Genomic DNA, 108,149 nt, shown 5'->3' on the forward strand with positions numbered 1-108,149 from the left:
ATGTCCCAATAGGCACTAATGCCTACAAACCCGACCCACTTGTTCATTACTTTCGTTGAGATCACCTAATTGTTTACTTGTTTGTGTTTCTTTGGAAAGGTTTGGTCAGCTCAAGGCAGCGGACATTAAAAATTAACATTTACCTGGAGGCTGTAAACAGAGGGCTAAAAAAAAAACAGTGAATACCTGCAGGCAACTTAGATATTCTGTTTTATTTTTTAGTTTATTTTTGATAGACCCTATGTTTTCCTCTATGACTTTGGTAATCTTGACCGAAATATCACCAAATCAACAGGACTCATCGTTCAGAACACTGAAGGTTGATGTCGAGGCTTTGGAGTGAAACGTCCAGATTATTAACGATTGAATGACTGTTGACATAAAATAATTTGTATGTGCACTTGGACATTGCATGCATGTTGCAATGTTGATATTGGCATTAAATGTCAACATTTACCTACATAGGTTTTTGTATTTTTATTTTCCTTTGTTGTTTTTTCTGTGTGTAGAAAACAAAGCCAGAATATTTTAACCGCCTTTTCAGCCAACTTTTCTTTTCTTTTCTATTTTTTTAAATTACATTCCTTCTTTCCTCCTCAGTCCTTCTTCTTTTGCATCCTCCCTGTTGGGGTTTCTGTGCGTGTGGGTGTGGCCGACATGCTCCTCTCACATTCGCACACGCAGTGGGCCAAACCCCGTCTGGCTGACTGTTTGTCTGGAGGAGAGAGAGAGAGAGAGACAGAGAGAGAGAGAGAGAGACAGAGAGAGAGAGAGAAAGAGGGAACAGTTTCCACAGCGACTCGTCTCCATGGCGACAGCCGCCCCGTCCCGCTCTTCCCGAGCTCCGCCCCCCAATTCCAGACTCCCAGTCTGTCATGTCACCCCATTTACACCCCGCCGAGCCCCATCATCTCGCTCTCCCGTGCACTCTGGCGTACGAGCACAACTCGGCCCGGCCCTCCCCCGCCCTCCTCCCTTCATCATCAAGAGAGGGGGGGGGGGAGAAAAAAATGAGAGAGATAAAGGGGGAGCAATTCCCCACATGAGCCCACTTTCTTTCTGGAGCCCCTGAGCGTAATGAGAGCGGAGGGGTGGGGGGGGGGGGCGTGTATGGACGGATGGATGGAAAGATATAGGTGGGTGTGACCCTGTGCACGCTGACCCTGTTTCCTAACCCCCCCCCCCACTGCAGAACAGTCATCCAGGGAAAGGTGGGTTCTGTGCCAGAGAACACACACACACACACACACACACGCACACTCACACAGAGGGAGAGAGGGAGCGAGGGATGGCAGTGGCTGCGGGGCATACATCTGGTGCAACTGTGGGCCATCGGACACGTGTTGGTTGGTGAAGGGAAGATGAATCAGGTCGCGCAGCAGCGCCTAACGATCTCTGAGGGAACGGAGCAAATATCCTTCATGTCATTGTCATTAACCTGGGTATTGGCTGGCTGTGAGTGTGTGTGAGTGTGTGTGTGTGTGTGAGTGTGTGTGTGTGTGTGTGTGCGTGTGTGTGTGCGCAGGGACACTGCAACTAATCATCAGGCTCAGGTGCGACACCCCACATACCCACCCACCCACCCATCCACACACACACACACACGCACGCAGGGAACCATGGGATGTCCTGCCCCTCCCCCCTCCCAGCCAGATGATGAGAGCAGATAGGGGTTGTGGTGGTGGTGTGTGTGTGTGTGTGTGTGTGTGTGTGTGTGTGGGGGGGGGTTGGTGAACCAGGCCAAACAAACAGCCGCCACTGCCGTCTGACGTTACATCACAGGCCGAGACTTGAACACGAGCGGCGAGACACATGGGCTCGCACGCACGCTGTGTGTGTGTGTGTGTGTGTGTGTGTGTTCACAAAATTCATTTAATGGCAAAGATGAACAACATAAGAACATTCTCTGGCACCAGATTGCGACTTTCCATTAAGTTATGTTGAGTGAGTATTTTTATTTATTTATTTTTTTTTCTTTTTAACAAAAGTTTTTTGTTGATTGCCAACCTTCTGCCTCCTCCAGCCGCGGCCTTGTTGGCCTTGTCTGCATTCTGTGTATTTCCATCCAAAGACAACAGGGGAGGTTTTGTTGAGGTTTTTTGTAATTTTTTTCCATGCAGTAACTGAATAGGAAAGAGACAGAGAGGAAAGAACAACATGGGATTATGCTTTTTTTCGTTGAAAAAAAGTGTTTGCCTCAGGGAACGGCTAGATTGTGTTCGGTGTGTTTGCATGCATGTGTGTGTGTGTGTGTGTGTGTGTGTTGCTGGATGACGACGCTTTCAGTCACTTCCTAACTCCGGTGTTTGGTAAGCAATAAAAGATGAGTGCAGACTTGGAACCTGCTGGCTCGCCGGAGGCCAAAATAAAAGAGAAGAGAGGGAGAGAGAAATAAACGCTGGGCTGTCAACTGACACCGCGTCCCCGAAAAACCCCACACACAACCCCATCAGGAGCAACTGCCTCCAAGTCCGTGCATCTGTCGGCCTGCCGCTGCCTCGGCTTCCAAGGTCCCGTCGACCGCGACTCCGCTCTGAGGAGAAGCAGGCTCCCTCCGGCGGGGAAACCGGAGCCAGAACCGAAGAGAAAAAGCACGACGGATCAAAGTTGGAAGGCGTTTTTTAAACTTTAATCGGATTGGCCGCGCGCACGGCAAGATGAGGGATTTCCAAATCTGCTACTAGAACAATGACTTCCATACGTTAACCCCGCCGTTCTCCTGCTTTGTAGAGCACCTGAGCTGATAATAAGTGTGCGGATGGGATTAAGGAAGCGGGACAAATCACCAGGGGGGGAAATAAATAAATAAAATAAATCCCAAACTCAGCCAGGCGCGACTTTGTTTCTGCTGACGCTGACACGGCCCTGAGAGCACCGTCAGTGGCAATTTGTCACAACATCACCGAGCAGGCTTGCCTGTCTGCCATCGCCGACACTTCGCAGCTGTTTGAACACATCCCCGCGCCTGATTCCAACCTGGCGAGGCAACGAGGAGGACGAGGTTTTATTGACTCTGCACTTTGAATCACTGGAGACTCGCTGTGAGGTGACGTCGGGGGGGGGGTCGGCGAAGAAATTGACATTTTACCGTCACCCTTTTATATCAACATGCGCAATTTACAAATGGTAGAAAAAAAAGTACTTGAAGTGCGAAAGGCTACAGCCAGAATATCTCAAGCGACTGCTTGCTGCCGCGGTGACTTTAGCGGCTAAGGTTAGCAGCTAGCGGCTTTAGCTGCATGCTGGCGAGCTCATGGGCTCAGAGTGAGGTTAAGAGGCACTTAAGTACATGCACTGAAAGACCACAGGTGGTGCTGTAAGCACCTGCCCCTTTTCGACCAGCAAAATGCCCTTTTGGACAAGAATCTTTTTGACACATTCAGTATAAAAGCCACATCACACACACACACACACACACACACATACACACACACACACACGCGTCATCGCTGCTCCCCCAAAACAGCTGCAAACGCTTTCTCAAAAGTGTTTCCACTTGACATGTAATTGACATGGATAAAAAAAAAAAAACATTCTAATAATAATGATGAAAAAAAAAAAAAAGCCGACATGGAGCTGCTGGGGCTGGATGGGCCCTGACCAAGAGGGGCCAATCTAGTGGGGTCAGTTGGTTATTTCACATGACTAATGTGCAATTTCACCAATCACATGTTGCAAAGTCCAAAGCGACGTGTTGATTCGACTCATTTGACACATGATTCAGTCAATCGGGGACTTTTCAACTGCGAGTCACTCTAATTCTCAGTTTATTATCTCTGTCTGGGAGCAACGGAAGAGCTTGTTTGAAAGGGGAGAGTCTGAGGATCACAGGGACTGGGTTTGAACTGCATGCACAAATGAATAGAAACACTCACACAGCCCCAGAATGATGCGCGGAGCCGCCATTCAGCCTTAGAATCGAAAGAAAACTCAAAAGGAATGGCAGACTACACCCCCTCACGATCATCACATGTGGACCTAATAGCATGTGGACCTATTAGAAGCTACATGGGACGCAGCACCTGTTCACAGTTGAGGGTTGGCTGAGGTAACGAAGCCAGACAGACGTTCGCTGCGACTGTTCCTCACTTTGAGACCCCTGGGGGCAATTACTGCTTTGGTCTGTTCCATAATGCAGCCCCGGCTTCCCTTTGTATTTGTAGCAGCACCAGAGAACCCTGTCTGTCCTTGTGTGCACGGGCGTGCGTAATGTGTGTACATATACCTCCAGCAAACTGCAGGTGTGGTGATTTCCAGGGTTTTAGTGGCTGCAATAACTGCCTTTACGCGGCGGAGTCATCGCTCCGTGTTTACACCCGCACATTAATGCTAGTGTTGTGTAACCAGCTTGTGTGTGCAGAAATCCGGTGCGCGTGCGTGCGTGTGCGTGCGTGTGCGTGCGTGCGTGTGCGTGCGTGCGCTTGGCCAACAGGTCATCCGAGGTAGCAAACAGAAAGACTTCTCTGCAGTTTATATCCTCCCCAGGACTGTTTTCCGCCTAATCTCCTCTGCTCACATCCAGGCGCTTGTTGTGTTTACATAATTGCCTCCGCGAACACAATCAGCACCTGCCTCCTGTTCTCCGGCCCTCGCCCTCGCCTCACCCCACCTGCGGAGGCGCAGCCGAGCTCGTTCACGAAGGCGTCCGGGTGTGATTATCATCCCAAATTGGCGGCAAGAGCAACGCAATTAGAGGCCCAGACCCGCTGCTACAGCTCCCCGTGAAGGGCAGTTAGTGCAGGGGGCTGGAGGGAGTGTGTGGGGGGGTGGGGGGTTGCATGTCCTCGCCGCTCGCATCGTCCTGACGTGCCCGGCCTTGCTCCGTCTTGGCCGGCGGTGACAAAGGCGGCAGGACGGCAAGACAAAGGTCTTTTCGCTTTCCTGTCTCCGAGGTCAGTGGCAGCGCTCGCGCCGACTTCCTGGAACGCGCCCAACAGCTGCTCACGTAACGCTCCGCCGCCACCACCGCCTCTATGACTTGGCAGTTGTAAAACTTCAAAAGGGCAAACAAAACTAGCGGCACAGACGGCGACACCTGAAAAACTGCTCTCGGTTTTTCCAAGCTGAAGGCTTTTTCTCTTCTTCTCCTTCGCCGTTTTCTTCTCTTCTGACGCAGCCGCTGGTGCCGCTAAAGCAGGCGGAGCGCTGAGCCTGCTGACCCCCCCCTCCCCCCCCGACCACCACCACCACCACCCCCCCGCCCCCCTGCTGAGGAACGGAGGTTGGGCATTACGTTTGATGGATGGCGTTCAGCGGCAGGTGGCGGGGAGCCCCTGCTGAGGAGCAGAGAGAGAGAGAGCGAGAGGGAGGATAGAGGAAACAGCTGGGGCGAGCGAGGGAAGGAGAGGCACGTCGGCGTTCCGCTCAAAACTTCCTGGTGAGGCGAACACAAACAAACAGCGTCGGGGGGTGGAGGTGGGCGGGGAGGAAGGGAAAAGGGAGAAAAGGTGAGGAGGGGAAGGCAACTAAATCTGTTCCAGGAAAACTTAAAGAGGCGTTTTACTGGATTGTTTTTTTTTTGTTTTTTTTCCTAAACCAGCTGTTTGCTATTTTCGTGCACTAAACCCGTGCGGTTCACTCGTCGGTCTCTCCGAAATCGGAGGCTGTTATGAGCCGCAGATGCTTCGTGTGATCACGCTAACAATGGCCAGCTCAGCGACATCACTCGTGCACGCACGTGAGGGAGCGCCGGCACGGAGATTTCTGAACCCGGGGACGTGTTGACAGTCGTTAAAAAACAGTGAGAAATTAAACAATTTTCATCCATAAATACAATTTCCTCACCAGTTTCAACAATTCCTAACAAGACCAACCTCGCTGTCCCACAGTGGCTCGTCTCCTGTTAATTACACGGCGCCCCCCTGCTGCGTGCAACCCTGCTAGGTTTCTAACTCGACTCCGCTGGGATTCGCAGTGACAAAGATATTAAAATACCTGTGAGGCACAGAGACGCATGGAGAAGTCCCAGCGCTGAGGTTTAAATTGCCTCTTGTCCAATCAAAGCGCTTGGTTTTAACCTCCTTTAATGCTGTTGATTTACCTCTGAGACTGGATACACACTTTCTACAGCTCTGTGTAATGTCTCGGCCCAAGGCTCAATTACATCCATTGATCGAAGCACGCACACCAGCAGAGGTGGTGAGTATTCACATTCTGTACTGACTTACTTGTGTAAAAAAAAATATATATATAATAATAATAAAAATAAAAATAAAATAAAATAAATATATATACATATGTATGTATATATATGTATATATATATATATATATATATATATATGTATATATATATACTCTAATCCTAAAATATAATACGCAAAATACTTTAATAAAGGTAAAAGTACTGATCCAACTCCTGTACTTAAGTAAAAGTACGAAAGTACAGGTTCTGAAAAATACTTACAATACAATTGTTAATAATTTTGCAAAAATGAAAAAAGTTGACAGAATAATCTGGATTGAACTGACCAGAGTGACCCCAAAGCTGAGGTACTGTAAATGATGATCCAACTTTTGTATTTAACTACACAACAGCAGGGTCCAAATAGCTCCACTTCAAGCAACAAAAACAACAATTTTTTTTTTTTTTTTAACAGAATTTGCATCTTTAAAACCCTTTGAAGGACAAAAGTAACTGCCATGTTTTTCCAATGTAGAAAGTTATTTGTGAAAAAATGGAGGGAGTAGAAAGTTAATAAAAAAAAGTTAACAGAAAAAGAAATACTCAAGTTCAGTACAGACACCTGAAAAATCTACCTCAGTCCAGTAACATAGTATTTGTGCTTCGTTACTTCCCACCTCCGCCCGCCAGTCACACCACCGACAGTTTAGAGAAAAGTGAAACACACGTTAACACCTACGGACAAACTAAGCTGATCTATTAACCTTAAACGTGTGCGACCTTGGGCCGTGGGAGGGAGCCGAGGTGCCTGCGGAGAACCGGCGCAGCCACGGGGAGAGCGAGCCAACTGCCACGGCGAGCAGCCCCCGGGGTCGGAGTTGACCCCGTGACCTTCTCGCCGTGAGGTGACGGCGCCGGCCGCTGCCCACACGGTTGTCGGTTAAAATGCGTCCAAAAAAAAAATCAGCTGTTCATTTTGTTTCTCTCGCTCACACGATTAATTCGATTAATTAATCTGACGATTAAAACAAGTGACGTACGCTTACAGGATGGCGTTTTCGTTGACACTGAGCCCAACGAGGAGGAGCAGCGGCGGCGGAGGAGCGAGGGCTGACAGGTCGCTCGGGTCACGGAGTTCACTTTAATGCCGCTGCGGTTTTGCAACACGCAGGACGTCTCAAGATTAAAAGGGAAGGCAGATTGAATTAGACGCAACCGAGTTCGTCGACTTGCTCGGCTGGGTTCTCTCTTCCGTCGTGCTGTCCCCAGCTAAAAATACCAACGCCTCGGTGGGGTGGGGGGAAGAAAGGAAGAAAATAAAGGAAAGGAAAAGAAAACAGGCCGGTGCAGTGAATGAGAAACTTTGGGGCATTTTCACCGTTTTCTACAAGTGTGCCAGCGGGAAGGTTTCAGGTTGAAGCTTGTTTTCTCCGTGGTCGTCTGTTGTTTCTTTTTCCCCCCTCCGTCGTCTTCTCTCCCACCGCATGATGAGGCTGCATTTTACTTGATTAACTCCCTCGCTCTCTCGCTCTCTCTCTCTCTCTCTCTCTCCCCGGGTTCTCACGCATGCACCGGTTGACTTGTGCAGATTAAACTCACGTCGTGTCAACAGGGTTAGGGCTGCGCGCTTATATATCCATTTAAGCACTCGCCACCGGCTGAATAGCGGTGACTCATCCCCGGCCTCCATCCACATCTCCCCGCCTCCCCTCCCCTCCTCCCCGCCCGCCCCAAAGCCAGACTGATCAGGCTAAATCCAAGACTCATCAGTTGGATGCCCTGGATTCATCCCTGAGGATAAATATATACAATGTGTTTAACAGCTTAACGGGGCAAGCGCGGGCGTGTGCGTGCGTGCGTGTGCCTAACGCGTAAACACATGCGGTCACATGCGTGTGTGTGTGTGTGTGTGTGTGTGTGTGTGTGTGTGTGTGTGTGTGCATTTGGCAGTGCTGGCTGGAGACAGTGAGAGACGGTAAACAACAAGAGAACAAACTGACCTCCATCCACGCGCTCCCTTCCCTCCGCCGTCCTCTTCTTCCTGCTCCTGCCCTGACCCCAATTAGTGACGTGAATGCCTATAAATCAGGTAAAACCTCGCCGCTGAAACACGCCGTCCACATGCTCCCGGGGCATTATGCTGCGGCCTGTAAACGGTCGACGAATGGCAGCGCCGGTGGACAAGCGAGAGCCGCGTTTATCGGGAACTAACGTGAATAATAGCGTGCTAAGTATTGGTGGGATTGGATTTTTACCTTTCGCTACGGCTTCGCGTTCGTGGGGGAGGACGTGGCGCGCGCCCCTCTCCATCTCCCCCGCTGTGAAAATGTTAAGATCCGCACCCCCCACGGGCGTTTGGAACAGCTTGAGAACCATTTCAAGGTACAACAGGTTAATCACAGCCGCTGCACATTTGCAGCAAAGACTCAATGCACCTTTATAGCTCTTGAGCAAATGTAAATTGGGTATAAATAATTGAGCGTCCAGCAGTGGCGAGTCGTAGAGGTTTGCGCGACGCTGTCTCATGTTGGAAGTTTCACCTCGTCCAGCCTGCCAACCAGCGTTTCCAATCGGCCTCAAGACTCAATTTGATTTTACAACAAATAAGCAATCTTGACCTTGCAGCCCAACACTGAGAGGTGACGGCTACACGGCGCTAAAAAAAACAAACAAAAAAAAAAAACACGGAAGAAGATGCGGACAAAAACATCGCCGGCGAGTGGTCAACGTGGATGTTTTGCCAAGGATATTAGCAAGGAGGCTGCAATCCTCTTTGACAACAACATATCAAAGCGATTCAGCTGCCATAACTTAGCAGTAACAAATTTCATTTAGCAATTACAAGTGACTTTCCACATGTTGCCTCCACTTGACAAATGCTTCCTCTAAACTGTTTTGGTCGATTAGTGGGTGGGATTGCTCCAAAGGATTCCTTACATTACTCATTATTAAATCTGGCTCACCACGATAAATTAAGCCTTTCATGAAAATGATCTTGATTTAAAGTCGCGGTGGTTGTATTAGCGTAGAGTCTTTGATTCAGCACTTTTTTTTTTTTTAAACAAATGTTTAAACGTGCTTCGTTCACGATGTTCAGTTTGAGCGAATGTGTGGGAGAGCAGAACACAGAGGCAAAGAGATGAAGCTCTGACCTGATGTGTCACAACAACAACGGCAACAACAACAACAGAAGAAATAAAAATATCTCTGAAACTAAAAGAGAGCTGATCTGATTAAACACCAAGAGGAACTGAATCTATTATTATGAGCCAATGAGGCGGCTCAGTAACTCATGAGACTTTCTGAGAAGTTACTTAATGGGCTGGTGCTGACGCTCTGCTTTTATCAAGGAACAACATCTTGGCGTGTGCACCGACAGAGGGGCCCTTTGACTCCACAAATCTGTTACCTCATCGTGAAACTTGCTGACATTTTTTCTCTCTGCAGCTTTTTTTCTCTTCTCGTACTGTCTAACAAAGACGCTTATTGTGGCGGGATATTAAACATGACAAAACCAATTGAGTTAAGTTCAGAGAACTCACTCAATGCAGGAATGATGTCTGCTCGGGGTTATCTTCTCCTGGACTGGCTTCCAAGCTAAATGTCATTTTGCGCAGTTGTTTTTTGTTTGTTTTCACTCTGACAAAGCAAGGGCCTGTTGTGGATGTGGAGGCTGGAGCACCAGTCTTGGCCGGTTCTTACAAGTATATACATGAAAGAGGAGTAAGGGAGTGTTTTATTTTAATTGCCACCTTTTATTCTAGACATTTCTGGCAGAGTAATATCATATACCATGATACACAAATTGATCATCACAATTACAGTCAGTAATGTGAGATTTATTACAATGGATGAGTGGACGATGGTCCACTGGATGGAATGGTGGGATGATAGATGATTTACAGATAATGGTTCGTGGGTTGGTTGGTTGGTTGGTTGGTTGGTTGGATGGAGGGATCATGGTTGTTTGGTTGAATGATGTAATGTGTGACTGTGATTCCGGATGGATTCTCGAGCCGTAGTGTAATATTGAGGATATTATGAGGTGTACTAATTTCGTCCGGACTCAATGTGACCTCACTGATGACCTAGGTCCCGCCACTGGTAACAGCAGTCTTTACGAAACAAAACCCGACTGAAAATAAAATGCTAACCATAGTTTGCCGGTACCTGTGGTGGCCGAGGAATTCAACACAGAGCCGCCCGGCTCTAAATGAGATGTCTTGTCGAGGAAACAGGTGCCGTTTGCTGGGCCCCCGAAAAAAAACAAGTCGCCTCCGTCAATGCATTCGTCCAATATTCTCAATCGGCATCAACAGCAGTGGGCCTTGTTGGGGCTGAGGCAGCGGCTATTTACGCGGAAGCGCAGCAGAATGGACGGCCCATAATGATGCGGGAAATGGGGACCGGGCGCTCTAAATGTCACACTCCATCTCGGGGGGGGGGTGTCGCACAATGCTCGGCCTGTTGGAGGACCTGTTTAGGGCCGAGGCTCTGGGCCAATAAGGAGTAAGAGGCAAGCTTGACGGCAAAGGGGACGGAAATAAATCAGCGAGTGGCCAACGCGTGCGTGCCTGCGAGCGTGCGCTCGCACGTAGGAGCACAGACCTTGTTGACGGGAGCGCGTCGTGCCCACTTCCATCTTCCAAATCTCTCCGCGGCTCTAATTCGCAGTGACCCCCTCCATTGTTAGGAAGCAGATGAGTCGGCTCCGCTGCTCCACTGATTGAATGGAGTCCACCGGTGCCGTCTCTCTGTTTTCCAGACTATTCCCCTGGCTGTCTCCATTCATTTCTCTTTCCAGTGCTTTGTTAGAGCAGAGGCACCCGGGCAGGGCAGGACACACACACACACACACACACACACACACACACACACGCACACACTGAACTGAACCCTGGGGCAAAGGAGAGAAGCAGAGATAGGGGTCTTTCTTTATTGCTCTGATCAAAACATTCATCCATCCTATGTGTTCCTCTCCCCTTCCCCTCTATTACACCCTGCTTATTAAATCATTCCCCTCCTATTTCGGCCGGATTTATCCGTGGGTATTACCTTGCCCCCAGACGGAGTGTGTGAAGCGCGCGCAGATCCCAATTTGCACATATATAGTGCATTTCCTTTTACCCCCTCTGCCCCCCCCGCCCCCCTCCTCCTTCTTTTCCTCGAGATCAATTAGATGGAAGTATGAACGTGAGGAGGTCGCACCAAACCAGGGCCGACCTTGACCCACATGCCAGGCCGCGCCACCGCGGGAACGCGTTTCCAACGCGCGCATCTCCGAGCCGAGTCAACTCTGATGCAATCACGCCGGAGTTTGCGAGGCGAGGCGAGAGGTTCTCCTGCTTTTTTTCCCCTTCCGCGGAAATGGGTCAGGAGGAGCTGGAATTAGACTCCTCCGCGCCGCCACAGCGGCACGTCAGCGCTTCTCCATAGTTCTGTGCAAATCGACTGGGTCTCCATTGTGAATGTCTCGGGGAAAGTTAAAACGAGAGCAAAGGATGAAGCGGGGAGCAGCGAGGTTGCTGAGGAGGCATAAAATAGCACTCGGGGGTCTCAGCAGCAGTCGCGTTTGAGGAATTCAGTAATCCAATTACCTTGTAGAGAACATATACTACTTTAGGGTATCAGCCGGCGCGGATTGTGCGCACACGCACGCACGCACGCACGCACGCACGCACGCTCACGCGCAGACACACACTAAACACAATACTTCAAAGACATTCAGTCCTCAATTCAAAGTACCGGCTCACACGATCCCAACGCTCTTTAAAATGCGCACACACAAGTTTGAACAGAAACACAGAGGTGCGATAAATAAATTCAGTGTGATCAAAAGGTTGTCCTGCATGGATCGGGTCAGTGGTTGTATTTGTCCCGCTATAGCAACTGGGGTTGATATCAAACGATAAAAATAATTGGATGAAGAAGTAACATCTATAAAAAAAAATATATATATATATATATATATATATATATATATATATTTTTTTTTTTTTTTTTTGCTCCAGGAAATTCTGTAAAGTATCTCTGGGATTTTTGTAATTTTACTTGTGGGGGAGCATGAGAGGAATCCAATGAAATCATGTAAGTGTGTTAATTTAGCCGTTATTCAACGTGGCATTTTAAGAGGGACCTTTAATACAGTTAGAACTGGGCTAATTTTAAAATTGCAGTAATAACTGCAATTGGATGCCGCCGATTCTGTGAATTATGTCACCTCAATACATTATTTGATTGCGATCCAGCTGGTGGTTTATGAGTGCTAATGGAGGGACGAGGTGGGATGACGAGCTTGTTTAGTGAATTTCCTCGGCAGGGAGATTGTCTTCCAAACTTGCGCACAAGTGGCTGCCTGTTTGGGTCTGACCTTCCCAAATTTGGTTCCAAGCCACTTTATCAATTAGGAGTTGTGCCCCATGAACACACTGAACAGTAAGCTAATTAATTACAGATAACCAGCGGGGTTATCCCCAAAAAAATAAACAAGAAAAAAAAAAGGTTTTCTTTGGTACAATTTTCAATGCGGCCGTGCCAACTGTGATTTCTTTTTCAATTATTTTTCACTTATTATTACTATTTTTAACGATTTATTGACTTATTATTAGTCCCTGGAAAGACCAACCATCCTTTTTTGTTATTCTGTGAAAAATTGGTGATAATAAACCTGATTCAGAGGCTAACTAGCATGATGACAACTTGACTCGACTATGATAACTAGTCTCGTTAGCACGCGCCACGATATTAGCTTGACATTAATATACAGGGGGGGTTGGGGGGCACCGTCTAAAAATAACTGACCTGAGAAGTGCCATTGATTGAGATGAGGGACGTCGCCTTGATGGGACTTTATAATGCGGTCATTTCGGCGCTGATGCAGTCCACATCGAACCGGTGGGAAACGATACAATGGCTATTGCGGCGGTGGGGGGGGCGCGGCACTCCATCAATCCAATGACCGCCATTATATCGGACCTAATCAACGTTATTGACTGTCAGTAATTTTGGGTCAACAGCGTGTTATATAAGCACATTGGCAACCTGACCAGATGCTCTATAGGCCGAGACACAGCTGCTCGGCAGGGATTATCTCGCCGGCCACAAACACACACACACACACACACACACACACACACACGCAGACGCACATGGGGTAGCTCCTTGAGCGACCGAACGCTGCCCCTCAATCAAATCACACACATGGCAAGAGTTAAACGAGGTGTCCGAAGTGACTAATCTTATCGCGCGGGGCAGATCGGTGCATTGTGGACTCATCTGTCAAAGCGAAATAAATCACTCCCACACTATTTCCCTGAGTCATTCTCGCCGCTATCGGCTACGCTTAAGTGTATGAGTGCCCATGCGCGCGCGGGAAGGCGCTCAATAAAAAATGTCATTGATGAATCCCTTTAGCATATGCTCCTGAATCCCAAAGGGAGCCCAAGTTATGCAGAGGCACACGCTCAAAAAAGAAAGAAAGAGGGGAAAAAAGGGTGGGGGTGGGGGGGTGGATACCATATTCACAGCTAGATTTAGAGCCAATTGGTTTTGACCGTGTATGATGCAATCAAACCTTTTTATTTTAATCCCGGAGGCAATCAGAGCGGCGCTGATGAGAACCCTGTTTTTTTCTGTACATCCCCTAACCCCCAGAGGGCTCAGCTCAATCTATATCTATCTGCATGGCAGTATTATCCGCCAGGTTTACAAAGTGTTGGCCTACATCGAAGTTATATATACATGAAAAAAATAAAATCAGGGATTGAGAAAATCCCCAGTGTTATACAACTCAATCCTATACATCTCGGCCCAAACTGTGGCGCAGTATGGTATGGTACGGTATGGTGTTGCAAATTGCGTAAGGCCGAATGCAATCGTGTGGGAAGACCTTTTCTCTATGGATGGTGTTTTGAGGTTCGGCTCCCACCATGAAGCGCTTTGGTTCGTAAGACAGAAAGCCCAACATCGGAAGACGTTATGGTGATAGATTGAGATCATTAAACTTTAATGACTGAATTTCACTTTGAGTCGGATGCCTTTGTGGGGAAACCCTCGCCTCCCCAGAGAGTCAACAAAATTACAGCATGTCATTAACTTGGAATGAGCATCGCGATTATTTCCTGGTGACTTGTCATCATGACATGCTATGAAGTGGGACACGGCCCGCTGAGTCGGGATCGGGGGTTAGCGGAGGGGTGCGGGGGTCTTCCCCATTGGCCGGTGAGCTTTGAATGAGGTCATGGGATCCGTCACAGATGGTGCAGATGGGGTACCTCAACCCCTCCTCCGACCCAGCCCTTCACCCCCGGTGACCATTCTGTCACGGCTCAGGCCCCTGTGATGTTCCAATCACACGGCAGCCCCCCCTCACCCCCACCCCCGTCCCCAAAATAAAACCTTAATAGGAGGCATTATGGGATATCGATCAGAAGGGCTCACTGCTTTATCACACTTGGAACAGTCTGGAAAAAAAACTGCTGAGAAGCGTTCAATAACTCCCTTAACAGCTCAAGTTCAATTTCAGATTTTCTCACTGGTACGTGTCGGACATCTTCCTATTCCCTTTCATTACTGGCCTTGTGACAACAATTTGTCAGAGCAACATTGAAGGAATAGTTCTGTACTGGCCCGGCCCAGTGTTTAGCAGCTTGAAGTCACCTCCCGGGACAGTAGCTGGCTTATTGCCCCAAAATAAATCAACACCTACTTTTCAACGTGCCCTCCAGCAGGTGTTTACACTCCAAAATGTAAACTGTGATCCCAAAAGCCATGTTTCATTTCCCCCTGTCAGACAATTTAACTTTCTATAATTACAAGAGGAGCCTGGAGGCAGCAAACACTCATTACTTCACGGGCAAAACTATTTTATTACTGTGATTAAAAACAACCGTTTTTATTTATTTATTTGTTTATTTTTGCACGTTGGGAATATATCATTGCGCATTAAATAAATCATTTGGTGGCTTGCTGGGAAACGGTGCTGTGACCTCCCCTCCTCCCCCTCCAGAAACATATTATTTGAGTGAGTGCGAAAGTGTAAGACGCGCCGCAGTTAACAACTTTTAGTCGCTCCCTTCCACGGGAAGCAACTTGGCAGGTGATAAATCTTGCCGGAGTCGGGCTGCGGGGCCGACCAGTCCAGTTTGAGGGATTTAGTCTCTGGAGTTCCTCACCTCGTTTAAAGCGGGAGCCGCCCCATTGGTCACACCCCATCACCCCGTTCTTTAGCCCTCGGCCATTTTTCACTGCGGCCCAAACGCCCCCGCCCCCGTCACTGTGGTTACATCTGCCACGGTTCCAGCAGAGTGGCTTTCTGAAGACTGATACCCGCTCCTGAGCTCTCAATGCCAAAAAAATTCTCTTTGCTGAGCTTTCAATTTGACCCCGCCGAACCCGCCCTGGAGCGAGTGCACACGCTCAGTGGATTGTGTTGTGGTGGGCGAGGTGGGGGAAAAAACAAAAACAAAAAACTGGACTGGACCTGATCCACACAGAACATCGTTACTAAAACAAAACGTTGTGTCAAGAATTTGAGTGAAAACATTTTTTTTTTGCTGTTGTTGGTGCCGCAGTCGCGGATAAATATGTTAAGTTAATGTGTGGAGCGAAAGAAAGAAAAAGTATACGATTCCAAACTTGAGTCTTGGCGGAGGCAGACAGAAGAAGGCCACTGCATTCTTCAAAAGACACTTTGATAAAAGTGTGTCAGTTCCACTTCTTAGACCATAGGTAGTGTTCGTATTCACAGGAGGCCTCTGCCATTATTATTTCAACACTAGTTTGGGTGTATCCATCTGGCAATGAGCCCATCCAGAGTGTTTTGTAAAGGGGAGGCGAGGTTTGCTGGTGACATTGTGTTTAACACCTAAGACCTATCAGATGTCTCGTTCCCATTTATTCAGGTTGCTGAAGCTCCTTCTGGGGCCAAGGAGAGCTGCATTACCATTTATCTAACTGAACTCTCACCAAAGCCAATCAGGGTGATGATAAAACACACTGTTACCCAAGAAAAGCACTTCTATTAATGGAAACAGTTTGATCAAGGCGAACAGTAGTGTTCAGTATTTCTGTCATTGTGGTATTCTGGGGCTTCAGATGCAGCTTGCAGCAGTTGCTACCTGGTTTCATCAGAAAGAAAAAAAGGTGATTGGTTATGGAATCTAAAGCATGAAAGAAAATTTATTAAAAATCAAACAAAACATGAAACACAAAGTTACCAAGATGGATGAGCAGGGCTTTAGAACTGGAGTGTTTTTGTGTCGTGCAGTTGCGTTTAGTTGTTGCTTAACAGCGTTGAACTGGAAAGGGCTGCAAATCTCTAAAGTGATTCTGGCTTGTTTTTAAACTGTCGATTCTGAAAGACCCAGTGTGGAAAATTTGGCCTTATTTATGACTTTTGTATCGGTGTAAGCTTAATATACTGCCTATAAATACGTTGATAAAAGTGTATATTGGCAGCTCAATAAAAGTCAGAACAGTTCTTGTATATCTGAGAAAATATACATTGAGCAAGGACCATATTTCTAAGGAAGCTGGGCAGGGACAATCCAGCCCGCCTGACAGTGCGTTTTGTAGTTAGGGTGATCGCTCGCGTCCTCAAATAAACCAACAAAGAAGAAGGTGGACTAGGCATCCAGTTTTGTGTGCGACTGTAGTTCACTGGCAAGCTCGGGAGAGGGAGGGTGAGCGAAAGAGCGCCGCAATCTAAAATGTGACCACTTGTCGTCACCGTTTCTTCTAAAACCCTCCAAATGATATCTCCAATATTACACACTCGACCTTTAAATGATGTTTCGTCCGGAGTTGACAAAGTTTACCGTGAAGTTTGAGACGCCAGAAGTGTTTTCAACTCCTGAGACGAGACTCGCGCCGAAAGCAAAACCGTCATTGAAAATCAAAGGGGCCAACTCGAGAGGCTCGCGCCGGCTAAAGACGGACCGTGGCAGTGATCAATTTCCCAATAAAGGCGAGATCAATCAAACCGCGGCGTATCCATCACGCCGGGGCCGCTGACACGCGCTGATAGATGATTTTTAATAAAAGAGCAACACCGGCAGACGGACACGTTCGGCCGACGTCGGCTTCCGCCCTCTGCTCACCAATCACCCCCCCCCACCCCATATCCCTCGAACAACAGTTCTGGAGCCGTGACTCCGCCCACCACTTCATCACTTTCGCCTCAGAAACAAACAAACAAAAAAAAAAACTACTCTCACGCACACAAAAAGAAAAAAATCTGCTCCTCTATCTTCTGCCAAAAGCCGAACATACATCACTGCCGCTATCATGACGGCCGTCGCTCGAGCCCCCGCCGCGCGCCCCCGCCGCCGCTTTACCCGTCGGCGCTCAGTCGTGGGGACGCGCTGATCTGATTACAGCATTAGGGCCGGCGCAAACAACAAACAAGCGCATGTTGTTCCCACTTTTTTTTTTTTTTTTCTAATCAAATAAAGTGCTCTTGAAAAGCAGAATGAAATGACATTCGGACATCGTCTGCTTGTTGTAAGGCGTAAGAACCTTAGCGCGGAAACATAGCGTCGCGCAACATTAAAACTCGGCAGGACCTGATGATGATAAGTCATTAATCCGCTGTTTAGGTTTTTGCGGCTTCAATCGGGCCTCTGAGGCAAGTGTGTGTGTGTGTGTGTGTGTGTGTGTGTGTGTGTGTGACTGAGAGAGAGAGAGAGAGTGTTTGTGCGATAACAGCCCTGCATCTGTTTGAATTTGAGTCACTGTGCCAGAACATGAGGAAAATTTTACAGGAAAGCCCTCAAACAGGCAGACACACACACACACACACATACACACTCTCTCTCTCTCTCTCTCTCTCTCTCTCTCTCTCTCTCTCTCTCTCTCTCTCTCTCTCAGAAAGACAAACACTGTGCAGGTGCCTGAAGGCGACGCAGAATGAAAAAGACGCAGGAAGCGTAACAAACAAACAAAAAAAATGACAACAAACAGCCAGTGCTGATTCTGTTATAGTTTGGATTGGGGACAGATTAGGGAAATATTAGGATGGGATTAACTGGCCAGGTTAAGCCGTTTGATCGTCAACTAAATATGGCTTAGATGCCGCAGACGAGCTGATGTCACATGGAATTAATCCAGCCATGATTTCGGTATAATTTAGAAACTCTTGGGGTAATCCACTCATGATTTCAACAGGCTGTCAAACGGGTCGCTGCGTGCGTGTGTGTGTGTGTGTGTGTGTGTGTGTGTGTGTGTGTGTGTGTGTGTGTGTGTGTGTGTGAGAGAGAGAGAGAGAGAGAGAGAGAGAGAGTGATTGATGTCTGAACGCAGCGGCTCTATAGTAATTCCCTCTGGGTAGTGTGTCATATTGCACACATAAACAGTTCACTGTAAAACCATTAAATGGAAAAAAAAGAGAGGGGGAAAAAGCAGATCGGATGCCAGGAAATGTTTATCATGCAAAACAGTTTGGATATTTCATTAGGAAATGAGACGCGGATTACTTTTTGTCGGAGGGAGTGACCTTTCGTGGCTCTCGCCGGAATGAAAACACAGCCCAGACACTTCAGATTGTGTGTAATCTGTGAACGGAACGCCAGAGTTCATTTCGATGAAGAGCCTGTTTTTTTTTTTTGTTTTTTTTTGTTAATAACAGGAAAGTGTGTTTTGACATCAGCAAAGATGGCGGCTGAAGAAAAACATCATAATACCGCCTTTTGATCGCGTTTTTACGTTTATAAATGTTACATTGCGAAGTAAAAATCAGGCACACATCAGTGTCGCACTTTTGTATTTTCGGCCCGCAGCTGCTTTTCGTGATGCCACAAAGTGCAATGACGCCTCACTGACACATCTTGTTGATGAGTGACCACGCCCCCTGGGTCTGTTGCGACCTGTGAGGCTGCTTCACTGCGGACTTGGCTTGAAGACGCTGGCTGGCGCAGTAACACATCAGTTTCAGGAAAAAATGAATATACTGTAGTAGCTTCTAGTTAAAGTTTTTTTTTTCAAGGGTCAGACTTTATTTTATTTTCCTCCACTATTTATTAAATCTCTTTTTTTCTAACTAGTGGAGGGATGGAGGCAGGCGCACAAAAGCCTTGTGGGTGAATGTGTAGAATATTGGATCTTTATCCACGTGCCCCACGTGTTTACGCCCATTCGACATGAACTCTCTCTGAGGCGGTGGCCGAAGCGGGCCGAAGCCGACTCGGGGTGAAATGCAGTGGTTGATGGAGTGCGATCTGATTTCTTGGTTGCTGAGATTTGTGGGTTAATGCAGCAGGGACTGTTGGGAGAGTTGTTGTGTTCTTATAAGTAATTCTAATGAGTGGGTGCGTGTTATTCTTATTGGGTAGGACTTGGGTGGGGGTGGGAGGGGTGTGGGGGGGGGCGTTACAAATTTTTTTTTGCTTGCCTACCCGTCTTTGATTATGTCTTGTGAAGCTGCATTAATGTGTGAGCAGCGTGCATATGTGTGTGTATGTGTGTGTGTGTAATGTTTTTGTTTTTCTGTATTCACATCTGTGTCAAAGCCCCCTGGACGACGTCCCCCCCCCCCCCCCCACACACACACACACACAAGCGCCAAAATCCCCTGAAAGCTTTTGATCCTGCAGAAATGTGGAACTCCCCCGACTGCCCCCCCCACCTCCCCCCCGTCAGGAGTTGGATTAAACCTTGCTCGCTAACAACTACGCCGCTCCTGATTAGGAAACCACTTCCTGTTTCCTGTTCCAAAGCGCAAACTTGGTATGGAAAAAAAAAAAGAAAGAAAAAACGAACACTTCGGTTTATGAATGAGAATATGGCAGCTTGCAGGTGATATGTATATATATATATACATATATATATATATATATATATATATATATGTATATATATATATATATATATATATATATATATATATATATATATATATATATACATATATATATAAATATATATATATAAATATATATGTGTGTGTACGAAGGCCGCCAGCTAGCGAGAGTATGCAGGAATGCCAGGAGATCATTGTTGCCCCCCCCCCTGCCTCGCCCCCTCCCCCCTCCCACCACCACAGACCCCAGAGGGAAACCTCCACCCCCCCCCGCATCCCCACTCCCCAGCAGCCGCCTCACCTCGCAGAGACGGGCGCTGCAGATGCGCCTGCTGCGACATTCCCGGGGTAAAGATGATGAAAGTGACTGAGGGGTGACCTAAAAATGTCACCACAGGAGAAAGAAGGCGGGCGAGGCGGCAGCGGTGGAGGTGGAGGGAGGGAGGGGTGGTTTAAAAAAAAAAAACACAAAAAACGCTGCAACGCATGCAAGACGGAGTGAAAGGAAACTGGAGGTTGTTTTTTTTTAATATAAAGACTGCAGATAGGGCGACGACAACAACGACGACAACAACGACGACAACAACGACGACAACAACAACGCAAAAGTGAGAGCTAAATACGACACCATTGAAGTGTGTTTTTTTTCTGTTTCTTTTTTTTTTGCTTTTCCCCTCCACCCGCCCTGCAAATTATCTTCCCGGGGTGCACATGGGACACACGTTCAGGGTTGCATTTCTTTAAAGACCCACACACACACTACCACACAAATAACACTTTTGCCAGAGCGACTTTTTTTTTCTTTTCTTTTTTTTTTTTGCTCTGCTTTTTTGCTGACTTTACATTTAAATGAGGAAGGGAGGGGGATTATCCTAATGTTTGGTGCTTAGGGCACAAGCTTGCCAACACACACACACACACCCAGCATTGATGGGCTGGGAAGGGAGCTGGTGTTGGTGGTGTTCATGGTTACCATGGAGACAGACGGCCAATGAAAGCGCAGTGGGGTACAACACGAGTCAAAACCTTTTGACGCGCGCCGAGTGAGGCAGGAGGGCCGGGCCATCTTTTTTTTTTCTTTTTCTTTTTCTTTTTTTTTAGGATGGCAGGGGGGTTTTTTGGCAGCGCGTGCAAAAATTGGGGTGGCGCCCACCATTACAATGTTCACACACGCGCACACACACTGCACAGACACACAAAGGCTGCATCTTATCTCCTCCTCGCCACTCCTCCTTTTCCTTCCACATCTCTCCCTCCCTCAATCCCTCCTTCCCTCTGTCTGTCTGTCTGTCTGTTTCCCTCCATTCCCCCTTTTTCTTCCCCCTTCCTTCTCCTGGGCAGAGAGATGGAGCAGAAAGTGGCGTGTAATTACATCCTAATCTTTGGCTGGTATCTGCTCTGCTACAGGGGCTGTTAGTACAGAGAGCTGTCAGGGACACACACTAACACTAACACACACACACACACACACACACCTCCACATAGTTAGTTTTTTTTTCTTTTTAATTTTGTTTTTTGTCCAGAAGTCCACACATAAAATCTGTGGTCCTACGGCTGTGCATGTGCGTGCGAGTGTGTGTGTGTGTGTGTGTGTGTGTGTGTGTGTGTGTGTGTGTGTGTGTGTGTGTGTGTGATGACTGTGTGTGTGTGTGTGTGTGTATGTGTGTGTGTGTGTGTGTGTGAACTCGCTGCTTGACTGATAGAAGAAGACATTCCACAAGACAGATGGGGCGACTGATTTTTTTTCTCTCCTTCTCCCCTACAGCGTATACGTGCGTTTGGTTATATAATTGCACTCTTTAACGTCGGCGTCATTTGACCAAACACAATAAAAGTCCGTTTGAAGGCGGAGCATCCTGACGACCAACCGACCGGGCGCCGTTCGTCTTTTCATTCAATAAGCCTCCGAGAGCGGCGACCCTTTCTTATCTGCTTCAACTTCTGAGTGATTTTTTTTTTCTTTTTTTTTTTCTAAGGGATGGAGATCCTGGAGGCGTATGGAGGTCACGGGCGGCGGGAGGTTGGCGGTATATATTTCCCAACGCGGTGGCGCCGACGCGGCCGGCTCATTTCATTTTAACTCGCTCGCACGCAAGCAGCCAAGTGCAGCCAGGTCTCTGGAAGACCCCCTGCGAGGCTGATATGTGGATCCATAAGGACCCCTGCATTATACATGCAAAGCTAATTTGTTGTGCGCGCTCGCAGACACACATGCATACGCGCGCACACTTGAGTCTGGGTAAAAAAAAAAAAAAAAAAAAAAAAAAGTGCAAGTAAAGTTGTCATAAAGTAGGGCAGGGGCTTGCTGGGGCCGGAGAGCATAAACAAGTCCTGATCACTTTGGTTGGCTTCCAGTGGCAGGACTCTGAATTAAACATAACACACGGGCCCGATCTGTTTATGCAGGAGCCAGGCGCCGACCCGAGGCCATGTTCAATCAATCTGGCCGCGAATTAAATCAAAAGACCACTCCGAGGGGCTGGCGCTCGGCATGCCAGGTAAATTAGCAGGGGTGGTGGTGGTGGAGGTGGGACTGTGGGTGGTGGTGGTGGTGGTGGTGGGGGGGGGGGGTCTTATCTGGAAAATGCAGGGAGATGTCAACATGTGTAAGTTTGTAATTAGCATGTTGACGCTGCCGCCCTGGCAGTACAGTAAACAGACTGCAGGACGGAAGGGGGAACATCTGCAGGCTCCAGCGCCAAATGCGCCGCTCGCTCCCATTGATTTTCAGCTTTCTGGGTGAATGCGCCGCTTTACCTTTATCTTTTTTTCCCCCCTCTTTCTCCATCATCGACACATTCAAGCCTGAATCCCTGTGCGCACACGGATACGAAAACGGTTATTTTTTTCGTCTTTCAAACGGTCGTCCACAAACACGGCTTCCGATGGAGAAATGCGTTTGTCCACACCCGCTGTCTGCACATGAAGACGGACGGAGTCGTCGTGACTTCACCTATTTGGTTGGTTTGTGAATACCCACTCTGAAGCCCATGGTTTGGGTTTCACAGTCAGCGCCATCATGAGGCTTGTTTTGAAACTGGAAGATCCTAAATTTGGATGCGTGGTTGGCACCAGAGGTGGGAAACAACGTGAGCCCCAACGCCTGCCCAACTAGCCGGTGAGCCGACTGCAGTTGGCTACTAAACTGGACACGCCCGCAACTCATTCATTTATTTATCTTATACCTACAATTTAGACCAAACAAAAAAAATATATAAACTTATTTGTAAAGACAGAAAGTTAGTGCTCCTTCCCAGAATTAACAGCAAGTCAATTTTAGACTCTTTGCAACCAACTTTGGCGGTCCCTGCTGGCCAAACGATAGAATACAGGGGGTTTTCTTTTGTACTTTAGCGAAAGCCTCCATTATCAAATCGGGCAAACAAATCATCTTTTCATACAATCCAATGTACATGCAAAACAACTAACCGTTTCAGACTCCATATGGAGGAGTCATAGTGTAATTAAGGGAGGTCAAAGCACATTTTTAGCTATGAAATTATATCAATAAATAATTGGGAACTTATGTGGATGATTCTATGTGTAATCGTCAATGTAATTAACACTTGAATGTTAACACAAGGTGTTTTGTCACCTTTTGGATTCTGTACAGAACCAGAGCTCAACAAGTAATGAGGAAATAATATAACGCTGTGACAAATGATAAAAATACATGAGACATTTTAATTGCTAAATTCGCACTCTGTATAAATGAATGAGGACGTGATTTAAGGTGTTACAATAAGGGGGGGGGAACACTCTCGGACCCCGTTGGCTCACTGTCACACTGTGGTGATTAGTGGGGGCAATTGGAAATCGTCATCATCGATGCTGGTTTTGAACGTGACGCAAAAGGCGCAATTATCCCTATAGTATGAAATTCAGTTTCGCAGCATGGTTCCTTCAAATTACCGAAGAAAAAAGGGTCGAACTACACAACATTAACCTCGTCTAAACAAACTGCAAGCAATATGCGAATATGTGGCAAGACTCAGTGTCCACAGCCCAAATCTCTTTTTCTACCTCTTGTTCTCATAGCTCAAGCTTCTGTGTTTCCGTGCCTTCCTCAAAGTCAAGGGAGGAACGAAACAAAATGGAACTGTGGTTTCCCACGTCATTAAATGCAACTGAAGTGAAAGATTATATGGCTGTTAGGAAACAATCTCGAAGAAGCCAAGGCCTTTACAGACCTCTCTTTTTTTTCTCTTTTTTTTTTTTGCACCTTGTGCAACCGTCCTTAAGTTCCCACAAGGCCGCTTATGATAACAAAGCCAGTTCTTCCCCCACAGAGGGAAGTTCTGTTAAGACACAATGTACCCTTCGGATCAGAGAAGCGCTGCCTCCGTCTTCTTGTTGACTCGGCATCAAGGTTCACTTCACTCTAACTTTTAATGGTCGACATCTTGAAAGCACTCCATATAAGTGGCACAGACCCTGACTTGAATCACAGAAGCAGTTTATACTCCATCCTGGGTTTCCTCCTGTCGTCTGACACAAACAGATATGGCCTTTCTTCATTCCTTCCCGGTTCAAATCTTCCAGATCTGTCATCTTGTGCGGGTGACATCATGAGAAAAACCCCAGAGTCTGCACGTTGCAACCGCACAAGCGGAGCCCTGGAACTTACGCTCACACACACACAAACGTCCGCTCGCTGGCAGCCCTCAGCTGTCGATCACCACTTTCCGTTTGACAAGTCAAATCAGACGGAGCCAGAAAAAAAAAAAAAGAAAGCGGTCCAAAGACGTTTGCATCAGGCAGATTGGCTGCAACACCCGGCGATGCGATGCGATGTCGGCACCGATGGTTGTTTTTCTCTGCGCGGCCCTGAGATGAACTGCGCGGCGTCGCCGCGACTGAGTGCGGGATAAGCTGCAGTAGGAAATGGATGGACGGCTGTGGCAGCGGCGAGGATTAATGTACAGCGTAGCAGATGTCAGTTAATCAGATTGTTTCGCCACGTTCAAAACTCTTAATTCATTTTCGAGCGCGCACACGTACATGAACCCTCGCCGTGTATTCGGCTATTTAAGCATATGCCACACTTGACTTCCTAAATCTGGGCTCGGCGCTACGTGCGCGGTTTTAAGCGCCGCGGCGAGGTTACAAAGTCATGTGACACGGTGCACTTTGGAACGAGGATGAAACTCTTAATAGCCGGTTATATTATCGGTGAGAAAGTGCAGAAAGAGGGGAAAAAACTTGCAAAAACACAGACGGCATGATCAAAATCAATTCACACACATACACACACACACACACACATGCAGCACATTCTACCCCTCCTGGATATGGAGATTGTCTGGGTCAGTGCAGGGTGACCCGAGGTGAGTCCTAAACTTCACCTCGACCCCTCCCCCCTCCCCCCACTCCCTCCCGCTGCTCATGTTTCTCCCTTTCCTGCTGCCGCTGCCCCCGGGCCTCATCCTTATCTGTCTGGGATGGCAACGAGCCCAGCTATTTTTGAGCTTTTTTTTTCCCTGCATTTGCGAGGCTGACCTACAGACCTCGGCTCTGATTCATACGGAAGCCGCGGACGTTATTTCGCATTAGAAAGAGCCAGATACCTCTGATGGGATGAAAGAGCTTTCATCTGCTGACGAAGAAGTCCGAGGTTTGGGTGTGCATTAGTGAGAGAGTGAGGGTGCGTGTGTGTGTGTGTGTGTGTGTGTGTGTGTGTGTGTGTGTGTGTGTGTACGTCTCAACAATAGTTGCTCCGGTGCAAAGAGGGCCAAATGTTGATTAAACACGGCAGAAAATACAGTGGGAATGAGAGACTGAAAAGATAGGACCCTTCCAAATATAACAACACACATCCATACACAAATACTTCACACAAGGACATCAGCCGTGGAGGCAAAAGAAATAAAAAATAAAAAATAAAAACAATCCACCTCGCTCGGCACTAACCGCGTTCCCGTGCCAAGAAATTATAAATTATCTCTCTTAAACTCCCAGGGCCGCCAAGAGCCTTTGTGGAGCCAACAAAGCTGAACCAGACAACAGCGAGGCACAACAAGCGAGGCTGATTATTCGACAGCAACTTTAGCCTGGCAAGGACGCAAGCGTTTCCCTCGCATTCAGCAGCTTTTTCATTTTTCCTTGTTTTTTTTCCCCTCTTTTGTACAACTAAAATGAGATCTCTTTGGAAAAAAACATCAAGAACGTGCAGCAGTCAGGGAGAGAGACGTGGCTGAGGTCGAGTGAGGGCCAAACGCAGATGAAGGGCCGGCCGTCCTAAAATTCTCTGTCCAAACGCAGTTGCGTTTCCCTCTTTTTTTTTCTTTTTTTTTTCCAGAGGTTGGCATCCATCACTTGCGTTCGTTACCACACTTTTTTTTTTATTCGCAGATCATAGTGGAGATTGAACATTTCCCAAATTTTAAGTGGCTGTCTGGGAGGAAGGCCATGAGAAAAAAAAAAAAAATATTTAACAACTTCTCTGGGTCAATCCTGTTTAAATCAAATGACATAGTTTTACGACACCTTTGCTCGAGTCAGTCGAGGTTAAAGGGAAAAGTATTTTCCGCAGGGAAGGACTTTCAGCTGCCATCCAACGCTGGCAAAGGCTTCCGTTAGCACAGCGCGCGCTACTAGCAGCGGCTCGGCTTAAAGCTGCTGCTTCTTCTGTGGTTTCAAAAGGAAGGCCAATGGCGGCCACTTGCTGCTTTTGTCACGGGCGAAAGGAATGCCGCTCGCGCTCAGTCGGACGACTGGAAAAAAGCTTTGGATTGTGATGCGTTTGAAGACGGATCTCAAAGATATTGGCAATCCAGCTCGTCACGAAAGGTTATCAGCCCTGGAATGTTGCGACACCGCCTGCCTCTTCTGCGATAGCGCCCCTCCGACTCTCGTCCCTGGAAGGATAAAATATACGTAGGAGTGCGTCACAAGTGCATTCCGGGAAATGGCAGCACATTCCAGAGGAGCCAGGCCAGGGTCAGACGGGCCAGTTTCCGAGGAACGGAACTGTGACTGAGGGGCTTTCACGCTGAGCCTTCTGTTCCTTGGTTTAGCTCGTTGTTGTTTTTTTTTTCATTTTAAAGCAATGTGCTTTTGCCGTAAATTGTTGAGCGTGGTGAGTCCATGAGGCTGAGAGCAGCCTGCTCAGACGCACAGCGAGGTTCACCTGCGGTGATTCAAAGCGCTCACGGTGTTTTGTCGATCGAGATCTCGATGCCGCTCATTCAGTGGGACCGAATCAAAGGGCCTCGCAGCTCGGCTCCGGTCACAAATTTTCAGTACCCTGACCTGACTGAATCTAGTTGAGCTACGCTCGCGCCACAAGCAACCCAGCTTGATTTCTCCTGTGTTTAATAGGTCCAAAATTGTCTTTGCGCACACCTGCTCACGTCGCACCGCTGAATGAATGAGCAGGACGCGGCCTTGAACAGAGAAACCCACATGGGCGAGAAGAGCGACAACAAGGACGAATGCGCGGCTCGGCTCTCAAAGCGGGTGGGGAGTTGGGGGGGGCCACCTCGCCGAGGGTTTTTGTGCCTTTATGCTTGAAGTGCGGAGCAGTGAAAGCCGACGAGGACGAGCCACAAGAGCGAGAAGGACGACGGTGAGGGGAAAGAGAGCGGGGACGGGTGTTTGGGAATGCAGAGAGAGAATCTGCAGCACGACGGGAGAAAAATGAATGGCGATGAATGCGTCTAACTTCTGGAGAAGTCGCTTTTCACTTCATCATTGTTGTTGTTGGGTTTTTTTTACAACTTCATGGACGCTGACCCCAATCCCAAGACCAGAGCAGACTCATGTCCTTGTCAGCTGCTTTTGACAAAGTCATCATGAGGTCAGAAGAAGCCTTGGTGACCAGCACAGACTTTCTCCCTCACAGCTCTCAGCCCTCTACATTCACAGTGGCATTCTGGTTTTGCCATTTGATCAATACTTTGACAAGACGGGGGAAGTTCTTGGTTGAGGATTGTCTCTTTTTCATTTAAAAACACGTCATACTGTCAACTGAGCTGACCATCTGATCTGATCTGCTCTAAAAATACACGTAAAACTGCCACAAATCTGATTTTAAACATTTATTGCTAAATTAATTTAACAAAAATCTGATTTCTTTTTTTCTCTTCTTGCATTCTGAAGATGCTCAAAATACAGCCTGACAAAACAACTTGAGGTCTGTTTTCCCCGACCGAGGTCTCATGCAGCACGGCAAACAGTTCTGGGTCCTGCAGTGCCACACGGGCAGATTGCGAAAACAACATTAAGAAAGGATAAAATGCTCCAAAATCAATCCCATGTTTAGGGAAACAACAGATGTTTGAGAAGACAATTTATTCTCACCAGTCTCAGCAGTCACTGCACATTTTCCCCAGACTCCCATGTGTAATTTTGAAAATTTGCAAAGTAACAAGTTTCAAAATTGAAGGAACGCTTCAAAGAAAATTTGAACATCTCAGCTCATCGGATACTTCAGCACACACAAGACACAGTCACCGTGGTCTTGGCGTTTGTCTCCCTTGAGACTGGAGGTCCCAGGTTTGATCACAGCTCAGGTCACACCAAAAAGGCAGCCTCAAGGGGGCGCTCTTTGATGTGCCGGTCACCAAGCCCGGAAAAACGCAAAAGTTGTCTCAGCCTGATGTGAAATTTGCCTTGCTTTTGAAATCCATTTTTTTTTTTAGATGTTGTTTTCTTGTAAGCGGTTGCTCTGTTGCAGCATCAACTGTGCCCTCACTCCATGCGTCATAACCTCCAACATTTATTTCCTTGATAAACAAAGCATTTCAGAAGTTTTCACAATTTACACTAAACACTGTCAGTGGTAACAAATACGGGCTGCTTCCTCGTTGGGGGAATTCCCCAGATCCCCTGGAATAAAACTTACGAAAGTCGTCGAGTTTGAGGGAAGCAAAACCTCTCGTGGGTTGTCGCTGTAGTCATTTCCTCACTGGCAATTACATGACAAGAAGCCACTCAAGAAACTCAAGAAGCCTGTTGAGGTGCATGCTGACGTCAAGACCGAGCAAAAGTGACACAAAAACAGGGTTGTCGAAGGCATTTTCACCGAGGGTCACAATCACAATCAGCATTCGGGCCAAAGGGCCACTTGTGGCTGCACAACTGTGCCAGTGTTGCCACGACTTAACTTTGTAAAATAACTGTTTCTATTTGGAATTCTTTTTTTTTTCACATTTTCCAGGTTTCCAACACTGTTTGTGTATTTGCATCCATGCCAAAATATATTGAAGCACGAATGTGTTATTTTGAGCAAGTCAGCAACCAGTGAAGAAACCCACATTACTGCATAGCACAACTTCCCTCTATTCCCTGCTGGTAATTTACTATTACATTATTACATGGTAAATGGACTGCACTTACTGTATATTGCGCTTTTCCAGCACCTTTACGGTCGCCCAGAGCGCTTTACAAAGGCCTCTCATTCACTCATTCACACACCAATGAGTGGCTGCTGCCATGCATGGCACTGCTTAGCCCCATTAGGGGCTATTTAGGGTTAAGTGCCTTGCCCACGGACACAACAATGGACTAGGATAACTTTTATTATACCATTTTTTTCTTATCTTGGACATTTTCTGATAAAAATTTCCCACCCACACCTTTTGTCAAAAAATGATAATTATAATGAAAAGAGGAAGCTCCGCAGATGTGAAAAGACTGGAGTCCAGCGGTCGTCATTTAGTGGGTCACTAAATCGACGTGCATTGGGGAGAACGGTGGTCAGTGTGCACTGAAAAGCAGCGCAAGCTTTAATTCCGAGACAACCAAACGCCTTTTTGAGCTCTGGCGTGCCGCGGAAAAACAAGTGGATGGCTGCTGACTCGGCCCACGGGCCTGGAGTTTGACCCACGCCCCCTATAGGACAGATGCTAGTGCCATAGCTGGGGGACTTTCTGCTCAGAGTCGAACTCAAACCTCTTGTTGCTCTAAGCGCCAGAGGGTGCGGAAGAGTTGCACTCTTTAAGTAAACACACAAAAGGCTCTGGCTCTTCCACATATTCACGCTGACGTACAGAGAGAATAAATGGAGCCTTTTCGTTGGTATATGTTCGGCTATTATTCCGACATTAACTCGCGCCATTTTAATGTAATGGTGGGGAAAGATAAGGTGATTAAGATCACCTCTGTGTGCGAGCGTATGTGTGAATGGTTTCATCTCCTAATGAGCAGGCGGCTCCTTTGATGGCTTCCTCCGCCGCCGGTGTGCTGGTGTGCGCGAGCGGAGTCGGCCAACGCAAAAGCGCTCTGAAGAGTCGCAGAGGCGTAAAAAAGGCGCGATATAAATGCAAATTCATCCGGCGTTTATCTATTTATTTTATTAAACGACCGCAATGCCGGCATTCTTTTTGCGTTTGAATGTGAAGAAGCCCGAGCACTCTGCTTTCAGAGCACAATGAAGGTGCCTCGATTTGAAAGAGCAAGAACAAAAAATAAAAGCCTGGACTCGGCATTGCGACAAATGACTGAGGTACAAAAAAAAAAAAAAAAAACATATAAAATGGCAAAGCAGATGGAATGTTTTGCAGATCACTTAGGGTTTATTTCCACTTGTCCATTTTGGGGAGGAGGACGCAGCAAAAGTTGAGAAATGTGAAGGTCGGAGTGACTCGAAGCGACAAGCTCAGCAGAGTGGCTGCGGTGCGAAGGAACAGGGAGTAAAAACTTTGTGGATGGAGCAAATGATTTGTTTTCCTTAAATTGCGGTCGACAGTCACGGAAGAAAAAAAGCTTTCAGGCACCCTTGAAATTTCACCTGAACTCTGAGCACTCACAACTCAGAGCAGAGGTGGGAAATAATAAAGTACAATTACACGGTAATTGTACTTAAGTACATTCTGTAGTAAGTAGAGTATTTGTATTTCTTTTTCTGACGGCTTTTCAGTCTTTGCTCCTGATAATTGTACCCAAAATAAATTTGTCCACAAATGTCTATCTATAATGAGATATGTGCTTTCTACTTACATTGGAAAGCCAAGCTTATTACTTTTGTGTTTTAAAAATGTTGAAAATATACAAATTCTGTTCAAAGTTGCTTGAAGTGGAGCTACTTGAACTCTGCTGTATATAAAAGTGGTTGGTATTTTAGAGGGGGATTGTTTTAGGGTACCTCATACTTTTGCTAAAGTATAGATGCTGATACTTTTGCCAGCTATGATCTTAAATGTCATGAAAAGTTTGTTGAGAAATCTTCAACGCATCAAACTGACAAAAAAATTTTTTTTTTCCTGAATTTATTAGACACGAGAGAAAAACAACTAAACGTGCGGTGAGATGACATCATCTCACTGAAACATCCAGCTGTTACCCTGGATGGAAGAGCGCACGTGTGCAAAAAAAAAAAAGCACATGGACTGTGGGTGACTGCTCTGTAAGTGCTCTGTAAGAGATTGCAGTGATTTTGAATCACCTTTCATTTCCACCGGCAGTGACGAGCATCCTGCCAAGGAGCGGCCCGAAGAACCTTCGGAAAAAGACGTCTGTCGACACTCTTCCGCCCTCGACTTTCATGCAGCGCCACGCAAAACAGGGCCGTAGTGATCCAAACAACAATAACGCGAACCAGAAACTTCCTGCCGGCGCGAGCGGACGGACTCGAGCGGAGACAAATAAGGGGAAAATTGAAAAAATACGACTCGCTCCGGCCACCGAAAACAAAATCAGCTGTGCAAACAAGCTGAGGTAGCTCTGCCCGTGCGTGTCTGTGAGCCTGTGTGTGTGTGTGTGTGTGTGTGTGTGTGTGTGTGTGTGTGTGTGTGTGTGTGTGTGTGTGTGTGTGCGTGAGGGCTCCAAAGCCGCCGTCACCATCTGGCCTCGGCGAAATGAACAGTGGCCCCTGCCGCCGTCTCTCTCTCCCTCTACCTTGCTCACTCGCCCGGGGATTTGACACTCATCCATCCAGAGAGAGATTAGGCTTTTCAATATTCCCAGTCATATTCCCCGGGATGTTTTTTTTTTTTTTCTCTCTCTCTCTCTCTCTCTCTCCCGCTTTCTAAAAAGGACGTGTTTTGATGCCAACATGTTTTGTGGCACGGGCGGTCGGGGCTGTAGCCAAGCAGGAAAAGAGAGAAAAAGAATGGGAGGGGTTGGGGTGGAGTGTGTGTGTGTGTGTGTGTGGGGGGGGGATGTGTGTGTGTCGGGGGGAGATAAAGTGGAGGGGACAGGAAATAACGTCGGAAAAACATCTCGGATGCGGCCGTGAGTCACGTCGCTATAATGAGCGCCAAGGTGAGTAAATGTAGCGGGTGCGCACATTCGCAGCTCCGCGGGATACCTGCAGGGGGCCTCGTGGGGGATGTTGACAGACGACGGCGGGGGTGTGCGTTTGCGCGTGTGTGTTTTGTGCCCCGGGGGTCTGACGGAATGAAAGTTCACAAGTTCAGGTTGAGCCGAGACGGCGCGGGAAAGCAACATGCGAGAACGCTAGTTTGTGTTTGCCGTACCTGCGAGGGCCTTCCGCCGCCGAGGCGACGTGACAAGAGGCGCTCCGGTGCTGGTGGGGGGGGCGGTGGGGGGGCGGCACCTTCTGAAATATCTGCCGCACTTTAAACGCAACGTGAGACACTACTTCCGACTCGGCAGCAGGCACACGGCGTCCCGTTGCCTACCGTGTTGTGTAACCAAAACAACAACAACAACAAAGAATGGAATTCTTCAATTCCATTGGGTTGTTCCCTTCAGGGGTGGCCACAGCCAATCATCTGCCTCCGTCTCACCCTCTAATATCTTCTGTATCTTCTCTGACGTCAACTAACTTCATGTCCTCTTTCACCCAGAACCATACATATCCATCCATGAACCTTCTACACAGTGTGCGAAATACCCGGCAATATTCAGTGGGGGGGGGCGGGGGGGTTGCCTCCTGCTTTGGTGCTCAATGCCAATCTAAATTATATCAACATGCAGCATGCATGTTTTTAAAAATGTAATATTAACCAGATCTTAAAGACATTTTTGTGACAATTTTACATACATATATGTATGTATATATATGTGTGTGTGTGTGTGTGTGTGTGTGTGTACTGCATATATACAGTATTTACAGCCATTTGCCGTCCTCACAATTATTGAAATTCAAAAAAAAAATTGTACACACGTGGAGTTGTCAGTATTGGGCGTATGGAAAACATAGCCGGGCGGGCTGGATCGCCACGTCCCCGCGGTACAGTCCGCCGTCCGCGCCGGGGGGGGGGATTTAGCCCCGCCTCCCGTCCTTACAAGGGCGGCGTGAAGAAAACATAAAACACACACGAAAATCCCAAATCACTTGACGGAAGAGTAAACCCACAACACCATAAGCAGCTTTACCAGAAAAGATCACACATTCATGCTCTCCTCTGCTGCCCGCCCCCCCCCCCACCACCACCACCACCACCCCCCTACCCTCCAAACACCCCCCTGCTTCCCCCCCACCTCCGGCTTTTCTCTATTTACTTGTTTGTTCCTTCTGTCAAATTCGCTGAAACTGAGGACTGGATTAAAAGGGTGCACGGCCGGGCCAAATGAGCTTTCGGTCAATCTCGCCGAACAGATTCCTTTTGATGAGGCGGAGGCACATCTGTACATCCTCTTTTGCGTAAACTTGCGGGGGCCCCCGCGGAAGACAAACAAGGCCGTGACGCCAGCGTCTCGGCCGCGCCGCGCGGAAACGTGACGGCGAGAGGGGGGGGGCGCTCTCTGCAAGTCTCCTGCGAAATCAAGAGCTGGTGCTCGCTCGGGCAAACTGCACCGCCACACCACCCCGTACCCACACCCCCAATGTGCTAAATAATTCAGGGAGGACAACAGGACTCACCCCATCACAGGTCTTAACCCCCCGCTGCGCCGCATCCCTCACACACGCGCACACACACACTCACGCAGGAGAAGTGTTCTTTCCGAACCAAGGACACGCGGCACTGCTAAATATTCCATTGTGTGAAATGGCGTGTTTTCCTTTATTCAAGAGAGAAAGGCGGAGGTGGGGCCTCGTTATTGGAAAGCACAACGATGACAGAAAGCAGGCCGGGAGGCCAAAGGGAGAAGGCGTAATTGCGTCAAAGAGTTCAAAGGCAGAAATCCGCATTCCAGACTCGGCAACAGAAATGTTCAGGCCCTCCTCTGTTTGTTTGTGACACCTTGTTTCCTCGCCGAACGTCTGGTTGCAGCCACCGGCCGGCCAGCCAAGGCCTGGTCCGCACGGAGTCGGAAAAACAATTCATTTCCTTATTTGTCTACAAAAAAAGACTGTTCCGTAAATACGGCCGGCGTATCAAGAGATGTGTGTTTTTTTCCAGATGAGACCGTTGAAGAGGCCGTCGTGCATGTACTCCGGTCCTGCGGGTGGCGCTGTAACAATGCCAAAAAATGATCATAGAAGAGTCAAATTTAACAATCCACTGTTGTTGATTTTGAGGTTGGCACAAGCCATACTCCGAGACCGGAGTTCAAAAAATAGCTTATTACTCCCAGAATGGCGCCTCCGTGTGGATAAAATGTGGACATGATTAAAAAGAAATGACAGCCTGTATGTCTCCCCTGAGTGAAGTTGTGGAGGAGCCTTTTTTATTTCTTTTTTTTAAAAAAGGTGTTATTAACAGAGAATGTCACTTGGTCCAGTTCCCGATTAGCGAGTTCATATGGAAATCGGTTGAATGTGATTTGAATCCAAACAAGCCATCTTAATTGGAAATGCTGCCTGATTAGTTTTCAGCAAATCACTGTCATCAATTCAGTGAGGATGAAAGACCCCTGAGGTGCTGGGAGAAGATTACAGATATAAATTAAGGGGAAAAGGGACGGGGAAAAATATATTAATTGGATAATATAATCTGCCAAATAATGATAGTGTTTTGGCCCACCAGGGGGCGGCGGAAACAAGCAATTACAATAATGTTGATATATTTATGATATTACTATCATTAAAAAAAAAAAAAAAAATGGATTCGCACTGGGAGAAAATTACTCAGGAAAAAAAAAATGACTGTTTCCATTCACTCCCCAGCCGCTATTACGCACAGTGTTCAATTTCTCATTAGCACAGCTAATCAGCTGATCACATGGCCAGACGTGATGAGGACGGCAGAATGGGGAAGAGAGAGGAGATTTAAGGGAGTTGTGGCCGCGTGAACATGGCTGTCGATGGAGAAAGGTCCCAAAGAGAGAAAGCGGCCGGTGCGCAGCAGTCGTGCGGTGAAAAATGCCTTGTTGACGTCAGGGGTCAGAGGTCAGAATGTGCCGACGGATTGAAGGCCAACGGGAAGTCAAATAACTGCTGGTCACAACCCAGGTCCTCAGGGTAATATCCAACAGAACACATCGCATGGTGCATGCAAGGTGTCCATAATGAAGTGGCCGGTGAGCGCAAATACATGCAAACACCCACATGTATTTTTGTTGACGACTGGACAACCACTGCTGATATTTTATTCCTAGTAACGTTCTGGTCTCCGGCGTCATGTGAAGGAAACACAGGTATGTTGCTGTCTGCAAATTAACAATCCATGTTGTTGCCTGGTAAGTCTTTGTTTGCTTGTTATGCCTCTCAGAGTGTAATAATGAAACTGCCTTCTGCATGCGGACGGCAGAATAATGAGAGTTGGATTTTTCTTTGGCCTAAACAAAGGAGTGACAACACAAAGAGTCCCTGAGGCATGTGAAGAATATGACAGATGTTGGTGTTTTTAAAAATGCCCCAAAAAAACAAAAAAAAAAACAAAGTGAGGACTTTGTCTGTTCTGGGAATTTCACCCCCTCATAGTATAATTTAAACCCTCACATGAACATGACACAGGAATGAAAAAGACAGAAATGTCTGATTTTGGGATGTTCTCAACCCTTTCTATTACATGTTTGTTTTTAAACGTCATTTTCTTTGATTGATTTTTGTGTTATATTTGATACGTTTGAAGTTTTTGCTGACTTCAATTTTTCACACCAAAAGTCTATACGCCCGTGAAGTCAAATCAATGCTATTCCAGTCATTCATCAAAATAAATGAAGTCGCTCGGTGTTCTCGTGGGCTTCACATTCCGCACGCGCTCTGTTCCGTCCCAGGTTAAAACTGGATGTCTCAGTCAAATAATTCACTCTTGAACACAGAAAACGCTCTTGTACAATCAATAGGAACTAATTCGAGTCAGGGAAAAAAAAGAAGAAAAAAAAAAAGGCAACCCTGGCGCTGCGTCGAGTCACTTGAAAGGCGACGGGGTGCACAGGAACCAGTGGCGGAGTGAAACCTCCCTGCGGTACCCGGGGTCTATAATTGTGGGGAGAAATAATCCATTCAGGGGGATGATTTATGCGCTCGCGTGGATTCAGATGAACTTTAAAGCCGTCGCGACAGGATCTAATTATTTTCCTCAAAATTGCAGTTATTATTAACTTATGTACCGCACTATAATTTTAATTAGAAGCCAAATCAAAGGAGAGGGCACCGTCGGTGTTGCCACGCCTACTCTCAAACGGCATCCTGCACTGCAATATATAGCACCTATCACGCACATGCCTGAGGGGGGGGGGGGGGGGGGGGGGGTATATAGGGGGGTTATAGAGTGGCACTGAAGGAGTAGCAACGCAACCATTGGTTTCTATTTGCAAGTCTTTTTTTTTTTTTTTTTTTTACCACTACAACTACTTTAAAGTGCGAACTAAGGACGGATTTCAACTTTACAAACGTTTGCTTTCTTCTTCCGAGGAAGCAGTGAGGAATCGGTGGTTTTTGGATGACTAGTTAAGGAGTTGACGGCCTCAGTCTGTCTTTTTTTGGGTTTTTTTTTTCATTCCAGATCGCAATGCAATATTTTTGCGCAGCTTTGTTGTGCGTTTTTCATCACACCTCTTTTTTCAGTTTTATCATCACGTGGCAAATTTGACAAGTCAAACTTTTGCTGTGACGACACACCGACTGTGCACACGTAGCGCCATCCAGTGGCTCGCAAAACACGGTTTCGCTACTGCGGGGAGACAGAATGTTCAGTTCGTACTCAACGGTTGCTGAGAAAACACCGATTGGAACACAGATGGCGGCAGTTGCTTGCTTCGAAACAATATGTCACTTACAATCAATCACTGTGGGGGTTTTATTTTAAAGCCAAACCAGCATGTTGCTGAGTTTGAGCATTCGAAAGCCAAAACATTGACTTTCATTTTATACCCTCCACATAAGTGGGACCTACGGTGCAGCTACTGTTTGCAGACAGGTGGCCAGTTCACGAAGTCTCACTTGCATCGCGCTCTCTCTCTCTCTCTCTCTCTCTCTCTCTCTCCCTCTCTCTCACACACACAACACACACACACACACACACGCACACACACACACACACACACACTTTCCCACCCAGACGGCAACAGCTCTGCCACGCCAGACGACCAACTGTTTGTCCAGCGCCGGTCTATGGTTCAGAGATCACAGCACAGCAGCTTCAGAACATTCAAATGACTCACCCTTCACTGCAGTGACATGCACGCAAACCAGACACCTCCACTCTTTATTATTATTATTAGTAGTAGTATTGTTATTACTATTTTAAGGTGGAAGGATTACATGCAAACAAATTTAGAACTTACAAAAGGGGGACAAAAGGAAACTGATTTGAATAAGAGGGAAGGATAACTTTTACTTTATGCTTATTCACTTATACTTCTCCATTAAGGTCAGGAGCAAAACGTCCTTCCAGGGGGCCACAAACAGTCAGCTCATAATGGTCCTTCCTTCCCCTGTGTCTTCTGTCCAAAATGTGCGGCTTTCTCTTTAGCTTCATAGTTGTTTAGTTGTGGTTTTTGTTTGGTCGTACAGTTTTCATTGAATGAAAATGTAGCTTTGAATTCCACGGCTCTTTTCAAAGCTTGCAGCTGTGGCTTGGGCCGAGTCGCGGGCACATAGGTTTTTGATTCAGAAAATCAAAGTGAGTGTAAATCACACATTGACACAAGACTTCCTGTTCAGAAAAAGACAGGAATGAAAAGAACAAGAAAAGAAGAAGAGGCGGAAAACAAACCCACAATGAACTTCAGCTGGAACGAAGGGCAAAGAACAAAAATAAAAAAGACCAACATTACCGCACAAGACACTGGTAAGTGCTGTCAGAATGTAAAAAGTCTAAGCCTTGACGCAGCCGCGTGGAGCACTGTGCCAAACTGTTCTTCCGAGAAGCACTGAACATTGAATTTTGTGTCATCGCTGAAATATTTCAATCTACTTGTTTTTGCTGCAAAGTTTGAATATTCACTGCTGCCATGAAAATGTCCTTGCTTCACCGTCTTTCTTTCTAACTGCACAGCTTGTAAAATAAGATAGATTTAAAAAAAAAAAAAAAAAAAAAAAAAGTCAGTCTGCTGCCACACAAGCTCAAAAATGTGAACAACGCTGAGCATCGCGCAGCGTTAAACTGCGGCACGTCAGCTCGTCTTTGGCGCCGTGCTGATGTTTTCACCTTGAACGCCGCTGCCAAAGCACGTCGCGGTGCTTGCCGAGCGCTTTGATGACTCCACCTTCCCGAGCATCCCACCAGGAGCTGCGCCTCTGATTCCGGAGTTCTCAGTAATCCTCGGTGCCACGGAACATCTTTCGCAGCCGGCTCCCCGCGAGCGCTTTGCTTGCGTGCGACTGCACAGCTGCGAGAGGCACCTTCGCAAACTCATCTCGTGTTTCTCCCTTTCATGCCAGTTGCACCAGGCAGTGCAGGTCAGAAGTGTCGTTTGCGCCGCTTACGTAATGTTTGTGATGCTAACACCGGTGGCACGAATCAATTTGTTTTTTGTTTTTTTGCTCACGTGACACAGCTCATTTTTTTCTAAAACTGACATGAATCAGATCTCCAAACGCCACCTCTTGCTGAGCAGCAGTTGCAATGTTCAACTCTGACAGCGTAGAAGACGTATGACACAGAGTGAAACCAGAGGTAGTATTGCTAGTGTCACGATATCAATACTTTTTTACAAAAGCTGAATATGTTACAGGACTTTACAGCACCTTGACAGCACCTTCAGAGCAGCAATGGTGTGCGATTCTGTAGGATTTGGTATCGATCCGATACTAAGTGCATAGCCAATATCGGTATTGCCAATATCGGCAATACCGATATTTTATTAGAATTAAGGTGGATATATCAAATTGCGAAATCCAAACGAATTTTGCATGACCTTCTGTTTTTGCCGAAATTCTGATGTGATTTTACTTGAATATGTTAACCTTCAGGAGTACGGGTAAAAAAAAATAATAATAATAATAATTCCAACTTGATGTGGGTAGTTGTTTAAATATACCTCTGCACTATGAGACAGGTCGACATAAAGGTTGCCTCTCTAGTGGAACTACAGTGAGGACAGGAGAGAGGCTGAAAGTAAAGTTTCAATCCCAAATGAACTGGTATTAAAAAAAATATCGGCAGCGATACTGGTACCTATATCGATACGAAGAAACAACATCTGAAGTGACATCTGCGAGCATCTGAATCAGGCGTCCTTGATTTCCTGCATCAGCCTTTCAGAAAATGTAAACACGAAGCATTTTTGGTTGAAACATGTTAAATCACTTTCACCGTCGCTTTTTCAGGAGTGATGCGGTCACAGTGGGAATCCGACGTGGGCCTCCAATCTAAGGCCAATGTGCAAAGTTACACAAGAATCAGGCTTGACAAACAGTCATGGAGGGCACACGCACGCAGAGCATTTCAGGGATTATTAATAGCGTCTGTTGGAATTCGGCGGTGACGTGGGCGCGCGGTTACAGTCCGCGCTTCACTCATTTGAGAGATGACAAATTGGAAGGTGGATGCAAAAATGTCCCGACTCCGCTGTGTTCCTTCAGATTCGTCACCGCCGTGCCATGTCTCCCCAACATGAGTCACGGGCGTAGGGCGTCACAGTCTGTCGAATATTTTTTTATTTCTTTTTTTTTCGCCAAACGCCTCCCACAGAACGTGGAGATTGTTGCGTGATGGCGATGATGATGTTCGCCAAGCGGTAAAACAAGACGCATTCGGCAGTCGTTGATTTTGGGAGACGGAGCAAAACAGAAATCTGCAGGGGCGAAATGAGCAGCGGAGGCAGACGGGGAAAACGCGCACACACACACACACACACACACACGCACACACACGTTGAAAAAAAATAGCAGTGCGGTTAAATTGAGGCTGATTGTATTCACGGCGTAGACTCGTCTTTGTCCCCAAGCTCTGTCTAAATATTGAAGCGGATCGTAGTGAAAAGAGTCGGCTATCCAGAGGATTCAACCCAATCTGCATATTCATCACAATTAATTAGGATTCCTCTCTCTGCCATTATTATTTTTGATTTTTTTTTTTTTTTTTTTTTTTTTTTTTTATCTTTCCCGCTTTATTTCTCGAGAGGAAACTCCGTGACAATGTTGGGGTGGTGATCGGAATCTGTTATTGGTGGGGATGGGTTTTGGGTAAGAGGAGGTTCTGGAGACACGCGTGTTTGACGCACTTTCAGACCGACGCTGTCTGCATCAGATTAGACGACGGGCCCTCGTTCCTCCGTTGATACCAACTGCCAGCGCTCGATTGGTATCCTTTTGTCAGCCGCCGCCTTGCGTCGCGTTCCTCGACGCCGCGAGTGAAAGAGACCATTGTCTCGCCGGGCTCGCCAACCGGGCCGAGCGGCCGAGCGACCGACTGCGGCTCAGCCGACTTCCTCTTTCAATTCCGACGGAAGGCAGAAAAGGCTGTCGAGGAAAGAGAGAAAAAGTTTCATTCATGAATAAAGAAAAGAGTCTATTGGTATGCCAGACTGAGTTTTTGCATCAGGTTTCAGAAAAATCCAACGGCACTAACAGTCACATGCAAATCGTTGTCCTTATCTCTGCATCTGATTGTTTCTGGTCGTCTTTAAGCAGTGAAGCAAAGATGATTGACGGGATTTTTTTTACCAACAATGTGCAGTCTGAATTCATCTTTCGCTTCCACGTAGACGAGTGGAAACCAAACAGTATGATTCAACATGTCTGGAAAAAAAAACCCACGAAAATCTAACAAGACGTCCTTACTCAGTTCACCTACTGAAAAATGGCAAACTCAGGTTATCAGGACAGACCTCCGATGAGCAACAATTGTGACAATACAGCCAAACGTTTACTTCAAGGAGGATTTTAACATCCGATTACCAGAAAAATAAACCCAGCAACCAGGAAAAAAAAAAAAAAAAAAAACTCAAAGGTTAGAAACACGAGAGTGACACCTACTGACTGGGAGGTACAGATCTCATAATCTACAGTATTATTTAGATTTTGTGAGAAGTTGCGAAATGAAAAGTTAAAAAGACAGCATCCTCAACACACGCATTCAACGAATTCAGATTTCGCAACCAGATTGTCCCGTTGACATGAACACTGAATAAGTTGACAGGCCTGAATTGTGGGCTAATGATGTACACCGATTGCGACATGATCACATGGCCCCACAGACAGCTGTAGCCAGAACTCTGCCAGTATTTCAGAAAGAGCTGTTAGCGAGACGAATCAGGTGTCTTCTCCTTCTTGCTGTGTTTCTCTTGAAACTGCAGCATGGGCAGGAAGAGACGAGCGCGGCGCGAGCACGATCGCTGCATTAAATGGTGGACATGCGCACGTTACACCACCTCCTGCGATGTGTACACTGATTTTGCAAAGACACGATTTTAATTTCAGAGACTACCTGAAAAGAGAATAATAACAATTTGCAGCGGCCAACCCCATCAAGAAATAATGAAATATTACAAGCAGACGATTTGCCAGTTGATAATTGTGCCACTGGGTTACTTAAGGGAGATTAGAGACCGGGGAGATGACAGGAGTTGTCCATTAAGCCAGAACTGTGGTCCTGGTGTGAATACTGCATTTCCGTGTTTATCGCAATTACAGGCCTGTTCACTGGTTAACCTCCTGCAGAGGGTTCAAATGAAAGAGGGGCACGCACACACTTTCAATTTTACGCCTAATCCACTTGAATACAGATATTTTCCTCAATATATATTGATTTTAAGGCCATTCCACAAAACTTTTTTTTTCTTTTTTTTCGCACACTCAAAAATATACCAGTACATATTTAAACTTGACAGCTTTAAAACCAAGCAGTGTTATTTAGGGGTTGCGGACACATCTGTGCTCCAGGGAACTGTTCTCTGCAAAACCGAGAATAAAGCTTTTAATGAGTTTGAACCAAAGACATTACTCCATAATTGTTATGACTTTTACAGGCAGCGATTCATCACAAAGACAAACAATTGGCATTGGGTTTTTTGGGTGAAACAATTGGATGTTTTCATGCCTCGTTGAAGGGCATACGCCTAAACTGGATGCTAGAAACATATTTTGTGGCCTAAAACACTGTCTGCAGGTCATCAAAAATAAGCAAATCTAAGCAATATCCACACGTACACGCGTGCCCTGTCTGCCACTCTGCATCAGGTCTCTCCCTCCGCGGACGAGGACGGCCCCGTGAGGCCGACTGACTTCCCACAGGGGGGCTGGCGTGCAAGGGGGCAGCGGAGTGAACGTAATCGTCATTTTTTTTAATGTCACGGCGAGAGAGAAAAAAAAAGGCAAGAAAGTTGCGGAGGTCGACACGCCAACATTCGACTAATGGGCCGCGGCCACGGGAGACGACGGGCGAGGGGGAGGGGGGGAGGTCAAAGGTCAGCCAGATGACAACTTTGAACCACAGGCCAAAAAAAAAAAAAAAAAAAAAAAAAAAAAGCTCTGCTGCTGCTGCTGCTAATCTCATCTAATGATGTCCCTGTAGGCTTGACATGCCTTCTGCCAGCCTCATTGCCATTAAAGCGCTCTGTTGTTTGTCTTGCTTCGGCCCTCGCGTGCGTGTGACAGATTCAACGCTTCGGACCGCGGCATTCCCGCTCGCACAGATGCACAGACTTCACATTTCCGTCTGCAGACGGAGGAGGTTGACTTTGCGCCACATGAAAGCACAAAGGTTCTGGCGTCGCTGCGATTCCCATCTCCAGCGAGGTGCGCGACCCGGCGATTAAAATCAGAGGTCGTCGGAGTGCTCCTGCTCCGGATCGACCCACGCGCGCCGTCACTCCGGATTAGCGTCGCGGCTATTTTTCTTTTCTTTTTTTTTTTTTGTAACAAGGCAGCTTTTATGTAATTATCTTTTTAATTAGCCCATCTCTGACCTTGCTTTCATGGCAGTTTCCTTACTTTTATCACTCTTACGTCGCCGCCGCCTTTTCAGGGCAATTTTCACCGTTGTTCCGCTGAATGTGCCGTGTAATCACAGATTACAGCTTTAATTGTTATCGGTGAGGGTCGTGGATTTAATTGCTCCCCGGCACGGCTTCCTCGAGCCTCTCGGAAGCCCCGCTGACGGGCGTGCGCCAAGACCTCGGCGAAAACACGAACAGCTGTGACATCTGGCGAGAGGAACTTCTGTCGTACGACATTAACGAGACTTGAAGAGTTCACACAATGCCGATCGAGGCCTATCGCCACCAGATTAATGGCGCTTTGTAGTTGAAAAACAAAAACAAACTTCAAACTCCAAATCTGCGGTCGCTTTGGCCGTTTAATACTAGTAATGCGATGCAGCAGAAAAATATATTCGGAAGGGAAGAAAGCCACACCATGTCAAGGTTTAGTGAAGCGTGGGAAATGTTATTGTGATTATAATTCTTATTACTGCCGGAGACCAGATTTTGCTGTCACATGTTGAGATTTTGGGCAACTTTAACCAGTTCAGTTGCTGAGATTTAATGTCTGAAGTCTCACAGGTCCAGCTTGAAAAGCTCCGCTTTGTATCGTTTTCATTCGGACAGAGTATTGCCGCACCGGTCCACTTCCTTCAAGTTAGCAGAGCAAGCAGCGCTGGCTGGTGTCGAGTTTTCTAAAAACAGGAAGCTGAGCGAGCTTGTCAATAACGTCACGGATGCTGCAGTGGCAGCAGTTTTATTTCCGGGGCTGCACATCATTTTCTAACAGACAGGGAAGCAGAGAGGAAGTTAAAGGCTATTAGCTTCTCCTAGCTGGCCAGATTCAGATAAAGTTGTGTGCCATTACCTTGTTGTTCAGACAGAAATTAAGAAATCTCTTAGAGAAACACACAGAGAAGGCTTTTCAAACGATCCAATTAGTTGTCCAAGTGTTTCATATGGGCTCTTTTCCAGATGGAAATGAGAAGCAAATCCAATGGATATGTAAAATAAATTGTCTGGTGTGACTTGTATTTTCAAATTCACAAATGATGTTCTGGATATGGTCCCCATTTGATCCCTAAATGTCCAACTTTGGGGCTAATCCTAAACTTGGCAAGAAACAAGACAAACTTTTACCTTTTCAAAAGGTGATTTTTGTGGCTGTTTTTAACTCAGCATTTAGGTCAGAATATGTTCTGTATTGTGGAGGGCAATCACTCATGGGTCTTTCTTTGTTGACCTCCATTTAGGTGTCCTTGGTCAGATTTAGTTTGAGAAACACTGTCACAGATAACAGCCATCCCCAATTCTTTATCCACAACAGTGACAGTTGGTCCGAGTGTGTTTCAAATCAGGACGCTTTGAAGATGCTCACTTGGGTTGAGCGGAGGTCATTTGACAGAAGTTATTTTTCATTTCTCCTGCCAACCAGGTCTCGAGGGTCCGAGCGCTTCCCTCTCTCGGCAGCACAAGCGGAGGATGTGGTGAACTGAGTCGTTGTTCCAGTCGAGATGTTTTCAGGTTGACACGACTGAAGCCGAAACCACATTTTGCCACTGGGGACCAACAAACAGGGATTGCGCAGTAATGATGTGGCCTCAGACCGACCCAAGGGTGGAAGCAATAAATTCAAATTAAACCCCTCATCTACAATCAACTGGCCTTTTTCTCTTCTTAAAGGTTGTCATATTGCCCCTGCGTATGTTTTCACTAAACTGTCCGTCTTTGCTACATTTCAAATTGATTGCAGACTTCTTATTAACTGACCAGCTGCAATCATATTGACTCAGTTGTGGAGATTCCAGTTTTGGTTGTTTATCCACTTTATTTTTGTGGTCCCTACCAAGAAATGTGCTGCTCGGGCCGAAACCCAGATGACTGACCGGGCCTCCCAAAGTGCACTTCCAAAACTGCAGTTTTAAAAGATAACAGTGTAGATATTACAATGTGTATTCAATGATCACCATTGTGCCAAATTGATCAATAAGATAGAGTAAGATAAATAAAAGTAAGTCTAGACGAATGCACGTTAACCTGTAAGAAACTTGTAGGAGTGACTATAGAGGTAGGAATGAATAAATACAATATATCGGTTTTTGATCTTGCATTTGAAGTGGTGGTTGTCATTATTGTGTCACCAGGAAAAACAACTTCCTCAAAAAATGTCACGCGCTTGATCCAATGAAGCACTTGGACTTCTTGACAACATGAGCATTTCCTCACCCAAAAGTTCGGTGTTGTTTTTCATCCTTGTGGAAAACTGAGACCTGCGTCTATGGCATTCTCACCACAGCCGTGTTCTGCATCATTCATTCATCACTGCCACCTGATGCCTTGCCTGCCACTTGCCTCGCGGTCACCAGTTTGAAAACAGCGTGCGCTGCGGGCAGCCTGCTACAAACAAACTGGAAGCCTCGTGCACCGACTTCGTATTCACGGAAATCTACCGTTGCCGGCTTGAGACGGGGAGTCGCACCCTGGACATTACGTAAGGTCGTAAGCCTGATGTACTGGTATGCTGCCAAACAATTACCCAGAAGTCCTTGCAAATGTATACAGCTTGAGTTTAGCTTCAGCAAGCACGAATATTTCTTGTCTGTCTACAAAATTCTTCCCAAAACATGCCGACAGGGAGAGGAAAGCAAACGCGTGCTGTGGTTGGAACGTTAGCCAAATCCTTTGGGTTTCTCCGACGCATCCAGAGCCCACAGAAGCCAATTTATAAGAGGCATTCATAATTTGAAAACTGACGGGGCGGATCAATAAGATTTGCTCCTGCGTTTCTTCAACTTTATGGACTGTGACGTTCAGCTGAAACGGTTTAAAAGACAGCCCAGACTCATGTAATGTTGTTTTGTCCTTGTCATTAAGGAATGGAAGAAACTTTTGATCAAACTGCTTTTCCAACAGCACCTAATCTCTTTAGGGGCAGCTGTTGTTTATAACTTGCAGCAGCTTCTTCTGCCTGGTCTTTTCCCAGAGATCCTCAGAGGAAGTTCTAGCAGTTCCTTCTTCCCCCCTCGCCCGCCGGTCTCATTTGTTCAGAAGGGAAGCCGATCGGTGGTGGAACTCTGTGGTTTTTTTCTCTGACAGCACCATTCAGTTGAAATGCCATGTCAGTGTTATTGTTATTTTTCCACCAGCGTTCTCTAACTTGCGGCTGTCTTACAAAAAAAAATTCATTGACATTTGCCGATATTGACAGAATTCGTTCAATCGGAGAGCCTTTTATCATTTTGACAAAATAGAAAAAATGTCTGCTGCTGCTGCTGCTGCTGCTGCTGCTGCTGCTGCTGCTGCTGCTGCTGCTGCTGCTGCTGCTAGAGGATGACAGACAAACGTTCAAAGCCCGACGCGAAGAAGTGGGACATTTGGTTGCTTTTTCCACCCAAGCACACCGCAGGACGGTTAAAGGGCTCCAGCTTTGCGAGCGAGCTCGCGAGCTTCCAGTAAAAGGATGGCACCATCCGCTTTCCAGTTCACACACAAACACAGTGTCAAACCGCAGTGCACTCACACTGCCAGGAAGAGGTCAAATTAATGGCTGACTCTGCAGCTCTCGGGCAGATGCTCAAACACACAAATACCAGCTCGGCTGCCTGCGCTGCAGTCAGAATCATTTCCATTCCACTCCCCCCCCCCCCCCCCCCCCCCCTTTCCCGCCCTTCTGCTCGCTGCCACCCTTTGCTTTTTTTTTTTTTTTTTTTTTAGCCCTCCATCCGCTCTCTCTCGCTCTCTCTCCCTGATTTGCATAATAGACTCGCTCCCTCTGAAGCACGGAGGCGCACGCGCGCACGGCCCCGGACGCACGCGGGGAGCCGACAGATGGCACCGCTGGCTTCAGACGCGGGGCAGGGCGGGAATGCGAGGGGAATGAAGGGAAGGGAATGGAAGTGAAGGGAAGGGAAGGGAAGAATGTTCTGGTAAAATAAACACATACATAGACACGCACGCACGTATGCGCGCGCTAATACCATAATTGTCATGGGCACTGGCCTTGGCACAGAGCTGGGAAAAACCCTGATGTGCCAACTCGCTGTACCCGATGACCTACCAAAAGCAGCAGGGGTGGAACCCGCTGCGGCGCACACACACACACATGCACGGGCACGCGCACACACGCACACACACACACACACACACACACACACACACACACACACACACACACATACACACAGAGCCCGGGCCTAATTATGCAAAGACATGCGTCCGTACACAAAGTCAGCGGAGGAGGAAGAAAAACCTTGTGTACTCAGACAAAACAACACCCCCCCCCACCACCACCACCACCACCACCACCCCACCACCCCCGCCTTAATCAATCGGCTTCCGGCTCTGGTGTTGCGCTTTATTTTCTATCATTTATTTATTTGGGGTTTTTTGCTTGATGGGGCTCTGCGACGGCCGCTAGTGCGTGTCCATACTGCCGGTCTGAGCCGTCGCTGTAAAGCTCTGGGCCTGATTATCCTGCGATGACTCATCCAGGGAAAGGGAGCGAAGGAGAGGAGGGGAGGGGAGGGGAGGTGAACTCGGTGCACAGGAACCCAAGAACCAGGCCACTGTTACATATCTGCATGCAGAGAGGGGGTGGGGGGAGAGGGAGAGAGAGAGAGAGAGAGAGAGAGCGGGGGTTGGGGGGGGGGCGTTTGAAGGCAGTGGGCCTTGAAAATTAAAAAAAATAAAAAAAACAAAAAAACAAAAACAGTTGCTACTTGGGACCAGGGCATGTTGAGAACCCAGCGAGGAGGAAACCCCTCACAGGTTTGCAGCCAGGCAGACCTTCCCGAAAAGACAGACAGACAGACAGGCAGGCAGCCAGGCAGGCAGGCAGGCAGACAGACAGGCATGCAGACAGGCATGCAGACAGACAGACAGGCAGAACCTTTGCCTGCTCTTCCTCAGATTGCACGCCGCGACCCTGCACAACGGCCCCTCGGCGGCGTGATTCTCACCGAGTACACGTCAGGTCACATAATTAACTTGCTAATGCAGTCGGTGATCACGCGCGCACACGCACGCACAGAGGGAGAGAGAGACAACAAAAACAACGGGCAGCACTTACAGCCCCGGGGCTTTGTTGACACTGTGTGAGCAGCAGCGTTTGTTGCATGGGAGAAAGTTGCGTAACGCCCCCCTGTGCCACCGCCAGGGAGGGGATTTGACATTTAGCGGCGGCGAGACAGGAGGTCAGAGGACTAATGAAAATATGGTTGCACGCTCACTTTTTTCCTCCCCGCATTTGCGATTCATCGATCGAGATGGAACGTTCTGTCATTCCAGAGGATTTATTTCCACATTTCCTTCCGGCAAAGGAAGGAGAGGAGAGACTTTAAAGGTGACCGGTGGTGAATCCGTGGGGTGTGAGAGAGTGAAGGAAGGTGCTCTGCTTTGGTCAGGAAGAACAATCTAAAAATCAATCTAAAGAAGCCTTCATTAAATGGCTATGGTTCATGGTGAACATTCAAAATGCCTCCATGTTTCGGCCCACGCCCACTGGTCTTCAGCAGGGCAGGTATCTCCCAGAGTCACCCTGTATATCAAGATGTGGGTGAAGCCGATCAGCACTCCAAGCTGTCAGAGCCACAAGTCCACAAAAGCTCCCTTTCCAAAATGTACGTGTGTAGTAGAACAGCACTTAGGAGATGATGAATAATAAAATCGCCCCCGATAAGACAAATCCCATCAGTGGACAAGAAGTGCAAGCAAGAATCACAATAATGCATAATTTAAATAGGACGTAACATGTAGAACCACAAAAAGGGGCAGCGACACGAGAGAAAAATCCAAAAAAGGAAGATGTACTATGCATACATAACACAGAAGTAGTTTAGGAGGGTTTGTCGCAGGAAAAGTTCCCTATTGGCTTGACACCGGCCGCCTTGTGACTAAGCTGCCGTGTTTACGCAACTCTTGTCTTGCCGGAGTAAAGATGAAAACACGCTGGTGTTTGTTGTTGTTCCATGAACTCGATGAAAAAGGTTCTGATTGAAACTGCCTGAGCAACATCAGGGGAATAATGACAACCACTGTTTACAACTCGTACGAGCCTCTTCTTCTCTGGTTTTCTTAAAGACGTCAAATCTCGCCTTTGTCACAACGTGAACGCTGCATAAACGCTTTTGCCTCTTTATCTCTGAAGGACGCTTATTGTGTTTGGAATCCATGGACAATGAGGACGGAGGATTAACATCCTCTACTGGAAGCCGGCAAGACGCGTGAATGAAAATTTCAAACTGGATGCCTGAGCGATCCAGCTGCTGAGCCGAAGGAAAAACTGTGACTTAAACATTTCTGGGGAACGCTCACTTTTGCAAAACTTAGAAATACTTTTTTTTTGTCTGTTGTTTTTTTTTTTCGCTCTCGGGTCTATACAGTCCAACTTCAACCAACTGTTTTGTTTTCTTCCATGCAAACTAAAGACCAGCAGCATACATGTAGTCAAAAAACAAGAACGAAAAAGATAAGCATATGCAAACACCCACAAGAAGGTTTAACTATTAGCCCAAGTTTGTCTCTCTCACTTGACTTTCGAGGCTCGGAGCATGAACAAACTTTCCCAGCCGGAACTTTTGTCCAAAATATCGTTTTTCCAAAAGAACACTCGCAGCCACTGGTGAGCTTGAACTTGTTCACAGAAGTATATTTGCTCTACTTGAGCTCAATATTTCAGAAAGGTCTGCAAAGTTATGGAAACACACACACACACACACACACACACACACACACACACACACACACACACACACACACATATACACGCACACGCATCTGTTGATCCTGATTGAGTCGGACAACGGTGGCGTTCTCACAGCGCTAACTGTCACCACAGTGAGAGGTCAAACAGAAACAGTAACACAGCTGAAATAAGTCACAATAACAAGAGCAGAGGGACGGCGGTGCAGCGGGTGCACGGGTGTATGCATCTATGTATGTGTGTGCGACAGCAGATTCTGAGGGGGTCGTTTGTTTTGTTTTGTTTTGAAACAGGCCAAAAACTGACGTTTGATGCTCACGTTAAGCAGTTAAATTCCCACTAAGTTCTACAAACACTGGCATCGAGATCGCAATCCAGTGTTTGTCCCAAAATACAAGAGTTCTCCTGTCTCAGCAGAGTGGAACTCACTCCGCTCTACCTTTTTATTTTATTTTTTTTTTCATTTTTTTCTAGCTCGCTTAGAAAGTGTTCCCGGTGAGACAGTCTCTCAAACTTCAGAGTGTCATAGTTTCCAGCGTGGATCTCGTCCAAGCACCGCGCAACAGAAGGTCACACACTTAGCCTGCTAATGGATTCCGTGTGCAGCGAGATGAAGGTAAACAGTGAAAAAAGGAATCATTTCAGCCGCGCGCGTGTGTGCGTGTGTGTTTTTTTGGTGGTGTCTGTTCTAGAGGAGGAAGGAAATGAGCAGTTACACTTTCATGCCAAAGCGATGGAAGCCGGCAGGTGCAGCAGGTGTAATTAACATAACAGGTCCCAGCGTGTGACATTAAGTCACCCGGACACGTGATTGACAGCGACAGCACGAGTCGTGTCAATCAAAGGGTTTGAGCCTGGCTCTGCTTCTGAGGGAGGAGGAGAAGGCAAAGCAGCCCTCAAATATAGATGTTGAAGGAGAATATTTCCAGCAGGGTCTTGCGGTGTCCAGCACTAGCTGCTTCTCCATTACAGTTTTTTTTTGCAAAACAAAAGCGATATTTCAAAAGTTCCAACAAGGTACAATTGCGATTTGCAGGTGGTTCCATTGAACGGTGTGATTTGAGGAGGTACAAAACATTTTGCATTTCGGAGCGGCTATTTCAGTTGTCACTACCGCCGTTGCCGCTGATATCATCAGGAGACGAAGGCAGCGGGTGAAAGTTCAAAGGCAAAGTCCGGCCGTCTGGGAGTGGACACGAATGAGGCATTTCCGGGAGAGGATCGTCACAGAGGAATTGTGGATTCAGAATTTCAGAATGATTCGGGATACGTTTAATGATGCCATTGAACGGTGGAGGTGGAGTGAAATGTCTCCACTTTTCACATGTTCACTTGACGTGAACTGGTCACGTGACCCCGCACGTCACGTCTGGTGACGTGTAAATAGGAAGTGTTTCCATGACACTTTTGCGATATACCTCTGTATGGATACGTCTGAAAAACCACCTCATGAGAGCGTCAAAACCTTTCAGCCATATTTGAGAGATTTTTCTGAGATGTGAGGTGACACAGCTACTGTCACCTCACAGCAAGGAGGTCGTGAGTTTGATTCCCAGACTGGCAGAACGGCTGAGAAGAAGAAGAAGAGCTTCTTCTCTAAAAAAGCTTGAAGGCCAGCGTATTTAGAGAATAAATACTAGGAATATTTCATAGAAAATGAAGCAGCGAAACACATTAGGCGCAAACTCTGTGCAAAGTCATCGGTACCATTCCACGGTAGCACTACGGTGATATGCAAATAACGGCGATACCCTGGAGTCGCAGTATCGTCACGCAGAAAGGAGTTCACAAATAATGTGGGGGGATTGATATTTCGATATCTTTTAAAGGACATGCTTATTTGTGAATTAATCATCAGCCTATGACACAAGTACATAATACGTTTTTTTGCACGTCAGAAAGTCACGCAACAAGCTAGCTTAGCGAACATTAGCTCACTTAGGTAAATGCTACTTTACGGCAGTAAATAGTGAATTACAGCCCCTGTCAATACCAGCGTTCATACTGAATTGTCTCACTCTTTGACTTGTCACTTATCAACTGTGTTATTTAGGGCATAATAATTTAATATTTAAGTTGTAAGAAATCTGTTTAAGGTATTTAACTGTGAGGAACATCGCACATAACCTTTAAACCGTGAATTAACACACCATTGATATTTTACGTTGAAAAATATAACAACTGTGTCACAGATAAATGCTTTGTGTGTCATTTTTTATATATTTGTTTAAAAACGTGTGCAGTCAGAGTACAACAGTATAACACAGGTGTGACGATATAAGCAAGTCAGGTTGAATAGAAGTCCAAAATAGGCGGTGAAAACAAAGACAATCGTGACTAATCGAAAAAATAATTCATAGATTAGTCGACAACAAAAATAATGCTTCGCTGCAGCCCTACATAACACATCGGGCCGAGTTTTCCGAGGGGAGGGCGCCGTTACGAGAAGGATGAGAGGGAAAGCGGAAAGTCCGAGGCTGATTTGGAAGGACAGTCTTCCAGGGAGGGGAGAGGGGAGGGGGGGGGTGTTATGTCACACGGCAAGAAAGGGCGGAAGGCCAGCAGAGGGCAAGAGGGAGAGAGGGAAGGAGAGAGAAAGAGACAGAAAGAGAGAGGTGTCCGGGACGGGAGGGAGGGGGGGGGGGAGGTAGATTTTCTATAAGCAGAAGCTAAAGAGGTCAGACTGCCAGTTTCTGGGTCAGAGCGCATTAAGCGAGAGCGGCCGCTCCGCGCCGCCGTCCGAGGGCCCCCGTGGCGACGCGGCAACGTCGGCAGGCTCCCACTAACTGTGACCACACATTACACACTTACTGCCAGCCATACAGTACCGCTCAGGGCGTCAACACATAAAGTTGCCCTTTACTGTAATCCCAAAGCAGAAAATAAGGGACACACATACGCACGCGCCAACACACACGCGCACGCGGGGGACCTACATCCTAACGGCTGGCAGCCGAGAGAGCGCAGCGGCGGCGTGTGCGTGCGTGCGTGCGTGCGTGCGCGCTCGACTGGCACGGACGGCAGACTGGAATCTGCGACGGCCTCGGGAACGACCGCTGAGGGCGTAAACATTTGAAGGCAACACGTACAGGACACGGTATGGAATGCGCGAGGATCACACCATTAGTTCGAGCCCGTGTCACAACACCGAGGTTTCTTACACCCTCTCTGTGGCCCCCGTGTGGAGGAGTGTGGGGGTTGGGGGTTGGGGGGCGGGGGGGCGGGGTGGGGTCACTGGAGCTCCGCCATTCACTTGGTTGCGCCGACGTGAAAAAAAAGAAAGAGCGATAAAATAAGATGCGCAAAGATACACGAACGGTGCGACGTGACAAGGAACGCAGTCGCTTACCTTTCGTCACCAGCAGGAGGCGCGTGGCGTCCGCGACGGGCTCCCTTTGATGCTGCCGCTGCCGACCCAGAAGCTCGACATCTTTTTTTTTCTTTTTTTTTTTCCCAATTTATTTATTCATGCGGTGTGGTCCAGCTGGATTGAATATAGATCTTAAGGGTTTCATTTACAGAATTTCAACTCCACTCTGCCCTCCAGTTCATCACGGTCCCAGATGTAGGGCACGTTTACCATTTTTTTTTCAAATCATCAGGGTGGGGGTGGAGCTGTCGATAAAATAACAAGCCATCCATTTCCATTTGGTTGGAGGAGCTTTGGAATATTCTCACAGACACAGTCGGCCGTTGCGCAACCAGAGTGTAATTTTAAAGCAGTGACTTTTTCAGAAGAGGCCATTCCATGTTGATTATAACAGGGTTGTTACATCAATTTTGATTATATATATTATAAATGTCTGCTTAGTTTGTGCTAATGTGTAAAGAGAAAAACAAAAACAAAGTAAAACTTATTTGGAAAAACCTGAATTTAAACCTGAACTCATTGTTCTTTTATCCTTTTAGGAGAAAATCACCTCACCTCAAGACTTTTATCATTAAGGCAGATGAAATGTTAACACGCCAGCGAAATCACTTGGACAAGGGTGGGATTTGAAGAGAGTTGAAAGCTCTGGCAGAGGCGACGAGCCCTGGAAGAAAACCCAGCCATCTACAACACCTGACCTTTTCTTTTCTTTTTTTTTGAAATTTCACACTAAAGTTTTGGAGAGTGCACCTGCTTTTTAAACAGCCCTGCATGACATCCATTCGCACGCACGCACGCAGGACGTTAAAGGGACCTTATGGATGGCCCGCGACTCGAGAGCCGGGAGTGCCGCTTTCACCTTGTCCATAAAAATAAGCTCTGGGTGGAGAGTCACACACACAAAAAAAAAAAAAAAAAAACGTGACATGGAGGATAAAAAAAAGAAAAGAAAAAAGAAAGAGCGGAACTCAAGGGCAAATAATAGACCCCGGCTGAACTGAAAGCAGCAATTAGACAAAGGAGACAAGAGAGAGCGGGAGGGGAAAAAAAGGCAAATATCTTTCCAATTATCAGCTCGGGAGCATGTTCTTAAGAGCAGGCAGAAAGGACAGGTTATTAAGCTTTAATGCATTGCAGCATAGGAGCCATTCAAGGCCTTCTCCCTCATTATACCCACAACTAGACCCGGCGGTGCGCGAGCGAGCGAGGGAGCGCGGGTGTCGGCGGCAGAGCGCCACGTACAACACTAAACACTTAAACACTGGTAATGAGAGTGCGAGTGCTGGCTAGTCCGCTTACGGAAGGAATAATTGCAGATTTAGCCAACAAGGGCATTTTCATTCTGCGGCGTGAGCGGGATTAGCACGCGCGTACAGAAAAAAAAAGAAGAAGAAGGAGAAAGAAAAAAAAAAACAACGGCAGTCACATTTTCCTAATAAAAGCACTCGGCGGGAGGGAGAGTGCCGCCGCCGACGGAAGAATGTATACAATATGTGGAGAAGCACGCGACAAATCCTTGAGACTTAATCTCGTTTTGTGGAGGAGGCGGCCGGTGCAACAGTTCCTCCCGGCCTCATGGGTTCAGTTCCAGAGCCGCAGCTCTAGGTTATGTTTGACTAATCGATCAATTACTTTCTTCCATTCAATTTGATTAAACCATTATTTGAATTAAATGAAGAGAAAAGTGAAAAAAAAAATTGCCTGAAAATGCTGTACAGCATCCAACAGTTGGAATGTAAGTATAAAAAGTAACAATGTAGTTTCTAGCAAAGCAACCATTCATGGAAATAAAGCAATAAAAATTGAGGGAAAATTGAAATGGAAAACTTTTTCAAATCGATTAAACGCGATTAATCGTTCCAGCTTCGTTTAATACTTTGCTATTTTTCTGTCTCGACGCAAACAAACTTCTCGGGGATGATGTATCGCCTCCGGTTGGAACATGTGTATTACTTTGTCACATGCTTTGATTCCACGGAAACAAAAGCCAGCGGCCGAGTCTCCGGTAATGAAATCCACCAAATATCTGAAGGAATCCATCTGCCCACTTTCACGCTCTGCTTCAGCTACGCAAAAAAAAAAAATAAAAAAAGAGAAAAAAATGAAAGAGGAAGTGTGGAGTTGGGGGGGAAAAGAGAAAACCCAGGGACCTGTCTGGAAGAGGACGAACGGTTTGGCCGCTCGGGCTCGCCGGGGGTGTTTGCACGAAGCCATCTGAACGCATTAGCGAGACAAAACGCCGTCCAACATCCAATCCCAGTCGCCGGGATCAATGAAGAAGTATCGGCTGAGGTGTTTCTGCTCAGTCAGCCACTAACTCCCCTTCTGTCCATTTTATTTTTTTTTTTTCCCCCCCACTTCTCCGTGCATCCAGCGATCATCGCCATGTGTTCACATAGGGGCCCGGGACCCTGATGAGGATGATTTTCCTGTAGATGGGATGATTAATGCGCCCCGCTCCAAGACGCTGAGTGAGATTGATGCTGCCCGCAATCCGGACCGTGCCCAATCTTTCATCCTTACAGTAAATATGACACTACGTCCATATGCATGCTGGGGAAAAAAAAAAAAAAAAAAATGAAAAAAAAAAAAACCTGCCTGATTACAAACAGCTTGCGAAGCCCCATCGTCCTCTCTAATGATTACATCCAAAGGCACTTGCTCTCAGTCAAACGGCTGTTATCCGTAATGAAATTAGCTGATTGCACCATCTTCCTCCTCGGCGCCGGGTCGAAGGCGCTTCTTTTTTTTTCCTCCCCTCGCACGGGGGTCACGGCGGCTAAGCAACCCTCGTTAAGCCACTCCGATGCAAATGAAATGCAAATGCGGCTAAAACGGAGCGGCGGTTAATTTGGCCTCCTGACATTGCAAACAGGATCCCCATGCAAATCGCATGCAAATGACAGCCGACGGTCTTTTGTCTCTATTGGCTGGGGTGGGGTGGGGTGGGGTGGGGGGGGCGGTTGTTCGCGTTCGCAGACTGAATTTGTCTACGCAAATATTTGACGGATCCGAGCGGGGGGAAGCGAACGGAAAGCAAACAAGGACAGGGTGGGGCGGAGAGTTCGCGACGGGTCAGGAGGCCGTCGCCGCAACAGCTGAGCTATTATACGCCCACATCGCCGGCCCGGGCGAGGAGAGGAAAAATACAGACCTCAAAAAACCGGTGGAAGGGTGGGAGGGGTGCGGGGGTCGGTGGTGGGGGGGGTAGGAGAGCCCGAGCGAAGGGAGCGGAGCCAAGAGCCAGCTGCACGAGCGAGCCGCCAACTCCTACATCATCTGGAGGAGAGCCTCGCGCAGTCGCTCCCTCGCACCGAGATCTCCTACACATGGACATAAGTACCAAGCTTCCGCCCTCCCCATCGCGCCTCTGTAACACACGCCACACATCAGGACGCATCGGCCAATCAGAACGAGCGGGAATAAACCCTTTTCTGATGATTTTCTGGCAGATATAACCAGTCAACAGTTTGGGCACACGTCTTCTCTTTCAATCTCACGACTGTTGACGATGCAGTTTCTCGCTGAAGGCATCAAAACTATGGAAACATAATTCCATGTTTTGTGCCTCGAATGACCACTGGGAAATGATTGCCGCACCTCCACATTGCCAGTCCGGTATCCAGTTCTTAAAATACATCCATGATGAATACAGATGGCTCTGCAATCTGGTCAATGGAAACTGGCAGAGTGACGTTGCGGCGGCAGTCGGCGAGGTCAAGCCTTTGTAAGGACGAGCGCCCCCCCCCCCCCCCACCACACCACCACCACCCACTCCGGAAGGACCTCGTGACGGAGGAAAATCAATACGGATTCCTGCAGACGGCGGCGGCTGCGAATTGATCTTCCTCCGTCCTCACTCAACCATCAACAGGGGCGGAGAGCGAACTGCAAGCTGTCCTCCCGCCCAGATTTATTTTAAATCCTGCACTTTCCATACGCTTCAGTTTGGGTTTGTGTCCACACGGTTTAGGGGTTTTCTATTTCAGCGGCGCTCAGCCGCACGTGTCAGCTGCGCGTGCGCGTAATAAGTGGTCGACCCCGTGCGTGTGCGCCAACCTCAGGGCGACTCTTTAGTCTGCACTTTACTGTCTCTTCCTACCGCCGTGCAAGGACGCGTGGTTGCCAAGTGAGGCCGAGCTCGCCCCATCTAGGTTAACTGTATACGCAGTCGTGGGGAAAAAAGTACTTGGACGCATCAAATTTTTACTCAATCCCAATTATTGTTCTGAAATATTTGCCACGGTATTTTTTTCTGTGTTTCAGAAAGTCTGGCTGCATCGGAGTTCCGCAAAAAAATGAAAATGTGTTTATTGTTGATTGTTGTTTATTGTTCACAAGACTAAATAATACTTGTTACTCTTGCCGAAACAGCCAGTTCTGAGCTGGATGGAACAGTGCACGTGCATCACGTGGCACTTTTCCCCCCTCCACTGTTTGTGGTTATGTCAAAGACATGATGTCAAATACTCAGAATCAAGTTGTCAGGATGAGATTGACTACAATTCCTTTGTGAAGAGACAAAAAACATATTGTAGCCTGTTTTTTTGTTAAAGCAAAGCAAAAAATGCAAAAGAAAAAAAAGAAAATGTGGAGAAAAGTGCTACAGGTGTGCATCAGACATGTATCTGCATCTGGATGTTGTTTTCCGTTTCATGCTTCCTCATTTTGAAACAAAGGTCCAAGACTTTTGCACACCTCCAAGTCCTCAACCGCAGCTTGTGAAGAACTTTCGATTTACAGAATTTCAGGAAAACCCTGTGAAGGTCTTCTTACTGAAGCGTTTTTGTACAAAAAAAAAAAAGAAATTAAATTTCCCACAGCATTTTCATTCTCCGTGTCGAGAACTTAGATGTGCCTTCCCCACACGCGACATCCCTTCTTTCCACACCAGTGCCGGATCTTTAAACGCAAGAAGGGCCAAAGGTACCGTGAGTCATTGCCTCCCTCTAATCTGCGTGCGTCACTGCTGCTTAAAAATAAAAATAAAAAATACTTTCACCACCCAAAAAGACCAAACGTTTGAAAGGTCCACGACCACAGAGACAGTTTTGTCACCACATAACCACAAAATTGTCGGTTCAGCCGTTAGATCAAATGAAGGACTGCACGGTGAAAACCTGCCTTATCAACAAGTGGAACCTTTTCAGTCAGCAGGGTTTCAATTCACTTTCAAATAGGATATTTCAAAAGAAACAAAATAAAAAAATTGAGAAACTGAGAACCGGTTGCTCCCAAATGAGACTCTTGGGAAATTAAATAAAATTTTCTTTTGGAACATTTATTGGGATTTGATAAAAAAAAAATATAAAAAAAAAGGAGAATCACTGTTGCTTGTTCTTGCTGAACGATCTGTCTGAACTCTTGCCATCAATTGAACATTGCAGTTTTTTTCTGTGCATGTGGGCGGCCTGGTTTTTAGCAGTGATGTAGGGTATTGACAGAGCCAGACCGTGACGAACAAGTAGGCCTTGAAAGGTCAGGTGGGCCGGATTATTTTTAAAGCTGAGAGACGTGTGCAAAAATGATGTGGTACTCAAAAAAAATAATAATGATAATAATAACAAGGACCACTGAAAATAAAGTTGAAAGTCAATTCAATGATTTTTTTTTTTTTTTTATGAATCTCAGTGGGCGGGCAAGCTGTCAATTCTGTCAATTCGGGCCAGTGCAGGCCCACCCAAAGCTCCACCCCCTGGGTTTGGGACATTCCCATTGCATCACCAAATGCAAGTCGACAACACAGAAAATGTGAGCCTGAAAAGGCCGTCCATGCTCACGAGTGCATATTTTTGGAGCTGCCGTGCTGGAGTCCCAGGTGTTACTCAGCCAACGCCTCAAAGATTACCAGGTGCCGAATTTTTACTGCCGCCGCTTCACATGATGCAAACCGTGTGTAGGTGTGGAGAGATGATGTACGGTTGCTGGAAGTCCCGAGACAGTAGCTATGTCACGGAAAAGGGAGTTTCCAAATGCGTACAGTGAGTAGGCACTTTGATACTAAAGGGAGTATATATGTGTTTTTTTGTTGTTGGGTTAAATCCATTAAAAGTGAAACTAGATCTGACATTTACAGGTATGGACGGCTTTTCCTTTATTCTCCAATCTCTTGCCAGTTTTCTCAGTAATTTTCCATCCATCATTTATATAAATGTAAAGGAATGTAGATCTATTCCCGCATGGGAAAGACGACGACAAGCTTTGTGCCTAATGGTGTCTGTGAGCGGTGAGTGGGCAAAACACGGAGTGGACAGTGGTGGGAAAACGTCTTTGGACAACTCGTGCATTTGCGACGCGCTTGCACTGCGCTGAGAATGAGTCCGACGTCTCCGAGCGCGAGAGTTCATTTTAGTGCTGTTCGGCCCGGCTCAGAACTGGATGCGTCAGCGAGAGGACGTCACTTGCGAAACACACTGAACACAAGAGCTCGAGATTTTGTTTTCTTATTTTGTGATATTAACAATAAACAACAACTATTCTGAATATTTGTGAATCTCTGATGCAGCAAAGCGCGTAATCAAATTCTGCAGCAAATATTTAATGACATTAGGATGAAGTAAAATTTTAAGGATGTCTTTTTTTTTTACCCACGACTGTGTATACACTACTCTCAAAAACCACAACAAAACACGTTGCGTCTCAACAACTTGCCACGTGACGTTGGTCTCGCGATGACGGCATGGGCATGATGAAGAGCACAGTTAAAATGCGAGCTATCCTCGGGCCAGAGCGTTCAGCGGTTGGATCTCTGGATCGGACGCTCGTGTTTGTGATTTCTGCGGTTCGTCTCCCTGTCAGAGAACAGCTTGTTACACATTCGGAAAAAAAGAATTTGAAAGTAAAACAACGAACATCTGGGCGCGTGCGTGGAGGTCAAATTGAGTTCACCTCTAGCTTTCCAGCTCTCGCTTTTTGCGAGTCATGCCGTGACACACCCGACTTCCTGGCAGGTACAGATACGCAGTTCACGCACAACTTATCTGCTCAGATCAACTCAGGGTTTCCTGACTTGAACCAGAACAATCTGAGGCGAACGCACACACGCACACGCACACACACACACACTGGGCCTTTCAGCAAAAAAAAAGGAACGGAACACCACACTGGGACCGAGTGCTGCTCTCGGCAGCCTGGTCTTGCTGGGCTGCTCACTGCTCCTCGCAGACGCCTTCACCTCCACCAGCCCCAAAACTGCAGTCTGCAGACGGAGATGCCTGAAGGTGTTTCTCACGTGCGGTCATCTGCTGATCTCACGACCCGAAGCTCGCTTAGTCAGGGTGGACGGCGCGCACACACACACACACAGAGCAAAAAAAAAAAAAAAAAAAAAAAAAAAACTCCAGCTGACGAATCAAACCCCTCCCTGCTTGCCTGCCTGCTTCCCCCCCTTCATTCACAAAACCCAAAAATGTGGCTCCGGCAGCCCGTTGGCTGGCGGAGGGAGCGTGACGTAAAAAGACGGCGAGCTCTCGCGGCAGCCAATCAGAGGCCCGTAGTACGCTCACCCGCTCTCGCTCTTTGCCTCTCTCACTTTCGTGCTCCCTCTTTAACCCTTTCTTCTTTTCTTTTTTTTTGCTTCGCTCCCTCTGCTTTGTCAGTGCGTCGCATGCAGTCAAAACAGCGACGGCGGCTGCTCGGCAAAGAAGCGAGCACCGCGGCCCCAAAGCCGGACTGGAACTCCCGGAGGGGGGCGGAGCCTTACGCTGCGACTCGGTTCCGTCTCAGCCCTCTAAGCCGGGTCACCTGTGGCACATTTTGGCCGCCCGCTTCAAGGCCCCCCTTTGCGCCGTAGGTCGCCACCGGCGGCTCGTAGGCGACGGGGAAAAGCACTCTAAAAATGAAACAACCCATCGACGGATTGATCGCATGATTGACAGCTGCATCGACCGCCGTTTGACAGAGCATCTCCTGAGATAGGAAAGCGGGCTGACGTCAGGCCCGCAATCAATTTGGCCCAATTCAACGGTCACTTTGTTGTTGTTGGGGTTTTTCTTGCCGCCGCCCGGCCCTCGTCTCATTTTAATGAGCAAATTGTCGTGGCGCAGGAGGGACTAAACGCACACAAACGGACACACACACACACTCGCATGAATCAATAATGACTGTGATCCAGTGACTCTCCGTGAACTCCCGACTAAAGTGTGCCACTGTTTCAGTGAACTGGGTTGACGGCCTTGAGCGTCAGGCATTTAGAGGTCCAACACTGCCATCTATGGGCAGCGGCGGGCGCTGCGGGCTCCAGACAGATTACATCATCACAAGCTGACGGCGCTGATGGTGTTTTTCTCAGATGCTGCGCGGCTCAGACAAAGAGATGCTGAAGGGGGGAGAAGTGGACTCACAGAGAATCACGAGGGCTCAGGAAAAGTTTGCAGGTCTTCGAGAAGAGGAAACCAAATGATTTTTGTTTAAATGAAGTTTTCATTTTTTTTTCTATTTTTTTTTTTTTTTTTTTAGAAATTAGACAATATTGTTTTGGAGAAGACACCAATTGTGTATGTGACTGAATGACACAAAAGTATGCAGTTTTATGCAGATTTGTGGCATATTTGTCAAGAGCCTCCGGCAAGAGCAACCAGGTCAACACGCAGCACTTAACACTGTCCATCGAACACGTGTTCTGGAGGTTCTATGTTCTGCTCAGGTCATCTATCAATGTGTGTCAGTGCTAGCATAATAAAACGGATCAATTTTTGTTGTTGTTGTTGTTGTTTTCATTCAGGAAGAACGTGTCTCTTTATTTAAAAACTTAACAAGGTCAAGAAAATAAAAGAGAATATAATTATACATTAGTAGTAGCGTTACCAACAACAGGTCAATTATTTGCACCCAACAAAACAAGACTGCTTTTTTTTTTTTGTCACAGAAACACCACCGCACACACGCTGAGTTCATTCCACCAACAAAAGTTTTTTCCTCGTCCATTGGAAGAACGAAACATTCTCATTTGTTTTCGACACAGACACACAAGGACAGCGGCGTCGGTCTTCGACGGCTTTTCCATTAGGAGCCACATTGATTCCATCCCATCGAGCCAGAGAGGGACGGCAAACACAGCTGACTGTTTCAAAACAACCTGAACGCTGTTGATCCTTGGCGCGTCAGGTGGGGTAATACCGCCTCCTAGTGTCTGGAGGTGTACTCGTCGTGCATAGACGGTGATAAAAAAAAACAGAAAAAAACATCTATTTAGCCCTTAACCTTGCAGGCTATAAACGCCGTGCCCTGTAGTGTTGTATTAAAAGCTAGGTTATAATTCAGATATGTTAACTTTTAAATGCCAATTCATTTAGATTTCACTGCATTAAAAAAAAGCATTTCATTTTCTTTCCGAGCCGCTGCTATTTTCAACCGGTAACACAGTCAGCCGGCCTTTATTGGCAACATATTAGCTGGTGTTTGTTTTGCGTTTGAGGAGTGCCACCAGCGTGTTTGTGGAGCAGGCTCTGCTTATTTCTCCACAGAGGCGACACGACCAACGGAAAGCTGGATCCTATTAAGGCGGTTGTGTTTGTGTGTGTTTTTGCCTTGGCTTTGGCTGCGATGTCTTCCAGCTGCGCCGCCCCAACCCGACGCTGATGTGTTGAGTTGCCCCCCCGATGACAGATGGCTTCATGTGTCGCAGGAACCGCCAGCCGGTGCCAAACGTGCTCTCATCTCAGTGACCGGTCGGTCAAGCAAAAAAAAAAAAAAAAAAACCCTGACGATTATATTTATATTTTAAAAAAAAGAGGGGGTTTTAACAGAAGTGCCTCCAGGTTCCACCTGTTTTTTGGGGACGACTAAAACAGACGGAAAAGACGAGTACTGCGAGTCGCGCGGCAGTCAAGTGGAGGTTGCGTTTGCCGACTTGAACGCAGAGGAGGGGAAAAACGAGGGGGGAAAAAATAATCCTGGCTTTCAAGGAGAAAAAAAAAAACAGTACATACCTGAATGAAGGATCTCATCACAGCAGTTCAAGAGAAAAGACTGGAATCAATACGTCCTCAAATGAAACCAAAACCTGACTTATGGCTGCTTTGCTTCTTTCTTTCTTTTTTTTTTTACACACTTTTAATCACCTTCTGGTCGGTCATGTGGCTCTAGCGCCACCTGGCTTTGCTCAATGGGTTCCCTCGTAATTGTTGTACAGTGCAAAAAACAGATGAAAAAATCCATAAAACCAAGCGTGTCGAGTTTTCAGTGGCAACACCTTCTCAACATACCTGAGTGGGGATGGAACCCCAGTCACAGTATCCAAGGTAGGAAAGGGAAAAAAAAAAACTCACATTCAAATCATTACTGTATCCGGCCCTTGTTCCTGATTTTGCCAGATGTTCGTTGGCCAGAAGAGACGGAGGTGCGGTGGTGGCGGAGGTGGTGGTGGTGGTGGTGGTGTTGGGGGTTAAACAGGCAGGTCCAGGGGCATCTGCTCCGGATCCACCGAGGAGAAGAGGTCGGTGATTCCCTGCTCCTCCATCGCACTCGGCGGGCGCTCCTCTCCTCCGGGACTGAAGTTCAGGGGCGAGGTGAGGCTGAGGAAGCTCTGCCGATCGCCCTCGGCGAGGCACTGACCAGGTGGCGAGGTAGCTGCTGGCGCTTGGCGAGTTTCCTGGGCTCGCGGCGAGCCAACAGTCCCGGCGTCTGACGCGTGGAAGGCATAGTCTGAGAAAGAAAAGAATACGTTTTGAAGGACCTCAGCTTGACGCAACTGATCCTCCAAATGACTGTCCAAGAAACAGCGCACTTAGCACTCTGTTTAGAGCCTCCTTTAAAATTGTGCATGTTTGGAAAGGATTTGACTTCAGAAAGTGGAAAGACGACCTGGCACGGGGGCGCTGTTGCTTGTTTGGTATCAGTGCCATTTGTGGCTTCACAAAACGCTTGGAAAGTTTGTCTCTGCTGTAACTCTGATGTGGAGCAAAGCAGCAAACTTTGCTCCCCTTTAAGACGCACAGTATTTTTAAAATCTAAGTAACAAAATGCAGGTAGAGGATTTCAATGCAGGTGCTAGGAGTAGAATTTGGTCTCTGGCTTCTCACTGGGTTAAAGCTGATGCAGCTCACCAGATAAATGTTGCAAGCCCAATCAAACGGAGTCCGAAGGACGGTCAGGTGTGAAAACCGGATCAGAGAGGATCCAGTGCGTCTGGTTTTACCTTTGGCGTGCACGTGGAGGGAAGGAGAGACGGCCTGAGGAGAGGAGTGGTTTCCGTTGGCGGAGGCTTTCTGGCCGTTGTTGGCGTGGCAGTGGTCGGGGTTGGGGTGGTCTGGACAGAGGAACGCCTCGATGGGCCCATTTCTACTAACGACGTGGATAATAAGGCTCTGAGAAGAAGAATGAGAGCATTCATTTTGGTTGATTTCGAACCATGAGCATGAAAAAGTGGAATGGGATCAGTGATGATGTGAAAATGTGGAGATCTTTGTTGAGTTTTAAAAAAAAATATTGGAGGACAAAATACTTCATGATTACAAGGATAAATTATTGAATTGTGAATCAATTATGAAGAATATTGTCAAGCATATTTTGTCTTGTTGTTTTTTCTTTTTAATCTTGTTTCTTTTTAATCTTTTATTACTAATATTCCAGACAATCTGATGGACTGCATGGAATAGGCACGAATAAGCTTCGGCTTCAGCTTACGCCTTCTTTCGTTTACAGAGTTGTTTTATTTTTGTTGTGAGTGAATAGAACGTGCACGTTTGTTTTGGAAGGTTCTTTTTCATTTTTGTCAGTTGATTGCACAAGATTGCATTATTTTACACTGTAAACTAAAAATAAACCATTCATTCAACTACTCATTCATTCAAAGGTGCAAAAGCCACCTCTCTGAGAATGGAAAAAGAGAAAGGAAATAAAAAAAAAACTTAATTCCACCCGTGTCCTGACCTTTACAAGACACTTTTACAACAGCATGCAAAATAATACACAAAGATTCATTAACAAGAGTGACTACCTCGTCTGGATGTGGCACATTCAGATTAGTTCCTGCAGGGGCTTTGATCACAATCACAGTCTGTTCTTTGTAGTTCGGAATCCTGCTGAGGTCCTCGTACGTCAAATAAGCAAATGTGAACTTTAGGGTGAAGGTTTAAAATCCATAGAAGTGGACGTGGACACAAAAATCCAAGTTGGCCAACAGCACAGTTAAACCCAGTAATAGCTGGGGCGAGGGATGGGGGTTATTTGCATGGGAGAGCATGAAACACTGCTGAAAGGATATCTTCGATCTTGCTGGTTCTCGAACAGCTGGTAGATTTGCACCGTACAGCTTTCGATCAGTTGGTCAAGTTTCATTTCCTTCTCTTCGAGGTGTCTCAGCTCTTGTGCAAGGTCCTGATGAGTGACGGGGCCGCTGAGGGGGGAAAAACAAAACAAAAACAAAGGACATCAAAAACATTTTCTGCTGTGACAATAATGCAGAAAAAAAAACACCTCTGCTCTTCAAACCTCCATGTGATTTGGGAACTACTGGCAAGCGACAGCTCTCACATGCATTTTTAGTTGATAGGTTTTGGTTCAATGGACATTTTGACTTTCAAACCAACCGGGGGTGCGGGGGGTTTACTGTACACCTAACCTGCCAACTTGTCAAGTCATATGAAGGAAAACAAACAAACTCCAGGCATAATCAAAGGAGTAGGAACTGAGAACTACAGCAAATCAATCACAACATAAAATAATCTGCTGGAAATTGAGTTAAAACTAGTTCAAACAAGTTGTTTCTTTTCGCTTCCTGCTAAAGACAAAGCTTCATTCTCGCGCCCAGCTGGGTTTCATGTAATTTTGTCGGGGAAAAAAAACAAAAAACACGATTCGGCAAACCGTTCCTATCCGAGAGTCACATCCACTTTCACTCACAGCCACTGAACGGAGTTTTTCATTTTCTTCGTGATGAGGTGAGCACCTTCCAGGGCATTGGTGACATCATAGAGACGCCTCTTGGGGACGTTGAGAATCCGGCAGGCATAGTTCAGGTCCAGCACCCCTTGGGCGGATCTCTTCATAAGCTCGGCAAAATTCCGCGTCAGACAAACAAGCGAGGTGTCCAAGTTTGACCTTGTACTTGGACAGGCCTTCCAGGTTACGGAACTGGGGGTGGCAGCTGGGAACGGTGACGAAACAACAGAGAACGTTACTACTAGAAGCTGTTTTTTAAGATCCTGGTTTCCAAAAGTTACCTTGCAGATACACATTATATTTGCGTCATCATACGGCCTCACTTAAAACATTTCCTAATAACAGTAGTGGTGGTAATAACAACAATAAAAATAATAATATGCACTTGACATGGCAGAGCATTTAATTATTACACACATAGTGACACAAGAACGTCATTGTCTTGCAGTGCAAATTCCATATGTGTGACCAATTCCCCTGAGGGATGGTTGAGCAATCGCAGTGCCAGGAATCATTTGGTGGATCTGGTCGTTCTCCAGGTCCATTGCCACCCTGCTCGGCACTCAATGAGTCTCACTTTTTTCATACATATACAACCCGGCTCGGCATCAGACCCACAACCACTGCGCCACTGGGCTGGTAAGCTGGGATGGGGTCAGAGCAAAGGTCACCAGTGCTTCCCAGAACAGGTGGATGCTGCTGCCACACACACACACACACACACACACACACACACACACACACACACACACACACACACACACACACACACACACACACACACACACACACACACACACACACGTTTGATGCTGAACCTCTGAATGCAAACGGCCACAGGGACACGTCTAGCAGTTGGTTCGCTTTTCAGCACTGGCTTTCTGACAAATCTTTATTTGACACTTACATTCTTGAACAGCGGACGGGGACATAGGATCTGGTGACTTGTCCTCTTCGCTGGCCCCACCACCATCTTTGGGCTCCTGGGGGTTATCTACTTCCACCTCCAGCCTTTTTTTTTTTCTTTTTAACCTTATTGGGAACACAAAGCAAAACTCAAGTACGCTATCGGTCTAAAGTTTGGACATACTTCTGATGTAAAGGTTTTTCTTTCATTGTCATGACTATTTACATCGTAGATAGTCACTCAAGGTATCAAAACTATGAATGAACACATGAAATATGTAATAAACAAAAAAGGTATGAAATAACTCAAACAAGTTATTTTTTTTTAATTTTAGATGGCATAGAATAGCAAACCCTTTGTATAAAATATATATAAAAAAACATTTCGGTATTTAACTTTTTTTTTTCCTTTTGCCACATTAATCCACATATCTTGTTCTTATATTTAATGTCTTCAGTATGTATCCACAGTGTAGAAAGTAATTAAAGCTGCAAGCAGCGTTGATGGGGCTGAGCCTCGCGACCTCTGTCAACACTTCCCCCACCCCCAACACCTGCCTACGTCCCCAACACCTGCCGACGCCGGCGATCCCCTCCTGACGCGTAATAATAATAATAATAATAATAATAATGATAATAATAATAATAATAATTCCAAAAACTATGGGTCTTTCGCCCTGCGAGAGACGTGACTCGAAGCACGTTCGAGCCCCGTCGTTCGTCGGGCTCATCCCCAATAGAGAAGAAACAAGGTGTGTCCAAACTTTTGACTGGTAGTGTATATTCAGGAAGCTAATGAAGAGACCACACTGATTGCTCAAGATCCCATCATTACTTTCTCAACAGGAAACGCAAATCAAAATTGACTTGAGCTACACGTCCCTGAAATCAATAATGGCTACAATGAACATGCTGAGATCTATTTTTTGTTGCGCAGGTGTTTATTCACTAGTGTCATCATTTGGGTAATTGGGCAGATGAATGCTAACGTCTTAGCTCACGGGAGTAACTTGCAGGTTACCCGCACGTTCCCACAACTCAGCGCCGCTCAGAGAGTTGTTACGGTCATGCAAACACGTCTGACATTAGTCCTAACCGATGTACTCACACACAAGGGCCGTTGGCGAAGAGTGTTGTTGCTTGTTGGTTTGTTTGTTGTGGCACTTGAAAACTACGATGTGCAGCTGCAAGGCGCTCTGACTGAGCACAGCCAGAAGTAAAGCGACCGTCGGCTGACCGGAAATTTAAAATCGTAGCGGAAGACGTGTGCTTTCAAAATAAAAAACACACGTGTAAAGAAAAGTAAATTACTACATCCCTGCTTAAAAAAAAAAAAAAAAAAAAAAAAAATCCGGCAATTGTATTTTGATATGTCCAACGGTCACATTATAGTCCAACTTTTCAGTGTACTACTTTAGGGGGCACTATGGTTTTACGTGAACTCGGATATCACTCGGTCAATATAATATATGTGAATATCTTGTTTGTTCCTTCTTAGTCTATAAATAATTTTCTTTTATTTGTTCTTAATCAATACAATTCCATTCTCGTTTACTGTTTTGTTGCTGTGACTACATGCAAATTTCCTCAATGTGGAATTAATAATGGCTTCCTCTTCATCACATCTCGTTTCATTAGCTTGCGCCAAAATACTTTCCTTGAGATTATTATTATTATTATTTTTTTTCGAATTTTAAGATAACTTCAGTAAGATAACCTAAACGAATTTCAAACCTGTATTTTTAATATGGAGTGTAAACTAACTGCATGCAAATTAAATGTTAATTGACTAAGACAACATTGAAATTTCGTCTTTGTGACTATTACTTTCTAATCAGTGCATACTAAAAACTTGCAACTGTTAATAACTTTATATTTGTAAAAAGATACAAGAAAGAACAAAGTAGGCAAACAGAATATGCATTTTAATTTTAGGTCTTTCCTGCCAAAGATAATTTGATTTTGTTTTCTTTTTTCCCACAAAGGGTTTAAAAAGGTTTAAAAACAAGGTACATAATTTGCGGTAAATTAACAGAAAGAAAAAAATACTTGGGAAAAAAAACTGGGATGAACACCTTGAAATACAAATTCCTTTGTAACTTGTTATTTTTGAGCACATCTTTAAAATAAAATATTTCAGTTAAAGCAATTCACAACTTTAAATTAATTCACAATAAGGAATAAAACATTTGAATAATACATTTCAGGTAAAGTTTTTTTTTTCTTCTCTTTTTAATACAAAAAACAGTTTTTCATTTAATCTGAGCATTGACTTAGACTAATAAAAACATTTACAATACGCTCCTCAAGGCAGCAGACTCTTCTGTGGCTGGGAATTCATCAGAACAGTCAATGTGTACATTTGCAAAAATGTAACATGACACACGAGTCCAAACTATGATTACAACAATATTTAAAATGTGTTGTTTCAGTCATCGTCATCAAACTTAATCTTCTTTCCCTGGAAAGCCAAGATTTGTCCCTGCTGCTCTTTTCTCTTCTTACTTGCCTCCCAAGAGGGATGCAGCGCCGGTTCTGCTGAGAAGGCGGCGCCATCCCTGTGATCATTTTTCCTCGTAACACCGCCTCGGCCTCGTCCCCTTCCTCTATCGGCATGAAAGGGCTTTTCTTGGAACTTGGATTGCTTACCAAAAGCCCCTTTCGGACCATCAACACCCCTTGATTCCCCTCGGCCTCGACCTTGACCTCTGTCACCATTTCTACCCCTTCCTGCTCCCCGCCCTCTCCCAGGTTTGGATCTCGCGAGGGAAGAACAAAAAATAGAATCAAGTGATGTTACTTTCTCTCTTCTGTTCTGGTCCTCCTCCGTTTGGTCATTTTTCATGCCATTCGTTTTCTCAATTCCCATGCCTTTCTTCTTCTTCTTCTTGAATTTGCTGACTTTCCCAACAAAGAAGTCATCATCCTCTTCGCTTTCCTCTGAATGAGAGGACTGTTTGTTGAAACGCTCTTCTGTGCTGTCATCAAAGTACTCTTTCTCCTCTTCAGCAGATGAGTCTAAATCACTCTCTTCTTCAGATTCAGCCTGAATATTGTGTTTTTCTTTCACTGTTGGTGCATTTCTCACAACATCCTTTACTTCATTATTTTTAGCAGTGGCTGCCCTCACTGCGTTCACAGGAGGAATTTCTCTTTTATCGTCATTACCAACAGTTTTTTCAGCAGACTCAATCACTGTCCTCGTTTCTTTGCTGGGTTCAGTCGGGACTACATCAAGAGTGCTTTTTAACACACTATTCCCTTCCTCAATGTCCATGGGTTTCTGTTCCCCCACTTTAATGTCTTTTTGATTTACACTCTTGTTCTCTTTCTTTTTGTCTGACTTTACAATCACTTTTCCAGCTTTGTTTTGCTCTTTTTCCTTTCCACCCCTTTTCCGGTCTTCTTTGAAGAGCGCCACAGCAGCTTTTATATCTTTAATCTTCTTGTTAAACTGAGGGTGAGTGGCGATGCGAGCAATGGCTCGATCTGAAGCAGTCGACTTTGGGTTCTTGCACTCCTGTTCAAAGTTCAGATTCTTCTGCAAGGCTGTTTTGGTCACCTGGCGATAAAAAGAATTGAAAAACACATCAACAATGAACTAAAGTCATAATTTTGAAGGATATGTGGACAAGTGAACCTATCTTTGATTTATTTTTTTTCTAGTGGGAATAACGTATTGGACCAACATATTGTGGAATGCTTGAGTGTAGTCTATAAGACCTACCTTGTCTGGCAAGAGGGCCTTCATGGCATGGATTTCCTCCAGCAGTCTGCCAGCTCTTCGTTGGTTCCTCTCAATATCAGCCTCTTTGCCTTTCTTATTCTTTAACTTGCCAATCTGTCGAGTCAGCTTCCTAATGATCAAAGCTCTCACCCTCTTCACCTCTTTTCTCATCTTCACCACCTCATTGTTCACATTTAGGCTGTCTGATGGCTTCTTTTCTTTCGGCTCCCCAGGCAGTGGGGTATCCTTCTTTGTTTTATCCAAAGTCTGTTTGGTGTCCTCTTCTTTCTCATCCCCATTTTCATGAGATGCATCTTCGGGTTCTTCATCACCATCATCTTCCTCACTCCCGGAACCATCCTCGACAGACTCCTCTGCTGCTGCTGCTGCTCCTCCTTCTTCTTCTCCCTTCTCCTCTTCCATCTCTCTATCCTCCTCAGAGAGGACAGTTGTTTCCCCTTCCTCCTTAACAGGTATCATCTGTTGAACCATAAACACCACAGCGGTTAGACAAAGTAACAATTACATCGGGTAGTTAAAACAACACTGTGGTTTCTCTGCCTAAAAATGATGCGTGCAAACGTTTCAGAAAAACTATCAACAAACACAAATACACTTAATACATACCATACATATACAGTAAATCAATTCTAATAATGAATTCATTCCTTACACAAGTATGCGTAAAATATTATGGACCGTCATAGATACGTACCATGTTTTACATAGAGCAGAACGGCAGTTTAAGTATCCGCACTGGCGATGGACTTTGCAGATTCAGTTTGTTACGTTCGTCAACAACGGACTGAACCTCGATTTATCAAAGGACGTATGTTGTACTTTTCCAGTGCTAAAAAGCGTATCCATGTTGGATCAACACACAGAAAAACAAACGTGGAGTCAGCATGGTTTTGGATTAACTCCGTGAAAACATGGGAAACGCAGGCCCGTTTAACACATAAAACACATTAACGAAACGAAATCGACAGCGTTTGGCAAAAAAAGTCGAAAACAAACCAGTATTGTCACACTTACCGCTCTAAACGTGGGTATGAGATGTTTAAACTAAACGACACATCTCGCCTCGACGGAAGCGGCCATGTTTTTCCGACGTCGCAGCCCCGACGGCGTGACGTCAGACGTCGGCCGGAGGACGCAGCGTGTCGTGAAAGGGGGAGGGCCTTTCGCGGACTGTTTTTATTTATTTCTTTGTTTCATGTGCATAAAACAACAACAATGGAGGATAATTGAAGAAGTGTGAATATTAGGATGAGCGAATGACATTTCCAGTCGCCGTCACCGTCACCGATATCTCAAGTGAATCAACAGGGGGAGGATGAAGCGGCGCAATGCGGACTGCAGCAAACTCCGACGGCCGTTAAAACGGAACCGAATCACCGAGGGTATATATAGCAGGTACAAAAAAGGGGCTGGTGAGACGTTATTGTATAACAATGGCGCCACTCTGCATATGTCAATACGGGTCTGCCAGCCTCTGCTACATTCACATAAAAGCGCGCCGGGTTTTCTCGCTACAGATGGAGCTAGCGGTAACAGAACGTGCCCGTGGTATTGTTGTAATAATAGGCCGTAGCGTTAGTTATGTGGCATCTTGTGCAGGATAGTCGCCGACTAGGTGGTTGAACATTTCGGCATAATTGCAGTGGAAATGTGGCTGTAGGACACTGTGCTCGTAATAATGGCTTATAACACATTCCGCTCGGCGGGAATCCCTTTTAGTCCATTCAAAGCATGAGCACGGAGTTACAACGATAATCGAGCCGCAGCTTGAGATGACAGGACAGCAGCAATGTCAGAGAGAGACGCTCGTTTTGGAGTCCGGGGTGACGCCGCCGGGTGGGAGGGGGTGCCGCGGGTTTGTCGCCAGTGCTTTGTCTGACAGAGGTGTTTCAGCACTCATTCTCAGAAATCGCAAAAAAAAAAAAAGATAATAATAATAATAATAATAAAAAATAATAATAATAATAATGTACATATTTTTTTTTAAATGCATCACTATCGATTTTAAATTTTCAGGAAAAATAAAACAAAAGCAGTTATTTCAGTAGCAGGTAGGCTTGAAAGAAAAATTTGCATACATTTTTGCACTCACTGATTGGTGGCAAGCATGAGAGAGAAAACCAGCTGTGCTTTTCAAACATGTCAGGACATGGCAGTGTCGTGTCCAGTGCACGTTTGGGTGAACGTCATTTAGAGCATACAGCACATATTACAGTGTCATTTCTGACAACAACATGCATGGCAATTTTAAAGTACCCATGTTTGTAAAAAAAAAAAATTGCCTGAAATTTTCCTTTTTTCATCTAAATGTCCGTTCAGACTATTAAGTGTTTTCTGCTCGCAGGCTCACAGGGAGGAACTGGGGCCTGTTTTATGATAGAATCTAATCATCGGCAAACCCAGTTGACATGTCATCACCATAAACACCGGACTGTTGCGTAAACCCAACATGCAAATGCGTCACACCGTCTAAATCAGCTGATAAAAGTGTTTGGCCACCTCTTTATTCAAGTCCCCTTGTTAGTTCTCTATTTCTGCCTTTGTTTACATCACTGCCTTTAATTCCCTCCTCCCGCAGCACCTTCCTCTACCTGAAGTTCCTGGTGGTGTGGATCTTAGTTCTGCTGGCCGACTTTGTGCTCGAGTTCAGGTTCGAGTACCTCTGGCCCTTCTGGCTCTTCATCCGAAGTGTCTACGACTCTTTCAGATACCAGGGACTGGTAAGAGCTCGCTCTCTTTTCTCCCCCCGACACGCACAACTACACATTCTACATTAGTCTTAAGAGTGATTATATGTCACTGTAAATGAATGATGGGGCCTTGGAATGCACACGTGCGTGTTTCCGGCAACCGAAATAGACACCACAGTATCTGCGCGGCATTGTCGTGGCGTATTTAATTATTGATGGCCTTCTCCTGCTCTTAGGCGTTCTCCGTCTTCTTCGTGTGTGTGGCGTTTACGTCAGACATCATCTGCCTTCTCTTCATCCCCGTCCAATGGTTGTTTTTTGCTGCCAGCACCTACGTATGGGTCCAGTATGTCTGGCACACAGGTTGGTCTCGCGTTTTCTCCACGTTCTGTTATATTTTTGTCTTTTCTTTCTCATGAGCCAACAGCCGTCTTCACCTTGAAGAAAACAGTCACGGCTGCCAAGTTTTCCTAAAGAGCGCCTTTTTTTTTTTTCAAATTTTTAACCATCTCCTACTTTTTTCTGCAGAGAGAGGCGTCTGTTTACCGACGGTGTCCCTTTGGATTCTGTTTGTGTACATTGAGGCCGCCATACGGTTCAAAGATCTGAAGAACTTTCATGTGGACCTGTGTCGACCTTTCGCCGCTCACTGGTAACGATAGAAACGGCCGCTGCGGGAGAACGAACGTGCGCTCGCGCCCGGGCACAAACACTGTCACGAACGTTCTGCTTCCGTCCCCAGCATCGGCTACCCGGTGGTGACTCTGGGCTTCGGCTTCAAGAGCTACGTCAGCTACAAGATGCGACTGAGGAAACAGAAGGAGGTGCAGAAGGAGAATGAGTTCTACATGCAGCTCCTGCAGCAGGCGCTACCCCCAGAGCAACAGATGCTGCAGAGGCTGGAAAGAGAGGCAGAGGAGGGTGAGCCATTGGCACGGAGGAATGATACACGGCACACTGATCGTGCCAGTGGAATTCATTCATTGATGAGCGCATGCAGGGGCGTGTTTTAGCAGAGAGCAGCTTCCCTTCCAGAAACCTGCTGATTTCTGCTCTCTGCAAAGGAACTAATGGCTCATTAACATTTGAATTTCACTCACATGGCGTAGCTGTCGTAAACTTAAAACAGAAATGCTGCGTGCATCCGGTTCTGCACCAAGACGCTAATAAATGTTACAATGCGCAACCCCGTAAAAGTAAACCAGACCCAATTTCTCCCACAACGCATTGAGTGCCACCCCTACAGGCGGCATCGCATGACTATTCCCGGTTGTTCCTGCACGCGCACACCTCTAGACTGGAGGCGGCCGAGAGGCTTTTGCATTAACGAAGCTGTTCAATGCCCACTCGACCCTCTTGCCAAACAAAGTCAATTCATAACTGAAAAAGAAACTGAGGATGAAGCAAACGAGCCTGAAGGCCAATTATTAACCCTGATGAAGCAGCTTGCTAACCATTTAATGATTTAATAGCACAGCAAGCTATTTCAGTGAATGATTGGTCTAGATGTTAAGAGTACCTCTATATTTTAGTTCACCTTGTAGGGGGAAAAAAAACAAAAATCAAAGTTTTTTTGACCATTTTACCGGTTACCTGTTACTGTTTACGAATTATTCACAATCAGAGTCATTTATCCTGTCCTGCTCTCCTCCAGCCGCCCTCGCCAAAGGGATCTCGGAGGCGGAGCCCTCGGTGATATCCCAAAACGGAGCGCCCCCTGGGAAGAAGAACGCCGCGGCACCGTTGCCCGAGCTGGAGTACCGGGAAAAAGTGAAGGACAGTGGCGGCAGGGAGGGCAAAAAGCAGAACGCAGTGGGGATCAACAACAACAGCATCATGCACGTGCTGGACTCCAAACTGCAGGAGGCGGAGTACATGGAGAACTACAGCGGTGCCAAGAGACTGAATAACGAGTTGGCGGGCGAGGGCGACGCCAACGCGCACGCCGCCGCCGGCGCCTCCGCCTCCAAGGAGGAATCGGCGGGGGCGGGGAGGAACTACAGAAACAGCGGTGGGGGCGGGGCCGGCGTCTCCAACTCCTCGCCGCGGAACCACAGCGCCTCCAACGGCAGCGTGCCGCCGGGCTCGTCGGGCGGCAAGAACGAGAGGAAGCAGAAGGGGGCGGGGAAGAACCAGAAGGACCACGTGGAGAACTGCATCCCCAACAACCAGCTGGGAAAACCAGACGCGCTCATACGGTAAGACGCCACTCCTCCGAAAAAACTTTAAGGGACTTTTTTTCTGCTGTGTTTTTTTTTCTTTTTTTCCTTCCCTTCCCATCCAAAGATGTCGTCACCCCTCCTTCTCGTTGTCACCGGGCAGGCTGGAGCAGGACGTGAAGCGTCTGAAAGCGGATCTGCAGGCCAACAGGCAGCTGGAGTCGGAACTGCGGAGTCAGCTCTCCTCCCTGAGCAGCCAGGACCGCAGCCTCCGCTCGGAGCTGGGCCAGCTCCGCCAGGACAACGAGCTGCTGCAGAACAAGTAGGTGCTTCCACGGGGCCACTTGGAGTCCGTAACCCCAAATGAACGACATTTTCCCGGAACCCCACGTGTGAATGCGGCAAGCCGAGATGTCCAGAATATTTGTACTTATCCACTTATCTTTGTGTTTGGCAGAGGACGTAGAAAAGGTATAGAAGCAATATCCCCCATATTATGGCCACAGATATCAGACTGGCACCATCGCACTACTCTTTAGCTCCATACTGTTCACCCTGTTTGGAAATAATAGGAAAAACAACTGAACTTTCTAATCACACAAGACATTGCTTCCAAACAAATGGAAGGCTAGATAAACAGTCTGGTTCCAGGGGGTGATCAACGCAATGGGCCTGTCTATTAGAACATGCAGGTGAAGGCAGATGAGGTGATCCAATCATTTATTGTCTGGGATATTGTTTGAATTGGTTTCTCTGATGAAAAGAGAAGAAATAAGATAAAGGGTCAATACTGTAACAATCCACACTAAACAATCAAACATGTTTAGAATAAGGAGTAACCATCAGAACATAAAGAGGCAGCACATAAATCAGATTCTAAATACAGATAAATTCACATTTCATGTACTCAGTACAAACAATAATGCTGCCACTCCTGACATGCGGCCAGCAAGCTCCTTTATGTTTGTGTTGAGCTGGCTTCCTGTATAGACTTGAGCTCCACCCCTCCTTGGTCGTAATGGATGCAGGTGGAGGAAGGGGAAGTACGAAGGTGCAAGGAGGAGGGGATTTTCCACTAATCAACCCGACAGTTATCCATCCTCAATGGTTCAGGAATGACAGCAATATTTTGCAACCGTAGCTGAATGCAGACAAAATGCCTTTGCTCCGTCTTTTGGAACATAAATTACAAGAAGATATGTCGATGACCCGCGTAAACCATGTCGTTTTTAAAATTTGCGTTCACTGACTGCAATCCTGGACATAAAAAACAGCAGATTTTGTTATTTTTTTGGTTCAGCATGTTATAATAGGAGGAATCTCATCTCACTGGGGATGAAGCTCGATGCTAGCCCCAAAGACAGCTCATCCTGCACAGACACATATCATCTAGTTGAAATATCGCATAGCTGTTGGACGCGCGTGAAAGAGACGTGACAAAAATGATTGAAATGGATGGAACTCCTCAGGCTGCACGGGGCCATCCAGGCCAAGCAGAAAGACAAGCAGACCATCTCCCAGCTGGAGAAGAGGCTGAAGGCCGAGCAGGAAGCCCGCGCCCTGGCTGAGAAACAGCTGGCCGAGGAGAGGAAGAGGAAGAAGATCGAGGAGGCCACCGCCGCCAGGGCCGTGGCGTTGGCCGCCGCCACCAGGTGCGGCAAATACACGCAGACGTGCAAGAAAATAATTCACCAAATTACATTTGCGTGAATGTGTCACTCTGCTCTTGTCTCCCGTCCAACAGGGTGGAGTCCACCGACTCTTTGCGAGGACGCATCCGAGAGCTGGAGACCGAGTGCAAGAAGCTCAGCATGGACGTGAAGCTGAAGGAGGAGCAGATCCGGGATCTGGAGGGCAAATGTCAGGTGAGGAGAAACCAGTGCACGGCAACAATTGGACCACCCGCAGATTAACAATCATCACCGGTCGTATTTTCAATTGTTTTGAATGAGTGTTAAAAAAGGTCACTGTAATCAGAATCAGAATCAGAATCAGAAATACTTTATTTATCCCGAGGGAAATACTTTTCGTAACAGGGTTCCAGTCAACTTGAGAAATGTACATAAAATATAGAAGCATGCAATAACTAAGTAAAAATAATAAAAACAGTAGAACATTTAAGAACCGGCTATTTTCCTTAGTGCAAAGCTGACAGAAGAAAATTGGCATAGTGCCAAGTGCAAATTTAACAATAAAAATAAAATAAAAATAAAGAGCATATAACTATAAGATACTGTAAAATTTGGATGTATGCATGTGGATGTATATGGCAGACAGTGATTTTACAAGGAGGAATTGTACAGTGATTGCCACAGGAAGAAAAGATCTTCTGTGGCGCTCGGTCTTTGAGGTGGGAAGTCTAAGTCCCCTGGTCCGTGTGCTTCTGTGTTGGGCCAGGAACTGATGGAGTGGGTGGGTGGTATTTTCCAGAACACTTCGCAGTTTCTGAAGCATACGTCTCTCCATCACTGACTCCAAGGAGTCCAGCTTCACTCCAATGACGTCAACAGCTTTGCGGATGAGTTTGTTGAGCCTGTTTGAGTCTGCGACCTTCAATCTGCTGCCCCAGCACACCAAAGCAAACAAGATAGCACTTGAGACCACAGACTCATAAAACATTCTCAGCATAGTCCAGCAGATGTTAAATGACCTAAGCCTCCTCAGGAAGTAGAGGCGGCTCTGGCCTTTTTTAAAAAGGGCATCGGTGTTCCGAGCCCAGTCCTTAATGAATTAAGCACTTATTCTCCTCTAATTCCATTTCTTTCCCCGCCTCTTGTCTCGTGCAGGAGCTGAGGAAGTACAAGGAGAACGAGAAGGACACGGAGGTCCTGATGTCGGCGCTGTCGGCCATGCAGGAGAAGACTCAGCACCTGGAGAACAGCCTGAGCGCTGAGACCAGGATCAAGCTGGACCTGTTCTCCGCTCTGGGTGACGCCAAGAGGCAGCTGGAGATCGCACAGGGTAGCTGTCTGTTTGTTTCGTTCATTCTTCTTCCTCCTGTCATCATCAGGTGTGAACATTCTGTTGAAGATTTGCTCAGAAGCAGCTGCAGTTCAGAAACTTCCTTCGATTTGTGCCGACAATTGTGCAGTTTTGGCAAGGTTCAGTCACTGTCAACCATCAGCAGCAGCTGATGTGGCAGACAAATGCTACACTGGCCAAGAATAATGCATACATTTCACCCTTTCATTACTTGGATCTCTTCCTATTTGGCCAAAAAAGCATTTTGTCTCACTCCCCAGTCGTTCCATTAGCAAGTTGCTAACTGCTAGTGAGTTTCACACCATCCACACCCCATTCTCTCTTTTGCCAACTCATCTAAAGTTTTGCTTTGACCTAATGGAAACACACCTAGTGGAAACCGAGTTGTGTTAGAGCACAAATGGCTTTTGGCGTCGACACCACATCATCATCAGCATAATGGCAAAACAAAATAATCAATACACCAGCAGTGAAAGACGCCACGGTCGCTTATTTATTTCTAACCTATCGCCCCAGCCAATCGGTAACCATATGCTTGGACACCATTCATTGTATCTGTTTTGGAGACGTCAATCAGCCATTGGCCCCAGGATGCACCACAAACTCTCTGCTTCTCCATCCATTAGTTAGACATTGAATTCATTGGTGACACGGTGGCGCAGTGGTTAGCGCTGCCGCCTCACAGCAAGAAGGTCGTGGGTTCGATTCCGGGCCTGGGACCTTTCTGTGTGGAGTTTGCATGTTCTCCCTGTGTCTGCGTGGGTTCTCTCCGGGTTCTCCGGCTTCCTCCCACACTCCAAAAACATGCATGTGAGGTCAATTGAAGACTCTAAATCGTCCGTAGGTGTGCATGTGAGTGTGAATGGTTGTTTGTTTCTGTGTGGCCCTGCGATGAACTGGCGACTTGTCCAGGGTGTCACCCTGCCTTCGCCCTATGACAGCTGGGATAGGCTCCAGCAGACCCCCGTGACCCTGAGCTCGGGACTAAGCGGGTATGGAAAATTAATAAATGAATGAATTCATTGGGTGTGTCCAAACTTGACTGGTAGTGCACATCACCGTTGCTTTCTTTCGGCAGCTCAGTCGGTGGTCATGAGTCTTTGAGAAAAGTCTTTGCTTTGATCCTCTGGTGTGTTTGACTGGCAGGTGAGTGCTTTTGCTTGAGTAGCGTGTACAACGTCACCCGAGCCGGCTGTTGCCACCGTCACACCCAGAGGATCTGCCGCCGTTAATGCGCTCAAAGTGTGTTTGACACGATTTGTCTGTTCAAAGAAGTCGTGTCGCTGGTCATATCCCCCTACTGCTTTGTTCTTTCCCACGTTAATTACCACAAACTGCTCTGAATTATCCACGGCTAAGTCTTAAGTGCCACCAGATACTTTGTCAGCACGAGTTGCAAGGACCTGCTTGGGCGAAAGATGAGAATGAGTGAATCATTTCTCCTTGGAACATAGCGGCTCAAATCTTTGGCTCGTGATTCACTTTGATGTTGATTCAGTAGGACACACAGGTGACAGTTGCACCCAAACAATTCCCCACTTGCTAATTATAATTCAGCACCTGTGCAGCTTCATTAAAATGGGAAAAAATATTCCGAGCCTTTTAAATGAGTTTTTAAAGGTCCAGTGTATAAATTGTTACAGGAAGCCCAGTATTTAAGTTTGTGTTTTCAACATGTTTTGAGCCGCTGCACATTTCTTACATTGAAAAAATTACACTTTACTGCCTAATATTGACAATATAGTCTCTGGATGTATTTATACTCACTCAATGTGAAACCTGGGCCTGTGTAGTTGCTGATATTCGGGGAGGAATTGAGGGAGGAAAATAGGCTTTCATCCCTTTGAACGCACAGTCACTTCACAATGGAGTGTTCTTATTTTCGGGGGGGCATTATCTCGTGGTAGGTACACTAGTGTGCTGCTTAACAGTGGATGATAAGTGGTTGAAAATGTTAAGCTTTTGCCAATATAAAAATCATAAATCAAAGACAAATTTTTACACACTGGACCCTTAACTCTGAAAGCCCTCTGAAATCTCCACATCGCTGACTGGCTCCCCTCTGCCAATGCAGGCCAGATCCACCAGAGGGAGCAAGAGATCGCCGAGCTGAAGCAGAAGATCGCCGAGGTGATGGCGGTGATGCCCAGCCTGTCCTACTCGTCGGACGGCAGCAACCTGAGCCCCGTCACCCCGCACTACTCCTCCAAGTTCATGGACAATAGTCCCTCCTCCCTGGACCCCAACGCCTCAGTCTACCAGCCCCTCAAGAAGTGACTGTGACACCCGCCGCACCGTTGTCAGACAGAACATCGTTTCAGGTTTTGCTTTTGGTTGGTTGTTGTTTTTGTTTGTTTGTTTGTTTGTTTTGGTCGCAGCCCCTGGTCATTTTTACTCTCTAAAGTACCACACGATACAAGCCACAGTCCGTCCATGAAACGAGTTTGGCTCTGGTTTAAGTTTGATTAAGAGATTTTTTTTTATTTATTTATTTTGTCCTCGAGGGGTTGTGTTGTGTTTTTGTTTTTTTTGTCAAGCTTTGGGCTTTCAGCTGATATAGACTGTGCAATCTTTTGAAGAGGGCCAGATGTTTATCAGAAGAGCCATCACTTCTTTCTTTTTTTCCTTTTTGTTTGTCTTGGTGTCTGCCCACACCTTCACCACCATATTTCCTTCTACAGTGAAGGGTTTTTTTCTTCGCAACTTAGCATTCGGAAACAATTTCAGTTCAGGTTTGCGTCAAAAGGCTCAATTGTAAAGCTACAGTCCTACCAGAGATACATGAATGTAAAATGATTCATGTTTTTAAATGCCACTGCTCTCTTAAATCAGCAAATTGTTTTGTAAGATTTCAGTTGGCGTTGGATGTTTCAAAAGCCCGTCTGCTCCCTTGGTGCTGGTTTCGCAAAGCCTCCGAGATAATCGGGAAATCTGACTGAGCAGACTCAATCCCGCCGGTTCCTGAACTAAACAAACTACTGCTACATTGGACCTGGCACTGCCAAAATATCACATTAATATTCACCTGATTGCTGCAATTGCCTCCCCTCTGCCTCTGGACCAAATTATTGCCCGCTAGGCTCATATCGTTCAGCTGATTTAATGATGTCGAGGTAACCGGTTGTTGCCGATTATTTGCAGAATTTTTACAGTGCCTTGCAGTTTTATCATTTTCAAGGTTTTCAAAAAACCCCACACACACACGCAAGTCCTGGAGTCTCAGAGCATCAGACCTCCAAGCGTTTGTTTGTTTTTTCTGATTTATCTGGGTTCCATTCGCAGCGCGCGCACACACACACACACACACACACACACACATTCTTTCAACCTTAACATTCAAAGGCTAAACAGGCATCTGGGGCATTTCTTCATTTATCTGTTTGTTTGTTCTTTTTTTCAGTGAGTCAATCTGAATACAACAGGCTCAAAGGGAAGTCATTGTGCTCTGACACAGTCTTGGTTTTTGTCAGACACCAGCCAAACTGATTGTCTATCATTATGCCCAAGAGTTGGCATTTAGTTGTTTACAACAATGTACATGGACATGCTGAGGAATGTTTTCTTTCTCTGTCTCATTTCAGTTCTTAAGTGCCAAGTGTTGCTGTTGCGTTTTCATCCAGACTTTGATCGATGTAGCTCGCATAATGTTTACGTTGACAGAGGATTTGCTGTCTTGTTTTGTTTTCTTCTGTCATGTGAGCATATTCAGAGGGTGTTGTGTTTACAAGGTTCAAGCCTGCTCGCAATGACGCGGCAGACAGTCAGTCGGACCGATTGTGTTATTCACATATTTATTTATTTGACAAAGGCTTCTGTTAAGTTACACATCCTCGATAGTTCTCCTTCATATCAGGTTGATTTCCTGTGGGGTTTTTTTGCGTAACAGGAAGGATTCTGTGAAAGTGTTGTGATGGGAAAAGGTTAACCTCCCTCCCCCATGAATTATTTACCATGTCGTGCTGTCATGTTGCCTCTCTCGGAGAAAAAAAAAAAAAAGTATTTTTTTGGTGATCGCTCTGGTGTTGTGAATTCAGTTTTTCAACTTGCTTTTGTAAGTTTGTGTAGAAGAAGGAAAAAGGTTTTAAAAGGTGCTTTTTTTGTTTTATCTTTTTTGATTGTTCCACCAAGTTCATTTTTCTTTGACCCGAAGTGACGGCGACAGTGTCGCACTTTTCACTTTGGCCATCGTCACAATTAAAGAAAGTCTTGCTGGTGGCAGTGCAAGCTGTTCAGTCTGTATGCGTCATAGTCTGTTCCACCCTAATAATTGTCAGCTACAACTATGAATCACATCATGTATACAACTTCACAGGGTGGCCTCGTTATTCTACAGATCAAAAAATTGTAGATTTAGCACTGTTCACGGCCTTCCTTGAAAACACTTGACATTAGCTTCCTGCTAAAATTGTTGTAATTTTTTTATTTCTCTGTGCCCTCCTAGGAGAGCGACCAGTTCCCTTGTGACATAACAAAGGGCCTCTTGCCATTCATTTCTGTTTTAGCGCTCGCTTTCTGATAAGCAGGGCAAGCTAAAGAAGTAAGAGATGGATGTTGCTTGTTTCTAGCTAGTCTGTAGCAGTTGTAGCATCACCAAAGAACACGTTTTATTTGACTTAAACATGTTCAAGCTTTAGGTTACCTCACAAACTTGCCAGGTGGCAACATAAATCCTGTTGACATTCCTACATCTACAACCGACGGTCTTTCCAGCGCTGAAAGGAAAAAATGTGGTTTCTCTGTGAGCGGGTTTTGGCGTTGCCTTCAGGTGCTCTTTGTTTCTTTACCGGTCAGAGAGAGAATCTCAACAAGTTACGTTTGGGTCCATCCAGCAACTATAGTATCATTTGCCAATCATACAAAAAGGTGACAGGACAGAATTTATTTGTTATGTTTAAACCTTTATGGCAGTGATGTCAACAAACAAACAAACAAAAAAGACACATTAAAGAACATAAAATATTGATGTGGGAAAACAGCAGTTGCCAGTTTAAAATAGAAATATTTTTTGAAATAACAGCAAAAAAAATCTGATATTTTTGGGGGGGATATTTGTTCATTCTTAACATATAGCGCTACATGTGTTTCTTACATACAGTATAAGAATACAAAACAATGTACGACCTTTTTTAAAAAAAAAAAAAAAAAAAAAGTTTGTTGGTACACATCCCTCTTTACCAGCAAATACAACAAATAACCGCTGCTTTGACGTCACAGATTGGTTCATAATTCCAAAATGCAGAGATCTCAACCAACTACATAAAGAACGTGGCGGTGGTGGAGAGGGACCGGGGGGAGTCTTCCAAATCTCCCATTGGACTCAAACGCCACACCACGTCCCCGGTTGAGCTCGCTCACGTGCGCCGACGACGACGTAAATAGCGGCGTTTCTTAGCGCACTGGAAGGCACCGCGAGTCCATCAGCAGTCTGGTCAACAACTTCTCTCCGGAGAGCTCCTCGGGCAAAACTTCACCGACTCTACGCGTCTTCCAACACCGACATGGATGCACTCAAGTCGGCGGGGAGAGCCATCATCCGGAGCCCGAGCAAGGCGAAACAGTCGTGGAGCGCCGGCAGACACAGAAGTAAGCAACAAGTTTGAACAAACAAAAAAAACGGCTTCTTATTTTTTTTAAAAAACTTTTCATACAAGCGCTGAGTGAACTTTTGCTGAACGCTATGCCGTTTCTGTTATCTTTCTTTTTCAACGAGGAAAAAAAGAGGAAGGGACAGCTCAGAAAGCAACTTCAACTGAGTTTCAGCGTCAAAGTATACCTCGACAATCGTGGGGTTTGTTTTTTTTGTTTTTTGTTTTTTGTTTTTTGCTTGTTTGTTTATAGGGGTGTTGCAATGGCTTTGAAGTTTGACATCTTTCTACCTCACTCAAAGCTTTAACAAAGGGACAACATTCCGCTCCGTCTTCTTCTGGAACCTCACAATTCGGCTTGATGTCATTTTTGGACGAAAACATGTAATTTGTTGCACGTCTTTTGTGCCACACTACTTTGGGATATTTGAAAAACACAGCGCTCCCCTTGTGTTTTTGAGGAATTTCCGGGAAATAAAGTTTATTTTGAAGGGGGAGTGGGGGGAATGACACTGGCATCAACGTTGTGTGAAGATGGAAGCAAATCCAGACCTTTTTTTTTTATTATTTTTTTTATACCTATTTCCAAATGTATACTGTTTATTTTCTTGCACATTCCCTGCACTCCTTTTCCCTTTAGCCACCACAGTTGCTGTGTTATGAATTGCAAGATAATCTCAATTATCAAAGACATATTTCTTTGTTTCCCCTACACACATCTGCAGAGGAATTGCAGAGCAAGGGTCAGGGTCGTTGCGAGTGCCAAAGTGTTTTTTTTTTTTCTTCTTCTGTCTCGTTTTATTCCTTTGCTGAAGGGTCCTTCGACAGTTTAGGAGCTCGTCCACGCTGTAGCATTCAAACAAAACCCCTTGAAGGCACTCGGGTGCCCATTGTGGAACCCAAGGGGGCACTTTGTCCCACTAAATCTCACTTGATCCTGCCCGTAAAGATTCTGAAGGGATGGCCGGGTGGCTTAGGCTGCCTGAAAGCTCCTTGCCTGTAACCATGAGGACAAGCGAGGAATGCCTGGGTCAGCCAGTGCACTGGCCTATGGTGCCTTGACTTTTTGACGGCCCAGTTTAAATCCCAACAGCAGCACAACTCATGTACAGGAAGCTGAATGAAGGGTGTCTGTATGACCACATACTTTTTTTTGAGTGACCCCCATCAGCTCAAACTGGCAGCATTTCAGGATTTGACACCCAGTCTTCGATTCCCATCGCCAAACCTCTTTTGGCTCAATGGATGAGTCACATGGTGAATGTGGTACGTCATTGCCAAACATTACAAAGCCATCTTTGAAAAAAATTACCTGAAATATATGTACGGTAGTGCCCAGCAAGCGATACAACCTGTTGAAACGGCCCGTAGTAAAAAAAAAAAAAAAAAAAAAGTTTGGTCAATGTCGAGCTTCATAAACAGGGAAACAGGAATACAGGAAGTGCGAACCTAGCTGCCACTGATGAAATTAGCATGGACACTGCATTTGCACTATTTCTATGGGCACTTTACCAGATGCACATGTGAGATAAATCTAAAGTTTGAGAAAACGTTGATCTGATGTTCCAAGTTAATCGATCAGCAGTGCTCTGTGAAAGGTGTGAATGGGCTAACATGTCTTGGAATCAAACTTGCTACCCTGGCGAGCGCTAATTGCATAACGTTGTGGCCTCAATGTGGCTTCTACTCCAATTGCGACTGGGATTAGAAGCTTCCTGTAAATACAGGTAGTGACCCACTTGTCACAGAGGCATCTTATTGTGGTATAGCTTACCAGATCTTTTGCAATGCTGCAGGGCACACATTCCTCCCCACTACTGACCCACATCACCAGTACCAGACTCCCAGTTCTGGCCTGCAAAACCAAGTAGGGATCAACCTACATTTTTTTTTTTTCCCTTCCAGGGCGTTTTCTCACAATTTGGGTAACACGTTGAACTGATCGGTTCGCTAATGGATTGAAAGCAGCCGAGGATCAACATTTTACACAAGTCAGGCCTACAGGATTAGGATGTAGATGTTCTATTGGGTGAAACGTTGAACATTGAATTGGAGACTATAAGGCTCCACTGTTGATATGTGTGTGGTTGGCTTGGCATGGGCCTATTGAACTTTGGAGTAGGAGAAAAATTAAGACTAGCTCAAGCAAATGATGAAAATGAGTCAGGGAGTTCAATCAAAGTTATCCTGTCCTAGATAATCATACAAACTCACTTTCAAACTGTGGTTTTGGGGGGTGGGGGGGGTTAATGTTATCTTTCACTGGCCACAGTTTGGGGTCAACAAATCATTGCCATTGCTTCAGGCCCAGCAAGGTGGAGTGTCTGACACGATTCACTGGGTGCTGAGTCAGAACATGTTGGTCCGAGCGCTGATAGACCGTGCTGCAGGAACTTGAACCTGAACTGTGTCACTTGGCAAACTCTGTCACTTTGCATACAGTCCCAGTAAATATTAAACTCGTGGCTTACATGGTAAGCTCCCTGACCTGCTGCGTGCAAGGTTGGAGCTATAGAAAGAAGTGTCATTGGCCTGAGTTTCGTGCATGCTGATGTTTTCCTGTCTGTAGAGGGATTTGTCCACAGCTTTGCAGCTGCCAATATATATTATAGCCTTGAAGCAGTTCAGCAATAACGTTTGCATTTAAATGTACCATATTCCAAAATCAGAGTTTTTGTCTTGGAACGTCTGTATCATAGTTGCCTCTTGAAACTTTTCATTTGTAAAAATTAAAAGTAAGTGCCATCAAGCCAACTGTTTTAGGGCGGCTATTTCAGGACGTGCTGGTTAAGACAAACGACTTCCTGTTGGGGGCGAAAAAGAAAAAAAAGAAAAAAACCACTGCAGTTGTTGCACCTCTGGCAGCTGCCTGTATTTAAATTCTGACCTGTTTATCGTCGGCCTTGCAGCCCGATCAGTGAACTTGAGTCTAAATGCCTCCGACAAGTTTGTTTAACTTTGCGGCTGCGGAGATTTCCAGGCCACCTATAGCTATACAGCCTTCAGATCACTCCAAACCCCCCCCCCCCCCCCCCCCCCCCCCCCCCGACATCCAGACGGATAAGTTTTGGGGTCCTTGACACCAGATTACAGGGCTGATTGTGGCGAGTTTTACCGGAATAGACGCCGTGACTGCCTTCAAAGTTCCCTCGAAGTGCACTTGAAGGAAAAAACCTTTGTTTCGATGGCCATCTTCCAAAAGCCAAAACTCACGTTTCCACCAAATTGCCAACTTATTTTACGCTCGAGACGACAACGAGACGGAAGTCAGAGTCTCAACCTCTCTTGAAAAAAAACGAGCCCGATCCAGGTCTGATTGAGCCTCTCACGCCGATCCATTAGAGAGCGTTGGAGAGCGGGGTTGCCATGAGAGTCTTCACTCTGTCCGTGAAAAAATGTTTCGGTAGGGCTTTGTGCCGACCACATGAATGGCGACGATCCGAGGGGGCTGTATGGCGCGGAATGGTATACATCAGCCCAGATGAAAGGAAAAGTCCAGCGGCGGCGGGAGCGCGCGGGACGCCGTCAGCGGTTTCCACGGTGATTCACTGTTTGGTTTGGACACTAATCAGGCCGGCCGGGCCGGTGAATTGGCTGATTTATGGACGGGCTGCATTAGGCTCTGACATCTACAAAAGCTCTCCTGCACTTTGATGCGTGCAAATTGCCGCTCGTCCACCGATGTGGAGTTTGATTTAAGTGGCAAACACACGCACACACGCGCACACACACACACACACACACACACACACACACAAGCACACCCGTTGACTTTTCTCCAAACACACTTCTGTGCAACACCTCCACCGGGAAGCCCTCCTTCACACCCACTTGATGGGCCTTTTAAACCAACAGATGGTGTGGTCCACTTGTGCTTTACTGCTTTTTTTTTTTTTCATTTTTTTTTTTTTTTTTTCACAAGATCTCAGTTCACACGTGCCCACACAGCTGTTTGCACTCAGGTTGCCGCTGCCTGCCTGTGGTTACACCTCTGATCGCTCTGTGTCCAGGCACAGCCTGGTGCCTGCTCAAAGGATCGACGGCAGCATACTTTATTGATTTGCTTTTGTTGGTTTCAATACTCAACTTTATGAGATGACAGATTGAGTTCGGTCCTTGCACAAAAATGGAAAGTGTACGAGTGAAGTGCAGGGTGAGGAACTGAAAAGTCCAAGGCAACTCTGTTGTACGTAAAAAATGAAAAACCTTTATGATGGCATGGCTATGCAGATTAATCATGCCTTGGATTTTTCAGTTCCTCGTCCTGCGCTTCACTCGTACACTCCCCATTTTTGTGCAAGGACTAAACTGAATCTCTCAGCTTCTATGAATGCCCTCCAACCAACGAGCACCTGTTTTTGATGATTTTCCATATTGAAGGACCCAATCTTTCTTCTTTCTTTCACTCAACTTTATGATTTTGATAGAGGCCTCCATGATTCCACTAGAGTATAGCAATACATTTCAACGTGAACACAAATTCTTTTTTATCAGATTCTAAAACTTCACGTAGGCTGAAATTTGTTTATACTTTTCCCACTTTGCACCGTTTTTAAGCATTGCATTTTACACAATTGTGGCTTTGCTGACATCACACAGGTTTGCTGATAATGAGATGATGTCTTGGAACAAAAATGACCCACAGAAGGAATTTATACATTTTGCTATTAGTCCACGGGGGACACATGCCCAATCCCTGTGTTTCGATTTAGTTTGTTTTCTCATTCAGTGTGAATTCTGCATCCTCGGCCATCCAGCTGCAGTTACTGGGGTCGACACAGTGCAGCTGTGGTCACGAGATCGACCAGGTCCCGCTGGGATGGTAACATTCACACATTATCACATACAAAAAGAACCACAAAGCTGAAAATGCGGTCGTTTCTGGTGGCGAAGAAGGACGACAGACTCGTTTGCTTTTGATGTTTTGGCTTGTTTTCTTTTTTGTTTTGTCATTTAATCATGAGAGAAAATCTCTGTTCAGTCACAGTGTTGATCCAACATTCTTGTGTTTCAGTGACGCAGTAACCGCAGGTTTCAAATCAGGCCGCAGTTGCATTTAACAATCTGTATTTCAATATTTAAGATAAATAAATAGAGATTATCATGATTGTGTGTTTTGCCAGAATCACTCAGCGCTGTTGTCGGGCTCAGTGCGGCTCTTGTCTCTCTCTGCCTTAGACGGCAGAAGTGAGTTCGTGCAACCTCATGTCCAAATGATAACGTTCACAAAAAAACATTGGGATTTGTCCTACTTTTGTGTTTGCGTCGATGAGCCTAGCAAACTAGCTTCAGTGCATGTAGATGTCTAATCAAAGTATTGTCTTTAATGGACATAATTTCAGAGAAATGCGTTTGTTCCATACACATTTTACTCTTCAGTGTTGAAAACTGAGACCCATTCAGTTGAATGTACCAGCTCTTGAATCCGTCTTCTTGGGTTTTGTTTTGCTTTGTGAACGTTTGCCGTGCTTGGCGTTCACACGCAACCTCACGAATCCCTGGTATGCTGCTGCGCCTCCTGGGGGAGGCAGAAGCGAAGGAGGATGAAGTTCTAGGTAACGGTGCCGAGGGTTTTCATTCCTTCTGCCCTTGTTCTGGCCGACCGTCCTCCTCCTCTTCCTTCTTTCCCGTTTCCCAGAGGAAATCTGTGTAAACAAAGTGGTGGTGGTGTCGGTGGGGGAGGGGTTCAGGGCCGTCCGGCCGGCCGGCCGGCACCACACCAGGGCTGATAAGAAACCACATGGAGATAGCAGCTGTTCCCTCAGCAGCTCTGATTTGATTTTTTTTCCCCTTCTTTTTCTTTCCCCCTCGTTGGTGACCGGGTCAAATCTGCTACCCTTTCATCCACTGACAGTCAAGGCTCTCAGGAGCCATGCATTTCAATCGTAAAAAAAAAATAAATAGCTTCAAGTCGAGTTCTCTCGGAATGGAAATCTTTTCCTCTCACTCAGAGAGGTCAGAGGTCTCGGAACGTTTCGAATCGTCCTGAAAGTCCTGTGAGTTGTTTTCAAACGCAAAAAAATATTTACTTCACTTCCACTGTACTTCTGACCCAGATACGCTGTTTTGCTTCTTCACTCCGGGGACAGATCAGATGAAATATGCGGTCTTGAACCTCGGCGTGGGCCGCTTGCCTTCTTTGATTCCGTTGGATGTTCTTATGGTTACAGACTGTTTATTTTTTCTCAGCGGAGCAGGAAAACGGGGGTCCCCGACGTCTAAGATAACTTTTTCTGAATGTTTTAACCCGGTCAACCAGCACATCATAAACATTAATTCTTTTTTTTTTATTTTTTTCAAACCTTTCTTCGCCCTCCTTTTGCAGAGCTTCCTGAAAACTGGACCGACACGCGTGAGACCATCTTGGAGGGCATGACGTTCAGCCTCCGTCACCTCGGCATGACGCTGGTGGACCAGCCCAAGGGGGAGGAGCAGTCGGCCGCCGCGGTCAAGAGGATCGTGGCCACGGTGAGAACTGGAGTTGAGGGAAGGGTTGGCGGGAGGGGGGGGGGCAAGAAAAATAAGAAAAAGCTACAACATTTCAAGTCAGTCCAGTCACACACACTCATCTTGTGGAGGTTTTCCTTTCCTACCCCTCCCCCACCCCCTCCAACCCCTCCCATGTTAAATCAGCCCACTTTGTATAAACCTCAGTCCACCCTGCCCCTGCTGGTTTAGATTATCATCATGATACCGTAACTGGGGCGGCTTTGGTATTTCCTGGTTTGCTCGCAGCTGCTTTACAATGTCGTCATGTCTGCAGCTTCACCGTTCTTTCCCTGAGAGCCTTTATCAGTTTTGTTTTTAGATTCGAGTTGGTCATCGTGACACTAGCTGGTCCTGACAAGTTGTCTTTTTTTTTGTGTGCGTATCAGCCATAGATTAGTTAGCTGTGTGCCGGCACTGTCAGTGAGTGACGTGCAGCCGTTCTGAAGTTAAGATTTTGCACCGAAAATCGTTGAGTTTTATCATTTTAACGTCACGGTGACGGATTTCTTGACTTAAAAAAAAAGGCACCATTCAGTGTCGTAGACATGTCTTGGTGGGTTCTGAGTGACAGCATCCCATCATGCTCTACTTCCAAGGGGCAAATTGTCTGCTTCAGCAGATTCTGTGTAAAAGAACACAACCTCATCTATCTATCTATTTATTTTTATTCACATTTTTCCAATGTGGGATTAATTAAAGGCATTCTATTATATTCTAAATCAAATATACACCACCAGTCAAAAGTGTGGACTCACCCTATGAATTGAATGTCTTTTCTTTCACTCTCATGACTATTGACATTGCAGTTTCTCACTGAAGTCATCAAAACTACATATGAACACACATGGAATTATGTAGGAAACAATAAAAGCGTAAAATAACTCAAACACGTTTTATACTTAAATTCTACAAAATCGCCACCCTTCATAAAAAGCACATTTAGAGTTATTGAACGTGTTTTTCTTTGCTGCATAATTACATATATCTTGCTCATATATTTGATGTCTTCAGTGTCCATCTGCAGTGTAGAAAGTTGTAAAGATAAAAAAAAAAAAAAAAAATTGCATGAGAAAGTGTGTCCAAACTTTTGACTGGTAGTGTATTTCTATGCATATTTTTTTTTGTCATTTCAACAGGTATTTTACACTACTACAACTTTTTTTTTTTTTCAACCATTCAAATAATCCTTCAACCAAATCAAAGAAAACTAATCAGCCGCTGCATGTTGCATTTGTGCGACAGGCTAAAGCTGGCGGGAAGAAGGCTCCGAAGGTCGCCCTGAAGATCTCCCCGCAGGGCATCGTCCTGCAGGACAGCTCCACCAGCAAACTCCTGGAGAACGTCTCCATATACAGGCACGTGCAGACTAACGCTAACTATTCTCTTTTTTTTTCCTACGGAAAAGACGTTCAGACGTCGCATTCTAGGAGCCGCGCCGTGTGATTTGTGCGGCATGCGGCCTCGCAAAACCTCTCAAAGTGCAGTTTTCCCTAACCTGTCACCCCCCTCACCTCCCACCCTCTTGGCGTTGCAGGATATCTTACTGCACGGTGGACAAGCTGCACGACAAGGTGTTTGCCTACATTGCCCAGAACACGCTGAATGGGACGCTGGAGTGCCACGCCTACCTCTGCCCCAAGAGGAAAGTGGTAAGTCGTGGGGGAGAAGTCGCTATTCTGGAGGAAACCCTCTTATTGTTTTTTTTTTCTTTTGTGTGTTGTCTCTTTCTGGAGGTTGTGTTAAATTATCTAATCGCGCGTTTTACGACCAGAGACCGTGACCTCTTTCCTCTCAGGAGCTGCGTTTCCATGACCCCTAGAATTGCGCAAAACCTAAATATTGCAATAAAATAAAAAAAATGGTCATGGAAACATCTAAACTTTGAAAAATCTCTCAAATATGGCTAAAAGGTTTTGACGCTCATGTGGTGGTTTTTCAGACGTATCCATATAGAGGTATATTGCAAAGGTAAACAAGGTTTTTGGAGAATTACGGCTTATGCACTTCACACCATTCAATGGAAACACCTGCAAATCACATTTGTACTTAACTTGAAATTTTATTCAGCGAAAACCTGTAATGGAAACGCAGTTTCTTCTATCTTTGCGCTCTCTTCTTTTCTTTCCTTCCACCCTCCCTTTCCCTTCTTCTCCTTCTTTTATAATTCTCACTTTTTTCCCTGTATTGTCTTTGAGTGAATTTTTAGAATGTTTTGGTAAATCATTGCAAAATCTAGAGCCTCCTTCTCCTTCCGTCTCTGTATTTCCTTCGTCTTTATTTTTCTTAAGATTCCAAGGCCTTGTCATAATCTCCTTCTCTTCCTGCTTATTTTCTTCTTTTTCCTCCGCCTACATCCTCATCCTTCTCCCTTTTTTTTTTTTGCTCTCTTTCTCTTTCCCTTTATTTTGTAGACAGCAAGGACTTACCATCCTTTGCTATAATCATCTCTTTAAGTGGAGAACCAAGAGGCTCGTGTTAAACTTGTCTGTGTCTGACCTCCTGGAGGCCAAACACCAGTGCCAACCTGTTTTCAGTCGTACACAGCGTCTTCTCTCTGTTCTGCAGGCTCAAGCAGTGGCCTTGACAGTAGCCCAGGCCTTCACAATAGCGTTTGAACTGTGGCAAGTGGCCAAAGAAGGTGAGTAAATAACAAACCAATTGCTCACTCACTCACTCACTCACTCAGTCTGCAGAGACTTCTTGTTTTCAAGACATTTCCGTCCGCTGCAAAGTTGCAGTAAACGAGCTCTGGCTGTTGTTATCGTCGTCTTCTTCATTCCTTCCTGTGCGTGTTTTCCAGAGAAAGGGAAAAGGGCAAAGTCTGGTTCAGCTGGGGAGGCCAGCAGCAGTTCCCATTCAGAGAGATCCAACAGTGTGGGGAGCCTGAAGGGGACAGGTGAAAATGCACAAACTTAACAAACACAAAATTTTCCATTCACTCTTTCGCAGATCGCCGACTTATAGTTGGGAAAGATGAATAAAGCCATTCGACGTGTTTGGGATTTATTTCCCTGGCTTTTCTAGAGTGCACTCACAAGACAAGTAAAGCAGATTGGCTCTCTTAAAGGTTCCAGAAATGACTCTTTCCACATTTAAATAAACAAATTACAACAAATTGTTAAAAAAAAAAATAAGAATAATCATTCATGGAGACGGAATCCTTTTTAAACAGTGACTACTTCAGCTTATAAAAAAACCCAAAAAAAACTATCAAACAAAATCAAATCCAAAACAAAAATATAGAGTCTCATGTTATCAGCTGCATTGACCTTCTAGTGACTTTATCTGTTTGATAAACAGAGGAAAGACGTAGTGGGAGCTTAATTTTGCGCTCGGCATATGTTTTCTCCTTCGCTGAGTGCAGCCCTGATAGCACAGAACACACTCGCTGTTTCAAGATTACATATCCGTAAACACAGATGACCCCTGCTGCTGCCTGACGGATCCCCCCGTCCTTCTTTTTTTCCTCCCTTCATCCCCGGCAGATGTGGCGACGGACAACCTGCTGGACTTCGACGACAACGCCAAGGCGACGGCGGAGAGCGACGGGAATTCAGAGGAGGGTCCGCTGGACAACAGGCCCAGCGAGACCAACAACAACCCCGCCTGGGTAACACCCCTGACCTCTGCCGTCTTCCCTCACTTTCAGAGTGTCCACATTGAAAGCATGCGAAAATGGAAGCCGTAGTTTCTAACTAACAAGTTGGCTATTTGAATGGTGACAAAGGTTTACTGTGGTCACATGGTTCCACATTAAGCCCTTGAGGGGATGCATTATGACGTCCAATACAAGTTGAGGAAAATAGGTTTTTGGACAAAGGTTTCACAAATTCAAATATGATCACAACATATTTGCCGAACAGTCTATTTTTGTGTTTCAAAGGACACACAAAAAAGCGCAAAATATCATTTATTTCTTCAAAAAAATAAAACAGGTGTCTGGCTGTGAGCCGTTGAGGTCTCCTGCTGGCCTTTTCTGTTGTCACCCCTTTTATGCATTTTATTGTCGGAAATAAAATTATTACCTTCATTTCCAATACCGTGTGTTACTTCCCTTTCCCCTCTCGAGCCAGGGTTCGTAACAACAGGGGACTGTTAATTTGCTGAAACATCAATTTAGACCTGGATAGAAATTAAGGAACAAGATTCTATATTGTCTCTGCCTTCAATTTTTCAAATGTATGTATATTTTTGGAGGGTTTGTTTGATGTGTCAGGAGGTCGAGGCACTTAAAACACACACACACACACACACACACACACAAACTGTGATTTAGTTTTGCTGTCAAAAGTAAATAAAAAAAAAAGCATTGGAGCCATACGCTTTTCAGACAGGACTTGTGAGATTTAATAGGCAACAGCTTTGTCACATTATGTTTCAAACAGTGTTTTCTGTTGTTTTTTTAGGAGATGGAGGATGGTTTGGATGAAGCCTTCTCCAGGTAAGAGCCCCCTCGCTCACCTAACAGACGTAGCGTCAGCCTCAACCATGTAGTTTGTTCCCTCTGCTGCTTTTAACGTGAAATGAATAAATAGTACGCGATAGGTGAACATTGCGGTGCTTGGCCTACAGCGCCACTCGTTGATGATTTCTGTGTACTGCAACGTTGCGACACAGTCACGTCCGCCACCGTAAAAGCACTTTGAAGCGGCAATTTGACAGCAGCGGCGTTGTTCTGTCTTCAACCTGTTGTGTGTTTGTGTCTCCAGCTGTGCTCTGGATAGCTTTGCTTCACTTCCAGGTAAAAGCTGAGTGTCGGTGTAACTCTTGTAGGCACTACTAACCTAACCTCAATCCACGCCAATCAGTCACGCCCAATGCCTCCGTCGACGGCGCATTAATATTAGTTTTTTAGTGTAGACTAGTTTCCTGTGTGTTTGTGTGTTGTTGTTGTTGTTTTTGACTGTGTTGGAATTAAAATTGAAAAGACAATTTCAAACTTGGACGTATTCCCATCCGCCCGTCATTGCTAACTTTCCAGGGTTGCAGCAGTCGAATGAGGGAAACACACCGACAACTTAAAATGTCCGCTAAAAATCTCAGTCCGGCCCACGTCAGCAGCCTTCACCACTGTATCCAAATAGCGGAGTAAGGTCATTTTGATGCAAATCTCAGTGGCAAATAAAGTCAAGTCTATGAAGCAAAGAGACTAACGTAAATGATCGCTCACTCCTTATAAATTTGACAAGTTGGTTGACCTTCCGTTGGGCTTTTAGTTGCTCTTAGTGCTTCAGTAACGGGTTGTTCAATGCCTGCCAAGAAGTTGATCACCACTTCCCCATGCAGCTGTGAACCAGCACCATGATATGTGTCGGAAGTGATGCCAACAGACGCCCAGACTGAATGATCCTGAACACCTGCAGGATCCCAAATGGCACCGATTTGCACCAAAAAATAATAACAAAAAAAAAAATCAAATTAAGACCTAAACGAAGACAAAACTACGAGACGCACTGCATAGGTTTTGGTGGCTGTTGTGACATCACAAAGGGCTGGTTGATTTAGCATAGGATGGAGTCCGTTGACATTTCTTTTTTCTTTTTTTGGCTATTGTTGAACTTTTGTTTTGTTTTTTTTCCATCATCCAAGAAACATCCTCTGTGTCTCCTCCAGTCTCGCAGTGTCCCGTACTAACCCCCAGGTCCTGGACCCTGGGTTGATGTACCCGGACTGGCTCGCCGACTCCAACGGGGACAGCAGCAACAGAAACACTCCCGACAGTCTCAATCCATTCGGGGACGACGGCATCGGCTTCTGACGGGGCTCAGCGGAGTGGAGAGACGGCAGCTGCCCTCACGTCTTCCCCACGTGCCCTCTTTCATGCAGCAGCCGGGCCAGAAGGGAGCCTGGGGTATACATAACCTTCGACCCCCTGACCACGCCTCCTTGCCCAGTTGCTGCTCTCTTTCACGCGCGTACAGCAATTCTGCTGTTTGAAAAAAAAAAACAAACAAAAAAAACATACCAAAGCAATAAGATGAACCTTGTATTCCTCCGCAGGCATCATTTACACACACACACTTGTGTCAAGTTAGCGTTCGTCTGTCCTCGTTTTGCTACCGCGTTTCTGCTCAGCTAATTTTTTTTTTTTTTTGTACGAATGGATATCATTTAAAAGTCATTTGTTTGTAAATCACCCGTAAGGCCGCTGCTTAATCGGGATCACATCAGCGGGCCTTGACAACGGCAGGACAATCAGTGTCCTCACCTTTCCAGCTTAACAAGATTTTCAGCGTCGGATTGTTTTGTTTGATTGTGACTCTCCGCCGCGGCGCGGAATGAACAACATGTCGAATGTGTGAAATCAATCTGTGAGTTGTATTTATGCGCAGTGACGTTTGAAGTGGCGGCGGCCACAGGCCAGATTTTTACTGCCCTGACTTGCCCTTTTCTAGCTTATCGAATGACAAGGTTTTCTGACTGTAATATACCTGTAAACGAGAAAAGTAAATAAATATATATATATATATTCAGAATTAATGGAACTAAGCTTTTGTTCATTTGATACATGACATGTACTTGTATACACAGCTCAGTGGAGGCAGCAGGGATTCATTTGTTGCACCAAATTAGAAGTGCCCCCCCCCATTAAGATGTAATCTCAAGTAATGAAAAGTGAATATTGTTAAAACCGAAAGAAAGGTTGAAAAGTCAGATTTCACAGCATCACATTTTTTTGTATTGCTCCTCAGTCTCAATTAGTTAGTTTGTTTGTTTGTTTTTATTTATTTTATCACCAGTATATTTGAATTTGTTCCCAAAAAATACTCACAAACACCCCCCCCCCCCCCCCCCCCAATCTATGGACACATAATAAATATAACGTTTGCCTGCCCCAACTTACACAAAGGTGCAGTTGGTTCAAGCCACCAGCAGGTGGAGTCCCCGCACCGTTTGCCGGCCTCGTTGCGAGTGACCGTTTCGAGCGACAGTTTGTGGCGCTGCGATGCCGAGGCCGCCGTGTTTCCGCTCCCCCGCACCACCGTGACGCTGTAACGCGTCTAATTCGGACTTCTGGTCGCGGCCCATTCCGCTCTGAATGCGGAGAGACTAGAGTGACAGCAAAGGTCAACGGCTGCAGCTCCCAGACAGGTGCTCCTGGAGCCGGCGGGAGGAAAAGCGATGTTCCACTCAGCAAAAAGGACATGATTGCAATATTCTCTTGTTCTGTCTCTGTCTGTCTGTCTGCCTCTTAATAGGCTCCGGCTCAGTGAAGTGGGGCCTTTTCTTTTCTCCCCCCCCCCTAACAATTCATCCTGACAAGCTTACTTAACCACCTGCATTATTTAACAGGCTTTTCCTCAAAGGGAGCTCCAACGCTCTCATTCCCCCTGCAAGGCTGATGAAAGCTTGCATGCTGGAGGAAAGAAAAGAAAATCTCCCTGTCCACTGCACACACACACACACACACACACGCACACTGGCCAAATAATCAAAGCGGGGGTCCAGCAATTTGGGAGGGGTGAACATGGACGAGGAAAATCTTCTGGAAGCGGTGCAGTTTTACAACCCCGCGAGGCAGCCGGGGATCAATCCCCAAATCTTGCACATCCGTCCTGCCGTCAAGTTTCAGCCCTTTTCTTAGTTTTACGTAACCAATCTACTTCCTCGTTGGGGCTGTGACAAAAAGAAAAAGCAGAGAGCAACTGCTGCCAACTGCCCCATTAACAGTCACAGAAACAAAACCAAGGGGAAATGTCAGAAAGTGATTGGGGGAGCTAAGCCGATATAAAGATGTTATAGCAGCTTTATGAACACTGGACGGCGCATTGCTGGGATTAAAAAACAGGTGGTTACTAGTTAGTTGGAAATTCATTTTGATTCAACACTTTGACGCTGCGTGTCTGAAGTATCGTGTGTTGCTCCTTGCACTCATATTAAATAACCTTAATCCCGAGATGTTGGTTCAACTAAATATGAATTTAATATGATGGAGAGCTTGCCCAATTATCCTGTTTTCTAATTTAAACAGTGCCTCCTCTTCCGAAGAACTGGCTTTTCAACAAGTCTACATAAAAATAGAAAAATCACAGCATGTGTTGTTGGCTGCTCCCTTCAGCGGTGGCCACAGCCAATCATCTTCCTCCATCTTACCCTCTCATCCTCGGCATCTTCTCTCACACCAATTCACTTCCATCCATCAATGTCCTTCTTTGCTCTTCCTCTTCCACCATCCCATATATTCACTCTCTCCTCTCCTGCTGTCTCAGTCTGGCCTCTCCGGCTTTATCTCCAAAACCTCTACCATGCTCTGTCCTTCTGACGTCCTCCTTCCAGATCCTGTCCATCCTGGTCCCTCTCTACCAAACAGAAGCTCAACATTTCAACCTGTCTTTACCTGAGTGAGGGGTTGCTGCACCGCACTGGATGGTCTTTTCTCCTCGATTTTTTTTTTTTTTTTTTTTAAATGAATGCCACGCTCAGCAAAATACTGAAAAGTTCAGGCAGATTAGTGGGTAATGAGCGAGATAAGGAGTCGCCGCCTGACTCCTGTGAAGTATTAAACTACTTTCCTTTATGCAGAGTTCACAAAAAGCAGCAGATTAGACAAATTGTTTGGCCAATTCCTCTTCTTTAGTTGGACCTTGAGCAGAAAGCTGCTCCGTCAGCAAAGTCTGGCCTCGTCGGAGCTAAGTCCTATGTTAAAATTGGATTTTTTATTTTATTTTATTTCTTTATTTATTGTTTTTTTACACTTAAAAGCATGAAACGCATGAAAGCAACTGGAGCTCCAATTTCATATATTTTCTCTTCTGTTTTTTTTTTTACTGGCCCTGTATTTCCGAATATAACGTTGCACCAGTCACATGGTAACAGTTGCTGCCGTGTGATTGGTGGATTACATATTTGCGCTGAAGACCAGCTAAACGGCTGGAGCTGCGATCACTGACGGTGTCCATCAAGGAAAAATAAGGCCTCCGAGCGGAAACACAGCACACAAAAGGAACCCTACTTGAAAAGGCTGATGTTTGCACTTTTTCATACTGTGTTCTTTCTTATTTCCTGCCGTTGGACAGAATAACGCCTGCAGGTAGCGGCCTCTGTTTGAGGCTCTTCACTCAACAGCCGAAAGCTGCGAGGTAAACAGACTGCGGCAGGCTCCACGCAGGGCCACGCACCCAAGCTGCTGCCGCATTGTGCTGATCGCTCCGATGCCGCACCGATTGCTTTATTGACTTCTGGTTGATTGTCCGAGTGGACGAAAAAAGGTTACACGTGTTCTTGGAATCGATGCAAATGTTTTGTTGCTCGGGGCGGGAAGTGGTGGTGGTGGTGGTGGTGGTGGTCGGGGCGAGTGGACACATTTTTATTTTATTTTTATTTTCCAGAGCAACGGCGTAGACGTGTGCAACTCGGCTAAAAATGCAAGCATAGAATTGAAGAAAAAAAAAAAAGATGGGGTAAGCTTAAGAGCTGTTTCATGGGTTGCACAATTTGCACAAAAGCAGCACAGCCATCAGATAAAATCAGCCAAACCAATCCATGGATTTACCTTCAGAGATGATTTATCTGCAGCCACTGTAGTCGATGCTGTTTTGTATTTTTTTATTTATTTTTTTTAAACTTCACGCATCTAATAAATACAGCGCTTTAGCAGGCCTGGCTAGCTCCTGACAGCCGTCAGCTCAGCGTGCGAACACCTGCGCCCTCAGCGTCCGTCCGAGCCTAATTTATGCTCTCCCTTCCACGGGACGCCCGGGATGGGTGGGAGAGATTTGGAGCGAGCCAGCGGGCCCAAGGCCGTAAATCGATGGGCGACAGCTGCTGATCTGGTGCCATAAAGCAGCCGCGGGTTTAAAGGATGGGCCTCTTCCGTTGCATCTGCAGCTCTGTCTCAGCTGGAGCCGGTGCTGTTTCACTCTGAAATCCTTTGCTTCTGCCCCTCCATCCCACAGAATGTGAAGGTGCCATACAGTCATATTTCACATTTTATCCCAGACTCCAGTCAATGCGGCCCTGCGTTATCAAATAATATCGATCTCCAGGAAGAACAGCAGGTTCAGCCCTCCATTTACAGCCTCTTGCAAGAAACTGTTTTATTGACCTTTAATCTGCATGCTGTTGACATGTTTGGCTTCATTTTATAGCCACCAAGTACTTCAGGGGACATTGTCCTTTGTCTGACGTGTGCTTGCAGTGGGTGCAACGGCCCACATGTTTGAGTGACTTTCCTGTCTGGAGAGTCATCGACGTGAATGCAGAAAAACAAAAAAACAAAAAACAAAAACATAACCTTCCCTTAAAAGAAACAAAAAGTCTCTCCACAAAACAAAACTCATCTATGTGACAATATTATTAAACTTTTCCGTGCTTCACCTGCTATTTGCAAGAAAACAATGCAGTGGAGGAGGAACAGGGGAGTGCTGATCTCACTCTACAGCAGGCAATGGGCCTCATACAATCCCACTTCACAAAACTGCACTTCGCCTTGCAGAGGTTATGTAAAAAAAAGCAAACAAAAGAACAAAAAACAAAACACTATTGAGCTCCAAAAGAAACTCCCTCATGAAGCAGTAGATCGTAAGGCGGCTTCTTGCAACTGAGAAATGGATTATGGGGGAATCAGTCAAGGCCAAAGGGATTAAGGTGCAGCCAGATAAATGGCCAAGGTGACGGAAAACCAGTGGAGTGAGGGCATTGCAGGGAGTTCAGCCGAGCAAACAGGCAGATCAGTGAGCAGAGTAACAGGCTGGCGACAAAGAGTGAGAGAGGCGGTGAACAGCGGCTCAAGTGCTGCGGCTTTATGAACGGCTGGCTGGCACAAAGAGATCAGCCAGGTGAGCAGAGTGGCACGCCCGCTGCACAGGTGAAGAGTCAAACGTGAGGACAAAGATATTGACAATGACAAGTGTTGACTGAATCCATCTTTAAGAATGATAAAAATGTATAGTAATTTGTCCAAGAACACATACACAGATTTAAATGTGATCTGCTTTTTCAAAGATCTCAGCATGTCAGCATATAATTACACTGGTTATGGGATTTCAGGGGGTCATTTATCGCCTATGTAGTCAGCAAGTCTTCAAAATGCAAACTGAATTAATATTACACAATTCTTGACAGCCAGCAACGCTGGAAAACTGAATTTACGAAAAATTTCCATTCACACAAAAAAATTAACGCTGTCAGTTGATTAAAATTTTAATCAAGTTAATCACAGACATTCGGCAACCAGCTTGCAACAGCACCCGCTACTGGTCGGGAGTGTGGCCATGTGACTCATTTGCATCCAAAAATAGTAATGTGTTTATCCTGTCACATAAATACTATGTGTTAATGTTGACGGCACAACAGAAAACACAACATATGAACCAAGACAAAAACACAGTGAATTGAAAATATTTTATTTATTTATTTCCTGTCTTGATACATAATTGTACATATATGTATATATATATATATATATATATATATGTATATATATATATATATATACATATATATATATATATATATATATATATATATATATATATATATATATACATATATATATATATATATATATATATATATATATATATATATACATATATATATATATATATATATATATATATATACATATTGAATAGAAATCGTATACACTTTTCTTTATATATATATATATAGCATGGGTGTGGTCCATAGCAGAGTCATGCTAGCCCTCATGAAACAGTTTTATCTTATGGACATCGACATGGTTCAAACACGGACATTGGTTGTACATAAAACACAGACTTCATCGCTCTGTTGCAAATCCATGCTTCTCGGTTAATCGCTTTGACACAAAGTACAAACATAACGGCATGTGTAAACAGCCCCATTGATACTATGTGCAGGACCTTGAGGGAGATCACACCTCAGCGTTCACTCGTCCGCACACCCACGGCGCAGGCGAACAACCGAGGGCAGAGTAACTTGAAGCAATTCGGGTTCAAACAAACCGTGTTTGCCGTTTCATTTTTTGTTTTGTTCTTTTTCTAGATTGCAAATTGGAATTCTCGAACAGATTTTTCCAAATTAGGCATGATGGTTGCCAGGAACAGACGTCGCATCCATCTCTCGCAACAACATCTACAACGACAATCTGATCAGTCTGCATCACTGCATCTCGCAACCATGCATTGTGCAACACATATTGTACCGTGCTAAAATATGTCTGGAGATGGGCTGTGGAACCCAAGTGGAAGTCTTACAGCCGCTACTGAGTCAGTGCGTCAAGAATAAACATCACAAAAGTGTGAATATTTACAGACGATGAACTTCTCATCGAAACTATTCGGACTGGCCGTAAAGCGGTTTGTGTGATCGTACGGTAGAGGTTTTCCAGCAGAAAGCTCGTCATCGAACTTGTTGTTGTCCTTCTCCAGGCCAAAAAAAAAAAAAAAAAAAGTTCTTGAAGTGAGGAGCAGAGAGAAGGAGTTTCACCTTGTCATTCAACAAGTAAAATATATCATTACAGGTTCCGAGCTCACACTGTATTTATGGATGTTAGTGGGACAACTTGAGGACGTTGTGAGTATTGTGACACAAAATAATCAAACTTACAGTGAATAAAATATCAAAAATAACAAACATGGCACATTTACATTCTCCCAGCATAGAATTATGCATCAGCTGTGCAAGGGACCTTTTTGGAATGAGTCGGCAAAAAAGGTCCATCTGACTTTGAGGCAATTCTTGAGACAGTATATCTTTAAAAACAAAACAAAACAAAAAAAAAAGATAGGGGTCAAATTTTGTGCTAACTAATTTAACCTGCCTGAATGAATGAAAAAAAGATGAAATCCCAAGAGTCTGTTGAGAGGAAAAAGACACGATTAATAACAATAGTAAATGGCACGAGGAAAACAGAACTTCGAACGATCTCTTTCTTTGTTTCGTGTATTTTTTTGGATGGGTTGACCGACTTCCAACACGCTCAACTGAACTTGGCATTTTTTCTTTTTCTTTTTTTTTTTTTTGAACTCTACCAATTCAACTGGGTACGTCGCCTCTCTCTCTGCGTCTGCGACCCATTTCATGCCCTTTGCTTCTGACTCTGCTTCCATCCCTCTCTCTCCCGCTTCCAGGGTCCCGGGGCCTCGTATTTGCACATGCCTCATTGGCCGTTCACCTTGAGCAGCTGTTGAGTAGCCTCCTGCGGCTTCAGATAGACAGAGAAAGAGCGGCCTGGGCCAGACTCGCCTTCTGCTTGCTCCCCGAGTGCGTCGGGTTGGACGGCAGCCAACCAGAGAATGCACTGCCAGTTAGGGTGTCGAGTGTGCGCGCGTGCCGGACCACGACAGAAGTATTATCACGTCAGGTCCAATGGTATCGCAATTGCTGAGCCCATTCATGCTTCCATCGGCTACTATATCAAATTAATGTTCACTGATCTGGACAATTTAATATCCCGGGGGGTTGGTTGGGGACTTCGTGAAGCTCATTTTGTCACTGGGATGGCAGGAGAGAGAATTGTTTTCAGGGAAATAAAAAAGAGAGAAATGGTCGTTCTGGTGTGCATACAACAGATGCGGCAATTCGCCACATGACAGATGCGGTTGGCTGTTTATCTTGCCTTGGGTGTTGGCACAACACTCGGCCAATTTAAATGTACTGGTGGTTGATTTACCGGGTGGGCAGAGTCAAGAACAAGAAGAAAGTCAAGAACATTTTGTTGTAAAAGAAAGAAAAAAAAAGAATGCTGAATGGTCCCTCCAGACTTTTCTGGACTTTTTAAACACCATTCTCATAAATAGCAACTTAAGTTTAAAGTTTCAAGGGTGGTTCAGAGGAATTAAGGGCACAAATGGTGACAGACCTCAAAAACGCTGCAAATAATGGTAATTCCAGTAGGAAGGCGACAAGTACAATGTTTGCCCGTGTTTCCGAGAACTGGTTTTTCTGGAAATCGTTGTCCAGGCTGCCACTCGGGTGGTCCAACTCCTCAGGGTAAGAAGACGTTATGCACCGCCGGTGCTAAAAGCCAAATGTTTTCACTGTTTCCTCAACAAAACATGTGACATACATAGAAAATAAGACATTTGATCAGAAAACGCCAATCAAAAAAATAAATATTTGTCAAAAACAACCGAGCCTAGCAGCGCAGCAAAACATCAGAGACACAAAGACAGTTGGACAGACCACTGTCTCCAGTGGAAGAGGTTGATTAACCGACCGTTTTCATCATGAAACCACTTTTTCAGGGACAGAATGAAAATTAGAGCGGATGTGAACGTGAACAACAATCATTGCACATCCACATTTGCACGTCAAGAAGAACACGTCCCTTTTTACGTTGTCTTGACGGAAACTGTCACTGGGGAGCACAGAGGGGACAGTGAGCTGGCAGCAGAGAAATCTTCGGCAATTTTCCCACCATCGCGACCATTGAAAAACAAATGCTCAAACCGGCCCATCAGAAGCTGAAGTAGCTCCCTAAATGGTCCCCTGTTTTTAGGGAGGCGGCAAGAGTTTGGACGTGCCTGTTGTTTAGATCCCACTGGGTCAGGTGACCCAGCCACAGCGCCCCAATTCTGTCGAGTCATAGGGAATTTTCCTGCTTGAAGAACAGCAAGTGTCACTGAGTCTTGTCCGTGCGCGGTATTTTCTTTTTCATGTCGGATTGATTTTTCTTAACAACCTGGCTGAGTTATTAGGGCACTGCTTCAGTTTCGTATTCATTTCCCTTTTTTCACTCTCACTCATTGTAACGTTTTCTGGATTTATGTGGAATTCCATAACACTCCTGTATATCTGGCATTACATAAATTGTGCTGTTGTCTGAGGTGCAGAACAGACACAGTGCTTGCAAGTGCTAACGTCACAGCAGCTCAGAAATACAGCGCCAGATATAAGTGAAAACATGATTATTGAACATGCCAGAACAACTTTTTTGGGGGATTGGAAGACAGTTATAGAAACAAGTAGTCGTATACATCTTCACTAATAAATGACACACCGACACACACACACACACAGCTGTACAGAGCGCTACCTGCTTGTGGTCTTTGCACATAAATATGCCTTAACACACTTGTGTTTGCACAGGGAGACGTTCAAAACTATAGTGTACGTATACATGTCTATTTGAAATGGTCCAAAAATTTAGTGCGGAACAATGAAAAGCTTAACTCACTGCAAAACACCCACATCTGTGGATTAGCACAAGCTACGAACTTTTAAAATGTTGGCAAAAAGCTTCAAGCTAGCGACGTGTTATTGCGTTAAGCATCAACTGTGTGTAAGTATGAATGTCAGATGGCCGATGTGTAATGTTTGTTGGGTCTTAAATGATATTTGCAACCTTACCGCGCTGGCTAACATCCGTATTCGCTACAGCTACAACTGTATCTGGTATTATTGATGCAATGAGTGCTTGATTTGGTCAAACATTTCTATGTCCGTGTTCTCAACAAGTTGGAAGTATTTCCAAGAAAGGGCATTTGTTAAGAGCGAGTGTCACTTCCAAAACAGAAAACAGCAGTGGGACAACAACACTCACTGTCAAGATTAGCGCACTGCACATCAAGTGTATAGCACTTAACGGAATGTCATTTGGGACACAGATGCAGTTTGATTTTTCTTCAGCAGTTTATAGACAAGACTAAAAGAAGTGAAAGCTTTTTAAACGCTGAATATGGCTCAAAGGAAAAAAGGTTTTAATCAATACACGTAAGCCACTGCAAACCTTTCAAATGCCATTTCACAATAGCGTGAGTCAGCTTCAGCCTGATTTAAGCTGCAACTACCCCTTATTACCCATCTGCTTGGCTGTGATGTATGTACCGTCACCTTCTCCTACTTCTTTCAGTCTATTCTGCCCTTTTTTTTTTTTGTTTACCTGGTGGGGTGTCCATTTGGACCACTCTCAGACACTGGGGTGATAAATTAGCAAGAGGGAAGCAGTGGGCCGGCAGAGAGGGGAGAGTAGAGAGCTGATGTGTGGAGGGGGAGTCTGAGGGAGGGAGCTGATGAGACAGAGCGGCGAGGTGGGCTGATATATGAGGAGGAGAGCACTGCGACACAGGGGAGAGCCGAAAATGGGAGAGTGAAGGCGCACAGGGGAGCCGGGAGGGTGGTGGGGGTGGCTGGAGTTAGAGGTGGACAGGCGGCTGATAAAGTGGGAGCAGGGATGAAAAATGGATGGATGGGCGAGAGTTTCTCACACCGGCAGGAGAGAGGATGATTGAGACGAGGAAGTAACGGCCGAGGCTTTCAAACGCAGCACGACGTGTGCACGTGGCGCTGATTAGCAGTCGAGCGAGGCGCCCAGGAAGCTCGCTCGTTATCGCTCGTTAGCGTCGACGGAGTCCGCGAGTCTGGCGAGTTTCACCTTCAGAGCTCGTTTCTCCTGCATGCCGATGATTTTTGGAGGACCGAAACCTGACGAGCATCGGTATTCCTGGGGGTTCAAGTCCAATATGTCTGCAGATGACGTAGATCATAATTGGTCAGGAAGGCCCCGGAGCAGATAATAAAGCCTTATCTTTAGCCGGATAATTCTGATGGAGCCCTTTGCTCCTTTCTGAAGAATCTTTAATTAAGGAGTAGCCACATAAGTGGGTGACTCATGAGGACGCACACTAGGATCCCTACTTCAGTGAGACAAGCAGATGATATTGATTTATCTTTAGACATTTGTCTCTGCTTTTAAATTAGCCACTGCCACTAGTTGACGTGTATTTTTTCACTGTCAGATATATGTCTTTGTTAAACAGCTTTATACCTTTAAATTGCCAGTGCTTTACTGAGACAAAGTGGAATGGCGCTTTGTTGAAAAATATGTATGCTTTTCATTTATCCCATAGTATGCTTAAAGAACATTTAACCTTGTGTCCCATTACATACTCGCAACATTATCCATGTGTAACTAAAATAGAGAACAATGTGAAACCTAACAAACTGTGATGCATATGGGGAACTGATACTGGGATGGGGAGGTACGACCGACCAAGAATGCAGAGCCTCAGTGAAATTCTGTATATGCTTGTCAACGCTGTCCAATGTGATTGATCAATTCCTAGACATATGTTGCCAGGGAACGCCCCTAAATGCATAATAAAATGAGGCCTGTGAGACGGCGGCGCTTCAGAGTTGGGAGGACAGAGCGTGACTGAAGTTGACTGACGTTGCTGCCATCTCAGCTCTCCTCGCGAGAAGCCTTGCTTGTCTCCTGTGTGTTTCTTTTGTATAATTGTTGAGGATAAACCTAACATGCTTTTAAGCTTGTTGTAAGACAAATAACGCGCTCATTCTGCACTTAACACTATAAAACACAATGTTGAGTGTGTAAATGGAGGAGGTGCATTCACGAGTATGTATGCACATCTTTTTTTTTCTTTTACTATGACGGATTAATTTAGCCACTTTGGCAACTGCCAATGTTGCTACTAGGTATTATTGTAAGTTATACATTTTTTTTGCATTTATACTGTTACAGGTGCTGTCAGTCATGTTTGCCTGATCAGCAACAATTAGGAAACAGTTGGTAGTCAGCTTGCTAGCTGGTATCTGCTGGTATCAGCTAACAAGCTGACATGCTCCTAGCAGCGGTGGCACGATTTACCGTTAAATTGATTCAACGGTAAATCGTGCACAAAGATGATTGTGCGTGATAAATTAGAACTTTGTAATTCACTGTTTGAAAAAA

At 45.9% G+C, this 108,149-nt stretch overlaps 4 protein-coding genes and 1 long non-coding RNA gene across 6 annotated transcripts; 2 read left to right on the forward strand and 3 right to left on the reverse strand.

Moving 5' to 3' along the window:
• Positions 1-39,627: 39,627 nt before the first annotated feature.
• On the reverse strand, positions 39,628-52,926 carry LOC142877126 (uncharacterized). The gene is made up of 2 exons (XR_012923787.1): positions 52,843-52,926; positions 39,628-40,562 (listed from the first exon to the last, which is right to left on the reverse strand). It is a non-coding gene; the product is annotated as an uncharacterized LOC142877126 (long non-coding RNA).
• Positions 52,927-62,816: 9,890 nt separating this feature from the next.
• e2f3 (E2F transcription factor 3) lies at positions 62,817-68,106 on the reverse strand. Its single transcript, XM_076051652.1, has 7 exons — positions 67,976-68,106; positions 66,881-67,005; positions 65,935-66,178; positions 65,306-65,428; positions 65,030-65,147; positions 64,229-64,397; positions 62,817-63,735 (listed from the first exon to the last, which is right to left on the reverse strand). The coding sequence occupies exons 2-7, from the start codon at positions 66,903-66,905 to the stop codon at positions 63,476-63,478; spliced, it is 939 nt and encodes a 312-aa protein (XP_075907767.1). The 5' UTR covers positions 66,906-67,005; positions 67,976-68,106; the 3' UTR covers positions 62,817-63,475.
• A 684-nt stretch (positions 68,107-68,790) lies between these two features.
• On the reverse strand, positions 68,791-71,762 carry srfbp1 (serum response factor binding protein 1). Its single transcript, XM_076051702.1, has 3 exons — positions 71,642-71,762; positions 70,607-71,086; positions 68,791-70,441 (listed from the first exon to the last, which is right to left on the reverse strand). Exons 2-3 carry the CDS (start codon positions 71,084-71,086, stop codon positions 69,308-69,310), a joined length of 1,614 nt encoding a protein of 537 aa, XP_075907817.1. The 5' UTR covers positions 71,642-71,762; the 3' UTR covers positions 68,791-69,307.
• Positions 71,763-71,799: 37 nt separating this feature from the next.
• maco1a (macoilin 1a) lies at positions 71,800-82,692 on the forward strand. The gene is made up of 11 exons (XM_076051701.1): positions 71,800-72,022; positions 73,206-73,347; positions 73,554-73,680; positions 73,846-73,969; positions 74,060-74,238; positions 74,972-75,515; positions 75,640-75,798; positions 76,946-77,128; positions 77,221-77,341; positions 78,263-78,437; positions 80,533-82,692. Exons 1-11 carry the CDS (start codon positions 71,943-71,945, stop codon positions 80,733-80,735), a joined length of 2,037 nt encoding a protein of 678 aa, XP_075907816.1. The 5' UTR covers positions 71,800-71,942; the 3' UTR covers positions 80,736-82,692.
• A 1,130-nt stretch (positions 82,693-83,822) lies between these two features.
• On the forward strand, positions 83,823-96,996 carry ldlrap1a (low density lipoprotein receptor adaptor protein 1a). 2 transcript variants are annotated; one of them, XM_076011426.1, is made up of 10 exons: positions 83,823-84,041; positions 90,369-90,511; positions 91,775-91,887; positions 92,067-92,181; positions 93,098-93,170; positions 93,333-93,428; positions 94,018-94,142; positions 94,939-94,973; positions 95,242-95,273; positions 96,146-96,996. In XM_076011426.1, the coding sequence occupies exons 1-10, from the start codon at positions 83,957-83,959 to the stop codon at positions 96,190-96,192; spliced, it is 864 nt and encodes a 287-aa protein (XP_075867541.1). In that variant the 5' UTR covers positions 83,823-83,956; the 3' UTR covers positions 96,193-96,996. The 2 variants fall into 2 exon arrangements, with proteins under 2 accessions (XP_075867541.1, XP_075867540.1); XM_076011425.1 differs by lacking the exon at positions 95,242-95,273 and having other exon boundaries at positions 83,830-84,041.
• Positions 96,997-108,149: the final 11,153 nt, after the last annotated feature.

The sequence above is a fragment of the Nelusetta ayraudi genome, unplaced genomic scaffold (assembly GCF_046127955.1).
Source record: "Nelusetta ayraudi isolate G7.1 ecotype Tasmania unplaced genomic scaffold, CSIRO-AGI_Nayr_v1 ptg000135l, whole genome shotgun sequence".
In the NCBI taxonomy this organism is placed as follows: Eukaryota; Metazoa; Chordata; class Actinopteri; order Tetraodontiformes; family Monacanthidae; genus Nelusetta; species Nelusetta ayraudi.

What these genes read in the sequence shown, in the direction of transcription:
- e2f3 (XM_076051652.1), bottom strand. Translation starts at nt 66,905, where the DNA reads ATGTCCCCGTCCGCTGTTCAAGAAT. An exon ending in CAGCTGTTCGAGAACCAGCA is followed by an intron (nt 65,148 to 65,305) that starts AGATCGAAGATA and finishes CACCCTAAAGTT; the next exon opens with CACATTTGCTTATTTGACGT. An exon ending in CCTCCACGTGCACGCCAAAG is followed by an intron (nt 63,736 to 64,228) that starts GTAAAACCAGAC and finishes TTTCTTTCTCAG; the next exon opens with ACTATGCCTTCCACGCGTCA.
- maco1a (XM_076051701.1), top strand. Translation starts at nt 71,943, where the DNA reads ATGAAGCGGCGCAATGCGGACTGCAGCAAACTCCGACGGCCGTTAAAA. An exon ending in CTTTCAGATACCAGGGACTG is followed by an intron (nt 73,348 to 73,553) that starts GTAAGAGCTCGC and finishes TCCTGCTCTTAG; the next exon opens with GCGTTCTCCGTCTTCTTCGT. An exon ending in AACGAGCTGCTGCAGAACAA is followed by an intron (nt 75,799 to 76,945) that starts GTAGGTGCTTCC and finishes GGAACTCCTCAG; the next exon opens with GCTGCACGGGGCCATCCAGG.
- srfbp1 (XM_076051702.1), bottom strand. Translation starts at nt 71,086, where the DNA reads ATGATACCTGTTAAGGAGGAAGGGGAAACAACTGTCCTCTCTGAGGAG. An exon ending in AGGCCCTCTTGCCAGACAAG is followed by an intron (nt 70,442 to 70,606) that starts GTAGGTCTTATA and finishes TTTTATCGCCAG; the next exon opens with GTGACCAAAACAGCCTTGCA.
- ldlrap1a (XM_076011425.1), top strand. Translation starts at nt 83,957, where the DNA reads ATGGATGCACTCAAGTCGGCGGGGAGAGCCATCATCCGGAGCCCGAGC. An exon ending in GAGCGCCGGCAGACACAGAA is followed by an intron (nt 84,042 to 90,368) that starts GTAAGCAACAAG and finishes CTCCTTTTGCAG; the next exon opens with AGCTTCCTGAAAACTGGACC. An exon ending in TCTGCCCCAAGAGGAAAGTG is followed by an intron (nt 92,182 to 93,097) that starts GTAAGTCGTGGG and finishes TCTGTTCTGCAG; the next exon opens with GCTCAAGCAGTGGCCTTGAC.